Raw genomic sequence first — 144,179 nt, forward strand, 5'->3', positions numbered from 1 at the left:
ATCTAGTGTTAAATGATGTTGTGTTAAACTCCATAATGAAATCTGACAAAAAGCAGCAAATAACAGCTACCACTCAAAATTCAGAATTGAAAAAAATCTGCTTTTTGTTTTTATTAATTAAAAAAACACTATTTGATATTTTCTTTGTTTTCTTGCTGTGAGTTACATGAGAAGATGATTACTCTCATGTCTGTCCGTTCAACATGAAGCTGGAGCCAGAAAGTGATTAGCTTAGCTTAGCATTAAGACTGTAAGCATGAAGCAGCAGCTAGCTATATCCAGGAGGAAAATAGCTCTGTCCAAAGTTCAAAAATATATAGGTTTACTATTATCGCTAAACCTCAATTCTTATCTCCTCTTAAAATTACAAAAATGCTTTGAGCACAGAAAACTGCCTATAAACCTGTGTATAAATCTATAAATCTGCTCAAACAAACAAGATACAATGTAAGTGAGTTTTAGAGGTGTTGTAAATTTTGGACTTTTACAGAGAAGTAAAATATTGTTTTATATTGGCTTATCTACTGTAATGTTAGACACCTTGTGGAATTGGTTGGTTTTACATTTTGGGGAGGCTCATAGGAAGTCCGGCACAGCACCAGGGCAGCAGGAACTATGAAGGAGAGGAAGAAATGGGAAGAGAGAAATGGGGTTGGTTGGGGAGGGGCGCAGAATTCGAGAGCGGAAGCAGAGGAGAAGTCTAGGCAGTTGTGGTCCAGTCCTGCTCCTGAAACTACGCTATATGAGAGAAAAAAAAAACAGGCTAGTTTTCAGAATAGTCCTCCGTTGTACTCTCAAGGGGGTTGTTCAACAAAATGAACCAAAAACCACAGTCAGTTTCAAGCCCCATCAGGTTTCAACCATTGAACTGTGAAACCACAAACACTAACACTGGCTCTGAGTCATGAAGTTGAACAGGAGCCAAAACTGATTTTGAAACGTCACTGGCTCAGATTCAAGAAAAACGTCACATTTGTTAATAATCCTTTAGTGAGGCTTTAGGCAGCATGTTTAACCATCTACAGTACATCATCAATTTCAGATTACTAGATTATTGATATCATGGTCAGAGAGTGTAAGCGTCTACCGCTAAACTTGGAGTTTCAGTCAAACAAGAAATGAGCACCAGTGGTGTTATTTTTTCTTCATTCCAATCTTTATTAGTGATTGATGTCCTTTTTCTTTTTTTAAAAAGCACAAAAAGTGTTAAGCTTTCTTTTCTGGTCTTTGACTGTAAAGCAATACATTAGATTCTGTGTAAAATTCAACCTGGTAGCACACAGCATGTCATCAATCTCCCACCTTTAGAAGAGGCTATCATTTTCTGGCTCCAGCTTGAAGCATCTGATTCATTGATCAGTGATTAATGAGTTTGGTTTCTAAATATTCTGATTTTTTTGTGTTTCTACAGCCCAAAAAATGCTTTGGAGTGAAGCGTGTGTAAACTGAGAGTGACCTCTGAATTCACAGCATTGCTGCAGCAAGAACAACAGAGCGAGGCTGGAATACCCCAAAAGGAGCAAAGGATGGCTCACACCAATCAATAATTAATAGATTTCTTTCATATACTACTTTCATATTTCTCTTGTCTGTATTTCATCAAATAGAGTTGGTACATATGTTTCATTCGGTACATTCACTTCAGTTGTAATAAAAGTAAAGCACTTTGAAGGATTTTTTGAACATTTTCTGTGGTATTACTGTTTTCAATGGCTATAGAAGAAACTGAATCTTAATTTAAAATGTGAAAATGTGTGTGAACCTCAATAAGTTAACTCTGCAAAACTGAGCTTTGTTATGTAAATTTTATATCTTTTAAAAATAAAGTCTAGTTTTCCCAAATTTGTGTTTCTACCATTCTTTGTCGATGACACTCTTCACTCTGTTGGGAGTGGAAATTACGTTTTCCTTATTTTTTCTGATTTCTTTGCACCACAAGTTTCAAATCCTAATTTTTTGGTATGATTGTTAAGGTTTAAGATAAGATAAGATAATATTATTAGTCCTGCAGTGGGGAAATCTACTCTACTGCAGCAGCAAGTGGATAGCAAAGAAGAGCATCAATATAAAGAACAAAGAACAATATATAATAAGTACACAAACAATAGTTGTAAAAAATATAGTTAAATAAAAGAAAGTTTACACCAAATTACAAACAAAAAACAATGTTTGAACAATGCTAACAATGCTCCAATGTGTATCAGACAAAGTTGAAGTACTCATTATACTGCGATGGCAGAGATTTGACAACCAGGAGATGAAAACAACTTAGAATAAGCTGAGAATGTTATTTAGGCTGCGTTCACATTGCAGGCAAATCTGATTCAAATCTGATTTTTAGGCCTGACTGTCCACACTGTTTTTAGCAAGTGTCCAAATCGGATTTGGCTCTGTTCAGACTGGGGCCACATTAATGACCAATCTGACAGGTTGCCACAGCAACGTCGTCAGAGCGGAGGTATTATCTAGCGTGTATTGTGTGATGTCATATAATTGCGACAGCGACAACAAACCTTCGAGCTTCACTTGAACGGAGCCATCTCCCCAAAGATTAAGAATATGGTTTGGTCCTCTGTCCATGGACTGATGTTTTTCGATGTCCTCAGTTGCCTCCAGTGATATCACCTAGCAACAACAACTGGGATAAGCACAGGTCTGGTGTCGCATAGAGTGACGTAGCGTAGAGACGTAGAGAGACGTCATGGACCATAGACATATGTCACGGACAGTCAAATCCGATTTGAGTGTTTGGAGCTGTTCAGACTCAGACTCATCTGTCCAAATGAGATTTGAAACTTCCTCCCAAAGGTGGTTTACATCTGGTTTGCAAAAATCGGATTTCAAGAGCATCTGGTTCCAATCTAGACAAGCTAAAAATTGGATTTTAGGCCTTACTGTAATTGTTCTGTTTTTTGTTAAGAAATCAAATACAGAAATCTGCATGGATCAAGTGTTGAATGACACAACTGTAGTTTTGTTGGGGTTGTTTCATGCATTTGGTTGAAATTTGTGTATCTGAAGCAAAAAAAGATGTCAGATCAGTTTATTTAGGAGGATAAAAGTCATAAAACTACACAATAGCTCCTAACATACTTGCTCTGAATGCATCCCAAAACACTTTTGCAGAAAATTCTACACCTTTGAAGAGATGAGTATTTTGATAGTCATTCCAATAAATGTTTGTTTCTGGTCTTTTTTTCTTCTAATAATAATAACTTTATTTTGTATAGCGTCTTTCATGAAACCCAAGGTCGCTTCACAATAACAAGAAACACAGAAAAAACACACATTTAGCCAGCAAAGGCCTGCAAGAACAAGTGCCTTTTCAACAGTGATTTAAAAGAGTCCAGAGTTGGTGCTTGGCGAATGCCATGAAGGAGCGAGTTCCCGTAGAGGGTGGTAAACATGGAGGAGGTCTGTTTAGTACTGGGGTGCAACGGCATGAAGATATTTTATAGGTGAGGAGAAGAAGTTTAAAAGTGATTAATTGGAAGCCAGTGCAGCTGTTTGAGTGTGGGGGTGATGTGCTGCCAGGGTTTAGTTCGAGTGAGAACCCTGGCAGCTGAGTATTGGACATGTCGGAGCCTCTCCAGCGTTTCATTGGGGACCCCAAACAAGATGACATTAGTCCAGACGTGAGGTGATGAATGCATGTATGAGAGTCTCAGCAACTGAGTCAGAGAGTGAAGGACGGAGTCTGCTCTGTAAATCACTTGTCATGTGAAACCAAAAGGAAGAATTACTTATGATAAAATGTTTTTATGACAATATTCTATCAGCAAAACATTAAAAAGACCCACATTTACAATTTTTTTTACTTCAAAGAGGGGTGATTGAGTATTATTTCAGACTTCAATCTAAAATTTTTCCTCTCATTCATTAAAACACACATGGACGAGGTGCAAACACACCCTCAAAAATCCAAGTTTCTTTTCACTGATCGTTAGGGCTCTTAGAGCTCTTAGCTTATGCTGCTATAGGCTTAGACTGCCAGGGGACTCCCATGATGCACTGAGCTCCTCTCTCCTTCTCCATCTCTCTCTCTCTATCCATCCATCTATATCCATTAACATTCATGTACTATAAATGCATTCAATGACCTAAACTTCTTCCCCGGAGTTGTCTGTGCTTTCTGGTCTCACAGGTAATCTGGGCCTGTAGACGTCCGGATGACAGATTCCAGTCCTGGACCTTCTAACTTCATTGTTGATTTTCATTGTGCTTCTCTCCTCTATCCTTCTTTTCTCTCTCCTCTATCCTTCCTTTCTCTCTTCTCAACCCCAACCAGTCGAGGCAGATAACCGCCCACTCTGAGTCTGGTTCTGAGGGTTCTTCCTGTTAAAAGGGAGTTTTTTTCTCTCCACTGTGCTCATGTGGGAATGTTGGGTCTCTTTAAAGTTAAAAATTGAAGAGTTCGGTTTAGAACCTGCTCTATGTGTAAAGTGCCTTGAGATAACTTTGTTGTGATTTGGCGCTATACAAATAAAGATTGAGATTGAGATTGATCTGAGTCTAAGGTAGAAAGCTTCAAATTATTTTCAATAGAATTTTGAATTTAGGATAAGATAGATCTTTATTGTCATTGCAAGTATACAGTGAAACTCTGTTTGAACAGTCCAACTATGTTCAATTTCAATGTGCTTCTCTCTCCTATCCTTCCTCTCTCTCCTCTCAACCCCAACTGGTCAAGGCAGATGTTCTCCCACTTCGAACCTGATTCTGCCTGAGGTTTCTTCCCGTTAAAGGGAGTTTTTTCTTGCTTATGTGGGAATGTTGGGTCTCTTTAAATTAAAGAGTACGGTCTAGACCTACTCTATGTGTAAAATGCCTTGAGATTACTTTTGTTGTGATTTGGCGCTATATAAATAAAGATTGATTGATTGAACTGCAACATTAAAATATATACACATAACTCTAGTACCCACACATGCACGAGCACCCATACCCTTGACCACATACACATTCATACTCATTTTGAATTATATGCATCTAAATCTCACCATTTTCTGTAGGATAATGGTGTAAGTCAAATAAAATATGGCATGCAAAATAAACCGACAACTTTTTAATATTGTTTCTCTAATTCATTTCACACATCGTGTCAGAGTGAAATGTTTTTAAAGCAATACTTGACTCCTTGGTTTATGTTGCTGTCAATTAAAAGAGTTAACCTCTTGATATTTTGAATTTATTTAAGATTTTGGTCACATTTTTATTAATTTTTTTGGACATACAGGAGCTTAAACTTGTGACTTCACTCTTTTTAGTAAACAGAACATCTCTTATTAAATCTTATGAAAGATCCAGCTGATCTAATTGTTTTTTAGCTTTTGTGGAAATTTCCTCTAAGCTCACTCTCCTCTTTCATAGTAACTTAAAACTTCTCCCAATTTAAGAACAATGAAGTTAACTGTCAGCTTTGACGTCTGTCTTGTTCTGGTTTTCTATACAAAACACACAGACAAAGACAATATTATATGAATAGTGAAGTGTATTTGCACATTTAGATGCTGCTGAATAACCTTGTTATTTTGAGGAAGTCATATCAGGTCAATGGCGTCATTTCACATCAGCAGTGTTTTTTGAGGTCAAGACATGTTGTTGTTGATTTCTCCTCAGGATTCAAACCAACAACTATCACCCTAACCCTAACCCTAACCCTAACCCTGAGCAGACTGACTTTGACGTTGAGGTACCCCCCAGCTCTAACAGACTTATTTATTAAGATAATTGATAATTGAGTGTCACTTGTTCACCTTTTTAATCCTCCTATACACTTGCTGTATAAATAGATAAAGATTATATTTCACACTCTGTGCATTTGGCAGAGGTCTTTGTCTACAGGAAGTAAGCCAAAATTAGTAGTTTGTTTAACCCTCACATACTGTTCATATTCAGACTCTTCACAGTATCCCCTTATAATTAGTCTCTGCACAACAAATCATTCATGAGTATGTCGTCAGTCACAGATAATAAGCAACTTAATCCTTAATGAAACTTTCAGAGAGCTGAGAAAGTTTATTATTCAGTTTTTACACTTTCTACACAGTTTTAAACATTTAACTATATTAAATATGAAGAATGCAATAGTATTTTTTTTCAATTGTTTGATAAATATGAGTCAAACACTTTCAGCACTCAAATGTTTTTAGGAGGAGTCATCAAATTTCAGACTGAAAGTATGAATCATATGGAGTGTAAATGATCATTTAATTATTGTGTAAGTACACAAGAAAAGATCCAAGAGAGACATGCCAGTAAAAGAACAGAAATGATTATCAGATTACGAGGAAACAAATACAAAAAATGTGTCAAACAGATTAAGAGATTACCCGTGCATCATTTTACAAGATAAGCTTATTTGATTTCAGAATGATGCAAGTTTGAAGCTTCATATAGCAGCTGTCTGCAAATGTTGCCTCAGGACAAAAATCACCTCTTGACATTACAAAATGATGGACACTTGTTTTGACTTGTCTTCAGTTTTCAGAGGGAAATTTATGCTTCTGTAGAAGTGTGACACATATATATACACAATAGCAAGATGAGGAACATCTGGGGGGGGGGGAGGGTTCACAGGAACATTTATAAATGTCATAGATATTGCAGCAATGTTAAGTTTCCATGGAAAAAAAAACAAATGCATTCATATCTTTTAACCCTGTATTTCATGTTTTTAAATAAAAGAAGTATTGATCTTAAGTAGCTGCTTCAGTGTCTGGGATGAGTTTCAGAAATACACATAAAGCAACTTAAAATGTATTTAAAATGTAAAAAACATGAATTACAAATAGGTCAACAGTATATTTCAAGTTTGCATATCGATTTTCACAAAGGAGCCTGCATGGCTAAAAACAGGCAGCAACATCAGCGTGTTGGTTCACTACTTCACTCCAAACTGAAATATCTCAATGACCATTGGACAATTGACATAAAATGTTGATACCGATATTCACACTACCCAGATCCTCAATCCTAAATCCAGCAGGGATTTCTCGACCTTTCCCTTAATGCCACCAGCAGGTCAAAGTTCTGATCATCCTGTGAAATTTCTCAACATCAACCAGATTTATTAGCACAACATTTACCGATCTTCAAGGTTCCCAGAGGATTAATCTCAACTACTTTTCCTGTAGAACCACCAGGAGGTTTACATTTCTGACTTTTAATGCAATATCTCAACAACTAATGGATGAACTACCAATGAATTTCATACAGAATAAAACCAGCCAGCATGTCCATGTAGGCCCCACATGGGTTAAATACAGGCTACGTGGGTACTGAGTGGGCATAGGCTTGAACTGGGCAAATTTTGCAGGTCCCACATGGTTTCTGTAACATGGGCCCCACATGTGACTGTATGAGCCCCATAAAGAATGTAAATTGGCTAAGTGGGCATAAACAGGGCAAACTGTATGGGCCCCATATTGTTTCAGAAACATGGGGTCTCACCCAGTTGGGCCCCACGTGAAATTCCCAGTCAGAACCCACTTGAAGCCCATTAGGGCAAACACAGGTGGGGCCACAGTGGAAACTGCGGACAAACCCACTTAGGACTAGGGTTGCAAAGGGGTGGAAAATTTCCGGTAAATTTCCGGAAAGTTTCCGGTAAATTTCCATGGGAAGTTAAGCTGGGGAATTTTGGAAATATTCCAAATTGGAAACTTTCCATGGGAATTAAGGGAATTATGGGAATTTATGGGCATTAAATGGGAATTTATGGGAATTTATGGCAACTGAGGGTAATTTAGTGGAAAGGTATCATCATTTGATTGATTAATTGGATAAAAAAGTCCACCCCTTCATTAAAAATCAGAACATTATTTTAAGTTGACAATGAAAAAAGGTGCACAATGTCGCTTGATGTGCCTGAGCTGTTGAAGTTATTTTAAATTATACAATTATTTATAATTTAACATTAAAAAAACAACTAAATGTTATTATTCCTAATGGTTTCACACACAACTCTGAAAAAATACAACAATGTGTCTGTGAAGCTGCACATCCCTGAGGGGGATGTGTCCAATGTATCCTGGTGGAGATACAACTCATAAAATCCAAAATATACAAGATGTTTTTAAAACTATTAGTTATTGTTATTTACTTAGGTGCAAATGATATAACTAGTAACATCAAAGTTCCACTCCTGTCTGTTATTTTTTTTCACCATAAGGCTAAATATAGCACTTACACATAAAAATATCCCTAAATATATTCCCATATAATGTCATCAAAACCACAGGCTCAAAAGTCTGGCTTCAAGTTGTGTGCTCTGGGCTCAAAAGTGTGGTCTAGGATTGTAGAAATCATCTGTGCATGTGATGGAGGAATGCACAGTGCATGTAGGGGCGTGGTCTCAGATAGCATAGATATTCAACTGTACTGCATGATATCTGGTTGTTTTAGTCAGGATTATGCTAAAATATTATTTTACACAACTATATTGAAGTTCCCTAATAAGAACATACCTTCAGTTTAGTAAATTCCCGGTTTATTCCCGTTTATTCCCGTTAATTCCCATTAATTCCCGTTAATTCCCATGGAAAGTTTCCAAGTTTGAAAATTCCCGGAATTTTGCAACCCTACTTAGGACCCATATTTGCAGCCCAAATTTAACACTTATGGGGCCCACATGGACATACTGGATGGCAAAGAATATATGTGTTGTACAGAAAGCATCGTCATTACATTTGGTACACAAATAAGTGTTGAACACCTTTACCATTCCCATTCGCCTCAGCTCTACTTTGTGCTTAAGACTGATTAGCAAATACTAGCACGCCAACATGCTAAACTGGCAATTTTAAATATTATACCTGTTAAACGTGAGCATGTTAGCGAGCTCACTTTTTAGCTCAAATCTCTGTGCCTACAAGTGCAGCCTCACAGAGCAGCTACCACAGATGCAGACTGTTTGTCTTGTTTAAATACACCGTAAGTATCTGGACACTCAAACATGACAAACATATTTAATAGCCGAACATCTGATTCTTAAACAACAGGCTCTAATGTGCTTCTAAAACTCTTCCCCAAGAGTCTTAATGGATCAAGATTGATGTTGGTTGATAAGGTTCAGTCATTACAGTTCATCCCAAAGGCGCTGGATGAAGCTGAGGTCAAGTTTTTGTGTAGGCAAGCCTAGTTCTTCCACATCAGACTGTGATTTTAGCAACTCTTGTAGAATAAACAACTACTTTACTAGGGGGACCAACATTTTTCAGCTTGTGGCCTTGTTTCAATCCCATCTTATATTTACATTCCAGTATAATTTTGACATTTGTTTTCTGTTATTTTCATTTTTTTGCTCTGTTGTGTACACACATGTATTGCATGTCCATCCACCCTGGGAGAGCAATCCCTCCTGTGTTGCTCTTCTTGTGGTTTCTTCCATTTTATTTTTTAAGGTTTTCCTTCTTCGAATTGAGGGTATAAGGACAGAAAACGTTGTATTGCTGTACAGACTGTAAAGCCCAGTGAGGCAAATATGTGACTTGTGATACTGGGCTGTACAAATAAAAACACTTGATTTTATGCTACAGGTGTAGCTTGAGTTACTTTTTTCCTTTTCTGTGCACATTGGAAGAGAGAGATGTTGTGCCAGAAGTCTCTACTCTGCTTTTACACCAAACTGGGACACATTTTTTATAGACCTGGCTGTTTGCATGGAGGGTTTGTCATGTTGAAACACGGTCCGGATACCTTTGACCATATAGTGTGTGTTGAGGGATTACATGCTCTGAGGTTAGAAATCTTTAAATAAACAGTTGGATTATCTCAAAAACTTGAAAAGTTGATATGTTGGAGATAAATGAGCAGATAATGATGGTTGGCTTCCTGCCAATACAGCAGACAAACATATCTGATGGCAGCCAAATGTTCAACATGACTTAGTTGGTGTCCAATTACTCATCTTGTCTTATGTAAGAGGCTTTTGTAAAAAGGGAAGACAATACCTCAGACCTTACCTGAACTCAGTTTTCCACTCAAGTATATTTTAAAAAGAGACAAATAACTTTTTTTTCATGTGACATTAATATTCAGTGAAATATTCATATGTTTTCTTGTGGCTGAGTCATAACACGAAATGCAGATATTCTAAATGTGCATACTTTCATACATTTACTCAAACCTTTATGAGACTATTTAGCATATTTGTAGGGTGTGGTATTCTGATTAGAGTCTAAATAGCCCGCAATGCAACAAACCTACTGGTGTGTCTAGATCAATGGTTCTCAAAGGATCCCCTGCAGAAAGGGGAATCATTCATTTTCACTATAATTCCATCTATAAATAACATTATGACCAAATGTATGGCTGTTTTTGATCATGGGTTTCATACACTTTCTGTAATAAATCCATCTAAAAGCAGAAATCTTATCAGTTCGGGGTCCGTTGTGTAGTTTGTGTCAATTTAGGGGTCCTCAATGTGAAAAAGTTTGAGCGGACCCTCGGTCTTATATAGTAGGGGAGGGACCAAGATCACGCGGGCACGCCACTATGTCACGGAGTAGCCATTTTTTGCAGGGTCAGAAAATCATATAAAAATTATAGGGTGAGAAACAGTTTAAGGCTCTATCTCCACAATTCAGTCCTGCATAGTTACCAACCTTTCCACATGTTTTCTGTAACCTTTTTCCAACATGTATAATATGTTTAGAAGTAAATCAATAAATTGACTTTACACTGACTTTAAGTCTAGAACAATGTTTTGGCCACAGTTATCGTCCCTCCTGTTCATAGCCTAGTTGCAGTGAGGCATAGCCAGACATGGGTGACTAAATCCAGGCCTCTGAGTTATCCAAATCATCAAGTATCTGCCAAAGTTAGTATTTTTATGAGCACCCGTGAGTCTTAGAGGTGTTGTAATACTTCCACAGAAATATGATTTCACCCCCCCCCCCCCAACTTTTTCCATTGATTGAATCGGAGTTCCCCACATTTGAAATGTGTAGTCATGAATGATAACTCAGTTCTTTCTAATGTTCTCTTTTTCATTTGATATCAGGCACCATGAGGGGGCTTACTACACTCATCCCTTCATCCCTAACCCTTTGACCCTCATCCCTTCATCCCTCATTCCTTCATCCATAACCCTTTGACCCTCATCTCTTCATCCCTGACCCTTCGACCCTTATCCCTTTATCCCTAACCCTTTGACCCTCATCCCTTCATCCCCAACCCTTCATCCCTTCATCCATAACCCTTTGACCCTCATCCCTTCATCCCCAACCCTTCATCCCTCATCCCTTCATCCCCAACCCTTCATCCCTCATCCCTTCATCCATAACCCTTTGACCCTCATCCCTTCATCCCTGACCCTTCGACCCTCATCCCTTCATCCCTAACCTTTCGACCTTCATCCCTTCATCCCTAACCCTTCATCCCTAACCCTTTATCCCTTCATCCCTAACCCTTCAACCCTCATCCCTTCATCCCTAACCCGTTATCCCTTCATCCCTAACCCTTCGACCCTCATCCCTTCATCCCTTCATCCATAACCCTTTGACCCTCATCTCTTCATCCCTGACCCTTCGACCCTCATCCCTTCATCCCTAACCCTTCAACCCTCATCCCTTCATCCCTCATCCCTAACCCGTTATCCCTTCATCCATAACCCTTCAACCCTTCATCCATAACCCTTCATCCCTCATCCCTAACCCTTTGACCCTCATCCCTTCATCCCTAACCCTTTGACCCTCATCCCTTCATCCCTGACCCTTCGACCCTCATCCCTTCATCCATAACCCTTTGACCCTCATCCCTTCATCCCTGACCCTTCGACCCTCATCCCTTCATCCCTAACCCTTCGACCCTCATCCCTTCATCCCTAACCCTTCGACCCTCATCCCTTCATCCATAACCCTTCATCCCTAACCTTTAATCCCTAACCATTCAATCATCAACCCTCAACTTTTCGACCCTCATCTCTTCATCCCTAACCCTTTATCAATAACCCTTCAACCCTCATCCCTTCATTCCTAACCCTTCATCCCTAACCCTTCGACCCTCATCCCTTCATCCCTCCATCCCTCCACCACTAACCCTACTACCTTTGTCGCAATAAATCCTTAGACTCATATCTGAGTTGGCGTGATCTTTGTAAACCCATTTGAACATTGGTCAAGTTCGATGAATTGACCGCCTGTCTTACTGGCATTCGACCAATCCACAAGGCCAGAGAAGAGTGTACAGTTGAAATAACGTGCAGTAAAGTTTCAGGAGTACATTCAGACACAGTGTTCGGCTATGATAACAGATTAGGGAGTAACATATCTGAGGTTGTATGCTATGGGAACTCTGTGACCTCTGTGTGCAGAATGTAAACTCACATGGTTCATACTGTTAAAGCCAAATGTAAAAGGAATATATTGCTTTAGATTTTATAGTTTCACTCCTTATTTTAGGGAGTAATGTGTGTTTTGCATTTAATATATGTGACAGTAACAGGACATACATTCATACATTTGAGAGCTGTAAAAAACCCATATACACATTTATTTTAGCCCGACTCTTCCTAATGTGACCCACAGTATACAAAAATATAAATAAAACACATTATTTTTTAATTTTTTTAATTTGTGCACTTTTTTTATATATGCAAATGTACAACTTTGACCTTTGTAATAAAATACATTTCAAAATTCAGCATTAAAACATGTTGTATTCATCATATTGTATAAAATGTTCTCCTGGACCATAAAATAGTGATTGTGAATGCCTTTTTTCCATGAGATTAATCAAACATTTATTTATTAATGACTGACGGGGAATTTATGAATGTGAATTGGTGTGAAGACTACGATTCAGAATATGAACTGTATGTGAAGGGTGAGAGAAATGCCAATTTAAACAGGCAAGTCTTCAATTGCTTTTTAAAAACCTCTAAAGAGGCTGCAAATCACAAGCCTAAAGGAAGAGAGTCTCGTGGCGTTGGAGTCACTACTTCAAAGGCCCAATCCCCTTTTATTTTCAGGCAGGAGCAAGAGACATCCAGTAGACCCCGGTCAGCAGACCTCAATGAACTACTGGGTGTATACGGCTGGAGAGGGTCATATAAGTGTTTAAGGTGCTTGATAATGCAGAGCTCTGTAGGTAAGTAAGTCTGAACCTGATGGGGAGCCAATGTAAAGAATATAATTGCACTATGCAGAACTCATATGCAGGTCCTTCCTCCCTGAAGCTGTCAGACTGTACATACAACCAGCACTGCTCCATAAACCTCACACACAGCCGACCTGGACAGTATTCACAAAAACTGCACTTTTTCAATGTACATGATGGTGCAATATGAGTATTTTGGATATACTGTTCGTCAGTTCAACTGTATGCAAATATGCATGTGTATATATGTGTGTGTGTGTGTGTGTGTGTGTCTGAGTATATATAATATAATTAATAATTAGTAGGTTGAGTAATATAATTTATTGTTCTCTATTCTGTCTGTTAATGCTCTTCTATTTTTTTTACTGTCCACTTGTTGTTGCAATAATGTAAATTTCCCCAGTTTATTAGTGGGGATAAAAGAATATCTTATCTTATCATACAGTATCTTATAAAACAGGAGTTATATGTGAACTTCAGCTAGACCTTTGTAACTTCCCATCCAGACTACTGTCATAGTGTTCTCTTCAGGTCCACCTCCAAAACCCTCAATAAACTTCAGTATATCCAAAATTCTGCTGCCCGACTCACTCAAACCTGCTCTAATACCCACATCCCATATTTATTTATTTTCATTTAAATTTTCTAAATATTTGTTATTATTTTCTCTTGCATGCATTGGTCTCAATTTTTGCCTTTTAATTTAATGTTTGTTTATTGATTCCTTTTTTCTGTTCTGTCTCATTATCAGCTTGTCAATCAACTACTTACACTTTGAACTACACTAGCTTTTATGAAAGGTGCTATGTAAATGGTTTGATTGATTGATTGATTGATTGATTGATTGAACTACGGCGACCAATTTCCATGTGCATACAGTACAGTGCAATTAGCATCACCATGTGAGTATTGTTATAGTGTAACTCTCACAGATTACCTTTTCTAGGAAATTGAGATGAGGACTGTGGACTAGATTGTTTACAGTCACAATGAACTCACATCTGATCCATCTAATTTTAAAACAATAGCACCACCTGGTGGCTAAAGTGCATAATTTTAATTTTAAACCAGTGCATGTAGGTGCCAGCCAGGTGCCAGCAGATCGTGCAACTTGTTTTCTTTGACTTATCTGACCTCTGACCTGCAGCTACAAATTTCAGACAATCAAAGATAATTTACTGTTTATACAGATAATACAAATTCACCCATAACAGGTGAAACAAAAACAGGTGACTATCTATTTCAAATATTATTATTACAACAAAAATATGTACCTGAACGCAGCATGAAAATCCACTGGTCAGTCACGTAGGAACAGCAATGTTAAGGCACAGCTCTATAGAAAAGTTAGCAAATGTTAGCTTAGCTGTATGTAAATATGCATGTATATATGTGTGTGTGTGTGTGTGTGTGTGTGAGAGAGAGAGAGAGAGTATATATAATATAATTAATAATTAGTAGGTTGAGTAATATAATTTATTGTTCTCTATTCTGTCTGTTAATGCTCTTCTATTTTTTTTACTGTCCACTTGTTGTTGCAATAATGTAAATTTCCCCAGTTTATTAGTGGGGATAAAAGAATATCTTATCTTATCATACAGTATCTTATAAAACAGGAGTTATATGTGACCTCCAGCTAGACCTTTGTACCTTCCCACCCAGACTACTGTCATAGTATTCTCTTCAGGTCCACCTCCAAAACCCTCAATAAACTTCAGTATATCCAAAATTCTGCTGCCCGACTCACTCAAACCTGCTCTAATACCCACATCCCATATTTATTTATTTTCATTTAAATTTTCTAAATATTTGTTATTATTTTCTCTTGCATGCATTGGTCTCAATTTTTGCCTTTTAATTTAATGTTTGTTTATTGATTCCTTTTTTCTGTTCTGTCTCATTATCAGCTTGTCAATCAACTACTTACACTTTGAACTACACTAGCTTTTATGAAAGGTGCTATGTAAATGGTTTGATTGATTGATTGATTGATTGATTGATTGAACTACGGCGACCAATTTCCATGTGCATACAGTACAGTGCAATTAGCATCACCATGTGAGTATTGTTATAGTGTAACTCTCACAGATTACCTTTTCTAGGAAATTGAGATGAGGACTGTGGACTAGATTGTTTACAGTCACAATGAACTCACATCTGATCCATCTAATTTTAAAACAATAGCACCACCTGGTGGCTAAAGTGCATAATTTTAATTTTAAACCAGTGCATGTAGGTGCCAGCCAGGTGCCAGCAGATCGTGCAACTTGTTTTCTTTGACTTATCTGACCTCTGACCTGCAGCTACAAATTTCAGACAATCAAAGATAATTTACTGTTTATACAGATAATACAAATTCACCCACAACAGGTGAAACAAAAACAGGTGACTATCTATTTCAAATATTATTATTACAACAAAAATATGTACCTGAACGCAGCATGAAAATCCACTGGTCAGTCACGTAGGAACAGCAATGTTAAGGCACAGCTCTATAGAAAAGTTAGCAAATGTTAGCTTAGCTGTATGTAAATATGCATGTATATATGTGTGTGTGTGTGTGTGTGTGTGTGAGAGAGAGAGAGAGAGTATATATAATATAATTAATAATTAGTAGGTTGAGTAATATAATTTATTGTTCTCTATTCTGTCTGTTAATGCTCTTCTATTTTTTTTACTGTCCACTTGTTGTTGCAATAATGTAAATTTCCCCAGTTTATTAGTGGGGATAAAAGAATATCTTATCTTATCATACAGTATCTTATAAAACAGGAGTTATATGTGACCTCCAGCTAGACCTTTGTACCTTCCCACCCAGACTACTGTCATAGTATTCTCTTCAGGTCCACCTCCAAAACCCTCAATAAACTTCAGTATATCCAAAATTCTGCTGCCTGACTCACTCAAACCTGCTCTAATGCCCACATCCAATATTTATTTATTTTCATTTAAATGTTCTAAATATTTCTTATTATTTTCTCTTGCATGCATTGGTCTCAATTTTTGTCTTTTAATTTAATGTTTGTTTATTGATTCCTTTTCAACTTTCCAACAATTTCCTTATCAACTACTTACACTTTGAACTACACTAGCCTTTATGAAAGGTGCACAATCAAAGATAATTTACTGTTTATACAGATAATACAAATTCACCCACAACAGGTGAAACAAAAACAGGTGACTATCTATTTCAAATATTATTATTACAACAAAAATATGTACCTGAACGCAGCATGAAAATCCACTGGTCAGTCACGTAGGAACAGCGATGTTACGGCACAGCTCTATAGAAAAGTTAGCAAATGTTAGCTTAGCTTAGGCGCTAAGGAAGCTAACTGCAGTGTAAACACTGACAAAATATAAACAATTTGACACATTAAAGTGAGTACAATGCCGTCGCCACTTTCTGTAATATAGGCGGACATAATATCATGATAGTTGTGTCACTGAATTACGTTATTTTGACTGATTTAATAACGCTGTGCTTCATGTTACCTACCATGAGCTCAATCCTCTCATACTGGCAAACCGATGGGAATTCATACAAACTAAAATGTGATTGGAGGAATAAAGTGGAATAAACAACACACAACAAAAAGTGTTACTCTCGTTACACTAGGAAGTTGAGATGAGGACTGTGGACGAGATTGTTTACAGTCACACTGAAATCACATCTGATCCATTTCCTCTTAAAACAATAGCACCACCTGGTGGCGAAGTGCATAATTTTAATAATAATTTTTGACCTATCTGACCTCTGACCTGCAGCTACAAACTTCAGACAATCAAAGATAATTTACTATTTATACAGATAATACAAATTCACCCAAAACAGGTGAAACAAAAAAAGGTGACTATCTATTTCAATTATTTCTGCAGCATAATCCACCTCTGTAAATCTCAGTTGTATGCAGAGTATGTTTGAAACTGTTTAATTTTTGTGTAATTAGAAACTTTTGCCTTAATCATTGAGTACACACCTACCAACCTCAAAATCAGATAAATATTAAACAAACTGAGGATAGTGAGCTTAAATTGATCAGTATATATTCACTGATGGCCAAAAATTTCATATCATTAATATAGTATACAATTAAAAAAACAATAAATGCAAAGATATTTAAAAGTCAAGTTAAGACCACCAACTCATACATAATATTATATTATATTTTATGACTCTAAAGTTGAAATTAATATAAAATACAGTGACGTCATGCCCTCCCAGAAAGGAACACCCTCCACTCCCCTCCCACTTTTTTATATTTCATAGAGAAAAGCTGGGACAGGAAGTAAGTCACTTCGTCTTCTTCATCTCTCCACAAGCCAGACACACTACTGTCTACAATGAAACTTCATCTTCATTCATGTAAACCTGGGTTACAAAGTCTCACAGCAGGTTTCTGTGAAAGTGTTGCAACACCTGTAAGACCCATGACTGCAATGCTCCAGCCGCCTCTGCCAAGGAGAGGAAGTTTGCACTAAAAACACTGTAACTTTGGCAGATACATGCATGATTTGGATAACTAAGAGGCCTGGATTTAGTCATCCATCTCTGACAATAATATCACAAGTATGAGGAGGGATGATAACAGTGGACAAAACCTGTTTCACTGTGCATGTGGTCAGATTGTTTTAAGATAGATTTAACTTCTCGAGACACACCAGTAGGTTTGTTGCATTGTGGGCTGTTTAAACTCTAATCAGAAGATTTTCTTTGACAATGACAGTAAACATCTATCTTGTCTTAAATTCAAAATAATTTGGCGTTTTCTACCCTAGACTCAGACTCTAAACATTTAATTTAATTTCAGTTGGACTTATTAGAGATTCATCAGGATTTCCTCCAAGATTCAGAATAGCAAGATATGCACCAAGACCAGAAACAAACATTCATTGGAAGGACCATCAAACCCCCTCCAATCTGAAATATTTGTGAAAGTGTTTTGGGATGCTTTCAGAGCAAGTATGTTAGGAGCTATTGTGTAGTTTAATGACTTTTGTCCTCCTGAATAAACTGATCTGACGTCGTTTTTTGGCTCAGAAATTTTGACCCGTTGCATGAAACAACCCTAAAAACTACAGTTGTGTCACTCAACACTTGATCCATGCATATTTCTGTTTGATTTCTTAACCAAAACCAAAACAAGTACAGTAAAGACTGACATGCTCAGTTTATTGTTTTCATCTCCTGGTTGTCAAATCTCTAATAAGGCAGGATGACAGATTACTACTTAGTTTGGCACAAAGAAAGCAAAATTATAAGAAAGATAATTTCCACTCCCAACAGAATGAAGGGAATCTTTGACAAAGAATGATAGACACACAAATTTGGCAAAACTAGACATAAACTTTTTTTTTTAATTAAAAATATTAAATTTAAATTTAAATAACAGAGCTCAGTTGTTTAGGGGTAATCTATTGAGGTACACAGTGATTTTCACATTTTAAACAATTTCTTCTACAGTCATTGAAAACAGAGACTCCACAGAAAGATATTTTTTAAAATGCTTTATAGTTATCACAAAAGAAGTAAATGTACTGAATGAACAGAATGTACCAAATGTACCACACCTTATCTATATAATGAAATACAGGACAGACAGGAGAAATATCAAAATAGCTTTTGTGTAAAAAAAGAGATTAGTATTATATGTTTGGTAATTGGTTGGATACACCTTTTCCTTGACTCGCTGCAGCAATGCGGTGAGGTCAGAGGTCATTCTCAGTTTACACAGGCTTCACTCCAGAGCAGCGTCTGTGCTGTAGAAACACAAACATTCAGAATATTTAGAAACCAAACTCATTAATCACTGATCAATGAATCACATGCTTCAAGCTGGAGCTCCCACTAGATAATGATAGCCTCTTCTAAAGGTGGTAGATTGATGACATGCTGTGTGCTACCAGGTTGAATTTTACACAGAGTCTAATGTATTGCTTTACAGTCAAAGACCAGAAAAGACAGCTTAACACTTTTTGTGCTTTTCAAAAAAAAGAAAAAGGACATTGATTACTAATAAAGATTGGAATACTTATTTCTGCTCTTAGTCTTTTTACAAAGTTAATTGCCTCCTGGATATAGCTAGCTGTTGCTTCATGCTTACAGTCTTTATGCTAAGCTAAGCTAATCACTTTCTGGCTCCAGCTTCATGTTGAACAGACAGACATGAGAGTAATCATCTTCTCATGTAACTCGCAGCAAGAAAACAAAGAAAATATCAAATGCTGTTTTTTTAAATTGATAAAAACAAAAAGAAGATTCTTTTAAAGTATAAATTTTGAGTAGTAGCTGTTATTTGCTGCTTTTTGTCAGATTTCATTATGGAGTTTAAACACAACAAACTAATTTAACACTAGATAAAAGTACCCGATACCGCTTCTTCTGGTTGCACCATTTCTTCAAGTTATCCACATGTCTTATCACCGCACTGAGCCGCGGTGTGCCTGTGGCTACACAGAGTTCCTTCCCATGTCTGTCCACAAGACTACAAGAAAAATCATCTGGGTTAGAGAGAGGAGCAGGTGTAGATATTTTTGATAACTTGCACAAAACAGAAAGAATTACAGTGTGTTTGTTCATAATAGACTTACATCCATGCATCAATGGAGCAACCATGTTGTCCCTTGAACTGTCGACGGTGGTCTACAACTGAATGTCTTTCAATTGTCTTCCTGCTTACATCGGTGCAACACTCCACGGATACCTCCGCCAAAGTCGCTGAGAGACAGAAAGAAGATCAGGTTACTTCAACTGAGCAAATAAGTGACTCACCTCCCAAAATCTACTGGCTTCAGATGTGACTGTAAAAAACGTTTGCAGTTCTCTTGCTCACATGGAACAGATTTCAACAACACATAGTGGACACATTTTCACAGCAGAAAATGGGGATCAAAGACTCCTCATCATGTTTCAGATATCTGTGAACTTTCTTGCACCTATTTATTTTTTTTACACACGTCTTAATGTCTGCTCTATGTTGCACAGCTATTCCCTGAGGAATGACATTTTAATTCACTTTATGTGTGCATGCATGCATGTGTGGACATTATAATAAAGTTTGAATTTATGTGTTTGCAGCTTCACAGATAAATGATTTTCTATCATATTCATTTAAATAACTTAAAATCATCCTCAAATTTCACAACTGAAGCTAAAATGCTGCTGATAAATTGATGCATCTGTATTAACAATCTCATCACGTCATGTATAATAATAATAATAACATATCAGTACTTTTACTTTTGATAATTTGAGTACATTTTTCTGATGATTTGACTTTTGCTGAAGTAAGATTTTGAATGTAGAACTTGTAATGGAGTACTTTTCATTTCTAGTATTAAATGTTTCTGCATTGGTTTGTTTACTTTGCTTAAAACTCTTAAGGTTATAACCCTTCTTATATTCTATGTACTATGCTATATTTTTCTATTTGCTTATGATTGTCATTCTGTCCTCGATGTTGTAATTATAGCACTGCTGCTTCTTTCTCAGTTTGACAGCAGTTTTTCCTTATCGAAAATGAGGATCAAATTCCTCTGAGACAAATTTGTGATACTATAATTAAACTTAATGCATAATAAAGTGATGATGCTTTAAAGTTAGAACAAGCTTCAGAATCAGAAACAGCTATACTCTAACTGCAAAGACAGAGAGTTTGAACTTTCAAGTCAAGCAAAAATAAACAAATGTGTATTTAAATGTCAAAACAGTTTGAAAGCATTTCCTGTTTTCCATGCTCACTTTCTAAACAGCTGCTTCCTCATGGAGCTGTTCCAAGTGGATTTGCTCAGACTGAGTTACATCCTGTTGTCTTTTAAAACTGAAAAAGATAAGTTTGGCATTGACTCATCTCATCTTTTTACTGCTTCAGAGAAGAGAGATGAAAGAAAGCAGAAAGCATCTCTGTTGAGGGTTTGACCTGGAAAGATGCCTGCATGAGAAAACTCACCTATGCAGCAGGAGAGGAAGAGGACGCAGAAGAGGAGCTTTCCATCACCGCAAAGAGCCATGTCTGTTCACTGAGCTGGAGAGGTCGTCCTTTTGTCTGACTGGAGGCTGATTAGCTGGTGAATAGCCTGTTCTTCTTTATTCCCCTACAATATGGAGAAGAAACATTCACAGGTTCTCTCACACATGCTCTCTGTGCTCTTTCTGGAAAAAGTCACAGCTCAAAGAGCTTTTAATGCACAATCCAGAACCGGCCCAACAAGGGGTTTACTCCACCCCACTTTCCTTCCTTCCATCTGCCCTTCCTCCCTTTCTTCATTCCCTCCATCTGTCCTTCCTCCCTTTCTTCTGTCTGTCTTATCTTCCTTCCTTCATCTCTTTAATGATGCGGTCCACATGAGATCAAATTGGTCTGTATGTGGCCCTTGAATAAAAATGACAGTAGCAGTCCTAACCCTGCAGCACACACAGGCCAAGACAAATTCTCCTCTAATTAGCAAGTATATGCATGAAAAGAAATAACACAACAGTTCTACAAGTTAACACTGTGATTACACCAGCTTTAAAAGTACTTTTAAGTAACTTGCATTCACTTTTACAACAAAAACAATGAAAATATGCAGAGCAAAAGAAATGCGTACCCTTCTGGAAAAATTTACAGCGCAGAGAGGAAGTAACATCCGACACAACGCAGTAAATACAGATTAGAAAATAAAATACTCACTATACTTTCAGTAATAATCAGACATTTTCCCTGACATATGTGTTTAAAACATTAACATGAACATTCACAATTACACAATTTCCTACTATATTAACAACACTCAAAGGAATAAAGAAAAACATGACAGCAAAAACGCTACCCTTCAAAATAAAAGTTGATCTCACAGATTACCTTTTCCAGGAAATTGAGATGAGGACAGTGGACCACATTGTTACACTGAACTCACATCTGATCCATCTCAATTTAAAACAATAGCACCACCTGGTGGCTAAAGTGCATAATGTTAATTTAAACCAGTGCATGTAGGTGGCAGCAGATCGTGCAACTTGTTTTCTTTGATTTATCTGACCTCTGACCTGCAGCGACAAACTTCAGACAATCAAAGATAATTTACTGTTTATACAGATAATACAAATTCACCCACAACAGGTGAAAGAAAAACAGTTGACTATCTATTTCAATTATTTCTGCAGCATAATCCACCTCTGTAAATCTCAGTTGTATGCAGAGTATGTTTTAAACTGTTTAATTTTTGTGTAATTCGAAACTTTTTCCTTTAATCATTGAGTACAAACCTGCCAACCTCAAAATCAGATAGATAGAGCTTAAATTGATCAGTATATATTCACTGATGCACAGCAAACATTTCATATCATTAATATAGTATACAATTTAAAAAAAAACAAAAAAAACTACTGTGTTAAACAAATATATGAGAAAAATTCGAACCGAGTGGCGACAGCAGAGGATAAATGCAAAAATATTATGAATGCAGTAGTAGCCCCAAAAAATTTAATTTAATTTCAGTTGGACTTATTAGAGATTTATCAGGATTTCCTCCAAGATTCAGGATAGCAAGATATGCACCAAGACCAGAAACAAACATTCATTGGAAGGACCATCAAACCCCCTCCAATCTGAAATTTTGACCCTTTGCATGAAACAACCCTAAAAACTACAGTTGTCACTCAACACTTGATCCATGCTTATTTCTGTTTGATTTCTTAACCAAAACCAAAACAAGTACAGTAAAGACTGACATGCTCAGTTTATTGTTTTCATCTCTGGATGTCAAATCTCTAATAAAGCAGGATGACAGATTACGACTTAGTTTGGCACAAAGAAAGCAAAATTATAAGAAAGATCATTTCCACTCCCAACAGAGTGAAGGGAATCATTGACAAAGAATGATAGACACACAAATTTGGGAAAACTAGACTTAAACTTTTTTTTTAAATTAAAAATATTAAATTTAAATTTAAATAACAGAGCTCAGTTGTTTAGGGGTAATCTATTGAGGTACACAGTAATTTTCACATTTTAAACAATTTCTTCTACAGTCATTGAAAACAGAGACTCCACAGAAAGATATTTTTTAAAATGCTTTATAGTTATCACAAATGAAGTAAATGTACTGAATGAACAGAATGTACCAAATGTACCACACCTTATCTATATAATGAAATACAGGACAGACAGGAGAAATATCAAAATAGCTTTTGTGTAAATAAAGAGATTAGTATTATTTGTTTGGTAACTGGTTGGATAACACCTTTTCCTTGACTCGCTGCAGCAATGCGGTGAGGTCAGGGTCATTCTCAGTTTACACACGCTTCACTCCAAAGCAGCGTTTGTACTGTAGAAACACAAACATTCAGAATATTTAGAAACCAAACTCATTAATCACTGATCAATGAATCACATGCTTCAAGCTGGAGCTCCTGTCAGAAAATGATAGCCTCTTCTAAAGGTGGGAGATTGATGACATGCTGTGTGCTACCAGGTTGAATTTTACACAGAATCTAATGTATTGCTTTACAGTCAAAGACCAGAAAAGAAAGCTTAACACTTTTTGTGCTTTTCAAAAAAAGAAAAGGGACATCGATCACCAGTGTTGTGCATGAACGCGTTCATTGAACGAAAGTTCATGAACTCGTTCATAATTTTGGTGAACTTGAACGAACGAACGGTATTTCTGCCTGATGAACGATACTATGAACGCGTTCATTCTGGTGTCTGTGAACGTCACGTTCACTCTTTTTTAATTTCGTTCAATAAGGTTCAGGCAAAAAACACATCGCACTAAAGTGTTGCCCAACCGTTGCATGTGCTTCTTTGTCTGTGCCAGATTCTAACAAGTGCGAGAGCGCCACAGTTGAGTAGAGCTCAACTTGAGTGGATCTGGCAACCAAAGGCAACGGCAGCCAGTGTCGCACTGCCTGTTGTGCCGTATTAAGCACCCCTGCCGTGAAAAGCACCCCCTCATCGCGGGAACGCGCATGTGGAGAGGTAGCTATAAACTACTACTAAATGTCAAAAAGGACTAAATGCTCATGTTTAATTTACTACAAATGACAACGTACACACAATGACAAAAATGATATTCTCATTCCATGTCACGTTCTGTTTAGCGTTCAGTTTTGTGTTAATGATTCATGTTTAAATGCGCTCATGGATTCCACAATAGTCATACTTTCCCACAATCACAGTCACAGATAACAAAAATCGGGTAAATGGTTATTGATGTCATTAATTAATAGTCTGCTTACTGTGTTGTCTTCCATAATATTTGTAAATATATATAATATAAACTCCTAAGTATGTGTTTGTGTGAGTGTATATATATATATATATATGTATATATATATATATATATTTTGAAGTGTCAGTGTGTTGTTTTTTTTCTTGGTCTACTTATCATTGAATATAAACTCCTAAGTATGTGTTTATGTGAGTGTGTGTGTGTATATATATATATACATATATACACATATATATATAAAACTAGCTTATATAAACTAGCATATATATGACATTCAAGCTAGTTTTTCCTCATGTTTTTGAGAATATAATGTTGGGGTGAAAGCTGCAACTGCTACAAGTGTGGACTGAATGGAGTTTAAACAACAATGGGGGAAGGCCCTTCGATGCTAATGTAAATCCTGGTTGGATAAGGATTCAAAACTGGATGAAATCTGACACATAGTTTCAGTGTTAAACTAATGAAATAATTGCTGGCTGTGGCAACAATTTTAAAAGAGTATAGTTCGCAACGTATTGAAAAAAAGAACTGGACTAGTTCATTTTTTGGAGCTGTGAACTTAGTTTATAATTTGGAATTATGAACTATGAACTGAACTAGTTCATGTAGAACGTGAACTTTACCAACACTGTCGATCACTAATAAAGATTGGAATACTCATTTCTGCTCTTAGTCTTTATGCAAAGTTAATTGCCTCCTGGATATAGCTATAACTGTTGCGTCATGCTTACAGTCTTTATGCTAAGCTAAGCTAATCACTTTCTGGCTCCAGCTTCATGTTGAACGGACACATATGAGAGTAATCATCTTCTCATGTAACTCGCAGCAAGAAAACAAAGAAAATATCAAATGGTGATTTTTTTAAATTGATAAAAACAAAAAGAAGATTATTTTAAAGTCTAAATTTTGAGAGGTAGCTGTTATTTGCTGCTTTTTGTCATATTTTATTATGGAGTTTAAACACAACAAACTCATTTAACACTAGATAGAAGTACCTTATATTTGCCCTCCTTGCACCCTTTCTTCAAGTCATCCACATGTTTCATCACATCATTGAGCCACGGCAAGTCTGTGGCAAAGCAGAGTTCCTTCCCACGTCTGGTCACAAACCTACAAGAAAATCATCTGGGTTAGAGAGAGGAGCAGGTGCAGATATTTTTGATAACTTGCACAAAACAGAAAGAATTACAGTGTGTTTGTTCATAATAGACTTACATCACTGCATCATTGGGGCAGCCTTGTCCCCTGAACTGTAGACGGTAGTCTGCAAGTGAACGTCTTTCAATTGTAGTCCTCGTAATTACATCGGTGCAGCAGTCCACGGGTCTCTGCGCCAAAGTCGCTGAGAGACAGAAAGAAGATCAGGTTACTTCAACTGAGCAAATAAGTGACTCGCCTCCCAAAATCTACTGGCTTCAGATGTGACTGTAAAAAATGTTTGCAGTTCTCTTGCTCACATGGAACAGATTTCAACAACACATAGTGGACACATTTTCACAACAGAAAATGGGGATCAAAGACTCCTCATCATGTTTCAGATATCTGTGAACTTTCTTGCACCTATCTATTTTTTTTACACAGGTCTTAATGTCTGCTCTATGTTGCACAGCTATTCCCTGAGGAATGACATTTTAATTCACTTTATGTGTGCATGCATGCATGTGTAGACATTATAATAAAGGTGACATTTGAAGTTAGGTGTTTGCAGCTTCATTGATGAATGATTTTCTATCATATTCATATATATTTATATAACTTAAAATCATCCACATATTTCACAACAGAAGCTAAAAAAAAATAAACAAATGTGTATTTAAATGTCAAAAACAGTTTGAAAGCATTTCCTCTTTTCCATGCTCACTTTCTAAACTGCTGCTTCCTCATGGAGCTGTTCCAAGTGGATTTGCTCAGACTGAATTACATCCTGTTATCTTTTAAAACTGAAAAAGATAAGTTTGGCATTGACTCATCTCATCTTTTTACTACTTCAGAGAGATGAAAGAAAGCAGAAAGCATCTCTGTTGAGGGTTTGACCCGGAAAGATGCCTGCATGAGAAAACTCACCTATGCAGCAGGAGAGGAAGAGGACGCAGAAGAGGAGCTTTCCATCACCGCAAGGAGCCATGTCTGTTCAATGAGCTGGAGAGGTCGTCCTTTCTTCTGACTGGAGGCTGATGAGCTGGTGAATAGCCTGTTCTTCTTTATTCCCCTACAATATGTAGAAGAAACATTCACAGGTTCTCTCACACATGCTCTCTGTGCCCTTTCTGGAAAAAGTCACAGCGCAAAGAGCTTTTAATGCACAATCCAGAACCGGCCCACCAGGTTTACTCCACCCCACTTTCCTTCGTGTGTTGTTTTCCTTCCTTCCATCTGTCCTTCCACCCTTCCTTCTGTCTGTCTTATCTTCCTTACCTTCCTTCCTTCATCTTTTTAATAATCCGGCCCACATGAGATCAAATTGGTCTGTATGTGGCCCTTGAATAAAAATGACAGTAGCAGTCCTAACCCTGCAGCACACACAGGCCAAGACACATTCTCCTCTAATTAGCAAGTATATGCATGAAAAGAAATAACACAACAGTTCTACAAGTTAACACTGTGATTACACCAGCTATAAAAGTACTTTTAAGTAACTTGCATTCACTTTTACAACAAAAACAATGAAAATATGCAGAGCAAAAGAAATGCGTACCTTTCTGGAAAAAGTTACAGCGCAGAGAGGAAGTAACATCTGACACAACGCTGTAAATGCAGATTAGAAAATAAAATACTCACTATACTTTCAGTAATAATCAGACATTTTCCCTGACATATGTGTTTAAAACATTAACATGAGCATTCACAATTACACAATTTCCTACTATATTACCAACACTCAAAGGAATAAAGAAAACTATGACAGCAAAAACGCTACCCTTCAAAATAAAAGTTGCTCTCACAGATTACCTTTTCCAGGAGGTTGAGATGAGGACAGTGGACCACATTGTTCACCACTGAACTCATATCTGATCCATCTCATTTTAAAACAATAGCACCATCTGGTGGCGAAAGTGCATAATTTTAATTTAAACCAGTGCATGAAGGTGGCAGCACATCATCGTGCAACTTGTTTTCTTTGACTTATCTGACCTCTGACCTGCAGCTACAAACTTCAGACAATCAAAGATAATTTACTGTTTATACAGATAATACAAATTCACCCACAAGAGGTGAAAGAAAAGCAGGTGACTATCTATTTCAATTATTTCTGCAGCATAATCCACCTCTGTAAATCTCAGTTGTATGCAGAGTATGTTTTAAACTGTTCAATCATTGAGTACAAACCTGCCAACCTCAAAATCAGATAGATAGAGCTTAAATTGATCAGTATATACTCACTGATGCACAGCAAACATTTCATATCATTAATATAGTATACAATTTAAAAAAAAACAAAAAAAAACTACTGTGTTAAACAAATATATGAGAAAGAATTGGACCTAGTGGCGATAGCAGAGGATACATTCAAAAATATTATGAATGCAGTAGTAGCCCCCAAACATTGAATTTAATTTCAGTTGGACTTATTAGAGATTCATCAGGATTTCCTCCAAGATTCAGGATAGCAAGATATGCACCAAGACCAGAAACAAACATTCATTGGAAGGACCATCAAACCCCCTCCAATCTGAAATATTTGTGAAAGTGTTTTGGGATGCTTTCAGAGCAAGTAAGTTTGGAGCTATTGTGTAGTTTTATGACTTTTGTCCTCCTGAATAAACTGATCTGACGTCGTTTTTTGTCTCAGATACAAACATTTTGACCCGTTGCATGAAACAACCCTAAAAACTACAGTTGTGTCACTCAACACTTGATCCATGCTTATTTCTGTTTGATTTCTTAACCAAAACCAAAACAAGTACAGTAAAGACTGACATGCTCAGTTTATTGTTTTCATCTCCTGGTTGTCAAATCTCTAATAAGGCAGGATGACAGATTACTACTTAGTTTGGCACAAAGAAAACAAAATTATAAGAGAGATCATTTCCACTCCCAACAGAGTGAAGGGAATCATTGACAAGGAATGATAGACACACACATTTGGGAAAACTAGACTTAAACTTTTTTTTTTTTTTATTAAAAATGTTAGATTTAAATTTAAATAACAGAGCTCAGTTGTTTAGAGGTAATCTATTGAGGTACACAGTGATTTTCACATTTTAAACAATTTCTTCTACAGTCATTGAAAACAGAGACTCCACAGAAAGATATTTTTTAAAATGCTTTATAGTTATCACAAATGAAGTAAATGTACTGAATGAACAGAATGTACCAAATGTACCACACCTTATCTATATAATGAAATACAGGACAGACAGGAGAAATATCAAAATAGCTTTTGTGTACAAAAAGAGATTAGTATTATTTGTTTGGTAATTGGTTGGATAACACCTTTTCCTTGACTCGCTGCAGCAATGCGGTGAGGTCAGAGGTCACTCTCAGTTTACACACGCTTCACTCCAAAGCAGCGTCTGTGCTGTAGAAACACAAACATTCAGAATATTTAGAAACCAAACTCATTAATCACTGATCAATGAATCACATGCTTCAAGCTGGAGCTCCCACCAGATAATGATAGCCTCTTCTAAAGGTGGGAGATTGGTGACATGCTGTGTGCTACCAGGTTGAATTTTACACAGAATCTAATGTATTGCTTTACAGTCAAAGACCAGAAAAGAAAGCTTAACACTTTTTGTGCTTTTCAAAAAAAGAAAAGGGACATCGATCATCACTAATAAAGATTGGAATACTCTTTTCTGCTCTTAGTCTTTATGCAAAGTTAATTGCCTCCTGGATATAGCTAACTGTTGCTTCATGCTTACAGTCTTTATGCTAAGCTAAGCTAATCACTTTCTGGCTCCAGCTTCATGTTGAACGGACAGACATGAGAGTAATCATCTTCTCATGTAACTCGCAGCAAGAAAACTAAGAAAATATCAAATGGTGTTTTTTTAAATTGATAAAAACAAAAAGAAGATTCTTTTAAAGTCTGAATTTTGAGTGGTAGCTGTTATTTGCTGCTTTTTGTCAGATTTCTTAATGGAGTTTAAACACAACAAACTCATTTAATACTAGATAAAAGTACCCGATAGTTTTTCTCCTTGCAGAATTTCTTCAAGTAATCCACATGTCTCATCACATCACTGAGCCCCGGCGAGTCTGTGGCTACACAGAGTTCCTTCCCACGTCTGGTCACAAAACTACAAGAAAAATCATCTGGGTTAGAGAGAGGAGCAGGTGCAGATATTTTTGATAACTTGCACAAAACAGAAAGAATTACAGTGTGTTTGTTCATAATAGACTTACATCACTGCATCAATGGAGCAGCCATGTCCCTTGACCTGTAGATGGTAGTCTGCAACTGAAAGTCTTTCAATTGTAGTCCTGCTTACACCGGTGCAACACATCATGGGTCTCTCCGCCAAAGTCGCTGAGAGACAGAAAGAAGATCAGGTTACTTCAACGGAGCAAATAAGTGACTCACCTCCCAAAATCTACTGGCTTCAGATGTGACTGTAAAAAACATTTGCAGTTCTCTTGCTCACATGGAACAGATTTCAACAACACATAGTGGACACAGTTTCACAGCAGAAAATGGGGATCAAAGACTCCTCATCATGTTTCAGATATATGTGAACTTTCTTGCACCTATTTTTTTTTTTACACAGGTCTTAATGTCTGCTCTATGTTGCACAGCTATTCCCTGAGGAATGACATTTTAATTCACTTTATTCCCTTTTATTCTAATAAAGTTGAAACTTGAACATAGATGTTTGCAGTTTCACAGATAAATGATTTTCTATCATATTCATATATATTTATATAACTTAAAATCATCCACATATTTCACAACAGAAGCTAAAAAAAATAAACAAATGTGTATTTAAATGTCAAAAACAGTTTGAAAGCATTTCCTGTTTTCCATGCTCACTTTCTAAACTGCTGCTTCCTCATGGAGCTGTTCCAAGTGGATTTGCTCAGACTGAATTACATCCTGTTATCTTTTAAAACTGAAAAAGATAAGTTTGGCATTGACTCATCTCATCTTTTTACTGCTTCAGAGAGATGAAAGAAAGCAGAAAGCATCTCTGTTGAGGGTTTGACCCGGAAAGATGCCTGCATGAGAAAACTTACCTATGCAGCAGGAGAGGAAGAGGACGCAGAAGAGGAGCTTTCCGTCACCGCACCAAGCCATGTCTGTTCGCTGAGCTGGAGAGGTCGTCCTTTCGTCTGACTGGAGGCTGATGAGCTGGTGAATAGCCTGTTCTTCTTTATTCCCCTACATTATGGAGAAGAAACATTCACAGGTTCTCTCACACATGCTCTCTGTGCTCTTTCCGGGAAAAGTCACAGCGCAGAGCTTTTTATGCACAATCCAGAACCGGCCCACCAGGTTTACTCCACCCCACTTTCCTTCCTTCCATCTGTCCTTCCTCCCTTCCTTCTGTCTGTCTTATCTTCCTTACCTTCCTTCCTTCATCTCTTTAATGATGCGGTCCACATGAGATCAAATTGGTCTGTATGTGGCCCTTGAATAAAAATGACAGTAGCAGCCCTAACCCTGCAGCACACACAGGCCAAGACAAATTCTCCTCTAATTAGCAAGTATATGCATGAAAAGAAATAACACAACAGTTCTACAAGTTAACACTGTGATTACACCAGCTTTAAAAGTACTTTTAAGTAACTTGCATTCACTTTTACAACAAAAACAATGAAAATATGCAGAGCAAAAGAAATGCGTACCCTTCTGGAAAAATTTACAGCGCAGAGAGGAAGTAACATCCGACACAACGCAGTAAATACAGATTAGAAAATAAAATACTCACTATACTTTCAGTAATAATCAGACATTTTCCCTGACATATGTGTTTAAAACATTAACATGAACATTCACAATTACACAATTTCCTACTATATTAACAACACTCAAAGGAATAAAGAAAACTATGACAGCAAAAACGCTACCCTTCAAAATAAAAGTTGCTCTCACAGATTACCTTTTCCAGGAGGTTGAGATGAGGACAGTGGACCACATTGTTCACCACTGAACTCACATCTGATCCATCTCATTTTAAAACAATAGCACCACCTGGTGGCTACAGTGCATAATTTTAATTTTAAACCAGTGCATGTAGGTGGCAGCAGATCGTGCAACTTGTTTTCTTTGACTTATCTGACCTCTGACCTGCAGCTACAAACTTCAGACAATCAAAGATAATTTACTGTTTATACAGATAATACAAATTCACCCACAACAGGTGAAACAAAAACACGTGACTATCTATTTCAATTATTTCTGCAGCATAATCCACCTCTGTAAATCTCAGTTGTATGCAGAGTATGTTTTCAACCGTTTAATTTTTGTGTAATTAGAAACTTTTGCCTTAATAATTGAGTACACACCTACCAACCTCAAAATCAGATAGATAGAGCTTAAATTGATCAGTATATATTCACTGATGCACAGCAAACATTTCATATTATTAATATAGTATACAATTAAAAAAACAAACAAAACTACTCTGTGTTAAACAAATATATGAGAAAGAATTGGACCTAGTGGCGACAGCAGAGGATAAATGCAAAGATATTATGAATGCAATAGTAGCCCCCCAAAATTTAATTTAATTTCAGTTGGACTTATTAGAGATTCATCAGGATTTCCTCCAAGATTCAGGATAGCAAGATATGCACCAAGACCAGAAACAAACATTCATTGGAAGGACCATCAAACCCCCTCCAATCTGAAATATTTGTGAAACTGTTTTGGGATGCTTTCAGAGCAAGTATGTTAGGAGCTATTGTGTAGTTTTATGACTTTTGTGCTCCTGAATAAACTGATCTGACGTCGTTTTTTGGCTCAGATACAAACATTTTGACCCGTTGCATGAAACAACCCTAAAAACTACAGTTGTGTCACTCAACACTTGATCCATGCATTGTTCTGTTTGATTTCTTAACCAAAACCAAAACAAGTACAGTAAAGACTGACATGCTCAGTTTATTGTTTTCATCTCCTGGTTGTCAAATCTCTAATAAGGCTGGATGACAGATTACGATTTAGTTTGGCACAAATAAAGCAAAATTATAAGAAAGATCATGTCCACTCCCAACAGAGTGAAGGGAATCATTGACAAAGAATGATAGATTCACAAATTTGGGAAAACTAGACTTAAACTTTTTTTAAAAATTAAAAATATTACATTTAAATTTAAATAACAGAGCTCAGTTGTTTAGAGGTAATCTATTACTATTTTAAACAATTTCTTCTACAGTCATTGAAAACAGAGACTCCACAGAAAGATATTTTTCAAAGTGCTTTATAGTTATCACAAATGAAGTAAATGTACTGAATGAACAGAATGTACCAAATGTATCACACCTTATCTATATAATGAAATACAGGACAGACAGGAGAAATATCAAAATAGCTTTTGTGTAACAAAAGAGATTAGTATTATTTGTTTGGTAATTGGTTGGATAACACCTTTTCCTTGACTCGCTGCAGCAATGCGGTGAGGTCAGAGGTCATTCTCAGTTTACACACGCTTCACTCCAAAGCAGCGTTTGGGCTGTAGAAACACAAACATTCAGAATATTTAGAAACCAAACTCATTAATCACTGATCAATAAATCACATGCTTCAAGCTGGAGCTCCCGTCAGAAAATGACAGCCTCTTCTAAAGGTGGGAGATTGATGACATGCTGTGTGCTACCAGGTTGAATTTTACACAGAATCTAATGTATTGCTTTACAATCAAAGACCAGAAAAGAAGGCTTAACACTTTTTGTGCTTTTCAAAAAAAGAAAAGGGACATCGATCACTAATAAAGATTGGAATACTCATTTCTGCTCTTAGTCTTTATGCAAAGTTAATTGCCTCCTGGATATAGCTAACTGTTGCTTCATGCTTACAGTCTTTATGCTAAGCTAAGCTAATCACTTTCTGGCTCCAGCTTCATGTTGAACGGACAGACATGAGAGTAATCATCTTCTCATGTAACTCGCAGCAAGAAAACAAAGAAAATATCAAATGGTGTTTTTTTAAATTGATAAAACAAACAGAAAATTCTTTTAAAGTCTGAATTTTGAGAGGTAGCTGTTATTGGCTGCTTTTTGTCATATTTTATTATGGAGTTTAAACACAATAAACTAATTTAACACAAGATAAAAGTACCAGATAGTTTTTCTCCTTGCAGAATTTCTTCAAGTCATCCACATGTCTCATCACCGCATTGAGCCCTGGCAAGTCTGTGGCTACACAGTATTTCCTCCCACGTCTGTCCACAAGACTACAGGAAAAATCATCTGGGTTAGAGAGAGGAGCAGGTGCAGATATTTTTGATAACTTGCACAAAACAGAAAGAATAACAGTGTGTTTGTTCATAATAGACTTACATCACTGCATCAATATCGCAGCCTTGTCCCCTGAACTGTCGACGGTAGTCTGCAAGTGAACGTCTTTCAATTGTAGCCCTGTGTACATCGTTGCAGCAGTCCACGAGTCTCTCCGCCAAAGTCGCTGAGAGACAGAAAGAAGATCAGGTTACTTCAACTGAGCAAATAAGTGACTCACCTCCCAAAATCTACTGGCTTCAGATGTGACTGTAAAAAACATTTGCAGTTCTCTTGCTCACATGGAACAGATTCCAACAACACATAGTGGACATATTACACAGCAGAAAATGGGGATCAAAGACTGCTCATCATGTTTCAGATATCTGTGAACTTTCTTGCACCTATTTATTTTTTTTTACACACGTCTTAATGTCTGCTCTATGTTGCACAGCTATTACCTGAGGAATGACATTTTAATTCACTTTATTCCCTTTTACATTCTAATAAAGTTGAAACTTGAACGTAGGTGTTTGCAGTTTCACTGATGAATGATTTTCTATCATATTCATATATTTATATAACTTAAAATCATCCACTGAATTACATCCTGTTATCTCTTAAAACTGAAAAAGATAAGTTTGGCATTGACTCATCTCATCTTTTTACTGCTTCAGAGAAGAGAGATGAAAGAAAGCAGAAAGCATCTCTGTTGAGGGTTTGACCCGGAAAGATGCCTGCATGAGAAAACTCACCTATGCAGCAGGAGAGGAAGAGGACGCAGAAGAGGAACTTTCCATCACCGCACCGAGCCATGTCTGTTCACTGAGCTGGAGAGGTCGTCCTTTCGTCTGACTGGAGGCTGATTAGCTGGTGAATAGCCTGTTCTTCTTTATTCCCCTACAATATGGAGAAGAAACATTCACAGGTTCTCTCACACATGCTCTCTGTGCTCTTTCTGGAAAAAGTCACAGCGCAAAGAGCTTTTTATGCACAATCCAGAACCGGCCCAACGAGGGGTTTACTCCACCCCACTTTCCTTCGTGTGTTGTTTTCCTTCCTTCCTTCCATCTGCCCTTCCTCCCTTTCTTCATTCCCTCCATCTGTCCTTCCTCCCTTTCTTCTGTCTGTCTTATCTTCCTTCCTTAATCATTTTAATGATCTGGCCCACATGAGATCAAATTGGTGTGTATGTGGCCCTTGAATAAAAATGACAGTAGCAGTCCTAACCCTGCAGCACACACAGGCCAAGACACATTCTCCTCTAATTAGCAAGTATATGCATGAAAAGAAATAACACAACAGTTCTGCAAGTTAACACTGTGATTACACCAGCTATAAAAGTACTTTTAAGTAACTTGCATTCACTTTTACAACAAAAACAATGGAAATATGCAGAGCAAAAGAAATGCGTACCCTTCTGGAAAAATTTACAGCGCAGAGAGGAAGTAACATCTGACACAACGCTGTAAGTGTTGATTAGAAAATAAAATACTCACTATACTTTCAGTAATAATCAGACATTTTCCCTGACATATGTGTTTAAAACATTAACATGAGCATTCACAATTACACAATTTCCTACTATATTAACAACACTCAAAGGAATAAAGAAAAACATGACAGCAAAAACGCTACCCTTCAAAATAAAAGTTGCTCTCACAGATTACCTTTTCCAGGAGGTTGAGATGAGGACAGTCGACCACATTGTTCACCACTGAACTCACATCTGATCCATCTCATCTTAAAACAGTAGCACCACCTGGTGGCTAAAGTGCATAATTTTAATTTCAAACCAGTGCATGTAGGTGGCAGCAGATCGTGCAACTTGTTTTCTTTGACTTATCTGACCTCTGACCTGCAGCTACAAACTTCAGACAATCAAAGATACTTTACTGTTTATACAGATAATACAAATTCACCCACAACAGGTGAAAGAAAAACAGTTGACTATCTATTTCAATTATTTCTGCAGCATAATCCACCTCTGTAAATCTCAGTTGTATGCAGAGTATGTTTTAAACTATTTAATTTTTGTGTAATTCGAAACTTTTTCCTTTTTATCATTGAGTACAAACCTGCCGACCTCAAAAACAGATAGATAGAGCTTAAATTGATCAGTATATATTCACTGATGCACAGCAAACATTTCATATCATTAATATAGTATACAATTAAAAAAACAAACAAAACTACTCTGTGTTAAACAAATATATGAGAAAGAATTGGACCTAGTGGCGATAGCAGAGGATAAATGCAAAGATATTATGAATGCAGTAGTGGCCCCAAAAATTTAATTTAATTTCAGTTGGACTTATTAGAGATTTATCAGGATTTCCTCCAAGATTCAGGATAGCAAGATATGTACCAAGACCAGAAACAAACATTCATTGGAAGGACCATCAAACCCCCTCCAATCTGAAATATTTGAAACTGTTTTGGGATGCTTTCAGAGCAAGTATGTTAGGAGCTATTGTGTAGTTTTATGACTTTTGTCCTCTTGAATAAACTGATCTGACATCGTTTTTTGTCTCAGATACACACATTTTGACCCATTACATGAAACAACCCTAAAAACTACAGTTGTCACTCAACACTTGATCCATGCATATTTCTGTTTGATTTCTTAACCAAAACCAAAACAAGTACAGTAAAGACTGACATGCTCAGTTTATTGTTTTCATCTCCTGGTTGTCAAATCTCTAATAAGGCTGGATGACAGATTACTTCAGTTTTGCCTGATACACATCCGAGCCGCATTGTTACCATTGTTCAAATGCTGTGGGGTTTGTTTTGTATTTTAGTGTAAAACTTAACAAACCAAAGCAAAAAATGAGGTTTGGAAACTTTCGTTTGGCACAAAGAAAACAAAATTATAAGAAAGATCATTTCCACTCCCAACAGAGTGAAGGGAATCATTGACAAGGAATGATAGACACACAAATTTGGGAAAACTAGACTTAAACTTTTTTTTTTTTTTATTAAAAATGTTAGATTTAAATTTAAATAACAGAGCTCAGTTGTTTAGAGGTAATCTATTGAGGTACACAGTGATTTTCACATTTTAAACAATTTCTTCTACAGTCATTGAAAACAGGGACTCCACAGAAAGATATTTTTTAAAGTACTATATAGTTATCACAAATGAAGTAAATGTACTGAATGAACAGAATGTACCAAATGTACCACACATTATCTATATAATGAAATACAGGACAGACAGGAGAAATATCAAAATAGCTTTTGTATAAAACAAGATAAGTATTATATGTTGGTCGACCATTATTTTGCCTAGCTGCAGAAATGCTGTGGGTTCAGAGTCATTCTCAGTTTACACACGCTTTCCTCCAAAGCATTGATTGCCCTGTAGAAACACAAAAATTCAGAATATTTAGAAACCAAACTCATTAATCACTGATCAATGAATCACATGCTTCAAGCTGGAGCTCCCGCTAGCTAGCTGTTGCTTCATGCTTACAGTCTTTATGCTAAGCTAAGCTAATCACTTTCTGGCTCCAGCTTCATGTTGAACAGACAGACACGAGAGTAATCATCTTCTCATGTAACTCACAGCAAGAAAACAAAGAAAATATCAAATAGTGTTTTTTTAAATTGATAAAAACAAAAAACAGATTCTTTTAAAGTCTGAGTTTTGAGTAGTAGCTGTTATTTGCTGCTTTTTGTCAGATTTTATTATGGAGTTTAAACACAACAAACTCATTTAATACTAGATAAAAGTACCCGATACTTGTTGTTCTCCTTGCAGAATTTCTTCCTGACATCCACATGTTTCCTCACATCACTGAGCCACGGCAAGTCTGTGGCTACACAGAGTTCCTTCCCACGTCTGTTCAGAAAACTACAAGAAAAATCATCTGGGTTAGAGAGAAGAGCAGGTGCAGATATTTTTGATAACGAGCACAAAACAGAAAGAATAACAGTGTGTCTGTTCATACATACATACTTACATCACTGCATCAACAGAGCAGCCATGTTGTCCCTGGAACTGCAGACGGTAGTCTGTAACTGAAGCTTTTTTAATTGTCTTCCTGCGTACATTGGTGCAGCAGTCCATGGGTCTCTGCGCCAAAGTCGCTGAGAGACAGAAAGAAGATCAGGTTACTTCAACTGACATTTTAATTCACTTTATTCCCTTTTACATTCTAATAAAGTTGAAACTTGAACGTAGGTATTTGCAGTTTCACAGATGAATGATTTTCTATCATATTCATATATTTATATAACTTTAAATCATCCACATATTTCACAACAGAAGCTAAAAAAAATGTTTAAAAGTATTTAAATGTCAAAAACAGTTTGAAAGCATTTCCTCTTTTCCATGCTCAAAACAGCTGCTTCCTCATGGAGCTGTTCCAAGTGGATTTGCTCAGACTGAATTACATCCTGTTATCTCTTAAAACTGAAAAAGATAAGTTTGGCATTGACTCATCTCATCTTTTTACTGCTTCAGAGAGATGAAAGAAAGCAGAAAGCATCTCTGTTTGACCCGGAAAGATGCCTGCATGAGAAAACTCACCTATGCAGCAGGTGAGGAAGAGGACGCAGAAGAGGAGCTTTCCATCACCGCACTGAGCCATGTCTGTTCACTGAGCTGGAGAGGTCGTCCTTTCGCCTGGAGGCTGATTAGCTGGTGAATAGCCTGTTCTTCCTTTCAGCACTTGCAGTGGCGAAGGGAATGAGGTGACTGCCTCTGTGTACAAGCCGCTCTATATATATATATATATATATGATTCATCACTTTCACTTTCACCTCTTGGCACCTCCTCCCCTTCCTCCTTCTAAGTCCATTATGAATATAGTGAATACACATTTCATCACCCCTCCCAACTGGAAAAAGAAAAATCCCCTTGTTAAGATCTCTTATGAGCTGTTATTTCATTTCCCAGCATTTATCAGACATGCCACAACTGGCTTCAGTACTGAGGGGGCGAGGGCTTGAATTGCTAGAATAGTGCCCTGATCAGTGTTGCCAGCTTGGCGACTTTCCAAACGTTTAGGAGACTAACATGAAAGCATGTATCACTCTGCAGTTATTGTCCTCAATGAGCAGCGGATGCTGTGATGAGCCACTCCCCCGCCCCAAAGCACACAGGCAGTCAGGTTCACTGTTGCCTCGTGCAGCAGTCCCAGCTGCAGTCAGAGCAGAGAGGAGACCATACCTGCCAACACTCCTGTTTTTCCCGCATGTCATAATAATAATAATAATAATAATAATACATTTTATTTATAACGCACTTTTACAAGTGCTCAAAGACGCTTACAAGTTAAAAAAAAGACAAAATGAAAAGAACAAACAATATAGAAGGTTAAAAAGACATAAAATGAAAAGAGGATAAAAAACAGTTAACAGGTTAAAAGCCAGTTTAAAAAGGTGTGTTTTTACGAGTGATTTGAAGGTATGGGGGTCTGTGCAGTCTTTGATGGGTTTGGGGAGTGAATTCCAGAGGGTGGGGGCGGCAGTGGAGAAGGCTCTGCCCCCCCAAGTTCGGTGCTTGGTCCGAGGGGGTAGGGCAAGGAGATTTCCCTCTGAGGATCGGAGGGCACGGGAGGGGGTGTGAAATATTAAAAACATTAGTTCTCAGCATTATGTGAAAGGCACGTTGACCGCAGCTATTGCCATAGAGCTATGAAACAGGAACTATGACGGCTTACCCAAGAAAACAACTCCTTATTTTTATATGTTGTAGAATGTGTGCACATATGATAGGACAAGACAATTGGCACTTTTCCACTACACAGTTCCAGCATTACTCGACTCGACACGGTTCCAGGAATGACTCAATCCATTCCAAAGAAGTACTTACTCAATGTGGGCGGGGTTGTCATAGCAACGGCTCCGGGAAACTGCTGTGACTTCGTTTTATATGTGACACAAACACATAAACAATGGAGGACATGGAGGCGATGGTGTACTACTGCTGTATGTGGCTTTCTGTCACACAAAGCAACAAAATTGAGCCGTATGGCTGTAACTCTGTAGTCGGTATTTAAAAATGCCGGGTTTGATTCTTGTGTGGAACGGCTCATGACTCTTCCAGCGACAACTCTTCTGACCAATCAGCGGCCGGCAGTCTGTTGACGTCACATTTTGTATCGGCTCGGCTCGCTCGGAACCTCAGCAGAGCAGGTACTAAAAAAGTACCAGGTACCAGGTACTATCCCTAGTGGAAACGCAAAATAAAACCCAAGTTGAGTCGAGCTGGAACTGTGTAGTGGAAAAGCGCCAAATGTGATGGGAATCAGGTGTTGCATACAACTGTCAGTTAAAATGGTAGGTCACAACTAGGGCAGCAAAAGCTACGTGAGGATGTGAGCCAGACAAAACGAGGAAGTCCTGCAACAGCCCATGAGAAGGAGACGACGCCTTGCTTGCACAATTTACTACGTTATGCGCTATATGTTGGGTCAAGTGAAACAGTAGTGATTCAGACTTCTTGAACTGACACACTTTGTTGTAGATCAGGGAAGCGTAGTGTTTGACCCAGAGCTCTGTACTTTGTATTTGCTTGCTGTTTCTCAATAAAGCTGATTTGAGACCGAAGAATCTTCTCCTAATATCCTTGCCCAAACGAACACGACAAATCACAACAATACTTATCTCTCCTCCCAGCAAAAATCTCCCGGATTTTACTGCTCAATTGTTGGCAGGTATGAGGAGGAGAACCACACCACTCTGCAATTTCAATTTAAAGAAACAAGCCAAGAATCAACAAAAGAAAGTTAATTTGTAGTTCTAATATAAAGAATATACCTGCACTATGACTATGACTGTACTGCAGAGCTCCTTCACCCAAAGTGTGTGAAGGAGTGATATCATATAGTCCTTCCTTCCTGCAGCTGTCAGACTGTACATACAACCAGCACTGTTCCCATCAAAACCAGCACTGCTCCATAAACCTCACACACACCCGACCTGGACAATTTTCACAGAAACTGCACTTTTTCAATGTACATGACATGATGGTGCAATACAAAGTATTTTGGATAAACTATTCATCAGTCCAACTGTATGTTAATATGCATGTGTATATATTATCAGCTTGTTAATCAACTGAATGTGAAGCACTTTGAACTACATTAACCTGCATGAAAGGTGCTACATAAATGAAGATTCATTGATTGATTGAACTACAGCGACCAATTTCCATTTGCATACAGTACAGTGCAAATAGTATCACCATGTGAGTATTATTATAGTGTAAATCTCACAGATTACCTGTTCTAGTGTAACTGTCGTTCAGTCTCCTTCAGTCTGCGTTGTGTTGTGTGAAGTATGGACCGACATGCTTCGACTTTTGACCATTTATTGCCTGAATACAGCATGAAAATCCACTGATCAGTCACGTTGCAACAGCAATGTTAAGGCACAGCTCATGAGCTCAATCCCCTCATACTGGCACTATTCATTAATACATTATGGTAAATAAATACACAACAAAAATATGTACCTGAATGCAGCATGAAAATCCACTGGTCAGTCACGTAGGAACAGCGATGTTAAGGCACAGCTCTATAGAAAAGTTAGCACACGTTAGCTTAACTTAGGAAGCTAACTGCAGTGTAAACACTGACATAATATGAACAATTTGACACATTAAAGTGAGTACAATGCCGTCGCCACTTTCTGCAATATAGGCGGACATAATATCATGATAGTTGTGTCACTGAATTACGTTATTTTGACAGATTTAATGTAACGCTGTGCTTCATGTTACCTACCATGAGCTCAATCCTCTCATACTGGCAAACCGATGGGAATTCATAATACAGGTACAAACTAAAATGTGATGGAGGCAAGTGGAATCAACAACAAACAAGAAAAACTGTTACACTAGGAAGTTGAGATGAGGACGAGATTGTTTACAGTCACACTGAACTCACATCTGATCCATCTCATCTTAAAACAATAGCACCACCTGGTGGCGAAAGTGCATCATTTTAATTTTAAATTTAAACCAGTGCATGTTGGTGGCAGCAGATCTTGCAACTTGTTTTCTTTTACTTATCTGACCTCTGACCTGCAGCTACAAACTTCAGACAATCAAAGATAATTTACTGTTTATACAGATAATACAAATTCACCCAAAACAGGTGAAACAAAAACAGGTGACTATCTATTTAAACTATTTCTGCAGCATAATCCACCTCTGTAAATCTCAGTTGTATGCAGAGTATGTTTTAAACTGTTTAATTTTTGTGTAATTAGAAACGTTTGCCTTAATCATTGAGTACAAACCTGCCAACCTCAAAATCAGCTGCTTTCCTCTGGTTGTGTTGTTTTCCAAGGATTTCTTTAGATGCCTCCAGGTCAGAGTATTGTAGTAAAGATGTTAAACTGAGGATAGTGAGCTTAAATTGATCAGTATATATTCACTGATGCACAGCAAACATTTCATATCATTAATATAGTATACAATTAAAAAAAACAACTCTGTGTTAAACATGTAAATGACAAAGAATTGGACCTGGAAGCCAAAATTATCAGAAAGATAACTCCCAACAGAGTGAAGGGCATCATTGACAAAGAATGACAGACACACACATTTGGAAAAACTAGACTTTATTTCTTTTTCATAAATATTAAAAATATTAAATTTAAATAACAAAGCTCAGTTGTTTAGAGGTAATCTATTGAGGTACACACACATTTTCACATTTTAAACTTTTCTTCTACAGTCATTAAAAATCCTTCAAAGTGCTTTATAGTTATCACAAATGAAGTAAATGTACTGAATGAACAGAATGTACCACACCTTATTTAAATAATGAAATACAGGACAGACAAAAGAAATATCAAAATAGCTTTTGTGGGAAACAAGAGATTAGTGTTATTTGTTTGGTAATTGGTTGGATACATCATTTCCTTGACTTGGTCCAGCAATCCGGTGCAGCGTTGGTGCTGTAGAAACACAAAAATTCAGAATATTCAGAAACCAAACTCATTAATCACTGATCAGTGAATCACATGCTTCAAGCTGGAGCTCCTGTCAGAAAATGATAGCCTCTTCTAAAGGTGGGAGATTGATGACATGCTGTGTGCTACCAGGTCGAATTATACACAGAGTCTAATGTATTGCTTTACAGTCAAAGACCAGAAAAGAAAAGGCTTTTCAAACACTACAGGCGCTCATTTTTTGTTTGACTGAAGCTCTAAATTTAAAGGTAGATGCTTACACTCTCTGACAATGATATCAGTAATCTAGTAATCTAAAAATTGATACTATAGATGGTTAAACATGGTGCTCAAAGTCTCCCTGAAGGATTATTAACAAATGTGACGTTTTTCTTTAATCTGAGCCAGTTTCATTTTACACTGCAAAAAGTGATGTTTTGAAATCTGCTTTGGCTCCTGTTCAACTTCATGACTCAGAGCCAGTGTTAGTGTTTGTGGTTTTTGGTTCATTTTGTTGAACAACCCCTTTGAGAGTACAACGGAGGACTATTCTGAAATTTAGCCTGATTTTTTTCTCTCTCATGAACGGAAGTTTATATAGCGTAGTTTCAGGAGCAGGACTGCACCACAACTGCCTAGACTTCTCCTCTGCTTCCGCTCTCGTATTCTGCGCCCCTCCCCAACCCCATTTCTCTCTTCCCATTTCTTCCTCTCCTTTATAGTTCATGCTGCCCTGGTGCTATGGCGGACTTCCTATGAGCCTCCCCAAAATGTAAAACCAACCAATTCCACAAGGTGTCTAACATTACAGTAAACCAATATAAAAAATATTTGCTATCTTCTCTGAAAAATATGGAAGTATCGCCAGGAAGCAATTACCTTAGCATAAAGAGTGAAAGCAGGTGGAAACATGTATGTCCAAAGTCCAGTTTTCTGTACTCAAAACATTTTTGTGGTTTTAGAAGGAGATAAGAATTGAGGTTTAGCGATAGTACACATATTTTTGAACTTTGGACAGAGCTATTTTCCACCTACTCTCAGTCTTTATGTGAAGTTAATTGCCTCCTGGATATAGCTAGCTGTTGCTTACAGTCTTTATGCTAAGCTAAGCACTTTCTGGCTCAAGCTTCATGTTGAAGTCCAGATTTTGAGTGGTAACTGTTATTTGCTGCTTTTTGTCAGATTGTATTATGGAGTTTAACAGTACCGTATATTTGTTCAGCTTGCAGAATTTCTTCACGCCATCCACACCTTTCAGCACTCCATTGAGCAAGTTTTTAGCTGAACTGAGTTTCTTCCCATGTTTGGTCACAAATCTACAAGAAAAAAATCATCTGGGTTAGAGAGAGGAGCAGGTGCAGATATTTTGATAACTTGGGTGTTAAATAAATGTACATCATAGACTTACAACGCTGAACCAACAGAGCAGCCCTGTCCCTTGACCTGTCGACGATAGTCTACAACATGTTTTTCCATTTCTTTTTTTTTTTTGAAGTTGCGGTCCACCGGTATCTGCGCCAAAGTTGCTGAGAGACAGAAAGAAGATCAGGTTACTTCAACTGAGCAAATAAGTGACTCACCTCCCAAAATTTACTGGCTTCAAAGGTGGCTGTAAAAAAGATTGCAGTTATCTTTCTCACATGGAACAGATTTCAACAATACACAGTGGCCGCATTTTCATTGCAGAAAATGGGGATCAAATGTTTCTCAGAGCACGTGTAAAATGCAAAACATGGTTAAGAATTAACATTGTTCACAGACTGTCAGACTTGTGACCTCTTATTAAGAAACAGAGTCAGGTTGAGGCCTCAGATGTGCTAGCGCTGCGGTCTGTGGATGTTGTAAAGACATTTGTTTATCTTTAAGGACATGCAACCTTGCAACTACTCTACGCTGTTCAACGTCTATATATAAGCAGTAGAAAAGGGCCTCTCTGAAGACATGAACATCCTGTCTTCATACCTGAAGAACTGGTGCCTGAAGCTCAGTGTTGACAAGACCGTGACATCAATGTTCCACCTCAACAACAAAAAAGTGACCCCCGAAATGAATATCGTGATCAATAATGGCAGAGTACAGTTCCAGCCCCTTCCCACATACCTGGGTGTGAAGTTTGACAGAACACCTGGTCAGTGTCAAGGCAAAGGCAACCGCCTGAGCCACACTGATACACCACCTAGCTGGTATCACATGGGGAGCCACGACAAAGACACTGGTGTTTACAGCCGCCAAGTACTGTGCTCCAGTCTGGTGCCGTAGCCCCCATGTCAAGAAGCTGACTGAAGACACTGAACTTAACGCCACCCTACGGACTGTCTCCAGATGTCTATATATACATATCTAAGAAAATCATTTGAAGAAGTTATTTATTTGCTTGTTGAAAGTTTCTGTATTGGTTTGTTTGGTTACTTTGCTTAATTACACTTAATATTATATACTATGTACTATGCTATATTTTTCTATTTGCTTACAATTGTCATTCTGTTCTCAATGTTGTAATTCTAGCACTGCTGCTTCTTTCTCAGTTTGGCAGCTATTGCATGTCTTTCCAATCCTGGAAGATGTTGTGTCTTGTTAAAGAGGCTTTTGCAGAGTTTTTCCTAATCAAAAATGAGGATCAAATTCCTCATACAAATTTGTGATCCTATAAATAAACTTAATGCATAATGAAGTGATGACACTTTAAAGTTAGAACAAGCTTCAGACTCAGAAACAGCGATACTCGAACTGCAAAGACAGAGAGTTGAACTTTCAAGTCAAACGAAAATAAACAAATGTGTATTTAAATGGCACAAATTGATGTATTTCCTCTTTTCCATGCTCACTTTCTAAACAGCTGCTTCCTCATGGAGCTGTTCCAAGTGGATTTGCTCAGACTGAATTACATCCGGTTATCTTTAAAACTGAAAAAAGATAAGTTTGGCATTGACTCATCCCATCTTTTTACTACTTCAGAGAGATGAAAGAAAGCAGAAAGCATCTCTGTTGAGAGTTTGACCTGGAAAGATGCCTGCATGAGAAACCTCACCTATGCAGCAGGTGAGGAAGAGGATGCAGAAGAGGAGCTTTCCATCACCGCACCGAGCCATGTCTGTTCACTGAGCTGGAGAGGTCGTCCTTTCGTCTGACTGGAGGCTGATTAGCTGGTGAATAGCCTGTTCTTCCTTTTAGCACTAGCAGTAGCGAAGGAAATGAGATGACTGCCTCTGGGTACAAGCCGCTCTATATATACAGAATCTATCAGTTTCACTTTCACCTCTTGGCACCTCCTCCCCCTCTTCCTTCTGCCCATCCGGTCACACACACATACACATAAGTCCATTATGAATATAGTGAATACACACCTTAGAAATTCCAAGGTAACAGGAACAGTTTTATGACATTTTGAGTCAGGACGCTCTCCAGTCACATGTAGACTTATCTCATCTCTGAATCATCACAAACACCAAAACGTTTTGATTTAACACTCTTAGACTTCAATAGGAGCAGGGAAATGAGAATATAATCTTCTTCATTATGGCATATTGGTCAGGCTCCTGCACTATATTATATTTTATTATTATATTATAAGTTTTCATCATTGAAAAGCTGAATAAATAATCATGCAAAGTGATGGAGGTCATGGTTTTATTTGTCTCTTGGGAGCATTTGGAACATCTTTTTACTTACTTGTCATTCAAGGAAAATCATCTTCCTCTTTTCACTGTAGGACGGAAGCATTTAAAGGTTAAATCTTTACTAATATGACAAGCATATGTTTAATGACACATTTCCCTTTTTCAGTACAGCAGTATGTTTTCAGTGAAGCTGTAGAAATTAGTCATTTAGTCGATTTACAGAAAATAAGTTTCGATAATTTTGATGACTGATTACTTAGTCTGAGTCATTTTTCAAGATAAGAAAAATCATTTTCCAGCTTCTCAAATGTGAATATTTATTGGTTTCTTTAGTCAGCTGAAGTAAAATGAATATCTTTGGGTTGTGGGCTGTTGAAATTTTAAGTTGCTTCTCAGGTTTTTGGAAACAGTGATTTTTTAACTAACAACTAATTGAGAAGATAACAGATGACTTGATAATGAAAAAACATCACCAGTTGCAGCCTTAGTTTTACCATTTCCTCTGATCCATAGAGGAAAGCTGAGCTGTCTCATATAATCTATTATGTTTTATAATTATAATTATAATAATTAACTCATTATCAATCCCTTAATGAGCTTCAGCTGCTTGGTAACAAGCTAATACTTAGAATCAGGTGTGTTAAAGTGGGGAGATACCTAAAACATGTAGGGCAGTAGTTTATCCCCAGCATCGTACTGTCAGAGCATCCACAACTGCAGCTGTAGTCATAGCAACCATCATGTCCGATATCATCTTCAACCAGAGGTCCACAGACTTTTTGTAGCATCTGCAGAGTCTGACCCTTAACTGGCAGCATAAAACTCTCTGTAGGACAGGCCCAGCACCAAACCTGAAGTATTCCTATGGATCATGAGAAATAATTTTTAGAGTAAAGGTTAAAAATGCATGAAAAAATGTGTTTTGAATTAAACTAATACTGTGGCTAAGTCTTTTTTTGTTTGTCAGTTAGAAAGATAGGGAAGAACAGGGTTGGTAGTCATACTTTTTACTTTCCTTTAAATTCCTCATAAACTGAACACTGAATAAATTCCCTTTAAATGTGTAATTGAAGCCTAAAGTGTTAGCTAGGAATAGAAATAGTCTTACTCTCCTTCAGCTGGTTCTGTTTTAAAAGATATGGATCATCAAATATGTCTTGTGAACTTGTGACAACCGTCCCCATCGTGTGGTTTGGTAGTCACACACAGTTGGTTGTTCCTGAGTTATTTTAATGGGGGAAAATAAAAAATGTAGACAATCTTAAAAATGTTTAGTTTCATTGAAATACAACAACCTGCACCAAGAGAACACAAACAGGAAAACTAATACCTTCATTTTTGTCCTTCTATAACAATATATAATAAGCATTTTCACTTCTGCTCTGAGCATCACATCTTCCTGACAGAGTTCCTGATCATTTTGCTCTCTTAAAAGAAGGAAGGAAGTAGATATACCTCACACCATATATGTATATAACGCCAACATGTGACAACCAACCCTGAAGAGAAGGTGACTAACATCCCCAACTGGGGTTTTTTGCCAACCACGTTTTGGCGTCGCTCAGAAAAAAACCTTCCTACCCGTCGCTCTCTCTTCATACTTCTTAATGCTAATGATTGTTTTATTATAAACTCATTGTGTGAAAGCTGAGAAGAGAATCACTGAAGAGATAGATATTTACATTTTCACATCCTCTCACCTTAATGTCAAGCAGTTTACTCCAGAAATAACCTCTGAAGTAACATCTCACCTAAATTTCAGCACCAACACCAACACACATCCTCTCAACCCCATATCATGGAATAGAAATCATATGACTTTGTAGGTATGATGTCATAGGCGGCTGATAGGAAAATAGTCACACAGGAAGTACCCCTCGTGAAGTCCACTAAAAGGTCAGTGATGTAGGATTTACACAAAATCAGTGTTAATGATATAAATTTTGTCATAAATAATGTGAAAATGTGTTTAAGTATTTTTTATTTGAAGTCGTCCCACTTCAGAAACTGTTTCTGCATGGTTTGACTAATGTGGGGCAGTCATGTACTTTCAAAATCTGTTTATGGAAATTAAATGTCTCCATGTACACGGCCGCCCATAAAGTTGGAATAATTTAGTTTTCAGACACATTCCTCTTTTTATTTTCTATTTATACTAGGGCTGTCAAACGATAAATTTTTTTAATGGCAGAATTAATCGCAGAATTTCCATAGTTAATCACAATTAATCGCGTTTTGAATTGCATGTTATTTTACATTTGAAGGCAGTTTTAAGCCCATAATGTAAAGCATTTCTTACCAGAGTGTCTTAACTGGGAATCAATCACGGCTCTGCTGCGACTCCCACACTCCAAAATGGTCCTTTGGTGGAGCTGAGGCTCGCTTGGCTGCACCTGGGTGTTTAGCGTGGAGGTGCTAAATCAAACTCCACATACTCCGGTGGTAGTTAAACTCCGTTTGACACAGGTTGCATTTTACTTTTGACTTGTCAACTGAAGCGTCTGGAAGTGTTTTAAAGTTAAACAAGCCGTTCAAAAGTCCAGTAGCTCTCTTACTTTCCATCAGCGCGGTAGGTCTACTGCAGGAGGCCACTTCAAAGCATAGCGCTACAGCTAGAGGAGCCGTCTACGGGTGAGTAGAAGGGACAAAAAGGCTTGCAACATTAAAATGCGATTAAAAAATGAACGCGTTATGGATTGCATTAATCTAATCGCGATTAACGCTTTAACGCTGACAGCCCTAATTTATACACATTAGGTGCAATGAGATTGAATATATAGACTTTATCTATCAAGAATAAATCACATTTTCACAATCATTTCATGGAAAGAGGTAAAAAATATTTTATTCCAACTTTATGGGCAACCGTGTAAATTTAGTAAACTTTTGGCTTGAAATGTTGCAGTTGTATTTGTTTTAAGAAAATGTAATTTGTGTTCCTTATGGGTTTATCTCAGATTTACTGAAGCAAATGTCATGGTGTATTTACAAAATATAAAAAAATATTGATTTCAAAGAATTAAAAAGAGGAATATATGTATTCAGTAACATGTTAAATATTAAAAAATGAGGAAAAAACCCTCCTGAGTAAAATCTTAAAGGTCTGACTTCAGATGTAACCTCCTTTGTAATTATCAACATTTTCATAACACATTTTAATTTTAATATTTTTTCAGTATTTTGTAATTAAATGATGTGATGCTGTTAGATGTAAGTAGTTTCTCCTCCACACTGCCTCTGTCTACATTTCTCTGTGGGAAGTAAAAACCTATTCTCAGCTTCCTTTCATCTGTGTTTCATGATGTAATGAATCAAAAGCTTTCAGGTGGAGAACGACTTCAAAAAGGTGAATTGTGCTGGAGGACAAAAGACACGAGAGCCATACGAGTTTGTGATCACATGAGCACTTTGTTATTTAACATCCATAGTAGTTTGATAATGTCATACGTACACGTCATATAGCCTGGACACAGAGAGAAGAGCAGTGTCACTGATGCTGAAGGTATTTACAGGCAGGAGGCCGCCAGGGACAGAGAGAGAGAGAGCAGAGAGAAAACAGATCAGACACAGAGAGAGAGAGAAAGAGAGAAGGTAGATCTTCTCTATTTCTCTCTTTTCATTTCACCCATTTCATCTAATCGAACACCCAATCATACATGAATCTGTCTTTTCCTCTCAAGCCCTGAGCCTCCCCGTCTCTGTGGTTTGATCACTACTATGTGTTTTTATTACCGCCTGTCCCATGTGAACTCTGAACAGGATGTCAATGAACAGCAAACTGCCTGGAGGACTGAAAAATGAAACTCATGAAACCTTCTGCCGCTGCCACGGGGCAAAGTCGCAAATTTACGGTCGGTCAGCAGGTTGGCGAAACTAAAGCTTATTCTTGCTTTCTGTATTTCAAACATAAAGAAACGCATTAAACAAAATCATTAATAACATTCATACATATAGCTCTATGGCAGAAATGAATCATTGAAGGATTTAAATATATTTACAGTTCAATGAGAATGAAATATTAAATGCTTTTTTTGTCGGAATTAAATGTTTAAAATAAAATAAAAACTGTACAATAAAGAAACTGAAAGAAAATTATATATCTATGTATGGTTTTTTTTCTTCAAAAAACTACACAAGCCTTCATTTATGTAATAAATGTACATTTTAACCTTTTTATACTGTGTAATATTTGGATTGGGCAAGCTGTAGACACTCAACATCTATCCAAGATATCCAGCTTCAGCTCTTCGTCGTCTCATTTTGAACCTAAGGCCACATTATACAACTTTTTTTTTTTTGTTTTTTGTTTTTACACAAAAAAAATGTGTTGGGGTTTCCCTTTAAACATCAAAAAATATTATCACCATATTTCTGCACAACACTTCAAATCTTTGAAGACGTAAATCTCAGGAAGGGGGGGAGAGGAGGGAGGGGGGAGTTAAGTTAAGTTAGACACATCGTAGCATCGTAGCATATACAAAATATAATGTCAGGACAAATATTAGGTCAGCAGCCTTGAAGTGTCAAACAGTGTAACCCCCCTCCCTTCCTCCCTCCTCCCCCTACTGTTCAGTTTTTTCTACAAGCGCTTTAAGGCATATAGATAAGATCATAACCTCTCTGTAAAATGCAAAACATTGAACTAATTAACAATAATTTCGTCTGCTAACAATTTGTTGCAAAGTTGGGGGGGGTGGGGGTTTAAATCCCCAACACATTCAAAAAAAGACCTCCGCAGCCATGCTTTGCTTTCATTGGACATCCTTCCGCTGTTTTTCTGCTGCCGTCCCATTTAAAGACGCTTCGTTTCAGCTTTTTAATGAATTATTTAAAAGGTCAATAAATAGATAAAACTCACCGTTATGTGTAAGTCAAATATATATGTATGCATTTACGGTATATGTACCGATAGATAAACACCCACGCGTACTCAGCTCAGACTGTCGTGACTTTGCTCGATCGGGTCCTCCTATAAAGCCGTGAAGCGTTCTTCGATGAGAGATTGAGGAAGAGGAGGAGGAGGAAAGGAAAGGAAAGGAAGGGAAGGGAAAGGAAAGGAAGAGGGGAGGGGGGCTGAGGTGCAGGATGTGGCAGGAACAGGATTTTAAAAAGGGGAAAACATTTTTTTTTGCAAGGTTGCATGCATGTAAAACAACCCTCCACCAACACCTGCTACTGTGGGATATGAGAGCAGAAAAGAGGAATAATAATAATAATAATAATAATTAGGGCTGGGTATTTCCTGAATCGATTCAATTCCGATTCACAGGGTCCCGATTCGATTCGATCCGATCTGATTCGATCTGATTCTCGATTCGATTCAATTTTATGTTCCCAGAGTTTCTGTTTTGTAAGTCAGACAATATTTTTTAACTTGAATCATGTGTGGACACCAAATTCTTCAAGAGTAAAGTTAAATCATGAGTCTGATTCAACTCTGGGATCTAGCATGATAGCATCCATGTGTATTTACCATTTGAATTATGTTGTCATCGTGTAACCAAATGCACATAAAAAATCGATTCACTGAATTTTGAATCGATATCGAATTTTTAAATAGAAAATCGATATTAATTGATGGATCGATTTCTTGGACACACTCCTAATAATAATAATAATAAAAAAAGGCAATTTGCTTGTGAATCAATCCATCCAGCTGTCTCAGCTTATCAATAAAAAAAAGTAAAATCAGACATTTTTGGAGAATGTAAAACAGCTTTTTACCCTTTTTTTTTAGCTTCTTTTCACTCTGGTGTATTTCTCTACTACTCTCTAATATAATAATGATAATAATAACAATATGCTAAATCACACCACTGCCAAGGTGGATCAAGAAGTTAACAATTTACTCCATTTTTTTTTTTTTTTTTTTGCTGCTTACAATAAACCACTTTAAAATCTCACTGAAAAGCAAAGATTCACTGGTTTCTACAAAAACAGAAAAAAAAAAAAAGATCAATCGGCACTAAGTAAGCGACAGGACATCAAGCCGACCGGTCTTTCGACTGCAGGGGAGGAGAAGGAGGATGGGGAGGAGGAGGAGGGGGGGCAATAACTGAGCACTGTGTTCAAAGTGTGGCACAGCTAGGTGAATGTATAGACAGTACAGCAAAGTGCAGCTAGGCATGGTATATTATTATATCGTACTGGGAAGGTTACCAGGTTACCATCTGTGAGAAATCTGGTTGAAGTAGAGAGAGATTTTTTTTTTTGTAGTTTTTTCTAAGATGGGACAGTCATGTGGAGAGAAAGAGAGAAGAAGAAGAAGAAGAAGAAGTCTTTGGGGGGGAGGGGGGGGGGGGGGGGGGGTTTGTTTCTTCTTGACTGGTCTTTTGGTTGGTGGATGTATGCATGCATACTTGTCTGGATGTACCCGTGAAGTAGATGTGAGTTCGTGTGAGTTCGAGCCTGCATGCTTTCCCTTTGCATGTGTCTGTACATCGTCCTCATAATCTTCATATTCTCTACAATGTATTTTTTTTTTTTACATTTTATTTTATTTTTTCTCTCTCTCCAGGAATCATCCATAAAGTATCTCGCTTTACAACAGCAGCCAAACACAGACTTTTGTTCGCAGTAGCAGGGATCCCCTCCGTCTTTTTTTTTTTGAAGCTCAGCACTGCCCCAGGCCGTTGGCATCGTGGCTGTCCTCCATCCCCTTCAGTGTGACGTATATGATGGGAACCAAACCCTTGCTGGAGCCCACGGAGCAGAGCAGCCAGTCGGGATCGGCTTTGCTCAGGACGTGCAGGATGTCGCCCTTGTTGAAGCTCAGCTGGCCGGGCTCGGTGGCTATGTGGTGGCACAACGCTCGCACCTCACTGAGGAATGAAAAGTGAGAGAATAGAAACCTGATTAGACTGTATGTCGTCATTATTATAAAAGGGTTAGTGATAGATAAGGGTTGGCAAGACGAGCAATTCAAAAATATCTAATAAGCAGCATCAGGTTTATTAAAATGTACATTTTGTATTCTTGTTGGTTTTATGTCATTTGCACCATTTTTTTTTAACCAAAAGTAAGACTGAATGCTCCTGAAAATGTCAAATGGTGTAACCACAAAAGAATGATAAATATTAAATACTTTATCCACCTACAGTGTATTTAAGTGGACTTATACTGATACTGTAAATGTTTCCTGGTCTCCATGGTTACCCAGATTAAATGTAATATTTAGAACACTAGTATTCCATTAACTTTATTTAATATAAAAGTTATAATGTAAGATCATGCCAAACTAGTTGAGATGGTGTTTTATTGACTATTTACTGTTTTTAAGCAAGTTGAATTATTTGGTACAAAGTTTTAATGGTTACACCACTTAGACATTTTTACCATAATCCTCTAATATATTCTCTCAAAATGGATTAAAAGCAGAAATTTGATGCCGGGTTCACAAAAAAAGGATGTGTGCAAGTTATTCATACGTTTATTTTCACATTTTAACCCTTTAAATTTAAACTAAACCACATGGACACAAGAAAATATCACCTGACCCGTATACTTTATAATCCTATTAGCTACTTTAAAGTATTTTCTTACCACAGAGACTGCTGTTTGGATTCAGTTGGTCGGGCTGACGTTGGTGCAGGTGTACTTTGGGTGTGAGTCGGTGTGGTTGGGAGCTCCGCCTTCTTCCCGTTCCCCGCTCCAATGGTCTGAGCTACAAGGTCCAGGACAGATCTATCCAGACCGAGCCAGCCTGATGGAGGCCTGAGAGGGAAGAAGACAGCAGAGAAGATGTGAAGTTAATTCTATCAATGCTTAAAGTGCAGGGCAAATAGGTTGTTGAGCTCCAGCAGCTCCATAAACAAACTATAGTGGCAGGATTTAACTTCACTTTTCTTCTTCTTTACTTGAAATATGTGAGCGGACACAATGCAAACAACCCGAAGAACAACCTTAACAACACAGACTGCAGAATGGATGTCTGTGAGCATGTTCAACAATCTGAGGAAGAGGTGGAGGTAACTTTGCAAATGAAGCATTGAGAGCGAGTTGAAACCCTGACTTATGACTTTCAGGAGATTTGGAGCTTTGACCATAACCAAAAATACATAATAACAGACTTCTCTTTTGAACCTACCTTGTCTTTTGATTTTTTGCCTTCTGTTCAGCTCCCTCCATCCTTGTAGGAGATCCAACACTCGATCCAAACAGCCTACTCCAGCGCAGACTCTGTCCCTGTGAGGGGCTTTCCTCCTGGGCTGCAGCTTGACCTCCGCTCCCTGTAACCTCCAGAGACTTTGTCACTTTGTCCTGGTTGAGAACAGACTCCGGCGGGCTTCCCATCCATGAGGGTCTTCCTCTGGATCCGGCCGACTCTCCGCTTGAGCTGCTGCTGCTTTTCCTGCTCCCGCACCCCTCCCCCTCCTGGCTCGACTCCGCCCCCTCCACCACGCCCTCTCTGGTGGGTGGTAGCTGTCCCCGTCGCCTCTCCGATGACTTCTTCCTCTTCTCCGTCTTGACGAATTTCGACCCCGCCGCTGATTGGTCGATGTAGACCTGAGACGACTGCATGAGCTGATACCACCAGCCCGCCTGTCTTTCCTGCCGCTGACGACCCTCTTCCACCAAATCCCTTTCTCTTTCCTTCCTCCTGTCTTTCTCCTGCCCTTCTTCACCCTCTCCTTGGCTCTCTTGCCCTACACCTTTCATCCTCTGCCCACTCATCCCCCTCTCCTTCCAAAGATTGGCAAACCCTACATCCATCATTGTCGGTCTGCTGACAGGCCCGGCCGTGACGCTCTCAGTCGTCTCCCCCTCTTTCCTCATCATCCTCGGCCACGTCCCCTCTCGTCTCAGCCCCGCCCTCTCCTTCCTCGCCTCCCCGCTCGAGTCCCTCACCATCTCGCTTACGGTGGTGCTCCATCCTCTCATGAGCTGGAAGGTGGAGCGAGACGACTGGTCGACGCTCTGGCCCGCGGAGCAGAGCTGCTCCTTACGACGGAGCTGCTCCTGGCCCTTTTGGAGGAGGTGAGGCTCGAACAGCAGGTCCAGGTCGAAGGGGAGGAGCGACAGCGGCTGCAGCAGGAGGAGGAGCTCCTCAAAGAGCGGCTGACAGGCTCCGTGGGACAAAGGGAGGAAACCCCAGGGGTTATAGTGCATTGCTATAATGTCTGAAAGAAGAAAAACAACAGAGGGGGTAAGACGTCATGCTAATATCCATCTGGGTAATTGAAACTGTTACAGCAGGGGTGTCTAGTAATTTTGAGTTCAAAGGCCATAAAAAGCCCAAATTGATCTCAAGTGGGCCGAACCAGTAAAACCAGTTCATAATAACGTACAAAAATAGATTATATATATATTAAAACTTTATTATAATAAGTTTATATTTACAAAACAGATAAAGAGCCTGAGATATCTTAAGAAAAGTGGATGCAATATCAACAATATTATGTCTCAGTTTTTTTTACAGATTATTCTATAAAGAAGCTGCTGATTGACAACAATTTGCACGATATTCAATATATAATATAAATGATTTAAATATAACCACAATATGAATTCATTGTTTTCTTCAGACAGTTTTATGAGTGAAAAAAACAAATCTCTGAAGCAGCAGAAAAAATTTAAAATTACTTTTCTGCAATTTTTTATACTTTGCAAAGTTATCCAGTAGGCCGGATTGGACCCATTGGCAGGCCAGTTCTGGCCCACGGGCCGTATGTTTGACACCCCTGTCTTCGAGCATGCTGCTAATGTTTCCAGGTTTAGGAACTTAGTAAGAGTTAAAAACCAAGTCTTACCTTCATGTGTGTAGAGGTGATTGAACCAGAACTCCAAAGATTTCAGGCTGAAATAAATCAAATATTCTCAAGTTATTTGGAATAATCTTTGGTAGCAAATCTTCATTTGATATACAGTTAATATAAACTGATAGTTGTGACTTTCCTTTAACACTTACATACTGATCAGGGTCAAATTTAACCCATTTTTAACATGTGAGAAAAACACCCAAAAACACATTTCTGCTAGGTGGACTTTTCCTAATGTGACCCCATACTAATAGAAATAAGATGCATTTTTAAAATTTTTATGCAGCGGATACACATTTTTATATATGTAAATGTACAAATCAGCATTGTTGTTCTCCTGGACCATTAAATAGTGACGGTGAATGTCTTTTAATCAAACAGAAGGATTAATCAAATGTGTATTAATGACTGATGGGGGAATTTATGAATGTGAATTAGTGTAGAGACTGAATTATGAGTCAGAATATGAACAGTATGTAAAGGGTTAATCATTTCCAGACCTTCAAGAATCACTGTTATAAATGAGATGAGACGAGATAAAGAGAAACTTACTTGAGCAGCCCAAAGATGAAGGCATTGAGTCTCATGCTGTGGCTGGTGAGCTCTGAGAACTGGCTCACCTTTGAGAACAGACTGTGGAGGACACGCGTGGACGGGCCTGACGGAGACAAATATACACAAGTTGTCCATAAGTGTCCTATAGCTGTCAGAATTATTTAAAATCACTGTGTGCATTTATTTTTCCCACTAGTTCTCACCCAGCTGTGTGGACGCCTCCACCAGGCTCCAGGGCTGACAGCGCCGCTGGCCGATGATCAGGTCCAGAACGTAGGCTTTCAACCCGTCCTGCAGGACCTCGTGCAGAGCGGGGCACAGGTACTTAAGGATCAGGTGACCCACGTTAGGACTCACCCAGCTGTTGCCCAGTTTAGCCTGGAAGGAAACAGCAAAGGACGATGTGAAATGAAAGTGAATTGAACATTTATTATTTTACTAGTGAGTTTATCGTCCACATAAAGAAACTGAAAGTCAATTTATGATCTTTGAACTCACAGCGAGCAAACAAATCAATGATTAACGATCGACTGGATTTTTTCTGCGCTTTCATTCTCAGGATTAGACAGATTCTCGGCCTAGTTTATCGACTGTCTGATCTGAACTCTGAGAAACATTATGTGCAAGAAATCAGTTTCCTGGTTGAAGCCACTGAAATAAAGATTTAAAAAAAGTCACAAGAGACCAATTAAACTTCTGAAAATAAACATATGTGTTTGCTGGTTGGTGCATCTGAGGCACAATTACACACACACACACACACACACACACACACACACACACACACACACACACACACACACACACACACACACACACACACACACACTAAAGAGGGAAAATATTTTTCTGAAAATAACAACGTGAGAGTGAATATTTCATGAGACACTTTGAGAAGGAGGAGGTCGAGACAGGTGTGCTATATTTGAACCTGTAAACTTTAAGAACATAAAGATCTTTTCCAGACTTTGGTGAAACAGTTCTGACCAAATCCTGCTGGTCCAAACTTATTTCCTCAATTTTGACCCAGGAGGACAATAGGAGTTAATTTAAAAATGAGGTATAATTTCATTTAACCCTCCTGTTGTCCTTGAGTCATGGAAGGAAAGGAGGGAGGAAGGAAGGGAGAAAGGAAAGAAGAAGGAGGGAAATAAGGAAGGAAGGAGGGAAGGAAGGAAGGTAAGAAGGAAGGAAGAAGGAAGGAAGGACAGAAAGAAGGAAGGAAGGGAGGAAAGGAAAAGAAGGAAGGAGGGAGGGAATGAAAGAAAAAGGAAGGAAGGAAAGGAGGGAGGAAGGGAGGAAAGGAAAGAAGGAAGGAAAGGAAGGACAGAAGAAAGAAGGAAGGAGGGAGGCAGGAAGGAAGGAAAAGAGGTAGGGAGGAAGGAAGGAAGGGAAGAAGGACAGAGGAAGGAAAGGAAGGACTGAGGAGAAAAGGAGGACAGAAGAAGGGAGGAAAGAGAGAAATCTCCCACCTTCACATCTGGGTCTCGACTGGTGCCGAAGTGAGCTACGATCAGATCCACAGCTGTATTCACGGCTTTCACCAAACCTGACGGAGCAAACGGAGAAAATAGAGCTGGTTAATTATCTTTATTTAGCTATAAGTCACAGAGTCACTGCAACTCTTTTTGGGAGGCATTAGAGGAGACTCATTTCATTCAAGGGCCACATACAGCCCAATTTGATCTCATGTGGGCCGGATCATTAAAAAGAGGAAAGGAAGGAAGGAAAGATGGAAGGAAGGAAGGAAGGAAGAAAGGAAGGAAGGAAGGAAGGAAGGAAGGACGGAAGAAAGAAAAAGAAGACAGGAAGGAAAAGGGAAGGGAGAAAGGAAGGAAGGAAGGAAGGACAGACAAACAGAAGGAAGGCAGAATAGAAGAAAGGAAAATAAGACAAGGAAGGAAGGAAGGAAGGAAGGAAGAGAGGAATGAAAGAATGAAGGAAAAGAAGACAGGAAGGAAAGTGGGCCGGATTGGACCCCTCTGTGAGCCGGTTCTGGCCCACGGGCCGCATGTTTGACACCCCTGCATTGGAGGCATTAGAGCTAAATTGAAATATTGAAATCTGAAGCAGGCGAGAAGATTACAAAACATTTAAAAAGCTCACGATCCAGCTCCGACTAATAAAAACATATTTTATCATCTGATTAGCAGAAGTGTCCCTCAGCGTCGTGCTCAGCGACACTTGAACAAGCCGGTGAAATGTAAAGGAGGATATTTCTCTTTGTTCATCTCACATCACCGCGCTGCCTCGAGAGCCTCTAACAGGAAGTCAAGTAGGCTTTCCTCACCGAGAGCCACTTGATTAAAGGACCATTAAGTGACATAATTTCCCTTTCTGTTGCTCTTGACGACCACACTGTGCTGCTGATTTATACATTATTATTTGCTTCTGTCTGCTGTGAAGAGTTTTAATGGCTCACTGTTTGAATCAGAAGAAAAAAAATGACATTAAAACAATAATTTACATTAGAAATATGTACCACCATATGCTAATCGTGATTACATTAATGCAATCCATAACGCATTTTAATGTTGCAAGCCTTTTTGTCCCTTCTACTCCCCCGTAGACGGCTCCTCTAGCTGTAGCGCTATCCTTTGAAGTGGCCTCCTGCAGTAAACCTACCGCGCTGATGGAAAGTAAGAGAGCTACTGGACTTTTGAACGGCTTGTTTAATTTTAAAACACTTCCAGACGGTTCAGTTGACAAGTCAAAAGTAAAATGCAACCTGTGTCAAACGGAGTTTAACTACCACCGGAGTACGTCGAGTTTGAGTTAGCACCTCCACGCTAAACACCCAGGTGCAGCCAAGCGAGCCTCAGCTCCACCAAAGGACCATTTTGGAGTGTGGGAGTCGCAGCAGAGCCGTGATTGATTCCCAGTTAAGACACTCTGGTAAGAAATGCTTTACATTATGGGCTTAAAACTGCCTTGAAATGTAAAATAACAGGATTTTAAACATGCAATTCAAAACGCGATTAATCGTGATTAACTATGGAAATTATGCGATTAATCTCGATTAAAAAATGTAATCGTTTGACAGCCCTAATAAATATGACATAAAACAAGCTTTACTCTGCTAGAGTTTCATATTAAGAGGAAATGGGTTGTGAGTGAAGAACAAAAGGAGCTTTTAGAGAAGCAGAGACAGACACAAACAGATAAATAGTTTAGAAAGTCAGGAGCCTCAGGAGGTTCGGATCTAACTCAGGATGTAAAACCTCAGTGTTTTAGTTTGATCTGTGAGCATGAGATACTTTCTGCATGTGATTTTATGAATCTCTTATTTTATTTTATTTTATTTTATTAGACTATTCTGAATTTTTACATTTAACCCTTCCTCTAGTGTTTCCTCTTTACTGATTCATGAGAGTTATGACAGCGTTTCCTCACTTCCTGTTTGTGTGAGTCTTATTTATAAAAGTGATTTATTGTTTGTGTGTGGATCAGAGTGTGTGTTTGTGTGTTTGTAATTTAATGTGTTACATCGCTGTATATGAAAAGTGCTTTACAAATAAAGTGTGACTGATTGATTGATGCAGAGATGGTAAACTGATAGAAAGGTTATACAATTTTCTGAGTGTTTTCGGTCCATTTTTTTGGTTTTAGTGCAGCTGCATCGACACAATCTTCTTATCCGTTTTTTTATAGATCACTCAGGAAGTACGTTACATAACTTTGCCCTAATTTTATATTTATACTCACAACAACTTCCTGTATGAACACATAACACATGCTGGAGCTGTCTAGATGCTGGAGTGGGACCCAAAGATCATGAGCCATAAAAAGTACGACTACAGGAGCAGGAAGTAGAAAAGGAACTAGTTTCCTGTCCTTCAATTACATATAATAACGTTATTAAGTTCCTGAGTTTCTAAAAATGGCTCCAGGAAAAGTCAAACTGTGGTGAAACCTTCTACAAACTCAGCATCAACACTCAGAGACAGCAGCAAAGGAGTTTGTGCCATTAGGTCGATATCTGGAGCGTTTAGCTAATTAAATATTTAAAGACTAACACCGCACATACACACAGCTACCAGGGTTGGGAAGGTTACTTTAGAAATGTAATAGGTTGCAGATTACTACTTAAGGCTGATTTATGCTTCTATGCCGTCGTTGTACTTTCGAAGTTATGCGTCAAGGGAACGTGTTGCTAGGGGATGACTGTGTGTGTGTGTGTGTGTGTGTGTGTGTGTGTGTGGTTTCAGAGGACTCTCTATCTGTATCCTTGTTTATCTTCCGGTCACAGTAGCATGTAGCATTGCGCTGTGTGCTAATAACAGAAACACATACCTTTTGTTCATTATTAATAAATAAAGCAACTGCCGGAGGAACTGACGCTTTGACCGGACCAATCACAGCCCTTGCGGTCCGCGTTGCCGTGACGCGTAGTTGGGATTTTTAGGAGGTGCATGACAGGCTCATAGACTGTATAAAAGGCGAAGCGGTCTAACTTTATAGTTTGGGTTTTTTGACATGAAGCTGTATAACATCCTCGCATGTTAACACTGTGAAACAGCTGATGGATGGTGCCCAGCTGTCAGCAGGCGGCAGCGTGCAGCGATATGAAGGGAGGGAAAATAGTGCAAGGTGATTGTGATTGACATGGAGCTTAATTGATACTGTGACTCCATTTAAGCTCATGTGATGATTAATTTACTAAATATAAGAAAATATTGATTTCAAAGAATTAAAAACATTAATATATGTATTCAGTAACATGTTAAATATTAAAAAATGAGGAAAAAACCCTCCTGAGTAAAATCCTAAAAGGTCTGACTTCAGATGTAACCTCCTTTATAATCATCAACTAACGGAGATTACAGTTACATTTATTCTGAACAGTCTCACCTCTCTTCTGCGTGAGGTCGACAGAGATGTGAGACTGTGAGGAGGAGTATGAGGAGGAAGTGGAGGCGTCGGGGGAAAGGCAGAACTCCTCCGGAGGCTTCTCGGTCAGAGAGAAATAATCCGGTAAGAAGTCGCTGTAGCTCTGCTGAAGCTGCTTCGCTGATAGGCCCATTGCTGAGAGACACACACACACACACACACACACACAATCAGATACACACATAAAAACATAGCATCACTTCAAAATAAGAGCATTTTAAGGCCTTTGGAGGACATTCGAGTCACATTATACCCCCAAAATAAAAGCACTCTCTAGACGTCGAACTCCTTAAAAAAGTATTTAAAGAGTATCAAAGTCGACTTTCTTTCATATATCTGAATATTTCAGCAGCGTTCCACCACTGACGATAAAGCAATGAGCACCATTAAGCCGTCCCAGTGCGTGTCCAGAGTGAGCTGGAGGGAAATCGAACACGTTGCGTCTGACGAGGCGTTGACCCCCGCCCCTCCGAGACTCCAAGCTACCGGACACGGAGGCGGATGAGGAGACAGAGGAGACCCTCTCTACCCCAAGAGGGTTTCGACGACGGTACTCCCTCCACTTCAGAGCCTGGGGAGAGAGGTGGTGTGCTGTTTTGTTTTAGGGTGGGGGGGTGTTAGGGTTATGATGAGGAGGGAGGAGGAGGGGATTGGTGGTCAGGTTTGGGTTAAAAGATGGATTTTTGAGTAGATAGGTGGATGAAAAATATAAATGGGAAGTAGAGCAGCAGTGAGAGGGAAATGCAGGCGAGAACAACAACAAAAAAATGGGATGAAGGGAGAAAAGAAGGAAAAAGAGAAGAGTAAGAACGCAGAAAAGCTTCTTTTAAAAAGAGAACATCAGCAATGAATCACAAACTGAACTTAATCACTAAAATATAAGAAAGCAGCAGAGAGACACCTGAAGCACCCAAACTGAGAAAAAACATGTTTCAGAGTTCAGATGAATGAATTTAAGTAAAAAAGGAGAATCATCCAAATCACACAGGAGAAAAAGAAAGAAAGAAAGAAAAAAGTAGGAAATAACCTTTAAACTTATTTATCATCATTTTTCTTAATTAATGGCAATCTTAACCTCCACTCAGATTTTAGTAATGTAACGTTATGTGAACACTTAAAAAAACAATAAGTGGTTTTATGTCCATGTGAAAGTTTAAACACACATCTTTAAACCATTTACAAAATAAGAGGTTGTCATGACATTACTAGTTAAATATAACACCCACCAAAAAAAAAGGACTCAGTATTTGATAAGGTGCAATTAATTAGTAATTGTAATGACTCTTTCTTCCTCTGCAACATACCAGTAAATAAAAGAAATAGGTTAAACTTACACTTGAAACTTACTGGTCATTGTTTCTGATTTATTACTATAAGCACAATATTTGATTTTTTTGTGTATCATCCATTATCAGGATACAAAAGCAAACTTTAAACTTTGATTCTGACCAACATTACTTACAACTTTCACTGCCATGTTACTTCTACAGGCTTTTTATTTTACCTTTAACATTGCCCCTATTCATCAAACGAGTGCCTCAAATCTGCTTTTATATACATTTAAATTTAAATTTAAAGTTCATCCTTAAAGTTCGGCATCATTCTCTCGTGTTTCCACTCTATGAATTATTCTTTTGTAACCTACCATTATGTGTCCTGGCTCCAGATCCTTTGCTTCCCTCCATGTGGTTCCCAGACTCCAGGCATCCCAGCGGGCTCAGCGTGTCGCTAGGCAACGCCGGTAAACTGGTCAGACCTCCGTGGTGGAAACAGTGTCCCTGCACCGGGGGCAGCATGGGCGGCACCGCTCCTCTCTTTGCTCCCAGAGACGCAGGTGGAGGGGTGGAAGGCAACGGCCCCGACCCCGACCCCGAGCTCTGTTTGGCTGTCTGCGCAGGGGAGCGTAGGGGGCTGTGGCCTGCGGAGAGCGGGCAGGAGAGACTGTGAGCCGGCTGGGGGCTCGGGGTGCAGGTGGAGCAAGTCCCGGAGCTGGGAGCCCCGTGGAGGCGGACCGGGGAGTAGCTCCCAAGAGGTGAAGGCCGTACTGATCCGGGAGGAGGCGCTGCGGCAGTGAGAGCACCTTGGTACCTGTGCACATTCTCCGCTGCATCCTCGCTATCCTCTCCGACCGGACCTCCACAGCCGGAGCCAGATCCAGATCCGGAGCCTGATCCAGAGCCGGAGTTGGAGCGGGCCTGCATGCCGGAGACGTAGCCTGTGAGCAGAGGGAGCAGCGGTTTGGGCTGCGCGGGCTTAGTGGAGAACTGATGCTGGAAGGTGAAAGGCTGGATGGGGAGAGTGGTGGGCCGCTGGTCTTTACTGTAGCGGACCACAGCGAGGCGACTATCTGAGGAGCTGGAGAGACCACCTGGATGAAAGAGAGAGAGAAAGAGATGGATTTAGTTCATACTGTTTATTTATTCCACACAGATGAAAACACATGAAGTACGTAAAGTCACACCCGCCTCAGTTTATCACACACATACTCATACATCCAATAATACATCTCTCATTTCAAATCTTAACAATTTTACATCGAGACAAACAAACTAATCTGAAACAGGTGCTAGTGAGAAAGTAAATATAAAGAAAAATAATCAATAACTAAAATAACTTATTTAAAAAAACAAAACAAAAGAAGAAGAAGAAAAAAGCTCTGATATTATTGGAGTTATTGGTTTCTATCTTCTCTCAATTGTTTTTCCATTATAAAAGACCTTTTTTTACTCTGTCTCTCTATTGCATTATGGGGTTTTTTGGGGGGGGGGGTGATCTTTGCTATCAGGAGCAGGACTCTCAGTAAGTATCTATATTATTCTGGTAATATATCACAAGTATGTACAGTGTTGGGTCAAGATGAGCTGGCCCACAACTTTCTTTTTGTACTTCTGTTCTCACATTTTTAACAAAGAAAGACCCAAAATGAAGTAACTGCATTAAGGCTGCAACATTAAAGTGTTTTATTATGTCAATTATTTCTCAATTAATTCAAATAAAACCATTACTATTTGCCACAATTTGCAAAAGCTGTTTAAATAGCTTGTTTTATCATCCCAATAGTCCAAAATATAAAGATAAATATAAAAAGGTAAATAATACAATAAAATAAAAGATAATAAAATATTGATAACATATAATAAATTAATAATAATATAAACAATAAAAAGACATTCATAAAATATAATAGATAAATAATAAAATACAGTGAGTAAAACCAGAAGTGTAAGATGTGGTACTAAATAATAAATAAATAAATAAATAAATAAATAAATAAATAAATAATGGTGCTGTCAATTAATTTATTAGTTAAGCAACAGAACATGAATATAATTTTTCAAGCAAGAAAACACTAATTTAATTTAATTCAAGCTACTTCCTGTGAGGATTTTGTTGTCTTATGTGATGATAGGAAACTGAATATGTTAGTTTGGTCCAAAATAATCAACTTGAACTCATATAAAATATTTCAGATGACTCAATAATGAAAGTAACTGTTGCAGCTTGTTTAATGTTTAACTATATTAAACAGAGAACAGCAGTAAAGCTTCACATTTATGGTAATAAAACAATAAACGGATGTGACGTGGCTGAAACTTCTCCTGTAGTAATCTTCTATTTAAGGATTATTGATCGATTAATAATCAATGAATACAATAATTGTTTTCGGCTCTAAAAACTGCAATAAAAAGGTTAAAAAGGTTAAAAATGAAACCAAACAAACAGAAAAATGCCCAGTCATGAGTCACAAAGCTCAACGGTCCTTATCTCAGACTACCACACCACTGTCAGGCAATGCTCTGACAGGCCCACGTGCACACACACACACACACACACACACACACACAAAGAAACACACACACTAAACCTGAGTGCACTGCGACACCAGCGAGGAAAATCCTTCTCTCTGCAAATCTTCTCCACCTTGGTTTTCCTGTTTTTTTCCTCCCCCTCTCTCTCTCTCTCTTTCTCTGTCTCTCTTTCTTTCTGTGTGTGTGTGTGTGTGTGTGTTTGTGTTTCTAGCTCCAGTGCAACGTGTGACGGACGGGAGCGTGTGTGACGTAGACGGTGTTGCGCAAGCTGTTTGTCACCGCTTAAAGCCAGCTCACTGATGCCACCTGAGCCCTGCAGTTAGGAGTCTCAGCCTGCAGGGGGCGACGTTGAGCTGCTGTGGAAATGTGAAGGCAAGGAGGAAAGACGAGAGGAGGAGGAGGAGGAGGAGGAGGAGGGAAGACTACACACACACACACACACACACACACACACCCAGCAGGCCTGAGCTCCCCTGTGGGATGAATGACAGAGACACTCCCCTCTATCTTTGGCTCTCTTGTATCTGCACCATCATCATCATCATCCCTCTTCTTCTTCATCCCTTCTACCTGCTCTCTCTTTCTCTTCAGCTCTACTCCTCTTTCATCTATAAATCCATTAAATATAAGGCTTTTTTTTAGCACCCCCCCCCTCTCTCCTCCACCCCCTCCTCTCTTCCCAGCTCTCTGTGCTTTAGCGTTAGCATCATTAGCACTGGAGCTGCATCCCACAGGCTTTTAAAGAGGCCTTTTTTCTTTTTTTTCTTCTACACTGCAGTGAAGCCGCACAGCTGACTGAAGTGAAATGTAATGAATAATATATGCAGTGAGATTCTGCACAGCCGCTCATTATAACCTTAAATCATCACTCAGTCTTTATGGATACACAGCTAGAGGAGGATGGATTTGAAGCATGTGCAAAGACATATTTCTGCTTAGGGGTGACCTATTTCTTCTAAATCCCCCCATCACTCCCTATCAGTCTTCCCTCTTTCTTTTTTTTTCTGCTCCAGTCAAGTGAGAAGCTACAATTGAAGATCAAATTACTACTTTAACCTTTTTTTTTATTATTAAATAAGGTGAAGTGTTTTTGGTTTTAGCACCTACAAAACACTGGTGGATTATGGGCCAAAGGTTTGTTTATCTATTTTACTTTATTATATTATATTATATTATATTATATTTTATTATTTACACATTGATTTGTTCTTTTCTGACTTGAAAATAAATGATTAAAGCTTCAACTAACAATTATTTCATTATAAATCTCTCTTTTCTTACTTAATATAATAGAACTTTTTTGGCATTTAAGCTTAAAAATGACTGAAATAGTCGATCAATTCTCAAAATATATGCTTCTGTTGATCGATTAATAGATTAATAAACTAATTATTTCCAGTGTAATGATAGTATCTCTACTCTGATAGTCTGGGTAAGGAGGTACTGACATTTGGCCGATGTTAATAATTTTAGATTTTTAAATTATAAAGATTTAAGACAAAGATGTTTGCATAGTTGTGAGTATTTCCCAATAATTATATGGACTGTGGCAGCCCACCCACTATAGTCTAATTTGTGCCGCCACAGTTTCATAGTGAGCCAAACATGTCTGTACTAAAGCACAACATAGTTTAGAGTACAAATGTTTTATGTTTTAGATATAACCTCTTAATTTAGCTGTTTATATATTTTATCTTTAATGGAAATGTACTGTCTGTAGGTGTTTGAGTATGAAGTATAATGTGTGTGTGGGAATGCTTTCAAATTAATAGATTATGAAACTAAGTTTCTACCAAAAAAAGTAAAGTTGAAACATTTAGTTAATTAATCAATTAGTTGAACAACCAAGAACTATCTTATTATAGAAAACATATATTTATCATATTTTTGCTTCTTAAATAAATACGATGATTTGCTGCTTTTTTGTCACTATGACAGTAAACTAAATATCATTGTGTTTTGAACTGATAGTTGAATAAAACAAATATGAAAAAATGCCACTTTGGGCTCTGGGAAAATATAACAGACAAAAAAGAAGAATGAATCAATAATAATATCAAATAATAATTAAAATCATCTTTTGAAACGACCCAAAGGCAAAAAACCTTCTCAATTTGCTTTCTAAGTTTCATTGTTATTTAACCCTTGTATCGTCCTCCCGGGTCAAACTGACCCTTTCTTCATTCCTTTTGTCCTTCCTTCCCCCTCACTCCTTCTTTCCTTTCCTCCCTCCCTCCTTTCCTTCCGTCCTTCCTTCTTTACTTCCTCCTTTCCCTCCTTCTTCCTTCCTTGCCCCTTTCTTTCCATCCTCCCTCCCTCCTTTCCTTCCTTCCTTCCTTCCTCTTTCCTCCCTTCTTTCCTTGACTCTAGGACAACAGGAGGGTTAAATCATCACAGCTGATTCAGTATTAAAAACTGTTTTATAGATATAAGTTGACTTAAAAGCTCTCTCTTTCCCTCTACAGTGACTCACACTGATCACATTCAGGAAGTAAACAGTGAAGAAGTGAAATGTTGCTGCAGGAGTAGTTCGACGAGTAGTTACGGTCGTGAATTTAAACTAGCCACAGCTCTGGGTGGAGGGTGGAGGGCGGAGGGTGGATGGTGGAGGGTGGAGGGTACCTACAGGAATGAATAGCTCCATTGCAGCACACTGACCTACATACATACATACTGTGCTGTGCAGCATATACTGGAACATTTAATTCACTGCTGTACTGTAATTACAAACCAGGTGTTCATAATGAGGAATCCAAAGAGTTTAAATATAGAAAGCTACAGAGATGATAAATCCTAATGTGTGGAAACGAAGGAGAAAATTGTTTGTTTATACTTGTGGACCTGAAGGCACCGCGGTTCATTCAGTATGAAGATGATGTGATATGAAGTCATTATAGATAAAGGCTGCAATCAACTAGCTTCTAAAAATGTTAAATTAAAAGTGAGCCACCACATGAAAAAGAAAAAAGAAAAAGTCCAGGTTATGGAGTTTGGATGTCTGCAGAAAGCAACAAGCGACACTAACAGCTGTTCAGACGTCACCAGGATGATAAAGTTAAATCCAATTAACCCTCCTGTCGTCCTCCCGGGTCAAATTGAACCCGTCCGTTTTGACTGTTCATTCTTTCCTTCCTTCCTTCCTTCCTCCTTCCCTCGTTTCCTTCCTTCTTTCCTCCCTCCTTCTCTTTCTTTCTTTCTTTGAAAATGAGTTTGACACCTCTGAACTAAGTAATCACCCTCATGCATTTAGGACAGGGGAATAGGAAGGGACCATGAGGAGAGGGAAACTTTGCCCTGCTTTAATTAACAGAATCACAACAGGTGGTCAAAGTGAGGATTTGAACATTTAACCATCCTGTTGTGCTCAGGTCAAGGAAGGAAATGAGGAAGGAAATGAGGAAGGAAATGAGGAAGGAACGAAGGAAGGGAGGAAAGAGGAAGGAAGAAATTGGGGAAAGAAGGAAATGAGGAAGGAACGAAGGAAGGGAGGAAAGGAGGAAAGAAGGAAGGAAGGAAGGGAGGAAAAGAGGGAGGGAGGAAGGAAGGAAGGAAATGAGGAAGGAAGGAAGGAAATGAGGAAGGAACGAAGGAAGGGAGGAAAGAGGAAGGAAGGAAGTGGGGAAAGAAGGAAATGAGGAAGGAACAAAGGAAGGGAGGAAGGAAGGAAGGAAGGAAGGAGGAAAAGAGGAAGGGAGTAAGGAGAGGAAAGAAGGAATGAGGAAGGAAGGAAGGAAGGAAGGAAGGAAGGAGGAAAAGAGGAAGGAAGTAAGGAGAGAAGGAAGGAAGTGAGGAACAGTCAAAAGAGATGGGGTCAATTTGACCCGGGAGCACAACAGGAGGGTTAACATCAAATAGCTGCAGAGGAAAAAGCCAAATATAATATAACCCTTTATCCAGCTGTCCAATATCAGGTCAAAAGAGTGAATTTGAGCGAGCCGGAGCAGATTTGATTTATATATCAGCTCAGGGGTTCAAGTGTGTGTTATTATATATGTGAACGGTTGAAGTGCCCTCCTCGCTCCTCGCTCAGGTTAAAGTAATGGCTCTCTCTCCGCTCTCACATGCTCCGAGCAGCAGACAGCTGGGGCTTCCTGGGACATTCCTCCCTCGGTGAACTCACTACACGCTGTCCTTGGTCTTAGTCCAGTGGAATGTCAAGCACTCCCTCTGTGTGTGTGTGTGTGTGTGTGTGTGTGTGTGTGTGTCCAATCAGATATGTGCAGGAGGCAGCTGAGACGGAGCTTAATAAGGTGATGTTAGTGAATGTTGTTGGTCATGTTGGTGTCATGTCAGTTGGTAGATATAGTGTATGTATTTATTTATTTATTCATATAATTTAGCTTCTCAGTATTTATTTAAACATTTTAGATATTTAACTACTCTATACTTCTTCTTCTACTTCTATTTTTAAATGTAACAATACTGAATACTTATTTCCTTCCTACATCCCTCTTTCTTCCTTCCTTCCTTTCCTTCCTCCCCCTACCTTCCTCTCTTCCTTCTTTCCTGTCCTTCTTTCCTTTCTCCCTCCCTCCCTCCTTTCTTATTTCCTTCCTCCCTCCCTCCTTCCTTATACCGTCCTTCTTTCCTCCGTCCTTCCTTCCTCCCTTCCTCTGTCCTTCTTTCCTTTCTCCCTCCCTCCTTTCTTATTTCCTATCTCCCTCCCTCCTTATACCGTCCTTCTTTCCTCTGTCCTTCCTTCCTTCGTTCCTCTGTCCTTCTTGCCTTTCTCCCTCCCTCCTTCCTTTCCTTCTTTCCTTTCCTCCCTTCCTTTCTCCCTGCTTCCCTTCCTTTCTTCCTTCCCTCCTCCCTCCTTTCCTTCCTTCTTCCTTCCTTGACTCGAGGACAACAGGAGGATTAACTACTCTGTCCTTCTTCAATATATTTGTACACTTCACTTTACCGACTACTTGGAAATGTAAAATGCATCAATTCCTAAAACACCATGGTACATATTATTCCAGGAGCAGTTCACCCTCGTCTCAGAGCAAACAGAAAAAAAAGGTCAAAGTACTCCGTCACAAAAACACAAATGTTTGCTTATAAATATTGCTTCACCATAGTTTAGTGTTTCTAGGTTAAACATGGTGAAGCAGCGTTTAGAAACTAACAACAGAAATGAACTCAGCCTCAAATGTGAACATCTTTAAATCCAAGTTTCTCTTTTCATGTGTTTATGATTGATTTCTTTTAATCATAATCTTTTATTCTTTCATGGTATGTTCTTTTATTAATTTTAAAGCAAATCATTATTTCATGCAGCACTCTCATAGTTGATGCTCTATTTTAGTTTAACTGTTTGTTTTCTTTCTCTCTTTCTGTTTTTCTGTACTTTGTATTATTATTATAATTTTATACGGTTTAACCTTTGTGTCGTCCTCCCGGGTCAAATTGACCCCGTCTGTTTTGACTGTTCCTTTTTTCCTTCCTCCCTCCCTCCTTTCCTTCCTTCTTCCTCCCTTCTTTCCTCCCTCCTTTCCTTCCTCCCTCCCTCCCTCCTTTCTGTCCTTCTTCCTTCCTCCCTCCCTTCCATCCTTGCTTCCTCCCTCCCTCCCTCCTTTCCTCCCCCATCCTTCATTCCTTCTTCCCCCTTCCTCCTTTCCTTCCTTCTTCCCTTCCTCCCTCCCTCCTTTCCTTCCTTCTTCCTCCCTTACTTCATTCCTTCCTCCCTCCCTTCCTTGACAACAGGAGGGTTAATCATCCCCTGATATTTAGTTTTTATGTAAAGCACACTGAGTTGCCCCTGTGTGTATCCCTCGCTTTTCCTATTGTACAGGATACACAAATATTAAAACAGGATATATCTGGTATGGTTTTCAGCTTTTCTATTTAAACCCTTTAGGAAATGTAGTTTTTGTTTTTTTTCTGCCTCAGGTCAGTGGTGAAGCTTAGCAGCAGAACAGCACGGCAGGATTTGGCAGGAATTTAATATCTGTCTTTGTTATGACTGCTGTCACTGACTGAACCCACTGCGGCTTCATTTCTGTCTCCGCTGAATCATTTAACTATGTGCTGAATAAATATGCATAAATAAAAAAATGACTGCATACAAACAGTGTGTCGACAGATTTCTTCGTTTTGGGATTCAAAAGGATGAATTCAGTGACTCAGCAGTTTATAACCAAACAAAAGACTCGATAGATCAGCAGGGTCAAACTCATTTTAGCTCAAAGGCCACAAACAGAATTTAATCTCATGTGGGCCGGATCATTAAAAAGAGGGAAGGAGGGAAGGAAGGAAGGAGGGAGGGAGGGAAGGAAGGAAGGTTGGAAAAGAAGACAGGAAGAAAAGATGGAAGGAAGAGAGGCTGGAAGGAAGGAAGGATGGAAAAGAAGACAGGAAGGACAGATGGAAGGATGGAAAGAAAGGAAGGAAAGAAGGAAGAGAGGACGGGTAAGAAGAGAGAGGACAGGAAGGAAAGATGGAAGGATGGGAAGAAAGAAAAAGACAAAAAGGAAGGAAGGAAGGAAGGATGGAAAGAGAGAGAGAAAGAAATACAGGAAGGAAGGACAGGAAGACAGGAAGGAAAGATGGAAAGATGGAAGGAAGAGATGAAAGGACAGGTAGAAGGACAGAAAGGAAAGTGGGCCAGATTGGACCCCTTGGCGGGCCGGTTCTGGCCCACTAGCCTCATGTTTGACATCCCTGCTATAGATGTTCATTCCTACTTTTGTCAACCTTCTCTAACTTTCTTCAACCTTCACTTGTTTTTAGGACAAATCGGACGTACTGGTTCTCTGGACGACGATGCAAAACACACACACACACACACACACACACACGCAGCTCTGTATGCAGATGTAGAGCTCAGCGGGGGGTTTTCTCTGCACCTCTATCTCCTCTCCCTCTGACCTGATTGTTATTCATCACACGTTTGGCCCACTTCAACCCTTCGTTCCTTCTCTACAGCTGACGATACGCACTCTGCATCACTCTGCATCACTCTGCTCTCAACACAGTTATACACAGCGGCACATACACAAGATACACAAGGGGGTATTACCCAAACGCACACAAAGCAAAGATTACACACACAGACACACACACACACACACACACACAGCAACCCAAAAAAACACCATAAAAAAATCATGCAATGCAGATTAATCCACATTTACACAAGAGGCTTTAAAATATAAAGACTACCACAATATATTTAGATGTTCTGTGTTGTGCATGACAACGGGAATATATACATTACCAGTCACAGGTTTCCACTTTCCCATTAATTAGAATAAGAAAATGTTAACGTAAGATGTTATGGGTGCAGTGGAGTGTGTGATTTTTTCTCTTTTCCTAATTGTCTCCTGTTTATCCCATTAGACGCCGCCCCTCCCCCCTCTGTGTGGTTGATGTGTGTAGTTGTGCGCACCAGTACCCACTTGCCGATTAATGCTGGTGGTTAAAAGAGAGCGGAGAGTCAGCAGACCGGTGGTGTCCAACCCTGCTCTTGCCCTGCATGTTTTTAGGTATCTCCACCGCTCTAACACATCTGATTCTAATAATTAACTCGTTATCGAAGCCCTTTAAAAAGTTTCAGCAGCTTGATAACGAGTTAAATATTAGAATCAGGTGTGTTAAGCCAGAGCCTGACTAAGCACCAGTTCTTTGCTTTTCCACCGCCAAAGCTCCAGCCCGGAGCCTCAGAACGGGAGCCAGAGCAAGCACCAACTCTTTGCTGGAACGGATTATGTCAGCGGACTGGGGGCGGGGCTAACGTTTATTAGCCGGCTAGCGGGGCTAACGTTTATTAGCTGGCTAGCGGGGCTAACGTTTATTAGCAGACTAGTGGGGTTAACGTTCATTAGCTGACTAGCGTGGCATTTACAGAGGGTTTAAGATTTGTTGATTAAAAGTACTATTTTTATAATTTTTTTGCCAGAGCTGTCTTCTTCTTCTTCTTCTTCTTCTTCTTCGTTTCCAGCAGGCTAGATGCCTTGCGCCATGTTGCTGCCTCTCACTGGTGAATCATGGAAGTGCATCAAAGGTGTGCCGCTGGCTACGTTAGACAGTGATGTAATCGCGTGGCTCCTTGCCAGTGGAAAAGCAACAGGTGCGTAAGAGGTGCTTGGATTAGCACCAACCGAGCACTGGCTCTAGCACTGAGTGGTGGAGATACCTAAAAACATGCAGGGTTGGACACCACTGCAGTAGACTCTCTGTGCTGTGTGTATTTGAAAAACTAGTTGAAAGTAACTCAGGTTATGGTGTTTACTTCCATTTTATTTTGTAGTTTGTTTAATTTTGTTGCCTTATCAGTTATGCTTTCTTGTTTTTAGTAAGAAGCAAATTTCTGTTGGCCTTCTCTGTTAAATAAAAACCTCATTTTGTGTTCACCTTGTTTTTCTTTCCCTGGGTTACATCATTGTTACTCCTCTCATCGCCTGTTATTCATTCATGGATGTAACAATGTTAACTTTTTGTTTCCTGTATGATCTCAAATATTTAAAATCCAACCTCCAAACAACTATAAACAACACAAATTTGTAATGTACCTAGTTTGTTATCCTTTTAGTATTTTGTTGGAAGCGGTGGGGATCAACAGTACAGACATGACAGGAAATGAAGAATGAATGCATATAATAATATCTCCAGTCAGATTCAAAGCAGGGACACTGAAACCCCCCCGAGGGTCTCCAAAGCTGCCTGATGTTTTTAGTATACTTATAGAAAATTCCTGCACTTCACTTTGCAGCTTTATTGAGCTTTTTAGCCTCTTTTACCTGACTGTTTTGGATTCATGGACTGGCACTGAGTTACCTTGTAAAGAGATCACTCAAGAATCAATTTGATCAGGGTTCAAGTTTTTTGCTTACAGCCGAACTAGCAGTGGAAGTATGAGGAAGTACTGGCAGCTGCAGGTGTAGTTTAGGTGTGACAACAGCAAGATTGATGCTGATAAGACAGACGTTTCAGCCAAATCACCTGCCAAGTATTTTTTAAGGGCCCTGAGGAAGCCAGATGTTTTTCTAGGCAGACGGTGAAGACCAAAACGGAGATAAAAGCAGAGTAAATTTAGAAAACATGGCTCCAAATTAGGGGAAATGTTGCAATTCTGTGTCTGATATCTGTATAACAAGGTATAATGATGTGATGCTGTGATGATACGAAACTGTTGTGTGTCTTCTGCCCCCTCAAGACCTAAATAAATGATTAATGCATGAAGACAAACCTTCAGCTTTGGCCCGAGCCTCCTTTCCTCCTTCCAGGTGTCTCTCTATGCTGCCTTGGCTGTAACATCTGGTGAAGGGAACAGGTGACAGGCTGCAAGCATCCGCCTCCGCACGCTGCTCCAGGATCGGAGAAAAATCCACAGAGGAGTGCGAGTGAGTGGACGAGAAAGGGTCTGCGGACGTCTTCATCGACGGCGACCCCCCCGAGCCTCCGTTTCTCCGCTTGCTTCTGGCGATCTCGGCGAAGGAGGTGACCCGAGGAGGAGGGGCCGGTGCCGGGGCGATGCCCTCGCTGAGCCGGACGGGGCAGCTCAGCATGCGCTCCAGAGATCCGAGCCGAGGAGACGGAGATTTATCCAGGTTGCGGTCGTAGCTGCGAGAACGGGGACGGCTACCGGAGGCGGAGGTGGAGGACGAGGCCCCGATGACGCCCCGGACCCCCAGAGGAGGGGAGATATTGACATACACCTGACCTTCAATCACAGCAGGAGCAGCTTCACCCCCGCTGGTTGCCTGCTCAGTCTTTTTCTCCTCCTCCTCCTCCTCTTCCTCTTCTTCCTTATTATCATTTTCATCATCATCATCATCATCGTCATCTTCATCTCTCTGAACGATGACAACAGGGAAATAAAAGAGAGACAGAACACGACAGTCACATGTTAGTTCCTCGCCAAATGTGCATGAATCATCCTTCTGGGTTATTTTAAATTCTACCATCACATTTTTTCCTCCTGTTGAAAGTTTCCAAAACACACGACGTGACCAACATGGAGTCAAGAGTTACATCAGAAAACAAACCTAAACAGACCTGAACTTCCTTCCTGCTATATTTGCTTTGACACAGTGGCTCTGTGACTGATATTAGTACTAAAATAATCCCCAGACACGATGATATCACATAACTCCAGACAGTAGCTGATCTAAATAGAGAATCAGACTAACACCAGAGTCAGGACAGTATTAAGTCCACGGTTATTGTCATTTCACGGCGATTTTACTCCATTTACTGCAATTTTTCCATTCGTCTATGTTTTGTGTTGCATGCTGAGTCACTTGTCTGATTCACCTCTATTTGTCTTTTTTTTTTTCCTTTTGTGACATTAATGTTTTCCTCAGAGATGTTCTGTCTTACCTGCACAGACCAACTAGTCTCATTGTCTTATTAAATTGAATTATCTGCCTTTTATAAAATCAAATTTGAGGCTTTTATTCATATCATGCAGTGTACTGGAGCTGCACTGTTATTCTTACCCTCCTCTTTTATCTGACTGATCTTTTATTTTAGTATATTTTTATGTTATTTAAATCTTTATTCTATTTAAATGTTTTTTTTTAAATAATGTCGTAAGTTTATTTAACATGTAGCCTTGATGCCTTTTATTTTCCATCCATCCATCCTTCCTTCCTTCCTTTCTGTCTTTCTTTCTCTCTTTCCATCCTTCCTTACTTCCAGTTTTTCTTCCTTCCTTCCTTCCTTTCTGTCTTTCTTTCTCTCTTTCCATCCTTCCTTACTTCCAGTTTTTCTTCCTTCCTTCCTTCCTTTCTGTCTTTCTTTCTTTCTCTTTCCATCCTTCCAGCTTTCCTTCCTGTCTTCTTTTCCATCCTTCCATCCTTCCTTCCTTCCTTCCTTCCTTTCTGTCTTTCTTTCTCTCAGCCCTCAGCGACTTCCAGCTTTCCTTCCTGTCTTCTTTTCCATCCTTCCTTCCTTCCTTCCTTCCTGTCTTTCTTTCTCTCTTTCCATCCTTCCAGCTTTCCTTCATGTCTCCTTTTCCATCCTTCCTCATTTCTAAGCCACACAAATAAGCTTGCTTTAACTTGCCTTTAGTTTAGATCATATAATCATTATAATCTATTTATCAGTTTTATTTCTAACACTTAAACCACAAAGAAAATGCCACATTAATACATTTCCAAGTATTGAAGTTGAGTAGCTGAAACAGTTTTGATTCTCTAAGTCTGTGATAACAAGAAAACAATAACCTGAGAGCCCAAATAGATGTCACAAATAATTCCCATAATCCATCTGCAATCAACAGCGATGAGATGTGAACATACAGTTAGACTGAAGCAGGAAGGCAGTGTGGATTATTCTGTATTTGAAGACAAGTGAGAGAGAAAACTGTTTCTTCATTGCTGTAAATCAGCCACCAAGCACATGATTAAATAATATGGAAACTAGGTAATATGTGCTTGTGTGTGGCTGACTATTGAAAATGATCATAAATCAGATTTTAGTGGGATTGAATCAGTTGTAATTGGCTCACAAAACAAGTTTTGCCCTTTTTTTAAATACACACTTCCTGTTCTGCCTAATGTGATGAAGCCAAACCATATATTTGTTTATTTTCTGTGTATCTAGATATATATATTTAATTCAATAAAGCTTTATTTATGACTGTAAGAGTGATTGTATGCAACAGTTTTCCACCCACATCAACAGATACACACACAGAGGATAGGAAAGAAAAAAGAAATGGTGTTTATCTCAGAGCTAAAAATCAATGAAAAGGATATAAGCTGTAAAAACTAAAAGTGGAATTGTTAATAAATACATATTAAATAACTTAAAAACACCAAAACAAAAATTTAAAATATATCCAAAGACTATTTTATATTAGTTTTGTGCCCTATGTGTTAGTTTGCATGTGTCAAATTTTGTAATAAACCTGAGAGAAACAGATTAATATATTCTTAAAACTACTAGTATAACTCTCCACTCACCCTTAATGACTCTACATCTTCATCCTCTTCCTCCACACCCTGCTCAGCCCGCTGCCTGAACAGGAAGTACTCGCTGGGCTGAGTCGGCGTTGGGCTTCCTTTGCTGTGTTCATCAGAGCAGCTGTTCACCGACGAGCCTGCTGGACTCGGGGACGACTGGGACGAGAGATCGCAGGTCACCAGCTTGTAATAGTTCTGCGTGGCGACCACCAAGCGAGCCTGGCTTTGCAGACAAGACGCGAGGTCACCGGACGACCCAAAATTCGGAGGGTGGAAGGAGTTGCAGTTAGCGTCGAGGTCAAGCGCGCCCTGGTGCTCCACGGAGCAGGAGCAGGTGGAGGAAGTGGACAGCTGTGGCTCTCGGATGAGAGGGAAGGCGTTGCCAAGGCAGGAAGTCTGTTGCTGTGAGAGGGGAGGCTCTGTGGGCGAGGTGTGGAGGTCTAAATAAAAAGCTCCTGCAGTTGAGTCACGACGGTTCCCCTGTGGGTCGGACACAGACGAGGTGCAGGAGAGGTCGGTGGAGCTGTTGAGGTTGGTCGGCGCGGGGACCGTCGACTTCTCCGGGACGCCGTTGTTCATCTTGTTGTAAATGGCGCTGAAGTTGACGAGCACGCCGTCCGAGCTGTTGCAGGAGGAGTCGCTGCCGTAGCCCTGATGGCACTCTGAGAAAGGCTCCGAGAAGGCTTCAGGGAAGTGTTGGGGGTAGTTTTGGGAGAGGACGCAGCAGGAGCAGTGCTGGGCGGAGGAGGTGGAGGAGTACGACCCCGTCTTGCTGCTTCGGCCGCACCGCATGGGATGATCTTCATCCTCTTCGTCGTCGTCGCCCCAGTCGTGTTCTCCGCAATCCATTGACATGTTAGAGCCGCTGCTGCCATGGCGACGCTGGCTGTCCAACCCGAGGATGTCCAGGTCCTCCAGGTGGTTGGAGAGATCCGAGACGACAGCCCTCAGCGACTCCCTGCTGCCGCCTCTCACCGAGCCGTGCAAGACGAAAGGCTCCGAAGCAAAGCCGAGGTCATGCAAGCGGAAAGGAGCGATCCCGTCGTCGAGGCCGGAGTTAGTGTCGCTGTGGAGGTGAAAAGAGGAGTCTTCGAGGTAACCGTTCAGGTTGTCGCCGTCCTCCTCCTCTTCTTCTTCGTCCTCGTCATCCTCGGTGTTCAGCAGGAACGGATTGTGACGCAGCGGGTTCCTGTTTCTCGGCTTTGCTCTGGGTAACGTGTGAGCTGTGATCATCTGATCCTCTGAAGTGCTGGAGGTAAACGATGAGTCATCGCTCGCCGTGCTGCCCCCCTTCCCTCCGCCCTTCCTCTCTCTTCCTCTGTTGTGAGAGGACCAGGAGCCACTGGAGGTTTGGATCAGACTGCTGTAGAGCAAAGCCTCTCTCTGGAGGACGTCTCTCTCGGGAAGCGAGGTGGTGCGACTCAAGCCCAGGTTCTCCGGCTGGCTGAACGGGTTGCTCCTCTTCAGCGAGCCCCCGCAGCCCCCCTGCCGCCCCCCTGACACCTGGCAGTGCACCAGGGGGATGTGGTGCACGATCAGGGTCTCGCCAGACAGCTTGGGAGGGCTGTCCATGGTGCAGGAGGAAGGGAGGGTGGGACTGTAGCTACAGCTGCAGAGGGAGAGGGAGGCCCTGTGTGGGTGAAGGGAGGGGTGAGGGGGAGAGGGGGAGGGGAGGAGGGTAAACGTGTGGTGCGTTGAGGATTTTGTGTTCACACTCTGTTCGCTGGGCGCAGCTCTGCAGGGCTGCCAGGGATTTGGAAGGAGAGGTCGGGGAAGTCGACACCGTGGTCAGAGTGGTACATCTGGAAAATAGAAAGAGAGAGAAAGAGGAAGATGTTAAGAGAGCGTGATCCACATCCAGACCTAAGGCTGCACAGTAATCACATTTATCTTTGTAAAAATTATACTAACTTCCACATCAATGTTAGCTGATTTATATTGTTTGATGTACTGTTGTTGTTTTATCATCGTCTTGTAAGGCAAGGCAGCTTTATTTATATAGAACATTTCATACACAATGGCAGCTCAATGTGCTTTACATAAAACAAACATGTAACACTAAGAATTGGAAACAAAAAAAAACATAAAAACATGATAATTGAGAATTAAAAATAAAACCCAAACATTAAAACATACAATTAACCCACCACCCCACTAATAGTAATACAAATATAAAACATAAAAATAGGAAGAATAGAGCATTAAATATAAGATTGTAGTATAAAATAAGGATTTGATTTGCTTTAAAATCATTAGAAGGACATAGAGTGCAAATGAAAGATTAAGGTCCATGACTCCATGAGTGCTTTGAAAGGCACCTTTAAATAAAATACATTATTATTATTGTTGTTATTATTACTATTATCACTATTACATGGTCATAGAAATCATGTAGAGCGAGTACAGGAATTAGAAATTGATGAATAAAATGATATTAGATCATTTAATCACAAGTGGTTTGCTTTTGTTTATCTCAGTTGGGACAAACCAGCACCAGAGTTTTGTTGCTTTTATATTCCTCATTGTGTTTTTAATAGAAAATGAGTCCTCCTATTTTTATTTTTGAACTTTAATCCCTTTCAATCCTTTTATAATAAGATATTAAGTCAAGGTCACCCATATGTAAAAGCACCAGACCGAAATAGGAGTAGAAAACATGGAATATTCAGTAGGATTTTAATTATTATAATCATTTTTAAAGGGATACTCCACCAATTTAGTATTGAGCCTGCATAAAATTGGGTGACATGTGGGTGAAATGACCTTTTATCAATATGATTTAAATATGTCCTGAACTTTTGTGATGATATGTGTTTTCAGCAGTTCTCTCTTAGTTTATTTTCTGTCTGGGATGAGCAATGTTTGTGCAACAAAACCAACATAAACTAACCTGAGCTCTAAAAACAGCCGCAGTATCAGTAAAGAACTTTATATCCTTTATTACACTGAGCAGGGTGAGTCAGCAGCATGTGAAGTGGAAACGGTGAGTTCCTCACACACACACACACACACACACACACACACACACACACACACACACACACACACACAGCAGCTGACTCTTTAACAAGGCTATGATCTCATCACACAGACACACACAGACTTACAGTACGAGTACATTCAAAGGAAACACACATCCATACCATCCAACAAAAACCTACTAAATAAGCTAATAAGCTACACAGCTAATAACCAGACTATTTAAAATGAAGCTATAGTTTATACTTTATAACTTAAAATAAAGAAGATGTTTTAATTCCCTGTTTCCTCTGATTTATGGACACTTTCGCAGAATCATACACTAGCCTGAGCCAGTTATCTTTCAATTATTCCACTTAATTAAAGCTGTTAATTGTAAAGGGGATTTAGATATAATGAATACAGATATACTATTTGTAATTATAGCAAACAAATTAGAAGAATATAATAGCTTCTATCGCTTGTGAAGTGCATTATTTATATTTAATCCTGGCGTTTGTTACCCTTAGTCATATTTTAACACTAGGCCTTTCATTTACTCCAAAAAGAAATCTTAAAGCACTAGTTTTGCACTCGACAAATGGTATGAGAAATGTTTTGCACTGCATCAAAATAAGTGAAACAGCTGAGAATATTAATGGCAGTATGTTGATTGTAATGTGAATGCTATATAAAGCCTGTGAAGGCACTTTAGACCGCTACGAGCCACCAAAAATATATGAGACCTGTAAGAAATCAATGATCCCAAGTGTAATGAACTCGTTAAATTAATAGATACATAGCAAATCTTGCAGGGCCATCCCCCCAGAAACAATTAGCAGCAAGGCGGCGAAGGTGGATTAAAGTTTAAAATGCTTTGGGTCAACTTTTCAAAAATAATGGGAGAAAGGTAGAGAGGTGGAGAGTGAAAGGTTTATGAGAGGATAGTGGGATGTTGAGTTATGGTTTATGGTTTGGAGGCGGTGGCGCTGATATTAAGACAGGAAGCAGAGCTGGAGGTGACAGAGTTGAAGACAAGAGTGGATGGAATAAGGAATGAGTATATTCAAAGGTTGGATGGCTTGGAGACAAAGTGAGAGAGAGATGCTGGTAATACTGGGAGCAGGAGAAGAAGACATGCAAGGTGGTTGGTGTGATGAAGGAAGAAGAGAAGGAAACAGATGATCCGCTGTGGCGACCCTTGACAGGAACCAGCAAAAAGACAGGAAGGAGAAGAGGAGGAGGAGAAGAAGAAGAAGGAGAAGGAGAAGAAGAAGAAGGAGGAGGAGGAGGAGAAAATGCTGGATGGTTTGGAGACAAAGCGAGAGAGGTGAGATTGAGATGGTTTGGACATGTGTGGAGGAAAAGGAGGAGGAGGAGGAGGAGGAGGAGGAGGAGGAGGAGAAGGAGAAGAAGAAGAAGAAGAAGAAGAAGAAGAAGAAGAAGAAGAAGAAGAAGAAGAAGAAGAAGAAGAAGAAGAAGAAGAAGAAGAAGAAGAAGAAGAAGAAGAAGAAGAAGAAGAAGAAACTGCTACTGCTTGAACCACCTTCATATCTTTTCATTAGCAAAGCTGTTTATAGATGATATGTAATGCTGTTGCCATGGTTACTGGCCAACCTGTTGACCCAGATGTGGCACAGGTAATTTAATTCATTCGTTGATTTCTTTATTCTTTTCATTTTCTCTCTTTAGTAAAGGATTATATAAAAAAGGGTAGAATATGGAGATGGATCATCTGGAATGAAGGTTTAGCTTTAAATGATGAGCTCGCTGGCTCGTGACCTGAAACCAGACGAGACTACAAGTGCTAACTAAGACTCAAGACTTATCCCTCCATTACACCTGCTTAGTAAAACATAATCCCACAAAAGGTTGAGAAGCCAAATTCAAAAGTGAATTTTGATTATTTCCGGACGTCTGCAAAGAGCATTAGCGACGAAAAAGAAAGAAAGAAAGAGAGAGGAAGAGAGAGAGAGTAAAGAAGGACAGAATTAGAAGATCTGATTAAGGATTTAACAAAGCTAAGCGTTTATAGCTGTGCTAACAGGCTACTAGCACTGATGCTAACAGGATATAATCATTACCACACTCACTATCTTAGTTTAGCATATTATCCTGCTAACATTCGCTAATTAGCACCAAACACAAGTACAGCCGAGGCTAATGAGAGTTTAATTATAGTCTTTTAATCTCTTTTTAACCTAGTTTCAGTCTTGCTTTTAATAAACTTTCATCTCTTTTCTTTAAATTTACTTTTCTTTTGTCTTTTTCAATCTATTTCACTTTTTAAAAAACTATTTTACTCCAAGTTTTAATAAACCTTTTCTCTTATTCTCTCTTATTTTACTTTTTTATTCATCTGTTTCTTTTATCTTTTAATCTCTTTGATCTCTAGATTTGGTCTAACCTTTATTAAATTACCTCTTTTATTGGTTTTTGGTCTTTTTAATCTATTTTTACCTAGACTTTCACTCTTTCTATACTTTTAATAAACCTTTTCACTTATTCTCTCTTATTTTACTTATTTTATTTACATTTTTATCATCCTTATTTTCTCTTGTGCATTGGTCTCAACACTCAGCACTTTACATTAACATGTATGAAAGGTATATAAATAAAGTTTGATTGATTAATTGATTGATAACAACATGCAAAGGATGAAGAGACCTTTACAGGTAACAAGTGTATTAAGTGCTGCTTCATCATTTATATTGTATTGTGCTAAATAAAGAGATGCGAGAGGTCAGATGAGGTTGCAGACTGCAGCTCTGAAGCTATATGCTAACACAGTGCTTAATGCTAACACAGTGCTAAATGTTATCACAGTGCTAAATGTTAACACAGTGATGCTAACACAGTGCTAAATGTTAACACAGTGCTAAATGTTAACACAGTGCTAAATGCTAACACAGTGCTAAATGCTATCACAGTGCTAAATGCTAACACAGTGCTAAATGTTAACACAGTGCTAAATGTTAACACAGTGCTTAATGTTAACACAGTGATGCTAACACAGTGCTAAATGCTAACACAGTGCTGCAGGTTGACTCAGCAGCAGAGTAATAACTGAGCCGCCTCTCTTGACAAATGACCTTTTTAAAGTGATATCAGCTGTCAGGTCGGCCTCGGCTTCACCTGCATCGAGACATTATTATCTCCTGGCTCTGCACAAAGAAGTGATGGCTACCCATGATGCCTAGCTGCAGGAATGAATGGATAAAAAATAAAATATAAAAAAGATGCAGGTTGACGGATGTGACTTTAACATTTAAAGTTTTGAAAAGAAGCCCATCTATCATTGCTGTTATTATTATTTGTCACAGCTCATGGGAAGCTTGGTATTAAATATTTATACTCGCTCAGCTGCTCTGAGTTGTTTAGTCTCAGTCGGAGCAGTTGGGAGTCACCTGCCTCGCTGCCACGCTGCCTTGCTCAAGGGCTCCTCGTGGTAGCTCGTGAGCTTTTATAAATTCATCTTCACTGTTCATATTTATGCCTTAAAGTCCGCACTGAAACAACACACATACAGCTATGTATTGGATATGTGCACCTATATCTTCCTCTACTGCTGCTTTAACAAACTGGCATCATGGAGGAAGACACAGATCCTCTTGTTACATCAAAGACGACACAGAGACCAAAACCCTGAGTCACTGCTGGCTGCGTTCAACATCAGTCACACCAAGAAGACGATACAGAAACTTTCCTTTATCTGTTTAATGGATATTCACTGATTATCGTGTTTGTGCTGATAAATTAATTTTAAGACCAAGTCCAAAATAAATCCAGGCTAACTCTACAGTACAGTCTGATGTTTCCTGTTTGTGGAAAGTGACATTAATGAGATTAGGTTAGTGGTTCGGACGCAGAGTTCAGGCACCGATAAGAGAAACTAAAAGGGGTTTAAGAGATTAGCTGCAGGGTCAGTTAGCATTAGCTGTTAAACACAAGACTATTAAAAACACTCTGTGAAAGATTTCTTTGTTCCAGCTGCACTCTCTCTCTCTCTCTGACCTTTTTAAACTCTGGAACCTTATGATAGACAAATCTGATTTTAGAAGATGAAACACACTCAAATTCTGCATTAAAACCAGAGTTGTGATGATTGGGTTGAACATGAAATTTGCAGCTTTTGTGTTAAATTAAAATATATTCAAAATGTAGATGTGTGTCTTTTCCACAGAGGTTGAAGAAGAAGGAAGGAAAAGAAGGGAGGGAGGGAGGAATGGAGGAAGGAAGGAACGAAGGAAGGAAGGAGGAAATGAAAGAAGGAGGGATGGAGGAAGGAAGCAAGGAAGGAAGGAAGGAAGGAAGGAGGAAACGAAAGAAGGAGGGAAGGAGGAAGGAAGAAGGAAGGTAGGAACGAAGGAAGGAAGAGAGGAAAGAAGGAAGGAGGAGGAAATGAAAGGAGGAGGGATGGAGGAATGAAGAAGGAAGGAAGGAAGGAAGGAAGGAAGGAAGGAAGGAAGGAAGGAAGGAAGGAAGGAAGGAAGGAAGGGAGGAACAGTCAAAAAAGAGACGAGGGAGGACGATAGAAAGGAAGACATATTAAATATCTATGTGGAGAGAAACACAGACACAACGTTCCTAACCCTTCTAAACCTTCCACTCCAAACACAAAGCTGCTAACTTAATTACACACTGTCACCGAAGTCCTTAAATATCGTCTTTATGCGTCCGCTTCCTCCCTTCAGAGTCCTGATATGTATGGTTTCCTGAATGCTACTGAGCAGAGATGTTTAATGCTGTTATTTTAAAATAATACCAGCTCGTTACTTCACTTCCCAAACATTTCCTTCAGGGGACGAACGTGGAGTGGGATTTCTACAAAAGGCTCTTAATTGCACATCAAACGTTTTAAACCCGTTAAACTAAAACGAGTGGGAAGCACAGCCCCGATAATACAGCGTTCATAAGGCTCATATCAACATTAAAATTAAAATTGTTCCTTTTGTTCCCCTAAAAATAATTGTGATGAAGAAATAAGCAGAAAAAATAAAACTTGTCATCACTTTAAGTCAGGGGTGTCAAATATGCGGTCCGAGGGCCAGAACCGGCCCGCCGAAGGGTCCACTCCGGCCCACTTTCCTTCCTGTCTTCTTTTCCTTTCTTCCTTCTGTCTTTCCTTCCATCTGTCCTTACTCCCTTTCTTTCTTTCTTCCTTCCTTTCATCTGTCCTTCCTTCCATATGTCCTTCCTTCCATCTGTCCTTCCTTCCTTCCTTCCATCTGTCCTTCCTCCCTTTCTTCTTTCTGTCCTTCCTTCCTTCCTTCCTTCCTTCCTTTCTTTCTTCCTTCCTTCCATCTGTCCTTCCTCCCTTTCTTCTTTCTGTCCTTCCTCCCTTTCTTCTTTCTGTCCTTCCTTCCTTCCTTCCTTCCATCTGTCCTTCCATCTGTCCTTCCTCCCTTCCTTTCATCTGTCCTTCCTTCCATCTGTCCTTCCTCCCTTTCTTCTTTCTGTCCTTCCTTCCTTCCTTCCTTTTTTCCTTTCTTTCTTCCTTCCTCCCTTCCTTCCTTCCATCTGTCCTTCCTCCCTTTCTTCTTTCTGTCCTTCCTCCCTTTTTTTTCATTTATTAATTAAAATGGTATTTTTTTCCACTGTACTGTTGTGTCTATTTGAATTTCTCCCAATAGGGATCAATAAATATACATCTTATTTAATCCTCATTAAAGTAAAAGTGCAAATGTCCTTATTAGGTTTGACTAAAGTTGTATAAAAAGTATTTAAGTGAAACTAAACTTGACCTGACTTTAAATAAATCATCATTTTTTAGACAAAAGTTAAAACTACCAGACAGGTAACTGATAAAGGTAATTAAATGACACACTCTGGTATTTAATCTACTTTAAATAGTACAGTGGGTTAGATTTGACAGTACAGTAGGTTATGACTTAATAATGAACCAAAAAAAACTGACATCAGAAACACGTCACCGTCTCCCGCAGGAAATGTCGACCTGTCACATGACCTGTCGAGCTCAGCTTCAGTCCGATCATAAAACATCCACGACAGCCAGTCACTGAATAGCGCTCTGTGTTAACTGCTGGACTCCTTTGTAAGAGTGGCACAGTGGGGACAGATGTATACGAGCTGCCAGACTATTCCAGTATTGACAGCACACACACACACACACACACATAGAAACACACACACACACACACGCACACACACACACACACACGAACACATAGAAACACACACACACACACACGCAAACAGAAACAGAGAAACTTGTGAAAGGGTTGAAAGAGGGCCATTGAATAGACTTGCCATTATGCTTCCTGCCACACACACACACACACACACACACACACACACACACACACACACACACACACACACACACACACACACACACACAATCCATCTTCCTAAATAACAGCTCAATTAAAGAGCTTTTTCACTCAAAACAGTCGCTGACAGACATATATTATAAATATCTGAACCTAAACTAAGAATAAAATATGATCTATCAAATATTCCTTTACATGTACAGCACTTTTAAATGTTGAAAAGTTGGAAAATTATATTATTGAACTCCAAGAAAAACAAATATTATAATAGAAAGAGGATTTCAAGCTTCTAAGACACAGAAATAGTTGATTTAAATAATTCAAAAAGCTCCTTCTGGTGCCTTTGAGCCAACAATAACACCGCTGAGCTCTCCGTCTTGTTGTGTTGTGTGTTTTTATTTAAACCAGATTACAGCCGATGAGATCAGATAATGGGTTAACAAGAACAAAGAGGCTGAGTCTCGGCCAATCGAATTTCATTTCCCACGCAACATCAGAAACCATAGCTACAACACCGGCCTATCAGGGAGGAGCAGTGCCGAGAGAAAGAGAGAAGGAGAGAGTCACAGAGACACGTTACAGTATGAGACAACAACCACAAAAATAATCCAGGGAGGAAAATATAGTGACGTAACCATGGCAACAAGCGTGGTGACAACAAAGAGAGGAGAGAGGACGAGACGGATGCTTATAGACTGAGATTCATTAGTGTTGTTTTACCTATATGATGAATCTCAGACACAAATGATTTAATCAAATTATTTAATCCAGTAAAGATATTATGCACTAAAACAAACAAACTTAATTTATTTTTTCTTATTAAATTATTAAATTATTTATTTTTCATTTTATTTTTATTATATATTGTATTTGTTTATTTATTATTATTTATTTCATTCGTATTTATTTTTTATTTATTTATTTTATTTTAATTTATGTATTATTTATTTATTTTAATTTATTCATTTTAATTTATTTATTTTATTTTATTATTTCTTTGACTGCTTTTTTCTCCTTTATTTTCATATCTTTAATCTATCTGATGGTCTATGATGGGACCAGGATCCCTGTATATTTATTTTTCTTTAAAAGGTCAATTAAGTTATTTGGCAAGATTACGGAGCAAGATGAAACAAATGTAATAAATTATTAAAAAATGTATGCTGGGGGGATTTTGAACATCCACAAAGGGGCTTTTAAAGACAGCTCACTAAGCAAAAACTTGCAGAGGAAAACACACAAAAAAGACATGAATATATCTATTTTAATAACCAGTTAAGATACATATATACGTGCCACTAATGACAAGTATAGCATACGGCAAATATGTAAATTAGGACAAAGAAAGAAGGTTTTATTGGCTCATTAAATAAACTCTAACCTGAAATTTCAACCCTGCTTCTTATATTCAGACTATTTTTAAAAATATTTTCTATGGATGTGAATCATCGTATATAAGAACTTACTGTCTTTACAGATACAGCGCAAAATATTATAATTAACCTCATTATGTTCTTCATATATAGCTCATACTGTATTGTTAAGTTCATTACTTTAATTATATAGGGTCATTCATAGGTATAATTTGTATTCAGAAAGTTGTAAATCTTTAATATTATGCTTAAATATGAATATTGAGTGATTTGTTAGGGTTATTATAGCTATATTCACTCTCAACTAGAACAAACTCAGAGTCACGTAGAGTGGAAGTCATAAATCTTTGCACAAACCACAACAGGAATCAGCTAAATGATAGAAAGCATCGGCCTGTGAGACAATCTGTCACTGTGAGAGGAAACGAGCCATCATTCAAAAGGTCCGCTTCTCATCTGAAACTCACTGAGCGAGGGAGGAAAAGAAGTAAAACTGATGGGAGATTTATCTGAGGTTCAACTAAGCATTTACGTTTAGGAGTTGGAAGATGAACACACACACACACACACACCTCCTGAGTGTATTCAGCTTCACATTCATCTCTCTAGTAGTCAAACAGGAAACGCAGAAGAAGACAAAATAAATGAGAAAACGAGAGAAACAGACATTTCCTGTCTGTGCCAATACTCTAATAACTGGGGATTCATTCAGAGTTGATTGGCTTTGATTTTTCTCCACAAACAAAAGTGCTCCTTAATGAATCCTCTGGAAAAACCCCCGTTACTGTACAGTATGTCATCGTTTTGGGAGAGAAAGGGTGGGAAATCGACCTATTTATGAACACACACACACACACACACACACACACACACACACACACACACACACACACACACACACACACACACACACACACACACACACACACACACATCCATACACACACACACACACACAGTGAGGAAAAGGAAAAGCAGTAACAAAGGATATCCTCCCTCTTATATCATCTGGGCCGTACTTCCAGGAATAACGCCGAGACTGGGAGGAGGGCATCCGAGGGGAAGGCGCACCCTCACCAGACGGGACAGACGGGACAGACGGCACAGCGGGGGGGAAATGATGATGATGATGATGATGATGATACTAATGATGACAGATGAGCCTGAATCACAGCTGGATGTTTACTGAATGCCGTCAGACACAAAAATGGGCAGAAAAACAAACTTTTTGGAGCATAAAGTTTGTTCCAAAGCTCAGATTTCTACCATCATGACTCACTTGCATGCTCACATTCTTCTTGGGGAACGTCACTATTGATTGAAACTTTATGCATCGTTCATATAAATATACAAAAGTGAAAAATAATGATAAATGATTGTACCAATATCTCACATAATGATACAATATTATCACTCTGTTAAAGCTCATTTTAAAAGGCTCACTCGACATTTAATTCACTTTTTAAAAAATGACTAAATGTTTAATGTCACTGTAGCTCAGGAGAAAGGGAGGAGAAGAACTAAAAGGTCAAATTAGACCAATGCCAATATGATGAAGATGGCCTTAGGAGTAAAAAATGAACAATATATTAGGTTTGAAACAAATATTTTAGTCTCTTAAGAGCACAAACTAGAATATAATACAGATATAGGTAAGAGAATAAAGGTAAAACTTTAAACTTCAAGTAGCTCAGTCTACTGCTAACATGGTTTGGTTAATATAATATAGACATACTTATGTCTATGATCTTTACTGCAGCAAGGTACTCGCGTATCCTCAAAAAAACGTAATTTCTGGTATTCTACGTCACTTCCGTCATGCCAGAGGCTTTTGTCACGTCAGGGGCTTCTGCTCCGGGGCTGCAGCTGGATGCTACTCGAGAGATTTCTGCTGTTAGCTCTACTTATATACAGTCTATGTGCTAGCTCAGCTGGTAGCTCGGCGGCTAACTCGGCCAATAATACTATCCAGCTGCATGCTACTCAACTCGGCGGCTAGCTCAGCTGGTAGCTCGGCGGCTAATTCGGCATCTAACTCCGCTGCTAGCTCGGTGACTAGCTCAGCGGCTAACTCAGCTAACTGGCTAACTGTAGACTGTAGTAGTAGTAGTCGTGTGTGCTGAATGTATTTATACCTCTACAGCAGCAGGGGCAGGTTTATGCAGACATCTATCATATCATTTTCAGCTAAATTCAGCAGAGTTCTGGCCTCCATATCTACACATCTCACAAATACATAAAGATGAAGGACTAAAAACTGTAAAACCTTAAACTTCAACTCTACTGCAAGCATGGTTTGGTTAATTTGCAGGCAAATAAAAGTCATTTTGACTTCTAAAATTTGGTTTAAGACTTTGTTTAATCAATATTTAACAAACTATAATATTTCAACATACAGTTAGAATCAATTTCACATTTAAATATGATTATTTAGCGCTGTTAAAACACTAAAAAGACAACCTCGACACCCAACACATCAGTTTCAACCATATTCAGCTCAGTTTTAACCTCGAAATCTGGATGTTTCTGTTTTAACCAGCTAAAAAAAAAGAAGCCCCAAAGAAAAGTAACATATTTTGAACATTTCGCAGCCATTTATGGAAGCATACTCTCCCTTGAGTGCTGCCCAGTGTTCCTGTTGCTATTCCTGTTAGATTACAGTAACATGATGCTCTGAGCAGCATTTGCACTGTTGCTTTATGTTTGTAAAATGAGCCTTTTATAATAGAATAGTTAAGCATATTTGATTATTCTGACATATCCTGTAGCTTATATTAAAAAGTTGGACTTGATTTGGTTACTTGGTGAACAGGCGAGCTACAGATGAAGAGATATTTGCAAGGCTGCTTCTGATTGTCAAGTTAAACAAAACTGCACTGTCACTGCCAACTCAGTTTTTATTCCAACTATCCTCTGTGTTCAGACTGCTGCTGTCCCCGCTCCTGTCTTAGCTGTCTGGTTGTTGAGTTACAGGCTCAGCTCTCTCTCTCTCTCTCTGTCTCTCTCTCTCTCTAATGAAAGAGCTTTTGTTTGTTGCACACATTCACCATCTCACATTGAATCCTAACAAAAAGAGCGGACGAGCTACAAAAAAAAAAAAAAAAGGAGGAATGTTGAACATGAACCACCTCGAAGTTTTTGCTCTGACTTTCAAAAAAAAAAAAAAAAAAGTCTTATCATCTTGTCTCCATCACATCACTTTCCTAAACTTCAACAAAACACTATTCTTTATGTAAGCAGGAAAAAACACAACATATCAAACATCTACACTGATAAGAAGGAGAGAAAAACTATAAAAGAAACAAAACAACGAGGAAATGACCCCAATGTCACGCTGCACTGAGCCGACTATTCAGGCTCCAACTTTCCCACCAACAGCAGCCAAGTGCTGCACAGATTACATAAAACACAACTACAGGTTAACATAAACTACTAAACTCAACCACTTCTAAACATTTAGATGTTCTAGCATTAATATTTAGAGCTGCAACTAATGATTATTTTCTTAATTCATCTTTTAGTTTATGAGTAGCGAAAAAAAAGTCCAATGCAGCTTATTTAACCCTCGTGTTGTCCTCCCGGGTCAAATTGACCCCGTCTTCTTTCCTCCCTTCCTTCCTTTTTGTCTGTACTTCCTCCACCCCTTTCTTCCCTCCTTCTTTCCTTCCTTCCTCAGTCTCTCCTCTCTTTCTTTCCTCTGTCCTTCCTTCCTTCCTCCCTCCCTCCTTTCCTTCCTTCCTTCCCTTCTTCCTTCCTTCCTCCCTCCCTTGACTTGAGGACAACAGGAGGGTTAAATGTGCTATTCAGGTTACAACAATAGAAAAGCAGCAAATCCTCAAAATATTACCCAACTATTATAATAGTTTGTCTACAATTACTTTTTTTCTCATCTGCAGCAGTTTTTTGCGTGACACTAACAGACAGATAATAATAGTTTATAGCTAAATAATAGGTCGATAAATAATCATCAGTAATGTGGATTTAAGGACTAAGTAGATAAATGTAAACCACAGAAAAGCTATAATAGTCTGTAAAGTTCAGATAATTATATTATTTTACCTTAAAAACCGGGAAAAACAACATTTCTGTCCGTTTTAAACGATGTTACCGTCATTGCTCTCATACTTCCATGCGTCCTTTACGTTGGCATGGATGTTAACTGATACATCCACCAGGGGGCAGCACCGAGTCAAAAGGGGGCAGCACAGAGTCAAACGTTTATGAAACAACAACAAACTCAAAAACAAACATGGCGACTGTGGAGGAGATATTGATAATGTTCCTCTTGCATAAAAGACAAAAACGATATGTTTAAAGTTTCTAACCAACTCACACAACCTTTCCTCAAAAAGTTTGAGTAGTTCCTCCATTGTTATTTCTTCTTCGTGTCTCACTAGAGCTACGTATCGAGTAGTGACAGCAACACTGCCTCCCCATGGTTTCTGGTGGTACTGCTCCGTTTGGTCTGTATCCGTAAGCTTGATGGAAACGTGCAGAAATACAGACGAAATGAACGCAGAGCACGGACAGAAGGCTCCGTCTGTATCTGTATCACGATATTAATATAATATTTGTTATATTGACCAGCCCTAGGTATTTTTTACTATTGATTTATCCATATATCATTTACTTATTTCATCTTTGTCTATAAAATGTAAGAAAATAGTGCAGTGAATAAATTGCTGCCAAACAGTCTCATTCACTCAATGTTATCTGATGTCTGAGTCTCCTTTGTTAAAAATGGAGATTATGATGATATAGACATATAACTTATCTTATCTTATTAATGAAGTCTTAGGTTGTTCAGACTGAAATTATTTTTTCAATGTGACCTTTAGTTTTTGAGTTATAAGAAGAAGTTAAGAAGTTGTTCGGGGGGAGATATTCAACCTTTTTCTACCTTTTATACTTTCTAAATTATTAAGCTTTTTTCCTCCAACAATTTCTCATAATAGAAGTGAAACACATTGACAATATTACAGTTTAGCTTCCAGCTTCGATAAAAGCAGCTCACCTTCAAATTCCAGCAATTAATTTGATATTTCAGCATTTTCAGCAATGCTTTGCAGCTCTCAGCTCTCTTTAGACCTTTTATATCCCAAAAGTGATTCACAATTCACTTCATCTGTGCGATATTATTATTACAAAGCATTTCTTCTTTCAGCTTTGACAGTATTATATTTTTACCTTCCAGCTTTTCTAGCCATGTATTTGAACTCTTAGCTTCTTTAGGTAATGCTTACAATTCATTTCAGATTTCAGCTTTTTTCAGCAAAACTCATCGTCTTGTTTTGTTTTGATCAACAGTTCAACATCTGCATCTTCACATCTGAGAAGCAACGAAAAAATAACACTACAATTAAATTTTGCTATTTGGCTAGAAAACAAAATGATGGCGTGCAGATATAAAAACTAGGACACAGCTTTGCCGCGGTTTGCGTGACGATGCCACCGGAGGACGAGACCATAATTAGATCAAAAGGGTTTTTGTATGGTGGCCAACTTTGGATATTTCTGCCACGTGCTGTCATGTTGGATTTTAGCACAGTAATAAAAAAATGTTTGCACTAATCTGAGAGTACAGCTGAGGCGAAGAGGAATTTAGTCATTTGTTTTAAAAGGTATCCTGACATGAACCACAATAATGTTTGACAGAGAAGTCATTAAAATGCATTGTCTGGGGGCCATTAATGTCTGAGTCAAATTTCAATGCAATCCATTCAATAGTTCATATAAGGTTTCGTATATTCTGTTATATGCTAAAATATGAGTTAGGTGGAGCAGAGGAATGTGGAACCCAGTTAAAACCAGTAAGATAACCATAAATCTACCACATACAGACTGGTTTATGAGTATATTCTAAATAAATGTATTTCAACCTGCATCCTTTAAAAGTTTCAAAGCTTCCTCTTCTACTTCCTGTCTGCTTTAACCTTCCTGTCGTCCTCCTGGGTCAAATTGACCCCGTCTGTTTTGACTGTTCCTTCTTTCCTTCCTTCCTTCTTTCCTTCCCTCCTTCTCCCTTTCTTCCTTCCTTCCCCCCTCCCTCCTTCTTTACTTCTCTCTTTCCTTCCTTCCTTCCTTCCTCCCTGCTTCTTTCCTCCCTTCCTTCATTCCTTTCTTCCTTTCTTTCCTCCCTCCTTCCCTCCTTTCCTTCTTCCTCCCACCTTTCCTTCCTTCTTCCTCCCTTGACTGAAGCTTTTAAAGACTTATACAGACAGGCATTTCTGTAATAATGTTAATTTAATGCCTCGTCTATTCATGCTTGGTTTTTGCTTTTATTGTGTTTTTGTCTGTTATTCTGTTTTTATTATTATATTTCCTTATTTATTGTGATATTTTAAGGTTGAGCGACTGTAAACTGTAAAAGTGTTGATGTTGAACAAACAAGAACTGCTGCTGTAAACTAATGTCTATGTGCTGGTTGATGAAGCGAAATATGAAGCCTTATTGATCCTGGGAGGAAAATGCTCTCATCACTTTGCCTCCTCTACATGTCACACATCCCTAAAAGATGGAAGGAAAACAGCTTCAACTATAAAACTGTATAAACTAAATAAACTTTATATAAAACATGAACAATATCTACATCTTTATCTGCATCAGTTTTTCCTCTGTATTCATCCTGCAGCTGCACATCACCGCTAAAGACTTATGAGCACTGCTGCTGAAATGTCACACCATCATTAATATCAACAGGCTTCTAATGATTTCCATTTTCCACACTGTGTGAGAACGATAACGCCTTTGTGACAGAGGAATTGTTTGAGTCATCCTCTCTCTCCTCCATTCTTTAAAAAGGACATTTACATGATAGATACTGGTTATAAAGCTTAGCACAGCTGCTTTAACCCTCCTGTTGTCCTCGAGGAGTTAGGGGGGAAGGAAGGAAAGGAGGAAAGGAAAGGAAGGAAAGGAGGGAGGGAGGAAGGAAGGAAGGGAGGAAGAAGGAAGGAAAGGAGGGAGGGAGGGAGGGAGGAAGGAAGACGGAAGGAAAGGAGGAAGGAAGGGAGGAAGAAGGAAGGAAATGAGGAAGGGAGGAAGGAAGAAGGAGGAAGGGAGGAAGGAAGACGGAAGGAAAGGAGGGAGGGAGGGAGGAAGAAAAGGAGGAAGGGAGGAGAGAAGACGGAAAGAAAGAAGGAAGGAAGGGAGGAAAGGAGGAAGGAAGATGGAAGGAGGAAGGGAGGAAGGAAGACGGAAGGGAAAAAAGGAAGGAAGGGAGGAAAGGAGGGAGGGAGGAAGGAAGGGAGGAAAGAAAAAACAGTCAAAACAGACGGGGTCAATTTGACCCGTGAGGTGTAATGTGTGTGTGTGGTTGAGCGAGTGGCAGAAAAGTGATGCTGAATGTTAAAAACTACGCTTGGTGTGAAAATGAAAATGAAATAAAAGTAAAATACCTTGTTGTCTGCTTGTCATGAAAAGAGATTCTTGAATCCTTAAAGTATTTAAAGTATTTGGCTTCAGACATCAATAATCACAACTCAGCCTTTTCATAAAGAGAAAATGGAGAGATGTCTGACTGCTGAGCGACTTCCAAGTGTTTTTAGCTCAGACACCAACCATCCTTCCCTCCGACTGTGCTTTTCTTCCAGAGCAAACTGAGCGGAGGCGTAGTCCCTTTTTATTTCTTGTGTAGTTCCTCAGAACTTCACGAAAGCCGAGAAGAGAGAGAAATCCCTCGAGACGGACTCAAGTGAGCTTTAAAAAGGAAATTCACAATAACAGCCGTGCAATTGTTGAATCCTTCTACTCATTCTTCAAAAAGGACAACAATCCCACCCCCCCACCCCCACCACCTAAAGCATTCAACCTGCAGGGAAACACTCCACACATGAGATGTATACTTTTGAATCCAAGTAGAAATGAGCACAAACGACGAATACCCGTCAATCCCTCAGACTACCGGTGAGTTCTCAGCGTGCTAAAGATGGGCACATGGCCTTGATCCCAGCTTCCCTAAAGGCTTAGCAACAGTTTCCCTCCTAGCTTGTTTTCTCTGCCTGAACTTGGAGGAGCTTACAGATCCTTACATAACAAGTCGAGTAGCGTGCTATCACTCCGGTCATGTATTAGTGTTAGCTGACATATAACACAGCAAGGAGGGGAAAGAGGAAGGCAGGAAGTCTTTATGAGGCGTCTCCTGTATATATGAAAGCTTCACTGAGTGTTGATTAGGTCTTTAAAGAAGTAGACTTCTATAAACTTGGTCGTCTTATGGAACTAAAATTGTGATAATTAACATTTTAAAAGGATTAATTATAAAAGCTGATGATGAGGCGTCAACACTGGACAAACTTAACAATACTGCTATACTTTATTTACGAGGCACTTTTCAAACAGTTGCAATAAAATAAAGACACAAAAAGATTAATCTTCGTGTCGTCCTTTTGACTGTTCATTCTTTCCTCCGTCTCTCCGTCTCTCTTTCTTTCTTTCCTCCACCCCCCTTTCTTCCTTCCTTCCTTTCCTTCCTCCCTTCCATCTTTTTCTCTGTCCTTCTCTCCTTTCTCCCTCCCTTCCTCCCTCCTTCCTTCCTTCATTCCTTCTTTCCTCTGTCCTTCATCCCTTCCTTTCCTTCCTCCCTTCTGTCCTCTCTTGCTTCCTGATTAAAAGTGATTTAAAAGAGTTCAAAGTTTCCAAAAATGTAAAATTCTCAGGAACTAAAACAAGCGTTGATCTAATTTGATTACTGACTTGAGTATTTTAAAATTATTTAAGGCGACTTGGAAGAGTTTTATGAGACAAAAAGGCCTTTCCTTCCTTCCTTCCTTCCTTCCTTATTATTTTCTTCCCTTTTTCCTTCCTTCCTTCCTTCCTATTTTCCATCAAAACTAGTAGTGACTGGCAGCGATACGAGTTTACAACAGAAATACAGTAACATGAATTTGTGACAGCTTGTAGCTCGTTCTGCTTCGGCTGCTTCTACAGAAGAGATGCTGAATGCAGGTCGGATATGACGATGATGAAGATGATGATGATGATGAGTTGGTCAACGAGAGATGAGAAGAGCTATATATCCATCACCACACCGACTCCGAACTGCCTCCACCAGACTGACTGAATGTACTGAACCGGAGCACTTTGGTATCCGAGTGGTTTCCGCACAAGCCACATAATTGCAACGTCCTCGGTTCAACTCTCCCCGTTTCCTGTCGGCCGCGCACTTTCAAATAAACACAAATAGTTTGCATGTCAGCGCCACAGGAAAAAAAAAGTTTGTGAATCAATATATGGATTGATTGGTTTTTATTTCCTCGCCCAGTGTAGCGAGCGAGTCTACCCCTCTGTCTGCAGTGAAACAGACTGAAAGCTGATCAGTCGATTCCTTCTGTCTATTCCTTCTTTCCTCCCTTCCGTCATCCCTCCTTCTCTCTTTCTTTCCTTCCTCCATCCCCCTTCTTCCTTCCTTCTGTGCTTCTTTCTTCCTTCCTTCCTTCCTTTCTCCCTTCCTCTTTTCCTTCCTTCCTTCCCTTCCTCTCTTCCTCCTTCTCTCTCTTTCCTCCCTGTACCTTCCTCCCTTCCTTCGTTCCTCTTTTCCTTTCTCCCTCCTTCCTCCCTTCTTTTCCTTCCTCCCTTCCTTCTTTCCTCTGTCCTTCCTTCCTTCCATCGTTCCTCTTTTCCTTTCTCCCTCCCTGCTTTCTCCCTTCCTTTCCTTCCTCCCTTCCTTCTTTCCTTTCCTCCCTCCCTACCTCCTTTCCTTCCTTCCTTCTTCTTCCCTTGACTCGAGGACAACATGTGTGACGCTGTGGTTAATGTCTAGTTGACTTGATTAGAACTATGTAAAGATCATGGTTTGGGTTAAAATCATCACTGGAGACACGTTTTCAAATTCCTTTAAAGATATGCAACCTTTGTTGTCATGGCAACAGTGAACACCACCATTAACTGACATGATTAGAGTTTCTAAATGTCGGTTTCGATTATTTTTCCATTAATTGCCCAGCCCAATGATCAGATGATGCTTTTATTGGCTATGTGAAAACTAAAAAAAAAAATCGAGCTTGTTCCAAAAGTCTTACAACAAAAACGATAGCTTGACGTTTCCTTCCTCCTTCCCCCTTTCTTCCTTCCTTCCTCCCTCCCTCCTTCTTTCATTCCCTCTTTCCTTCCTTCCTTCCTCCCTCCCTCCTTCTTTCCTTCCCTCATCCCTTCCTTCCTTCCTCCCTCCCTCCTTCTTTCATTCCCTCTTTCCTTCCTTCCTTTCCTCCCTTCCTTCCTCCCTCCCTCTTTCTTTCCTTCCCTCTTTCCTTCCATCCTTCCTTCCTCCCTCTTAACACACAAAAAAAGTGTGTAAAGACTTTAAGAAAGTTGAAATAATATATCTCAAACTACACAGAAAATTGTAACGCTCATAATCTATGAAATTTGAATTGATGGGATTTGTTATGAACCATCACTTTTGCTCCTGAGGTAACACTATCTCATTATAAACTCAAGCTGTAAGTAGCTCTTAACACGACTTCAGCAGCCGCAGCATTAAAACCTGCACTTCACTTTTCACATTACTTTTTCGGCTTTTGGATTTGGAAGATTTGTACTTTTAGCTTTATTGACAGCGTGTGTGGGGTGTTATTCTTTTTCCCAGCGCCTTGCAGCAAGTTAGTTTAGAGCAAATGTTGCCAACAGGGATTAATTAAGTATGATTAACTCACTGACGTAATGCTTCTTAGCTCGCTTTAACACAAACACGCAAAAAAAACAACACTGAAATATCCAATTTCTTCCTCTTCTTCTCTCTTTGCTGACTATGTCACTCTCCTCCTCTTCCTCTGGTCTGACTCCAAACACCTCTCCCTCTCTTTCTTGCCTCCTTTCGATCCATCAAGCCTCACCCTCTTCTCTCCTCCCACCCCTCCCCCTCTACTTTAGCTTCACTAAATCCCCGCTCCCCTACTTCTCTCTGCTACTCTTTCATCCGCTGTGTGTGTGTGTGTGTGTGTGTGTGTGTGTGTGTGTGTGTGTGTGTGTATGTATGTGTGTGCACTGCAGTGTAATACATCTTTACTTTACCCACTTCTGACTCTCTCTTATCATCTTCATCCCTCCCTCTCTCTCTCTCTCTCTCCCTCGCTCCTTCATCTACTCTCTCTCCTCTCATGCTGCCACACATACTAATATCTAACCAAGATGGACTGCAGATGGTTTCACCCCGTTTGCACTCTCAATACACAATATCTTTTTTTTTTATGCTCCAGTTTATGAGCCATGTCTGCTTTTCTGCCTCTGAATTCATTGCATTATAGTTCTGTAAAGTGTTTTAAGAGCTCTTTTTATGTCGTTGTGCCTCTCACATCGTTGGCTTGTGTTGACTCTGTGCTTCATGTGCAGCATCACACTGATCTGTTTACTGTAGGATGAAAGCTAGTGACACTAATTCCTTCTCTAAAACTGAGGCATTACTTGTTCTACAGGTTAAATTTCAAAATAAAGCGCTGTTGTTGAGTCTTATTTATCTTTGAGTACAGATATAGCAAGACTCTGTGATATCATGATTTTAATAACGATATCTCCCATATATGACATATGTATAGCTATGCCACTATAGCTAAATCATTCTTTGTATTAATGATAAACCCATTGGATATTTGTAAGTATCTTTTATAATTAATTTGAAAAGTCCATTAAACTGGAGCTGCAACAGTTCATCAATTAAATAATTAGTTTTGGCTTCTCAAAGGTGATGATTTCATTACAAACATGATGATCTGATTTTATTTGGGTTTTATACTGATGATCAAACAAAGCAAGACATATGAAGACATCTTTTTTTTGAAATTATAACATGAATTTATTTATATTTATTTCTAACAATTAATGAGTCAATCGAGAAAATAATGGGCTTATTAATCAATAATGAAAGTAACTGTTAGTTTCAGGCCTTATTTTAATCAATAAATCATCAAAAGATAGTTTAAAATACCCATCATCCAAGATGACATCATCAAATGTATCTAACCAAGAGTCTAAAACCCCAAAATGCTCAATTTATAAAGACAGTAAATCCTCACATTTGTCTGTAAGTCTATCATTGGCTGAGTCTTGTCTTTTTACGCCTCTAAGGAACTTTATGAATCTCTCCATCAAGCTGAAGAAAAGAAAGAAGAAAGAAAAGTTCAACCTGAGCCTTAAAAGATTTATATTTTTATCCCTTTTAATTGAAATCTTAAATACTGTATGTGTGGTACTTGTTAGATCTCTCTCCCTCTCTCTCTCTCTCTCTCTCTCTCCCTCCCCACCCTGACTCATCAGCTGAGCCACCAGCGCTCATCACAGACTGTTGTTAACTTCCACGCAGCAGCACAATGAAAATGTCCACTGTATATTGATGGTGTTCCAGCAGCCCCATAGCGCTCTTTCACAGTCAGACAAATGAGCTAGGAATACAAGAGGAGCAGGCCGGAGCGACATTCATCTGCTCCTGTAATACACACACACACACACAGACACACAGACACACACACACAGAGAGACACACACACACACACACACACACAGAGAGAGAGACACACACACCCACACCCCTACCAAACAGTCGTCTGGGTGCCTTTTAACCAGTGAAGCATTGCAAGCCGAGAGCCATGAAAGAAACAGAGCTACCATAACAAGCTAGAGGGAGAAGGCTGTGTCTGTGTGTGTGTGTGTGTGTGTGTGTGTCAGTGACTCACACGTCTCTATGAAGGCAGCTGCACACATCCACCATCCACATAATTATTTGCCTTTCAGAGACACAAAAATGATGTCCATGTCCTTACGCTGTGACTCAGAATCCTGCAGCCAGCAGTGGAAGAAATATTCAAATGTTTCTCTCAACCCTCACATACTGCTCACAATAATATAATAATAAAACCTCTCATAATTAGCCTCTATGCATCATTTCTGAACCACAAATCAATCATTAAAACCTAAGCAGTCGTTAATAAATTGGTGATTGATCCTAAGTTTTATATCTAACACTATATATTTGATAAATGTGAATAAACAGTCATTTTGAATAAATATGAGTCAAACACTCAATAAAAATGTTTTTAAACAGATGAAACATTTCCATTTTCATATATATAATATTTTGGCACACATTAGGAAAAGTCTTCAAATTCCTGGCTTAAAAAAAAGTTTTTAAGGTGTGTTTTCTTCTGGGTCAAATTAGACCCTGAACAGTATGTAAGGGTTAAATAAAATAAAAATACAACAATATAAGAAATCTACATTATAGGCTACATCCTCCCTTCACCTCCATTCATGTAAAAACACAAAAATGGGGAAGGCCCTCTGCTTTGGAACGACCTGAAACGAGAATCAGTAATTAACCCTAACCCTTAAATCACTTCCTAAAACTCATTTCTACAGACTTCCTGTTAAGTGATGTCATTTGTTTTTTGTTACTGTCTCTTTTTATTGTTTTTTTCTTTTATCAACTCCTTATTGTGTTTCATTGTCTTCTACTCTCATCTTGTTACTGCTTTCTGTGTTGTAAGAACGGACTTGCTTTATCTGTTTTTTCTCCACCACTCTAACACACCTGATTCTGAGTATTAGCTTGTTAACAAGCGGCTGAAGCTCGTTAAGGGATTTGATAACGAGCTAATACTTAGACTCCGGTGTGTTAGTCTGGTGGAGATAACTAAAAACATGCAGGACAGTATCTGTACAGGAGCAGAGATGGACAGAGTTGTATTTGCAATTACTAATTTAAAGTAACTCAAGTTGTGGTGTTAATCAGTGATGTTTACTCTCGTCCATGTGGAGGGGCGTCCTTCTTATCGTCTTCATTCTCTTTGGTTTGGGTTGGAGTTGGTTTATTTAGTTATCGGTTTCCTCTTTTTAGTAGAAGGTAGGTTTCTGTTGGCTTTATAGTGAACTTTGTTTTTTTTTCTTTCCCTGGGTTACATCATTGTTACTCCTCTTATCCCCTGTTATTCATTCATGGATGTAACAATGTTAACTTTTTGTTTCCTGTATGATCTCAAATACTGAAAATCCAACCTCCAAACAAGGATGAACAACACAAATTTGTAATGTACCTTGCTGGAGAAAACTGTGTTATATAAATACAGTTATTATATTATTTTTTTAGAAGTAAAAATACTTACATAATGTTACATTTTCATATATATATTATTGGATTATTATTATAATTATTATCATTATTACTTTAGATACATTAATTAGACATATTTGAATTTTGAATGTGAGGAAGTAAAGTTACCTCTACTTCCTCCTCGTGATGACATCACAATCGGCCGTCCATTCAGTAGCTTTTATTGCTAAAGTTGTTCCATGAGCTGTTAGCATTGTCCACTCACGTAGCCTCCAGAGTCGGCAGAAACTGACCAATCAGAACCGGATGGGGTCATCGGGGTCAGTCTTAAAGAGACAGGAGCTAAAACAGCTTGTTTTACACAGAGGTTGAACTCATGGGGTGAATAAAAGGCCAGTATAAGATCAATAAGGAGTTATATAATAATAAATGATATAGATAGACATTTCAGTTGAGCCCCAGAATATAAATATAGAGCTGGAAATGTGAAGAATATGCCCCCTTTAACATCTGCAAAAGTAAATAGTGACATGTCACGAAGTAAAAAGTACAATAATTAACTCTGAGATGAAGTACAAGTACCTCAAAATTGTACTTGAGTTTAGAGTTTGTGTAAAAGTACTGTAGTTATGTCCCACTACAGCAGGGGTGTCAAACATGCGGCCCGTGGGCCAGAACCGGCCCGCCAAGAGGTCCAATCCGGCCCAGTTTCCTTCTTCCTTTCTTCCTTCCTTCTGGTCTTCTTTTCCTTCCTTCCCTTCCATCTATCTTCCCTTCTTTCCTTCCATCTGTCTTCTCTTCCCTTCCTTCCTTCCTTCCTTCCTTCCTTTCCTTCCATCTGTCTTCTCTTCCTTCCATCTTTCCTTTCCTTCCTGTATTCTCTTCCTTCTCTTATCTTTTTAATGATCCTTCCTTCTGGTCTTCTTTTCCTTCCTTCCCTTCCATCTATCTTCCCTTCCTTCCTTCCTTCCTTCCTTCCTTCCTTCCTTCCTTCCATATGTCCTTCCTCCCTTTCTTCCTTCCATCTTTCCTTTTCTTCCTATATTCTCTTCATTCTGATCCTTCTTTTCCTTCCGTCCTTCCATCTTTTTAATGATACGGCCCACATGAGATCAAATTGGGCTGTATGTGGCCCTTGAATGAAAATGAGTTTGACACCTCTGCTCCACACACACACACACACACACACACACACACACACACACACACGTAACTATCTCACCTTAAAAAGCATAAGAAAGCTTTTTAAAAAGACCCTTTATTGGTCCCGAGACCTTGACAGTGCTTCCAAAAACCCACTGCAGTTCATCTGAAGGCCATTAAACGCCTGCGGAGGTTACATGTGGGTTCAGTTCAGCTTCCTGTGAAGACACGCGGCCGTGTGACTAATTCAATGGCTTTTTTTTATTTTTTGATCCTTTTTAAAAACAGGGAGAGCTGACAGTTCAGGAGTGTTTGAGCACTGTCTGGTTTGCAGGTTTGAAATTTCTTTTTTGAATCTACTGCAATTTCAAAATACAAAAAAAAAGGCAATTTTATATAACGGCCTTTTCAACAATAAGCAGACTAATAGCCGGTACAGGTGAAATGACTCTGAACCGCAGGAGGAATCAAAGGAAACCCACAGAAGCAGTGAGAAGATAAATGAGGTGAACCATCAACTACAATGGATTTAAGATGAATAGTGAATATAAGACTGAATATAACATAAACCAGGGGTGTCAAACATGCGGCCCGTGGGCCAGAACCGGCCCGCCAAGAGGTCCAATCCAATCCTGGTCTTCTTTTCCTTTCTTCCTTCCTTTCCTTCCATCTATCTTCCCATCTTTCCTTCCATCTGTCTTCTCTTCCCTTCCTTCCTTCCTTCCTTCCTTCCGGTCTTCTTTTCCTTCCTTCCCTTCCATCTATCTTCCCATCTTTCCTTCCATCTGTCTTCTCTTCCCTTCCTTCCTTCCTTCCTTCTGGTCTTCTTTTCCTTCCATCTGTCTTCTCTTCTCTTCCCTTCCTTCCTTCCTTCCTTCTGGTCTTCTTTTCCTTCCTTCCTTTCCTTCCATCTATCTTCCCTTCTTTCCTTCCATCTGTCTTCTCTTCCCTTCCTTCCTTTCTTCCTTCCTGTCTTCCTTTCCTTCCATCTGTCTTCTCTTCCCTCCATCTGTCCTTCCTCCCTTTCTTCCTTCCATCTTTCCTTTCTTTCCTGTATTCTCTTTCTTCTCTTATCTTTTTAATGATCCGGCTCACATGAGATCAAATCGGGCTGCATGTGGCGCCTTAAATGAAAATGACTTTGACCCCCCTGACATAAACTTACATTAATATAAGATGGTTTATTCAGGCTTTCACCCTCCTCTGAAATCACTTTCTTTTTTTTTTAACTTTTAATAATTATAAAATAGTCTAAATGGGAACAAGATGTTTTGGTTAGAGCACAACTGTAATCTCCTTTGTGTGGGTTTCTTTTTGCAGAGCTTCAATAACGGAGAGAGTTTAGATAAAAAAGAAAAGCTTTGATGATGTTGGCACAACTTGAAAACTTCTGAAAAATAATTACACTGTTGAAAAATTATCCTTCAACACTACACAGCCTCCAAATCAAGCCAAGCAAAGCATTTATGTCACACTTTTTTTTTCTCCTTTTTTTTTTTTTTGGATTGAATGCAGCTGCAGATAACAGCGTGTTGGAAAAACTCTATTTCGGAGGGAAAAGTAGATAACACGTATGAAAGACCTGCATGATCTCTATCACACATCTGAGATACTCACATGACGGCTTACATCACAGCACACACTCACACATGTTAAACACACACATATATAAAGCACACACACACACACACACACACACACACACACACACACACACACACACACACTGAAACTATGCACATCCGGCCTGTGCAGGCACTCAGTTGCATAACATGAAGAGAGACACATTCCCCGATTGGGAAGAGCAGCTGAACACGGAGAGCAGGAACGTCGCCCCGGTTACAGCTTCATGTACTGTAGACACATTAAGCATCTGTCCCTTTAACCCTCCTGTCGTCTCTTTTGACTGTTCCTTCTTTCCTTCCTTCTTCCCTCTTTCTTTAATTGTTCCTTCCTTCTTCCCCACCTCTCCTTTTTCTTTGCTCCTTCCACCTTCCATCCTTCCTTGCTTCCTTCCTCCCTACCTCCTTACTCCTTACTCCTTTCTTTCCTTCCTTCCTTCCTCTTTTCGTCCTTCCTCCTTTCCTTCCTCCCTTCCTTCTCTCCTAAATTCCTTCCTATTTTTGTCCTTACTCCTTTCTTTCCTTCCTTCCTCTTTTCGTCCTTCCTCCTTTCTTTCCTTCCTCCCTTTCTTCTCTCCTAAATTCCTTCCTATTTTCATCCTTACTCCTTTCTTTCCTTCCTTCCTTCCTCTTTTCGTCCTTACTCCTTTCCTTCCTTCCTCCTTTCCTCCCTCCCTCCTTCCTCCTTTCCTCCCTCCTTCCCCCTTTCATTCCTTCCTTCCTTGACTTCCTTGACAACAGGAGGGTTAAGAGGAAAACCTTTAAAATGCTATGAAATTGTTACTGATCTGAGCGGCAGAGATATTAACCAAGAGCTATCCAAACAAACTAACCCATATCTGTATTTATCTTAAGATGAGTACATTAATCTGATAACTGGAGTTCTGTTGAGCAACATTCAAACATTATGGATTTCAATCCTGGTTTGACTTTTTGCTCCTGAAAAAACAATGAGGCAGTTTTGGGGCTCTAGTGTTGATTTAGTGTGTGTGACCTTCCATGTAGCTCTAAGCTGGCTCAACTTTCTCTCTTTAATCAGTGAGTTCAGTTCATGTCTGCTCTACTGGGGGCAGCAGGGGAAGCTTTCTGACTACAAAAATAAAGTACAAGCTAAGTTCCCTTTCATATATTTATTCAACATTTTTCTGGGTTTATCTCCAAATCAATAATCCAAAATGTGAAGATTGTCAGTTTTATTTTTATTTAGCATTTATGACAAGAATGAAAGATGCTTAAAAACCTCAACTTTGCTGCAACTAGCAAATCATTCAACAACAATTATTAAATCACTTGTGGATCAATGACATGGCTCATACCTTTTCTGTCTGAAGTTTAGTTAAAAAGGTTTAAATATAAGTAGTACCTTTCCAATATACATACTAACTTAAACTTGATAAAAACATTAGTTATTTAAAGTAATTTTTCTGTCATCGTCTGGCCATGACTGCTGTCTTTCTTATTTAGCCTGATTTCCACAGTGTTTTATAATCCTGTGCAAAACTGCAAAGCATCTATATTCATATTTCCATCATAATATACAAACAAACTTTGTCCAATGATGTCCATTTTATTCAATATCATGTGGTGCAATCATCAAGAAACAACCACTTTGAGACTTTTATGATGAAATCCATTAACAGACAGGAAGCTGCATCATATACCAGTTTGCCAAAGACTCATGGAGGCAGAAAGCAGGTTTGTAACTTTCTCTAATATAGAAACTAAATAAGCTTTTTAACAGCTAGTTGCCACATTTGGATATATGTATTTATACTAACAGCTACAACATAATGTTCCCAACTCTGCAGGCAATGACTTTCTGTTGTGATAATTACACTTAACAAGTATGCAAGGTGCCAACATGTGGACACATGAATTCACTCTGAACACCAATCTGATCCTTCTGGAAGAAAAACAAAGATGTTTACGTTAACAGGAGGATATGTATGTACTAAACTGTCTCCTCCCTTCTTCTCTCCCGCTGAGATGATCAGTATTATCGGTTCATCTCTAACAGCATGGGGGCAGTGAGATAAGTAGACCACCCAGTACATAATCCTACATGTTGTACTGATGTATGCAAAAATATGATAAATGCTGCAGTCATAAAATAAGTATCTGAAACATGCTGCTGTTTTTTTTTTAACACTAGATTTCTTCTGAGCACTTTACCTACTCACATGATAATTATTATAACATATTTAATTTAGTCAAGCTACATAAACATACTGCTTAGTGCATGGCATTATAAAGCTGTGTGTAGGCCAGTAGACTAATCTGCATTCCCACAGTGTTGCATGTAATGGACCTCAAAGACACCAACAGCATGAAACCAAGCAGGATACAACAGGAAGTACAACCGGTCTGCTATCAAAATAAAAGCTGGGAGTGAACCAATAATTTCAGGGGTGTCTTCTAAATGAGGCTTCATTTTTGAAGTGTTTCCTGAGGTATATATATATATATATATCATAACAGATATATAATGAAATATATAAATATGAATGCCTTCTGTTTATGTTGTCAGTCGACTTATTTTCCCTAAATTTCACTTGTTTGGTTGCCATGTTTTATTTGCATGCCACTCTGTGTCCTATAACTGATAAATAAACTCATAATTATTTTAATTTCCATACACTGTTTTGACTATTCTGGGTTATTGTATTGATTCCTATATGTATTATTTATTGAAATAGAGTATTAAAAGGACAATTACGCCCATTTTGAACCTCATCTCTAGTTATTCGGATTAAGTATATAGTCTTAGAAATGCTCCTCAGTGTCTCTTATCTTGTGAAGCAGCTAGATTCACAAGATCACAACATCTCACAAGGATCCATCTCGTCAGGCTGCAAGTTATGTGCTCGTGTCCGAACTATCAGTCGTTCGGACCGATGAGCGTCCTGTGTGGATTCTCTCATGATCTGGTGATCTCTCGAACCCAGCTGCCTCACAAGGTAAGAGGATAATAGACAGATGGTTCATCCATTACCTGCCAAGCTTTTTTAGAAAGTGAAACAGTTTCCAAGGTCAACTTCTCAGATTAGGAGGTCAGTTTACCTCCACAGTGTCTCTGGGGAGAAGCTACAAAATCTGTTGGTCTCCTAGCAACAGTGGCGCCAATAGTTAGGGGTAAAGAAGAGATACAGGATTGGATTTTTAGTCTCTGCCTCTGGGTAAACAGGTTTTAATGTTATTTATTTTATACGCTGCTGGACCTGTGTAACATTTAACATGTATGAATGACAATAACCTGAACTGAACTGAAGTGGCGTACTTTGGAAGCCCCTTGAAAGATAAAACTTCCTTGTTCTCATTGCTTCTATTGCAAACCAGCCAAATTTCCAACAGTGAAAATGGGATCCTCAAAATATAGGTGCAGTAGATCTTATGGACAAGGATACAGTTTACAATGTTTCTGGCTGACTCAGATATTCAGTTATTCAAGCCAGAGTATGAAATGCAGCGTAGAGAGGCTGAAGCTGTGGCTGCATTAGCTATGCAAGGGGATATGGTCACCGCAATGCATCCTGGTACATGTAGGCAGCTTTCTCAGTCAATACTGCACACACTGAGAAATGTAGTGCTTCAATTAACTACATTTACTATCAAAAGTGGTGAAATGTCCCTTTAATAAACCAAACAATTAAGATTCTAAAATAAATCACTGTCAGGCTGTTATGCTCTATTTTATGCTCTTATTTTAGTCTAGCTTTTTGTTTTCTTTCTCTCTTTCTGTCTATTTTTCAGTATTTTGTTTTCTTTTTATTATAACTGGACTTTCTTGTTTTTATTATTTTAACTGGTTAATATGTTGTTTCTATGTAAACCACATTGAGTTGCCCCCTGTGTATGAAATGCATTATAGCCTATAAATAAAGCTGCCTTTACCTTTATTTTGTAGGACCTGGGCGGAAGTCACCTCCCATCATTGTATTGAACTTCATAAAGGCTTTTCGTAGAGATGTGGATCAATACGATGATAACAGGGCTGCAGGCCGCTGATTTGTCAGCAATATAAAACATTTAATGTGTAATAAACGAACATAAACTGACTATTTTTGTCTAATTGTGTCTTTTTAATCCAGACTGCGCTGAATGTTAACCCGCATAACACCGCAGATATGTCAGACAGCCCTGCGCTTCAATGCCTTTGTGCCACTGCGATAAAAAAAAAAAAAAAAACGCCACCACCAACCAAGCCAGCAACACAAATCCTCTAAATACCATCTCTAAAATTAAACATGTCACACAAATATCAATCTGTTTAAAAGGTGACAATGTGGTTAAATGTGGAAATGAATGTATCGAAAAACCGAGGCTGCGTCTTTCCCCGCTATGACCGACCGAGGCATCATTTTTTCATCCACAAAAAAAAAAAAAAAAAACCTAATTAAAATCCATATTAAACACACTCACCTTGTCCAGGGTGGTAGGCTGTGGGTCTGTTGTCGATAGGAAGCATGTGTAGCTGGAGGTAAGCGGGCTGGTGGAGCTGCTAGTCCTCAGTGTGTTGTGGGGAATATTGTTTTCTCACTGCGAGGCTGCAGGACAGTCAGCGGCTGTGTGCATCGCAGGATGGGCAGGGCCGGAGAGGCACGTCAGCCTGAGGTCACAGCTTGGTCCCAGACTGATTATCTAATCCTGGGTGGGACGACTGGAGCACATTCACACGCCTCGCACCTCCACCAGGGGTACAATTAGTCCTGGAAGAAGTTATTCAGATGCTTTATTAAAGGAAAAACACACAATTCTATAGTGTCAAAAAAAAAATACTCCTTTAGTCCTGCATGAGAAATTCTGCTTAACTAAAAAAGTAAATCAGTATTAGCAGCAAACTGTAGTAAAAGTCTGGTGTAGTTAAAGTATTACAGTAGAAGTACATAAGTATTATGAGTGATGTAGTTATAGTATTATCAGTCTCTTGCACACAAAAGGTCTGGTGTTCAACAAGACTGAGTGCATTGACGGGCTGACCGGTCCAAAATTACTCAGATCCTTTACTAGTAAAAAATACCAATACACCAATATAAAAATACTCCATTACATGCATGCAAAATCCTACCACAGTAAAAGTACATAAGTATTAGGAGCTTGACGTAGTTAAATATTGCAGTAAAATTACATAAGTATTATGAGCTTGATGTAGTGAAAGTATTGAGATAAGATATTCCTTTATTAGTCCCACAATGGGGACATTTGCATTATTACAGCAGCAGGTGGAGAGTAAAATCTAAGACTAGCAATAAGAAAAATAATAAAGAACAATAAATAATGAGAATGAAGAACAATAGGAACAATAATAGTAAAAAATATATAATATAAATAATCGTGACATTATTTACAAGAGTCAGTAAAAGTACATAAGTATTATGAGCTTGAAGTATTACAGTAATAGTACATAAGTAGGCTATTATGAGCTTGATGTACAACTCTGCTTTTTGTAAGATGTCAAAAGCCTAAAAGGTTGGAAACCACAGGTTTCATCTTTAACAATATGTTGTATTTTACAGGCTTGTTATATTATCCATTGTGTCAAATCTTCATCTGGAAAGTAACTAAAGCTGCAAAATCAATGTAGTGGAGTAGAAAGTACAGTATTTCCCTCTGAAATGTAGTAAAGTGGAGTACAAACAACACAGCATTTCTCACAAGGTCCTGTTTCAACCAGCCACGTCTCACATAAGAGATAGTCATTGTCTGCAGCACCCTAGAATTAGCAACCTAACCACCAATACATTTTCATCCTGCAGTGACTCCATTTATCACACTTAATCCCAAAAACATTGTTAGCCTTCCCAGCTTACAGTCCTGCTGACAGTCAGCAGTTTAACAGAGAAGAGAGTCTCATTTAATGAAACCTTTGTGTTCCCTGTGGGAAACTATATCATTGCTGCAGCAGTGAAGGCTAAAGAAATGACAGAATGACTGATTATTACAGGTCATGGCCATTACAAAAAATGTGATGATCATAAAACCAATAAATAAACTGAAATGAAAATAATGATTTAACATACTCAGGAGTGTACATTGCTAAAATTATACATATATGAGAATTTAGTGTGTAAAGAAAACATGCCCAGGTGAGTTAATGCTCTCTTTATGTTATTCTGACAAACCCAGACTACCTGCAAACATGGAGTTTTTGCACTGAAAGTAAAATAATCCACTTGAAAATTGGAGCGAAGACAAGACATTAGTGATAAAATATAGTGATAAAAATCACACTCCAGGTCTGGCCAGGTTTAAGTATTTCAACTATTTCTTTGATTGTAATAAGTGGCAAGACTGAGGAACTAATTTCACAAAAATCTGAATCAATTTTATTCACTCATGTGCCAAGAGCCATCAGAAACAGCACTGTTGTTACATCAATATTTGATGCAATATTTACAAAACAAAGCCTAAAATATAGATAAGCCAACACTGCATTCAAACAAATAAAAAGTCGAAATATCCAATTCTATTTCATGATGAGAATAGATCTACATACAACAGGTATGATATGCATGATTACATTACAGGCTAGGATGATCTCAAGAGAATTTTAGAGCCACTTACTGACATTTTATTGCTAATCTTAAAGTTTGTGTTTTTTGGGGGGGCAATGAGAGTTTATGAAGCATAATTGCGCGGCAGCTGAATTCACAAGGTCATCATACAAACCGTCTAAAGCATCCGGTTATAATTGTACACTTTTTCCTAGAATCAGTCTACACTAGACAGACCACTCTTCAACTGGATGAAGCATCAACTCATTACACTGACAGCTGTTGTGTTTATCTGAGGGCAAGTAATACAGAAGAAGAAGAAGAGAGAAATTATCACTATAATGACACTGAACTTAATTGCAGTGCATTGACTCTATTTCATAGTCTGGCTAACACTATCCCCGAGCCGTTCATTTCCTCCAATTTGAGGCGGGATCAACAAATGTCGATCAAATGCTTCTGTACGCTACTGGACAAACGTACAACCAATCATATCAACGATACACGATGACGTATCCAGAGCCTGTACGGAGCAGTGCAAGCAAAAACATCCTTTTTATGAAGGAAAATCATGTAGCGCAAGTTTTTGGTCTATTTTCAAAGTGAACTTGCCTTCCAATGTATTTGGCACACAATCTACTGCTGCCTCTGCACCTCCGTGGCCGCCATGCTGGATGTCGCTCTACGGGCGTCATCGCCTTGAGCCCGCGCCCCTGTTCTGTGATTAGCTCCCTATCTCAGGGGAAAATTTTGTCTTGGTGGCCAGGCTAACTTTCTGAGCGAAGTCGCAAGAAAAAGAGCATACACAGGGTATCTATTTCAGGCATGAGCAAAAACCTTTAAGGTATCCTCATGTACATACTAAATATAGATTAAATCATTGTCTTTTCAATGATAGGTTAAATAGTGATAGTGGCAGACACAAGTTAATTAACTCATGTATTGTAATGTACTTTACCTAGGTACCTAATACTTCAGCCGATATACTACTGCTTAAAAGAAATCCAATTATCCAATAATAATGGAATACAAATAATGAGCATTGTTCCAAAATTGGTCACTCTGTGCACTGACTACTTTTACTTTTGGTAATTGATATTTTAATGCTGACACTTTTGTACTTTTACATATATGAGCATTTGAATGCAGGAATTTTACTTAAGTTATAACCAATTATTTCAACATATCCTGAAATCGGAGTACTTCTTCTCATCACTGGCAGGACCTACATTAAGAAAGGGTCTGGTATTACAGTTTTTTATTTAGACCATTGAAGTAAATGCACCTTTTGTCCCTTGTATAGGCTGAGCTCCATCTGCTGGCTGTCTTTTGTCATTGCATTTACAAAATAGCAGATTAATCACCATGGCTGCCGGCACTGGTCACCGCAACAAAATGCTTTTAGTGGTTGAATACATATAGCTCCACATTCTGGAAATCATCCCGTAATAAAGGCAAAAGATGCATTAAAACCCACACCAGGTTTAGACCCATGACCTGTGAGAAAACCCATAAGGCAGCTTTAGAAAGGTGTAAATGACTCTTCACTGCATATGCTTTATTCTTCAGAAACATAAACAGATAAAGAAGGCAAAAATGGAACTGATGACAAAGATTCATGAAACAATTTTTAACTTTTTCTGAACACAGGTGTATCACAATGAGCCCAACCCTATTACATACACCTGTTTCCAATCAATCAATTAAGCAAGAGCTCTGATTGACTGTCGACACAAGATAAATTCATTGACCTCATTCTTTCTTACCAGTGCACCCCTGAGGAAGCAAAACTGAGTTGTGGTTGTGTTGGACCTGCTAAAGACAGAGACAATTGTAATTGTGGTTACGTCTCTGATGACAAGCCATGGGACTTATTTTACGGTATTTTGAAAATAATTTTAATAGTGTTCTGTCAAGATGTCTTGTAATATTTATTTGAGATGAGTGAGATTGCTGCTTAAATGTGAACTTCTTTTGTAGTGTGGTGTTGCTATGGCTGCTCTTTGTTGGAAAGCTTCAAGCAAACATTCAATGTAAGATTTCAACATAAAATTCACTTTTCTTCTTTTAAAACATGAAGAATGGAATTCCTGCAGGCAACATGTTGATTCACGATTAAGGCTGTGAAACATGTTGAAATAACTAACTACACTTGTCTTGTAGATCCATATGATGGCTTTGATGCGAGTTACAGTGCCAGTGGAATGGGTTCCCCCGCTAGCTCTGGCTTCTCTGCCCTACCTAATCCTGGATGGGGACATGATCAATACAATGCAAACAGTTTTAAACCACAGGCGCCGGTCTACCAGGGCAGGCCCCAGCAGCAGGCTCAGGCGCCGGTCTACCAGGGCAGGCCCCAGCAGCAGGCTCAGGCGCCGGTCTACCAGGGCAGGCCCCAGCAGCAGGCTCAGGCGCCGGTCTACCAGGGCAGGCCCCAGCAGCAGGCTCAGGCGCCCGTCTACCGGGGTAAGACCCAGCAGCAGGCCCAGGCGCCCGTCTACCAGGGCAGGCCCCAGCAGCAGGCTCAGGCGCCCGTCTACCAGGGCAGGCCCCAGCAGCAGGCTCAGGCGCCCGTCTACCAGGGCAGGCCCCAGCAGCAGGCTCAGGCGCCCGTCTACCAGGGCAGGCCCCAGCAGCAGGCTCAGGCGCCCGTCTACCAGGGCAGGCCCCAGCAGCAGTCCCAGGCTCCCGTCTACCAGGGCAGGCCCCAGCAGCAGTCTCAGGCGCCCGTCTACAGGGGTAAGACCCAGCAGCAGGCTCAGGCGCCCGTCTACCAGGGCAGGCCCCAGCAGCAGGCTCAGGCGCCCGTCTACCAGGGCAGGCCCCAGCAGCAGGCTCAGGCTCCCGTCTACCAGGGCAGGCCCCAGCAGCAGGCTCAGGCTCCCGTCTACCAGGGCAGGCCCCAGCAGCAGGCTCAGGCTCCCGTCTACCAGGGCAGGCCCCAGCAGCAGGCTCAGGCTCCCGTCTACCAGGGCAGGCCCCAGCAGCAGGCTCAGGCTCCCGTCTACCAGGGCAGGCCCCAGCAGCAGGCTCAGGCTCCCGTCTACCAGGGCAGGCCCCAGCAGCAGTCCCAGGCTCCCGGGCGACCTTACTTTCAGCCAAGGTCCAAGGCATCTGACTACAAGCCCCAGCCGGCCCTGTACCCGGGCAAATCCCAACCGTCCCACTACCCGGGCAAGTTTAAGCCATCGCCCCAGCCGGCCCTCTACCCGGGCAAATCCCAACCTTCCCACTACCCGGGCAAGCTTCAGCCATCGCCCCAGCCGGCCCTCTACCCGGGCAAATCCCAACCGTCCCACTACCCGGGCAAGTTTAAGCCATCGCCCCAGCCGGCCCTGTACCCGGGCAAATCCCAACCGTCCCACTACCCGGGCAAGCTTCAGCCATCGCCCCAGCCGGCCCTGTACCCGGGCAAATCCCAACCGTCCCTCTACCCGGGCAAGTTTCAGCCATCGCCCCAGCCGGCCCTGTACCCGGGCAAATCCCAACCGTCCCTCTACCCGGGCAAGTTTCAGCCATCGCCCCAGCCGGCCCTGTACCCGGGCAAATCCCAACCGTCCCTCTACCCGGGCAAGCTTCAGCCATCGCCCCAGCCGGCCCTATACCCGGGCAAGTTTCAAACACCTCGCTTCCAACGCCAGCCTGGTGGTAAAGGAAGTGGGTTTGGTTTGGCATAACTTGGTTGCTCAATCTTGATGGGTAAGCCTGCTTGTGACCTTTCCCTCAAGTGCTTGTGTTTTTTTTGTTTTTTTACACTTACTATTTGAAGATGCCCAATTAATGCAACTCTTGTGATTTCAGGCTAACACCTCAGGAAGTGCAAGACCTCAACTGACTGGATTCTGCAGAATTGCTCTCGAAACAAATAAAATGCTATTTCTATATTTTGGATTACTCCTTGATTTATAATGCATGAACAGCAATCACTGACCCTGTGTAGGCCAGGGTTGTATGCATACAATCACTACATTCAGAAAACTGTAGCATACTCAAGTATGCACTGAGATGTAAAATTTCAAAATCCACCCACTGACCATTGCCATGAAGCCTGTCAGTTTTGATTGCACAAAGCAATATTACATGCTATCCTTCTCTCCATAGAGCTTTAATCTACACACTGACTGGAAATCATTGTGATGACATTTGGTAGGTGGTGAACTCATGTTTAAGCACTTCAGACTAATCAAGCAATTGACTCGCGTACCAAAACTAGAATTGATAAAATCTGCCTTTTTATAAATTCTGCAGAAATGGTTTAGCTTAAACCGCCAGTCATTTCACACTACTCCGAATATTGTCTTGCCTATTGCTAATCGTAAAGTTTGGGGTGGATCAAAAGTTTATGAAGCATAATTACAAGGCAGCTAGATCCACAAGATCACTACATACAAACTAACGCATCAGATTATAACTGTACACTTTTCCTAGAATCAGTCTACAGTAGGCAGACCATTCAACTGGATGAAGAATCAACTCATTACACTGTCTGCTGTTTTGTTCTGCTGAGGACAAGTAGGACAGAAGAAGACAGAGAAATTATCACTATAATTACACTGAACTTCATTGCAGTCTTGACTCTATTTCAGGCATATGAGCAAAACTCTAAGGTATGCTCATATACTGTATATACCAAATATAGATTAAATCATTGTCTTTTTAGAGATAGGTTAACAGTAAGCAGTGGCAGACACGTTAATTAATGCATGTATTGTAATGTACTTTACCTACATACCGGATAATACTTTATATACTACTGCTTATCCAATAATAAAGGAATAAAAATTGATTATTGTTCCAAAATGGGTCATTCTGTGCACTTTTGGTACTTTAAGTATATTTTGATGCTGACACTTTTGTATTTTTACTTGAGTGAGCATTTGAATACAGGAATTTTACTTATAACAGATTATTTCTACATATCCTGAAATCTGAGTACTTTTATCACTGGCAGTAACTAAATTAAGAAAGGGTCTGATATTACAGTTTTTTTAGACCATTGAAATAAATGTCCCTTTTGTCCTTTGTATAGGTTGAGCTCCATCTGCTGGTTATCTTTTGTCATTGCATTTTCCTATCTTCTGGTATCATTGATAGGTGGACATATAGTACAGTGTACATTGATGAAGTGTGATGCAGACTGAACCAACCAGTAAATGGGGCGATGGTTTTATTGTTTGGTACTGTAATGATACACAGCTGCTGTTGGTTAGCAGCCTTAAAAAGGAGAACAAACACATAAAAATACTTTGATTACTGTAAAACATCTGACGTCTGGAGTCATGGTGGTGTCATCTCCACTCAAACTATGGAGTGTGCCAGTCTGCTTATTCTTTCTATGTTTTCACACAACCACTTACTGAATATACTTAAAATGAATAAAATAAAATGAAACAATTGAAGCTGAGCTAAGAAACAAACTAAGACAAAGAGGGCAACAATGGAACTGATACTTTACTTATGACAAAGATTAATGAAACAATTTTTAACTTTTTCTGAACACAGGTGTATCACAATGAGCCCAACCCTATTACGTCCACCTGTTTCCAATCAATCACTCATTAAGCAAGAGCTCTGGTTGGCTGTCTACACAAGATAAATTCATTGACCTCATTCTTTCTTACCAGTGCACTCCTGCGGAAGCAAAACAGAGTTGTGGTTGTGTTGGGACTGCTGACGAGAGACAATCGTAATTGTGGTTACGTCTCTGACAACAAGCCATGGGACTTCTTTTGTGGTATTTTGAAAATAATTTTAATAGTGCTCCATCAAGATGTCTGTTAATATTTATTTGAAATGAGTGAGATTTCTGCTTAAATGTGAACTTCTTTTGTAGTGTGGTGTTGCTGTGGCTGCTCTCTGTTGGAGAGCTTCAAGCAAACATTCAATGTAAGATTTCAACATAAAATCACTCCAACTCACTATTTTCTTTAAGACATGAAAAATGCAATTCCTGCAGGCAACATGTTGATTCACAATTGAGGCTGTGAAACATGTTAAATAATCAACTACACTTGTCTTGTAGATCCATATGATGGCTTTGATGCAAGTGACAGTGCCAGTGGAATGGGTTCCCCCGCTAGCTCTGGCTTCTCTGCTCAACCTAATCCTGGATGGGGACATGATCAATACAATGCAAACAGTTTAAAGCCACAGGCGCCCATCTACCAGGGTAAGGCGCAGCAGCAGGCTCAGGCGCCCGTTTACCAGGGTAAAGCCCAGCAGCAGGTTCAGGCGCCCGTGTACCAGGGTAAAGCCCAGCAGCAGGTTCAGGCGCCTGTGTACCAGGGTAAAGCCCAGCAGCAGGTTCAGGCGCCCGTGTACCAGGGTAAAGCCCAGCAGCAGGTTCAGGCGCCCGTGTACCAGGGTAAGGCCCAGCAGCAGGCCCAGGCGCCCGTGTACCAGGTCAGGCCCCAGCAGCAGGCCCAGGCGCCCGTGTACCAGGTCAGGCCCCAGCAGCAGGCCCAGGCGCCCGTGTACCAGGTCAGGCCCCAGCAGCAGGCCCAGGCGCCCGTGTACCAGGTCAGGCCCCAGCAGCAGGCCCAGGCGCCCGTGTACCAGGTCAGGCCCCAGCAGCAGGCCCAGGCGCCCGTGTACCAGGTCAGGCCCCAGCAGCAGGCCCAGGCGCCCGTGTACCAGGTCAGGCCCCAGCAGCAGGCCCAGGCGCCCGTGTACCAGGTCAGGCCCCAGCAGCAGGCCCAGGCGCCCGTGTACCAGGTCAGGCCCCAGCAGCAGGCCCAGGCGCCCGTGTACCAGGTCAGGCCCCAGCAGCAGGCCCAGGCGCCCGTGTACCAGGTCAGGCCCCAGCAGCAGGCCCAGGCGCCCGTGTACCAGGTCAGGCCCCAGCAGCAGGCCCAGGCGCCCGTGTACCAGGGTAAAGCCCAGCAGCAGGTTCAGGCGCCCGTGTACCAGGGTAAGGCCCAGCAGCAGGCCCAGGCGCCCGTGTACCAGGTCAGGCCCCAGCAGCAGGCCCAGGCGCCCGTGTACCAGGTCAGGCCCCAGCAGCAGGCCCAGGCGCCGGTGTACCAGGGCAGGCCCCAGCAGCAGGCCCAGGCGCCGGTGTACCAGGGCAGGCCCCAGCAGCAGGCCCAGGCGCCGGTGTACCAGGTCAGGCCCCAGCAGCAGGCCCAGGCGCCGGTGTACCAGGTCAGGCCCCAGCAGCAGGCCCAGGCGCCGGTGTACCAGGTCAGGCCCCAGCAGCAGGCCCAGGCGCCGGTGTACCAGGTCAGGCCCCAGCAGCAGGCCCAGGCGCCGGTGTACCAGGTCAGGCCCCAGCAGCAGGCCCAGGCGCCGGTGTACCAGGTCAGGCCCCAGCAGCAGGCCCAGGCGCCGGTGTACCAGGTCAGGCCCCAGCAGCAGGCCCAGGCGCCGGTGTACCAGGTCAGGCCCCAGCAGCAGGCCCAGGCGCCGGTGTACCAGGTCAGGCCCCAGCAGCAGGCCCAGGCGCCCGTGTACCAGGTCAGGCCCCAGCAGCAGGCCCAGGCGCCCATCCACCAGGGTAAGACCCAACTCCAGTCTACCAGGGTAAGCCCTGGTTCTCACCTCGGGCGCCCGTCTACTGGCCCAGTCTTCAGTCTCCGAGACAGACTTACTTTCAACCAACTTCCCAGGCGCCTGACTACAAGACGGAGGCTGCCCTCTACCCAGGCTGGTGGTAAAAAACGGGGGTTTGGTCTGGCCTAACTTGGTTGCTTGGGTAAGCCTGCTTGTGACCTTCCCTGAAGTGCATTTGTTACATTTACTACTTGTGAAGATGCTCAATTAATGCAACTCTTGTGATTTCAGGCCACCACCTGAGGAAATGCATGACCTCAACTGACTGGATGTTTAACAGCAAAATTGCTCTTGAAAAATAAAATGCTGTTTTTTCTATTTTGGATTACTTCGCTCATTTATTTACATAGTTTTTAAACATGAACAGTAGTCTCTGCCATCAGTTGGTTTTGAAAGGGTATCACAAATTCATTGTGCTTTCAATAATTACAATTTACACGACTGAAAGGTTGCTATATTTCTCTTCAGAGCTTTAATCTACATACTGAGGGAAATCTTGCCTTTGCCATTATGGAGAAGCTGACAATGAACATGTCCAAATCAACATTTAGAAATTCTGCAGAAATGGTGTAGCTTAAACCGCCAGTCATTTCATACTAATATTGTCTTGCCTATTTCAGAGCCACTTACATTTTATTGCTAATCATAGTTTGGGGGGGGACTGGAACTTTATGAAGTATAATTACAAGGCAGCTAGACTCCTGGACCGCCTGGCTGGCATTGGGATCAATGGTGCTGCACTTTGCTGGCTTACTTCATACCTCACTGACCGCCAACATTTCGTGCAAATAAGGGACCACAAGTCTGGATGTCAATCTTGGCTCCACTCCTCTTCATATACCAGTCCATCATGGGATCCATTTTCACTGCTATGCTGATGACACTCAGGTTTACATCTCCTCCAAAACCCACAACTGCCATCTGTCCCACCTCCATCATCTGGAGCTGGATGAGCAGGAACTTCCTGAAGCTCAACGGCTCCAAAGCCACTCTCAAATAACACACCCCAGCCACACCCATCATCATAGACGGATTCCCTGTACCCTTCTCCCCCCACGTCAAGAGCCTTGGCGTCATTCTGGACAGCTCTCTCATTTGCACCTCACATTAAAAACATCACTTGAGGCCTGTACTACTGAACTGGATTATCTCTTATCGAGGTAACTTCAGGGTTAACCCTGGGTTTTCCATCCTATGACGCTGGTTCACTTCTTACCGGGGTAAATCACCATGGTAACTTATGCTGAACAGGTCCAGAACATAACCTGCTCTGGAGCAGGTTATGTTCTGATAAGAGTTTTTATGGAGATGCAATCCTTTAGATGTCGCTGATGACATCCTATACGAAAGGTACAGAATGATTTTCAAGCGACATTAAATTAGTTTAATATTCAACATTCATTTGACTTTTAAAATACTAACCTATTATGTGCTTCAGCCATTTGAGTGAATGATGGTCAAACCAACTTTATGACGTTCAGACTAATATCCCTCATGTGCAACCAGGCTTATTTTTCAAATATCTTTTTGTCAATTGTTTACATATACAATAAATAAATAACCTCCTGTTTCAGAACTTGTGTCAGGAAACCTGACAAAGTCTCAATAAGAACATCTCGAGAGTAATCGCTGCAAAAGTGCAGAAAAGCAGAATTTTATTCATATTTTCTAATTGTAAAAATTTACCAAAATATATATTTAAAAAGAATCCTTGTGGCACATGAGGGATATTATTCTGTATGTTATACAGTTGGTTTGACATCATTCACTCAAATAGCTGAAGCGCATAATAGGTTTGTATTTTGAATGTCAAATGAATGTTGAATATTAAACTAAATTAATGCTGGCAATTTCCTCCAGCATTCCTTCCTGGCTTTTGCTGCAGCAACAGTGTTGCTTTTGGCCTGGATGATGTGATTGAATTCTTCATATTTTTGAAGGATAATTGTCTGCTCCACCATGGTAAAGTAGGCTGCTCTGCAGAGTTTCTCGTTTGCGATTGGTCAGACGCTGCAAACACCACCCCTCTTATGTGAGCGCGCAGTGATCCAGATTGGAAAACCCTGGGTTAAGTTACCGAGTTGATAATCAGCTTCGTAGTACCGCTTATCATGAATGCAAATGTCTGAACTTCATTGCAGTGCATTGACTCTATTTCAGGCATATGAGCAAAACCCTTTAAGGTATGCTCATACACTGTATATACCAAATATAGATTAAATCATTGTCTTTTTAATGATAGGTTAACAGTAAGCAGTGGCAGACACAGGTTAATTAACGCATATGTAATGTACTTTACCTAGGTACCTAATGACATTTTATATACCACCGCTTAAAAGTAATCCAATTATCCAATAATAAAGGAATACAAATTATGATCATCGTTCCAAAATGGGTCATTCTGTGCACTTTTGGTACTTTAAGTATGTTTTGATGCTGACACTTTTGTATTTTTACTTGAGTGAGCATTTGAGTACAGGAATTTTACTGATAACAGATTATTTCTACATATCCTGAAATCTGAGTACTTCTATCACTGGTAGTAACTCCATTAAGAAAGGGTTTGGTATTACAGTTTTTTATTTAGACCATTGAAGTAAATGTCCCTTTTGTCCCTTGTATAGGTTGAGCTCCATCTGCTGGTTATCTTTTGTCATTGCATTTTCCTATCTTCTGGTATCATTGATAGGTGGACATACAGTACAGTGTACATTAATGAAGTGTGATGCAAATTGAACCAACCAGTAAATGGAGCAGTGGTTTTATTGTTTGGTAATGTTGGTTAGCACCCTTAAAAAGGAGAACAAACACATAAAAATACTTTGATTACTGTAAAACACCTGACATATGGAGTCATGGTGGTGTCATCTCTACTCAAACTATAGAGTGTGCCAGTTATGGCGCTTTTCCACTACACAGCTCCAGCACGACTCGACTCGCCTCGACTCGTTTTTTTTTTTGCGTTTCCACTAGGGATAGTACCTGGTACCTGGTACTTTTTTAGTACCTGCTCTGCTGAGGGTCCAAGCAAGCTGAGCCGATACTAAATGTGACGTCAACAGACTGCCGGCCGCTGATTGGTCAGAAGAGTTGTCTCTGGAAGAGTCATGAGCCGTTCCACACAAGAATCAAACCTGGCATTTTTAAATACCGGCAACAGCGTTACAGCCATTTGGCTCAATTTTGTTGCTTTGTGTGTGACAGAAAGCCACATACAGCAGCAAGTACACCATCGCCTCCATGTCCTCCATTGTTTATGTATTTGTGTCGCGTATAAAAAGAAGTCAGGGCAGTTTCACAGAGCCGTGCTATGACAACCCCTCCCACGTTGAGTAGGTACCTGGTTGTGCTGGAACTGTGTAGTGGAAAAGCGCCATTAGTCTGCTTATTCTTTCTATGTTTTCACACAACCACTTACTTAATATGCTTAAAATGAATAAAACAATTGAAGCTAAGCTAAGAAACAAACTAAGACAAAGAGGGCAAAAATGAAACTGATACTTTATTTATGACAAAGATTAATGAAACAATTTTTAACTTTTTCTGAACACAGGTGTATCACAATGAGCCCAACCCTATTACATCCACCTGTTTCCAATCAATCACTCATTAAGCAAGAGCTCTGGTTGGCTGTCTACACAAGATAAATTCATTGACCTCATTCTTTCTTACCAGTGCACTCCTGCGGAAGCAAAACAGAGTTGTGGTTGTGTTGGGACTGCTGACGAGAGACAATTGTGATTGTGGTTACGTCTCTGACGACAAGCCATGGGACTTCTTTTGCGGTATTTTGAAAATAATTTTAGTAGTGCTCTGTCAAGATGTCTGTTAATATTTATTTGAAATGAGTGAGATTTCTGCTTAAATGTGAACTTCTTTTGTAGTGTGGTGTTGCTGTGGCTGCTCTTCGTTGGAAAGCTTCAAGCAAACATTCAATGTAAGATTTCAACATAAAATCACTCCAACTCACTATTTTCAAACATGAAAAATGCAATTCCTGCAGGCAACATGTTAGTTCATGACTGAAGCTGTGAAACATGTTGAAATAATCAACTACACTTGTCTTGTAGATCCATATGATGGCTTTGATGCAAGTTACAGTGCCAGTGGAATGGGTTTCCCCGCTAGCTCTGGCATCTCTGCCCAACCTAATCCTGGATGGGGACATGATCAATACAATGCAAACAGTTTTAAGCTACAGGCGCCCGTGTACCAGGGTCAGGCCCAGCAGCAGGTTCAGGCGCCCGTGTACCAGGGTCAAGCCCAGCAGCAGGTTCAGGTGCCCGTGTACCAGGGTAAAGCCCAGCAGCAGGTTCAGGCGCCCGTGTACCAGGGTAAAGTCCAGCAGCAGGTTCAGGCGCCCGTGTACCAGGGTAAAGCCCAGCAGCAGGTTCAGGCGCCCGTGTACCAGGGTAAGGCCCAGCAGGAGGTTCAGGCGCCCGTGTACCAGGGTAAGGCCCAGCAGGAGGTTCAGGCGCCCGTGTACCAGGGTAAAGCCCAGCAGCAGGTTCAGGCGCCCGTGTACCAGGGTAAAGCCCAGCAGCAGGTTCAGGCGCCCGTGTACCAGGGTAAAGCCCAGCAGCAGGTTCAGGCGCCCGTGTACCAGGGTAAAGCCCAGCAGCAGGCCCAGGCGCCCGTGTACCAGGTCAGGCCCCAGCAGCAGGCCCAGGCGCCCGTGTACCAGGTCAGGCCCCAGCAGCAGGCCCAGGCGCCCGTGTACCAGGTCAGGCCCCAGCAGCAGGCCCAGGCGCCCGTGTACCAGGTCAGGCCCCAGCAGCAGGCCCAGGCGCCCGTGTACCAGGTCAGGCCCCAGCAGCAGGCCCAGGCGCCCGTGTACCAGGTCAGGCCCCAGCAGCAGGCCCAGGCGCCCGTGTACCAGGTCAGGCCCCAGCAGCAGGCCCAGGCGCCCGTGTACCAGGTCAGGCCCCAGCAGCAGGCCCAGGCGCCCGTGTACCAGGTCAGGCCCCAGCAGCAGGCCCAGGCGCCCGTGTACCAGGTCAGGCCCCAGCAGCAGGCCCAGGCGCCCGTGTACCAGGTCAGGCCCCAGCAGCAGGCCCAGGCGCCCGTGTACCAGGTCAGGCCCCAGCAGCAGGCCCAGGCGCCCGTGTACCAGGTCAGGCCCCAGCAGCAGGCCCAGGCGCCCGTGTACCAGGTCAGGCCCCAGCAGCAGGCCCAGGCGCCCGTGTACCAGGTCAGGCCCCAGCAGCAGGCCCAGGCGCCCGTGTACCAGGTCAGGCCCCAGCAGCAGGCCCAGGCGCCCGTGTACCAGGTCAGGCCCCAGCAGCAGGCTCAGGTGCCCATCCACCAGGGTAAGACCCAACTCCAGTCTACCAGGGTAAGCCCCGGTTCTCACCTCGGGCGCCCGTCTACTGGCCCAGTCTTCAGTCTCCGAGACAGACTTACTTTCAATCAACTTCCCAGGCGCCTGACTACAAGACAGAGGCTGCCCTCTACCCAGGCTGGTGGTAAAAAACGGGGGTTTGGTCTGGCCTAACTTGGTTGCTTGGGTAAGCCTGCTTGTGACCTTCCCTGAAGTGCATTTGTTACATTTACTACTTGTGAAGATGCTCAATTAATGCAACTCTTGTGATTTCAGGCCACCACCTGAGGAAGTGCATGACCTCAACTGACTGGATGTTGTGTAACAGCAGAATTGCTCTCTTGAAAAATAAAATGCTGTTTTTTCTATTTTGGATTACTTTACTCATTTATTTACATAGTTTTTAAACATGAACAGTAGTCTCTGCCATCAGTTGGTTTTGTTCCATTTTTGAAAGGGTGTCACAAATTCACTGTGCTTTCAATAATTACAATTTACATTACTGAAAGGTTGCTATACTTCTCTTCAGAGCTTTAATCTACATACTGAGGGAAGTCTCACCTTTGCCATTTTGGAGAAGCTGACAATGAACGTGTCTAAATCAACATTTAGAAATTCTGCAGAAATGGTGTAGCTCAAACCACCAGTCATTTCATACTACTCTGAATATTGTCTTGCCTATTTCAGAGCAACTTACATTTTATTGCTAATCACAAAGTTTAGGTTTTTTTTGGGGAGGGGGGCTGGAACTTTATGAAGTATAATTACAAGGCAGCTAGACTCCTGGACCGCCTGGCTGGCATTGGGATCAATGGTGCTGCACTTTGCTGGCTTACTTCATACCTCACTGACGTCAACATTTTGTGCAAATAAGGGACCACAAGTCTGGATGTCAATCTTGGCTCCACTCCTCTTCATATACCAGTCCATCATGGGATCCATTTTCACTGCTATGCTGATGACACTCAGGTTTACATCTCCTCCAACCCACCACTGCCATCTGTCCCACTTCCATCATCTGGAGCTGGATGAGCAGGAACTTCCTGAAGCTCAACGGCTCCAAAGCCACTCTCAAATAACACACCCCAGCCACACCCATCATCATAGACAGATTCCCTGTACCCTTCTCCCCCCACGTCAAGAGCCTTGGCGTCACTCTGGACAGCTCTCTCATTTGCACCTCACATTAAAAATATCACCTGAGGCCTGTACTACTAAGCTGGATTATCTCTTATCGAGGTAACTTCAGGGTTAACCCTGGGTTTTCCATCCTACGACGCTGGTTCACTTCTTACTGGGGTAAATCACCATGGTAACTTATGCTGAACGGCTAACCTGCTCCAGAGCAGGTTATGTTCTGGATAAGAGTTTTTATGGAGATGCAATCCTTTAGATGTCGCTGATGACATCCTATACGAAAGGTACAGAATGATTTTCAAGCGACATTAGTTTAATATTCAACATTCATTTGACTTTTAAGATACTAACCTATTATGTGCTTCAGCCATTTGAGTGAATGATGTCAAACCAACTTTATGATGTTCAGACTAATATCCCTCATGTGCAACCAGGCTTATTTTTCAAATATCTTTTTGTCATTTTTTTACATATACAATAAATAAATAACCTCCTGTTTCAGAACTTGTGTCAGGAAACCTGACAAAAAGTCTCAATAAGAACATCTCGAGAGTAATCGCTGCAAAAGTGCAGAAAAGCAGAATTTTATTCATATTTTCTAATTGTAAAAACTGACCAAAATATATATTTAAAAAGAATCCTTGTGGCACATGAGGGATATTATTCTGTATGTTATACAGTTGGTTTGACATCATTCACTCAAATAGCTGAAGCGCATAATAGGTTTGTATTTTGAATGTCAAATGAATGTTGAATATTAAACTAAATTAATGCTGGCAATTTTCTGCCAGCATTCCTTCCTGGCTTTTGCTGCAGCAACAGTGTTGCTTTTGGCCTGGATGATGTGATTGAATTCTTCATATTTTTGAAGAATAATTGTCTGCTCCACCATGGTAAAGTAGTCTGCTCTGCAGAGTTTCTCGTTTGCGATTGGTCAGACGCTGCAAACACCACCCCTCTTATGTGAGCGCGCAGTGATCCAGATTGGAAAACCCTGGGTTAAGTTACCGAGTTGATAATCAGCTTCGTAGTACCGCTTATCATGAATGCAAATGTCTGAACTTCATTGCAGTGCATTGACTCTATTTCAGGCATATGAGCAAAACCCTTTAAGGTATGCTCATACACTGTATATACCAAATATAGATTAAATCATTGTCTTTTTAATGATAGGTTAACAGTAAGCAGTGGCAGACACAGGTTAATTAACGCATGTATTGTAATGTACTTTACCTAGGTACCTGATAATATTTTATATACTACCGCTTAAAAGTAATCCAATTATCCAATAATAAAGGAATACAAATTATGATCATCGTTCCAAAATGGGTCATTCTGTGCACTTTTGGTACTTTAAGTATGTTTTGATGCTGACACTTTTGTATATTTACTTGAGTGAGCATTTGAGTACAGGAATTTTACTGATAACAGATTATTTCTACTTATCCTGAAATCTGAGTACTTCTATCACTGGCAGTAACTCCATTAAGAAAGGGTTTGGTATTACAGTTTGTTATTTAGACCATTGAAGTAAATGTCCCTTTTGTCCCTTATATAGGTTGAGCTCCATCTGCTGGTTATCTTCTGTCATTGCATCTTCCTATCTTCTGGTATCATTGATAGGTGGACATACAGTACAGTGTACATTAATGAAGTGTAATGCAGACTGAACCAACCAGTAAATGGAGCAGTGGTTTTATTGTTTGGTACTGTAATGATACGTAGCTGCTGTTAAAAAGGAGAACAAACACAAAAAAATACTTTGATTACTGTAAAACACCTGACATCTGGAGTCATGGTGGTGTCATCTCTACTCAAACTATAGAGTGTGCCAGTTATGGCGCTTTTCCACTACACAGTTCCAGAACGACTCGCCTCGCCTTGCCTCGTTTTTTTTTGCGTGTCCACTAGGGATAGTACCTGGTACCTGGTACTTTTTTAGTACCTGCTCTGCTGGGTTTCCAAGCGAGCCGAGCCGATACTAAATGTGACGTCAACAGACTGCCGGCCGCTGATTGGTCAGAAGAGTTGTCGCTGGAAGAGTCATGAGCCGTCCCACACAAGAATCAAACCCGGCATTTTTAAATACCGGCAACAGCGTTACAGCCATACGGCTCAATTTTCTTGCTTTGTGTGTGACAGAAAGCCACATACAGCAGCAAGTACACCATCGCCTCCATGTCCTCCATTGTTTATGTGTTTGTGTCGCGTATAAAACGAAGTCAGGGCAGTTTCACAGAGCCGTGCTATGACGACCCCTCCCACGTTGAGTAGGTACCTTTTTGTAATGGAAAAGGTCGTTCCTGGAACCGAGCCGAGGCGAGGCGAGGCAAGTCGAGTCGTGCTGGAACTGTGTAGTGGAAAAGCGCCATTAGTCTGCTTATTCTTTCTATGTTTTCACACAACCACTTACTTAATATACTTAAAATGAATAAAACAATTGAAGCTAAGCTAAGAAACAAACTAAGACAAAGAGGGCAAAAATGGAACTGATACTTTATTTATGACAAAGATTAATGAAACAATTTTTAACTTTTTCTGAACACAGGTGTATCACAATGAGCCCAACCCTATTACATCCACCTGTTTCCAATCAATCACTCATTAAGCAAGAGCTCTGGTTGGCTGTCTACACAAGATAAATTCATTGACCTCATTCTTTCTTACCAGTGCACCCCTGAGGAAGCAAAACAGAGTTGTGATTGTGTTGGGACTGCTGAAGACAGAGACAATCGTAATTGTGGTTACGTCTCTGACGACAAGCCATGGGACTTCTTTTGTGGTATTTTGAAAATGATTTTAGTAGTGCTCCATAAAAATGTCTTGTAATATTTATTTGAAATGAGTGAGATTTCTGCTTAAATGTGAACTTCTTTTGTAGTGTGGTGTTGCTGTGGCTGCTCTTCGTTGGAGAGCTTCAAGCAAACATTCAATGTAAGATTTCAACATAAAATCACTCCAACTCACTTTTCTTTAAAACATGAAAAATGCAATTCCTGCAGGCAACATGTTGAATCACGATTGAGGCTGTGAAACATGTTAAATAATCAACTACACTTGTCTTGTAGATCCATATGATGGCTTTGATGCGAGTTACAGTGCCAGTGGAATGGGTTTCCCCGCTAGCTCTGGCTTCTCTGCTCAACCTGACTCTGGATGGGGACATGATCACTACAATGCAAACAGTTTAAAGCCACAGGTGCCCGTTTACCAGGTCAGGCCCCAGCAGCAGGTTCAGGCGCCCGTTTACCAGGTCAGGCCCCAGCAGCAGGTTCAGGCGCCCGTTTACCAGGTCAGGCCCCAGCAGCAGGCTCAGGCGCCAGTCTACCAGGGTAAGAGCCAGCAGCAGGCTCAGGCGCCCGTCTACCAGGTCAGGCCCCAGCAGCAGGCTCAGGCGCCCGTGTACCAGGTCAGGCCCCAGCAGCAGGCTCAGGCGCCCGTGTACCAGGTCAGGCCCCAGCAGCAGGCTCAGGCGCCCGTGTACCAGGTCAGGCCCCAGCAGCAGGCTCAGGCGCCCGTGTACCAGGTCAGGCCCCAGCAGCAGGCTCAGGCGCCCGTGTACCAGGTCAGGCCCCAGCAGCAGGCTCAGGCGCCCGTGTACCAGGTCAGGCCCCAGCAGCAGGCTCAGGCGCCCGTGTACCAGGGTAAGACGCAGCAGCAGGCTCAGGCGCCCGTGTACCAGGGTAAGACGCAGCAGCAGGCTCAGGCGCCCGTGTACCAGGGTAAGACGCAGCAGCAGGCTCAGGCACCCGTGTACCAGGTCAGGCCCCAGCAGCAGGCTCAGGCGCCCGTGTACCAGGTCAGGCCCCAGCAGCAGACTCAGGCGCCCGTGTACCAGGTCAGGCCCCAGCAGCAGGCTCAGGCGCCCGTGTACCAGGTCAGGCCCCAGCAGCAGGCTCAGGCGCCCGTGTACCAGGTCAGGCCCCAGCAGCAGGCTCAGGCGCCCGTGTACCAGGTCAGGCCCCAGCAGCAGGCTCAGGCGCCCGTGTACCAGGCCAGGCCCCAGCAGCAGGCTCAGGCGCCCGTGTACCAGGTCAGGCCCCAGCAGCAGGCTCAGGCGCCCGTGTACCAGGTCAGGCCCCAGCAGCAGGCTCAGGCGCCCATGTACCAGGTCAAGACCCAGCTCCAGTCTACCAGGGTAAGCCCTGGTTCCAGCCTCGGGCGCCCATCTACTGGCCCAGTCTTCAGTCTCCGAGACAGACTTACTTTCAACGAACTTCCCAGGCGCCTGACTACAAGCCGCAGGCTGCCCTCTACCCAGGCTGGTGGTAAAAAAAGGGGGTTTGGTCTGGCCTAACTTGGTTGCTTGGGTAAGCCTGCTTGTGACCTTCCCTGAAGTGCATTTGTTACATTTACTACTTGTGAAGATGCTCAATTAATGCAACTCTTGTGATTTCAGGCCACCACCTCAGGAAGTGCATGACCTCAACTGACTGGATGTTGCATAACAGCAGAATTGCTCTCTTGAAAAATAAAATGCTGTTTTTCTATTTTGGATTACTTTACTCATTTATTTACATTTACATTACATTGAGTATTTCTTGTCTTAAAGCCTGACATTGTTGACAATATACTCCAAAAATGGGTTATCTGTGGTTGCATCATTTAAATGTACTTTGTTCCACTGCACTAATGTGGAAAGACAGCATTTTGCTTTTGATGCGTCAGGGATTTCAGGTTGCATTTTGTCATTCTGGCTGAAGCCATGGGACTAATTCTAATCACCTGTGTGCCAAGAGCCATCAGAAACACTTTCATCACGTTAAGGCTTGAAGTACACATTTGGGGGAATATTTAAACATGTATGCAGTATTTACAAAACGGATCAGAATCAGAATCAAAACTTTATTGATCCCACTGGGGGCAATTCATTTGCAGCTAACCTCATCACACATCATCCAAACAACAGTGTGTCAGAGCAGTACATACAGTCAGGGGTCGAAAAGGACAATCAGTAATAACAATTATCAGTGAATACTACAATATAATATAACGATGTTACATGCCATGTAAATTAAAAAGCGATGACACAACTCAATAATTTAAATCATTTAAAATAACTATCAGAGTTCATCAATCTGATAGCAGAAGGAATAAAAGATTTGGAGAAACGATTAGTTCTCTTTGACGGTGCATAAAAACGACGGCCTGAGTGCATCAATGAGGACTTGGAGGACAGGGCATGGAGAGGCTGGCTGATAATACTCAAAGCATAGATAAACCAACAATGTTTTTAAATTAAAAGTCAAAATATCCAATTCTTATTGAAAATAGATCTACATACAAGTATGATTACATTACGTGCTAAGATTATCACAAGAGAATGGTGGTCTTCTATGTCAGAGCCACTTACTAACATTTTATTGCTAATCTTAAAGTTTGTTTTTTTGGGGGGGGACTGAGAGTTTATGAAGCAAAATTACAAGGCAGCTTGATTCACAAAATTATCATATAAACCATCTAATGCATTAGCTTATAATTGTACATTTTCATGAGAACTGTCAGTCTACACTAGGCAGACCATTCTTCAACTGGAAGAAGCATCACTGCTGTTTTGTTTCTCTGAGTACAAGTAAGACAGAAGAGAGAGAGAGAAGTTATCACCATAATTACACTGAACTTCATTGCAGTGCATTGACTCTATTTCAAGCATATGAGCAAAAACCTTTAAGGTATGCTCATATACTGTATATACCAAATTTAGATTAAATCATTGTTTTTTTAATGACAGGTTAACAGTAAGCAGGGGTGGATAGAGCATACATTAATTAACTCATGTACTGTAATGTACTTTACTTTGGTACTTGAGAATACTTTACATGCTACTGCTTAAAAATAACTCAATTGTCATTAATGATTATTGTTCCAAAATGGGTCATTCTGCACACTGAGTACTTTTACTTTTGGTACTTAACACTTTTGTAGTTTTACTAAAGTGAAAATGAATGCAGGACTTTTATAACAGAGTATTTCTACATATTCTGAAATCTGAGTACTTCTTCTGTCACTGGCAGTAACTGAATTAAAAAAGGGTCTGGTGTTACTGTTTTTGATTTAGACCCTTAAAGCAAAGCTATCAAACAAAAACAGAACTGATACTTTATTTATGAAAGATAAATGAGATTCTTTGAGAAAATTATTTTAACTTTTTCTGAACACAGGTGTATCACAATGAGCCCAACCCTATTACATCCACCTGTTTCCAATCAATCACTTAGTAAGCAAGCACGCTGATTGGCTGTTAACACAACATAAAACCACTGACCTCAAACTCTCCTACCATTGCAATCCTGAGTAAGCAAACCCAAGTTGTGATTGTGTTGGGCCTGCTGAACAGAGACAACATTGTGGACACATTTCTGATGACAAGCCATGGGTCTTATTTTACGGTATTTGGAAATTATTTTAATGGTGCTCCATGAATATGTTGTGCAATATTTATTTGAGATAAATGAGATTGCTGCTTAAATGTGAACTTGTTTTGTAGTGTGGTGTTGCTATGGCTGCTCTTTGTTGGAGAGCTTCAAGCAAACATTCAATGTAAGATTTCAACATAAAATCACTTCAATTCACTTTTTTTTTTAATTAAATTTGAAATGCAATTCCTCCTGGCAACATTGTTGGCTTTGTAACATGCTAAATGACTACACTTGTCTTGTAGATCCATATGATGGTTTTGATGCAAGTTACAGTGCCAGTGGAATGGGTTCCCCCGCTAGCTCTGGCTTCTCTGCCCTACCTAATCCTGGATGGGGACGTGGATACCACAACACAAACACTTTTAAGCCTCAGGCACCTGGCTACCTGCCCAAGCCCGAGCTGCAATCTCAGGCGCCAGTCTACCAGGGCAGGCCCCAGCAGCAGGCCCAGGCTCCCGTGTACCAGGCCAGGCCCCAGCAGCAGGCCCAGGCGCCCGTGTACCAGGCCAGGCCCCAGCAGCAGGCCCAGGCGCCCGTGTACCAGGCCAGGCCCCAGCAGCAGGCCCAGGCGCCCGTGTACCAGGCCAGGCCCCAGCAGCAGGCCCAGGCGCCCGTGTACCAGGCCAGGCCCCAGCAGCAGGCCCAGGCGCCCGTGTACCAGGTCAGGCCCCAGCAGCAGGCCCAGGCGCCCGTGTACCAGGTCAGGCCCCAGCAGCAGGCCCAGGCGCCCGTGTACCAGGTCAGGCCCCAGCAGCAGGCCCAGGCGCCCGTGTACCAGGTCAGGCCCCAGCAGCAGGCCCAGGCACCCGGGCAACCTTACTTTCAGCCAAGGTCCAAGGCATCTGACTACAAATCCCAGCCGGCCCACTACCCGGGCAAGTTTAAGCCATCGCCCCAGCCGTCCCTCTACCCGGGCAAATCCCAGCCGTCCCTCTACCCGGGCAAATCCCAGCCGTCCCTCTACCCGGGCAAGATTCAGCCAACTGCCCAGCCGGCCCTCTATCCAGGCAAATCCCAGCCGGCCCTCTACCCGGGCAAGTTTAAGCCATCGCCCCAGCCGTCCCTCTACCCGGGCAAATCCCAGCCGTCCCTCTACTCGGGCAAGATTCAGCCAACTGCCCAGCCGGCCCTCTACCCGGGCAAATCCCAGCCGGCCCTCTACCCGGGCAAGTTTCAGCCATCGCCCCAGCCGGCCCTCTACCCGGGCAAATCCCAGCCGTCCCTCTACCCGGGCAAGTTTAAGCCATCGCCCCAGCCGGCCCTCTACCCGGGCAAATCCCAGCCGTCCCTCTACCCGGGCAAGTTTCAGCCATCGCCTCAGCCGGCCCTCTACCCAGGCAGCTTTCAGCCACCCCGCTTCCAACGTCAGCCTGGTGGTAAAGGAAGTGGGTTTGGTCAGGCCTAACTTGGTTGCTCAATCTTGATGGGTAAGCCTGCTTGTGTGCCTGAATTAACCCCAAAGTACTACCTGTAAACATGCTCAATTAATACAACTCTTGTGATTTCAGGCAACATCTCAGGAATTGCATGACCTCAACTGTTTGGGTGCTGCAGAACAGTATTGCTCATGAAAAATAAAATGCTATTTCTCCATTTTTGGATTACTCTTTACTTTATATACATGATGTCTAACATGAACAGCAATCACAGACACTGTTGTAGGCCAGGGTAATGCATACAACGGGTACTTTCAGAAAACCCTGGCTTACTCAAGTATGAACTAACAAGTGTAAAATTTCAAAATCCACTCACTGACTCTTGCCATGAAGACTGTCTTTGTTTTGAGAGCATAAACACAATTACATATGCTTTCAATAATTAGGATTCTGACTGAACAGTAAATTGAGTTCCTGGAAAAGCTGCTATCCTGAGCTTTTTATCTACAGACAGAAATTGTGGGTCAGGGGTCACTGACTATATTTGTCACTGGGCCAGATTTTTTTTTTTGACACACCTGGCCATTCAAATTAAATGGATTTTTTTTTATTACAAAACTGAAGGCATCTTCAGCCTTTACCAGTCAGGCTCCTATGATCTCAACCACCAGTAGTGATATTTTATTGTGGGGCTGTCATATCACAAATGTTAAGCAGTGAATTTGTCCTCATTTTGGAATATAAAGTCACTAAAGGTGGGATTTCAGATTTTCCTGTTTTAATAGCGGGGACTACAACAATGATCAATTTGATATAGGCTATGGATCACAATTGACTGATTTTAATGACAAGATATTGTCAAATGTAAATGCTTTCACATCCATATTGTTCAATGTGCTAATCTTTATATCAAAATAAATGGCTATTTATTTCAGACAACCCAACAGTTCCAGGCGTCTACCGCATATTGATAGTGCTCTATGGACGGATTTTCAATATTGCTAGATCACATTAAGGTTCGGCGGGCCGCCAGTTGATCACTGGTGTAGGTCATTGCCAATGAGATTTTGTAGGCGGGCAATTCTGGCTTTTCAAGCAATTACTCACATAGCCTACCAAATCTAGAATGACAAAATCTGCAGGAGTCGGACACCAATATGATTTAGATATTCTGCAGAAATAGTTTCGCCTAACCCTAACCCTGTCATTTCATATTTCTTGTCTTACTTAAATGTAATTTCAATTTCACCGCTAGATGTCGCAGCTCTAGACTGCACACAACCAAAACAAAACTGGCTCAGGGGTACACCTCCTCTTTCCGCTCGCCTTCCCCTCACTCTCCGCCCGCTACTCTCCCTCTACCTGCCTGTTTTCAGTGAAGCACTGTCCATCCGTGATGAAACAGCTGACTGAGGATACAACGGGACCCGTTGTGATGGAAATCACTGCACAGGCTCAGGAACACTTCCAGAAATCATTGTCTGTGAACATATTTTGCCATGCCATCCATAAATGCCAGTCAAAGCTCTATGATGCAAAGAAGAAGCCATATGTGAGCATGTTTCAGAAACGCTACAGTCTTCTCTGGGCCAAAGCTCATTTAAAATGGACTGAAGCAAAGTGAAATACTGTTCTGTGGTCAAGCGAATTGAAATTTGAAATTCTTTTTGGAAACCATGAGATGCTGTGTCCTCTAGACTAAAGAGAAGAGGGACCATCTGACTTGTTATCAGCGCTCAGTTCAAAAGCCTGCATCTCTTTTGGTATGGGGTTACATTAGTGCCTATGGCATGGGCCTGGAAAGGCACCATCAATGCTGAAAGATATACACAGGTTTTAGAGTAACATATGCTCCCATCCAGGTGACAAGTTTTTCAGGGAAGGCCGTCCATATTTCAGCCAGACAATGCTAAACTGCATACTGCATCTATTACAACAGCATGGCTTCATAGTAGAGTCCCGATTCTGAACTGACCTACCTGCAGTCCAGACCTTTCACCAATTGAAAACATTTGGTGCATCATGAAATGAAAAATATGACAAAGCAGACCTGGGATTGTTGAGCAGCTAGAATCCAAGAATGGGACAAGAGTCCTTTCCCAAAACTACAGCAACTGGTCTCCTCAGTTTCCAGATGTTTACAGACTGTTGTTCAAAGAAGAGGGGATACTATACAGTGGGAAACATGGTCCTGTCCCAACTTTTTTGAGATGTCTTGCTGCCATAAAATTCAAAATGACCTTATTTTTTTCTTAAAATGCTACATTTTCTCAGTTTAAACATTTGATATGTGTTTTTATGTTCTGTTATGAATAAAATATGGATTTATGAGATTTGCAAATCATTTAATTCCGTTTTAATTTACATTTTACACAGGGTCCCAACTTCTTTTGGAATTGGAGTTGTAAATATTCTGAAATCTGAGTACTTCTTGTATCACTGACAGTAACTAAATTAAGAAAGGGTCGGGTATTATAGTTTTTGATTTAGACCCTTAAAGCAAAGCTATCAAACAAACAGAGACAAAGACTACGTTTACACGCGCCCAGATATTTTCATAAATTGACATTTCATCCTCTCCGTTTACAAAAAAACTGCGTGCACACCAGTCCGTTTTCAGAAAAGTTTCAGTTTACACTAACTCGTGTATATGCCGTCAAGAGCAGCTCAAGCCCACACATCAGAATCCCGCATAGCAACAACAACAATGTCGCTTCATTCCTTCATTCCATGATCACCATAGATTGTAAACATAGACATGTCGCATTTAACCCAGGAGCAGTATCACAATGAGCCCAACCCTATCACATCCACCTGTTTCCAATCAATCACTCAGGAAACAAGCGCTCTGATTGGCTGTCAACACAAGATAAATTCATTGACCTCAAACTTTCCTGTCACTGCACCCCTGAGGAAGGAAAGTAGTTGTGGTTGTGTTGGGCCTGCTGAAGAGCGAGAACCTTGTGGTTACGTCTATGACAGCAAGCCATGGGACTTATCTTACGGTATTTTGAAATGATTTTAATGGTGCTCCATGAAAATGTTTTGCAATATTTATTTGAGATGAGTGAGATTGCTGCTTAAATGTGAACTTCTTTTGTAGTGTGGTGTTGCTATGGCTGCTCTTTGTTGGAGAGCTTCAAGCAAACATTCAATGTAAGACTTCCTGCAGGCAACATGTTGATTCAAAACTGACGCTGTGTAACATGCTAAATGACTACACTTGTCTTGTAGATCCATATGATGGCTTTGATGCAAGTTACAGTGCCAGTGGAATGGGTTCCCCCGCTAGCTCTGGCTTCTTTGCCCAACGTGATCCTGGAAGGGGACATGATCGCTATAATGCAAACAGCTTTAAGCCACTAGCACCTGGCTACCTGTCCAAGCCCCAGCAGCAGTCCCAGGCTCCCGTGTACCAGGCCAGGCCCCAGCAGCAGTCCCAGGCTCCCGTGTACCAGGCCAGGCCTCAGCAGCAGGCTCAGGCGCCCGTGTACCAGGCCAGGCCTCAGCAGCAGGCTCAGGCGCCCGTGTACCAGGCCAGGCCCCAGCAGCAGGCTCAGGCGCCCGTGTACCAGGCCAGGCCCCAGCAGCAGGCTCAGGCTCAGGTAAGCCAGGGTTTCAGAAAACCCTGGCTTACTCAAGTATGAACTAACAAGTGTAAAATTTCAAAATCCACTCACTGACTCTTGCCATGAAGACTGTCTTTGTTTTGAGAGCATAAACACAATTACATATGCTTTCAATAATTAGGATTCTGACTGAACAGTAAATTGAGTTCCTGGAAAAGCTGCTATCCTGAGCTTTTTATCTACAGACAGAAATTGTGGGTCAGGGGTCACTGACTATATTTGTCACTGGGCCAGATTTTTTTTTTTGACACACCTGGCCATTCAAATTAAATGGATTTTTTTTTTATTACAAAACTGAAGGCATCTTCAGCCTTTACCAGTCAGGCTCCTATGATCTCAACCACCAGTAGTGATATTTTATTGTGGGGCTGTCATATCACAAATGTTAAGCAGTGAATTTGTCCTCATTTTGGAATATAAAGTCACTAAAGGTGGGATTTCAGATTTTCCTGTTTTAATAGCGGGGACTACAACAATGATCAATTTGATATAGGCTATGGATCACAATTGACTGATTTTAATGACAAGATATTGTCAAATGTAAATGCTTTCACATCCATATTGTTCAATGTGCTAATCTTTATATCAAAATAAATGGCTATTTATTTCAGACAACCCAACAGTTCCAGGCGTCTACCGCATATTGATAGTGCTCTATGGACGGATTTTCAATATTGCTAGATCACATTAAGGTTCGGCGGGCCGCCAGTTGATCACTGGTGTAGGTCATTGCCAATGAGATTTTGTAGGCGGGCAATTCTGGCTTTTCAAGCAATTACTCACATAGCCTACCAAATCTAGAATGACAAAATCTGCAGGAGTCGGACACCAATATGATTTAGATATTCTGCAGAAATAGTTTCGCCTAACCCTAACCCTGTCATTTCATATTTCTTGTCTTACTTAAATGTAATTTCAATTTCACCGCTAGATGTCGCAGCTCTAGACTGCACACAACCAAAACAAAACTGGCTCAGGGGTACACCTCCTCTTTCCGCTCGCCTTCCCCTCACTCTCCGCCCGCTACTCTCCCTCTACCTGCCTGTTTTCAGTGAAGCACTGTCCATCTGTGATGAAACAGCTGACTGAGGATACAACGGGACCCGTTGTGATGGAAATCACTGCACAGGCTCAGGAACACTTCCAGAAATCATTGTCTGTGAACATATTTTGCCATGCCATCCATAAATGCCAGTCAAAGCTCTATGATGCAAAGAAGAAGCCATATGTGAGCATGTTTCAGAAACGCTACAGTCTTCTCTGGGCCAAAGCTCATTTAAAATGGACTGAAGCAAAGTGAAATACTGTTCTGTGGTCAAGCGAATTGAAATTTGAAATTCTTTTTGGAAACCATGAGATGCTGTGTCCTCTAGACTAAAGAGAAGAGGGACCATCTGACTTGTTATCAGCGCTCAGTTCAAAAGCCTGCATCTCTTTTGGTATGGGGTTACATTAGTGCCTATGGCATGGGCCTGGAAAGGCACCATCAATGCTGAAAGATATACACAGGTTTTAGAGTAACATATGCTCCCATCCAGGTGACAAGTTTTTCAGGGAAGGCCGTCCATATTTCAGCCAGACAATGCTAAACTGCATACTGCATCTATTACAACAGCATGGCTTCATAGTAGAGTCCCGATTCTGAACTGACCTACCTGCAGTCCAGACCTTTCACCAATTGAAAACATTTGGTGCATCATGAAATGAAAAATATGACAAAGCAGACCTGGGATTGTTGAGCAGCTAGAATCCAAGAATGGGACAAGAGTCCTTTCCCAAAACTACAGCAACTGGTCTCCTCAGTTTCCAGATGTTTACAGACTGTTGTTCAAAGAAGAGGGGATACTATACAGTGGGAAACATGGTCCTGTCCCAACTTTTTTGAGATGTCTTGCTGCCATAAAATTCAAAATGACCTTATTTTTTTCTTAAAATGCTACATTTTCTCAGTTTAAACATTTGATATGTGTTTTTATGTTCTGTTATGAATAAAATATGGATTTATGAGATTTGCAAATCATTTAATTCCGTTTTAATTTACATTTTACACAGGGTCCCAACTTCTTTTGGAATTGGAGTTGTAAATATTCTGAAATCTGAGTACTTCTTGTATCACTGACAGTAACTAAATTAAGAAAGGGTCGGGTATTATAGTTTTTGATTTAGACCCTTAAAGCAAAGCTATCAAACAAACAGAGACAAAGACTACGTTTACACGCGCCCAGATATTTTCATAAATTGACATTTCATCCTCTCCGTTTACAAAAAAACTGCGTGCACACCAGTCCGTTTTCAGAAAAGTTTCAGTTTACACTAACTCGTGTATATGCCGTCAAGAGCAGCTCAAGCCCACACATCAGAATCCCGCATAGCAACAACAACAATGTCGCTTCATTCCTTCATTCCATGATCACCATAGATTGTAAACATAGACATGTCGCATTTAACCCAGGAGCAGTATCACAATGAGCCCAACCCTATCACATCCACCTGTTTCCAATCAATCACTCAGGAAACAAGCGCTCTGATTGGCTGTCAACACAAGATAAATTCATTGACCTCAAACTTTCCTGTCACTGCACCCCTGAGGAAGGAAAGTAGTTGTGGTTGTGTTGGGCCTGCTGAAGAGCGAGAACCTTGTGGTTACGTCTATGACAGCAAGCCATGGGACTTATCTTACGGTATTTTGAAATGATTTTAATGGTGCTCCATGAAAATGTTTTGCAATATTTATTTGAGATGAGTGAGATTGCTGCTTAAATGTGAACTTCTTTTGTAGTGTGGTGTTGCTATGGCTGCTCTTTGTTGGAGAGCTTCAAGCAAACATTCAATGTAAGACTTCCTGCAGGCAACATGTTGATTCAAAACTGACGCTGTGTAACATGCTAAATGACTACACTTGTCTTGTAGATCCATATGATGGCTTTGATGCAAGTTACAGTGCCAGTGGAATGGGTTCCCCCGCTAGCTCTGGCTTCTTTGCCCAACGTGATCCTGGAAGGGGACATGATCGCTATAATGCAAACAGCTTTAAGCCACTAGCACCTGGCTACCTGTCCAAGCCCCAGCAGCAGTCCCAGGCTCCCGTGTACCAGGCCAGGCCCCAGCAGCAGTCCCAGGCTCCCGTGTACCAGGCCAGGCCTCAGCAGCAGGCTCAGGCGCCCGTGTACCAGGCCAGGCCTCAGCAGCAGGCTCAGGCGCCCGTGTACCAGGCCAGGCCCCAGCAGCAGGCTCAGGCGCCCGTGTACCAGGCCAGGCCCCAGCAGCAGGCTCAGGCGCCCGTGTACCAGGCCAGGCCCCAGCAGCAGGCTCAGGCGCCCGTGTACCAGGCCAGGCCCCAGCAGCAGGCTCAGGCGCCCGTGTACCAGGCCAGGCCCCAGCAGCAGGCTCAGGCGCCCGTGTACCAGGCCAGGCCCCAGCAGCAGGCTCAGGCGCCCGTGTACCAGGCCAGGCCCCAGCAGCAGGCTCAGGCGCCCGTGTACCAGGCCAGGCCCCAGCAGCAGGCTCAGGCGCCCGTGTACCAGGCCAGGCCCCAGCAGCAGGCTCAGGCGCCCGTGTACCAGGCCAGGCCCCAGCAGCAGGCTCAGGCGCCCGTGTACCAGGCCAGGCCCCAGCAGCAGGCTCAGGCGCCCGTGTACCAGGCCAGGCCCCAGCAGCAGGCTCAGGCGCCCGTGTACCAGGCCAGGCCCCAGCAGCAGGCTCAGGCGCCCGTGTACCAGGCCAGGCCCCAGCAGCAGGCTCAGGCGCCCGTGTACCAGGCCAGGCCCCAGCAGCAGGCTCAGGCGCCCGTGTACCAGGCCAGGCCCCAGCAGCAGGCTCAGGCGCCCGTGTACCAGGCCAGGCCCCAGCAGCAGGCTCAGGCGCCCGTGTACCAGGCCAGGCCCCAGCAGCAGGCTCAGGCGCCCGGGCGACCTTACTTTCAGCCAAGGTCCAAGGCATCTGACTACAAATCTCAGCCGTCCCTCTACCCAGGCAAATCCCAGCCGTCCCTCTACCCGGGCAAGTTTCAGCCATCGCCCCAGCCGGCCCTCTACCCAGGCAAATCCCAGCCGGCCCTCTACCCGGGCAAGTTTCAGCCATCGCCCCAGCCGGCCCTCTACCCAGGAAAATCCCAGCCGGCCCTCTACCCGGGCAAGATTCAGCCATCGCCCCAGCCGGCCCTGTACCCGGGCAAATCCCAGCCTTCCCTCTACCTGGGCAAGTTTAAGCCATCGCCTCAGCCAGCCCTCTACCCGGGCAAGTTTCAAACACCCCGCTTCCAACGCCAGCCTAGTGGTAAAGGAAGTGGGTTTGGGCTGGCCTAACTTGGTTGCTCAATCTTGATGGGTAAGCCTGCTTGCACTTTCCTTGAAGTGTATGTTACATTTACTACTTGTGAAGATGCTTAACTAATGCTGCTCTTGTGGTTTTAGGCCAACACCTCAGAAGTGCATAGCCTCAACTGACTGGATGCTGCTGAAAAGCAGAATTTCTCTCGAAAAATAAAATGCTATTTCTCTATTTTGGGTTGCGTTTGTTCACCTGGCTTTAAACATGAACAGCAGTCACTGCCGTGAACCTGTTCCGTTTTTGAAAGGGTATACACAAATTCACTGCTTCCAATAATTAAGATTCTGACTGAGTAGTACAATTTGCGTTACTGAAGGTTTGCTACCTTTCCCTTCAGAGCTTTAATCTACTTACTAGGGGAATCATGTCATTGCTAATGAGGTTTTGTACATGGTCGGTACACTAAGATGTAATTTGGCTCTTCACAAATATGCAAACTCATTGCTGTTTACAATTTAAGAAATGTATTAGTGAGTGTATAGTACTTTAACTTTAGTGAGTTTGCAATACAAGTACTGTGAACTCAAGTTTAACTTTGTGTACATCACATAATTTGCAAGAGTTATTTTAGCTGTCTTCAATTGATTTCAAAATATCAAAAGCAACTGACATTTTCTGGAGCTTCATCTCTTGTACGAGTAGTCAAGTGTTTGGATAGTTATACACTCAATTTGCCGTTTTCTGATATTGTCTAACTCTTATGCAGGCTTTTTACACCTAAACAACATATCTCCTATTGTGGAATTAACACATGCCTAATTGTATTGTGATACCCCACTGAATGCATACATAATACATGGATGTATTCCTGAGAAAGATGTAAAAGCAGCACATAACAAGTGACTGAAGCTGACAACTATGAATCTGCAAATTTGTCAATGGTGACAGATACCAAGTAAGAAAGGCCTCTGTAAATGTTTCACCTGTGCCATATTATAAATGATTATTCTATAATAGATTAGCAACTCTATCCCTGGTGTTGCACTGGATTTTCATGGAGGAAGAACACTTGTGGAATGAAAAAATAAAAACCCAACCTCTTCAGGACTTCACCAGTGGGTAAATATAATTGCTCCAATGCTCCCCAATTACCAGATTTTCCTTTTTTCTTTTAAAACACTGATTAATTGAATTCTCATACATGATAGCTCTAGATGGATAATAACAATTATTATAATAACCTTTTTCCACTGAATGACTTGGTTGATGACTGGCAATCATATCTGATGTGTATGGCAGCTTTGGAATCAAAAGGTGAAATCGATTATTTAAAAAAATAAATCCTGAATCAAACACATGAAGCAGTTCATCACACGGCTGATAGGGTGTTTGGTAATTGCATGTGCAATTGCATGGTTTGTTTTTTGGTTTCATCGACTGTTGTTATGCTGATATTGCTGCTGCAATGTTAGTGCTTTATTTTGCCACCAGATGGCAGCACCTGATATAGAAAAAATCAACCCTAGGACTAGTTCCAAATAATCACATAGTGTCAGAAAGGCTGGGCCCACTACAACATCTGAACAGAACAATTAATGTTTGACAAGATGCAAGAGAAAGAAACTTCCCTGCACTGTGGCAGCTTAAAAACTATTTATGCACGACTGTAACACTTTTTTAAAATGTAAGGAAGTGTTTACTGAAAAACACTATTGTTATACCACTTCACTCAGTAAGAGAAGTAAAGCAAACCTTGCCAGGAGGTGTTGGTTGACTCAAAAAGAGATGTCTGAAGAACACAGTATAAGTGCTTTTGAGACAATCATAAAAAAATAACTCACAATTTTGGCAAAGTCAATACAAATTGTGAACAGAACAAAAAGATATACACAAACTTTATTTACTATTTTCCTCATTCATTTAGCAAAGAGTCTAGTTTTTGATTCAGTGAACAGTGTTTGGTTTCAACAATGCATTTTCATATTAATACATACTTGATATGCAGTAATCATGGCAATAGTTGCTGTCTGGTAGGAATAACAATTATACTAATATGTGGTGTGATTCACTTCAGTGGAAACTGAACAACCAGGAGATACTGACACTATTTTAAATTAAGGATTTCTGAACATTTGTGTATCATGATGAACCCATGCCCTGTTACTCCCACTTGTTTTAAATCAACCTGTTACTGAGAGAGAGTTGTGATTGGCTGTCAAAACAAGTTAAATTAATTGCACTGCAGGCTCCCTACTGCACCACTGTGGAAAGAAGATAGCGTTTTGCTTGTGTTGGGGCAGCTGAGGTCAGATAGAGGCATTTCAGGTTGCATTGCATTTGATCTAATCTCTGGCTGAAGCCATGGAAATAAATCTATGGTAATTTAGAAGTTATTCTTTCTGTCCAGAATACTATAATTTTAGAAATCTCTGAAATGACTGATATTGTTACTTAACCATGGCTTTCTTTTGTAAAAGTGTTGCTATGGCTGCTGTCTATTGAAGCATTAAATGTAAGATAAGCTTTTTGTCAAATAACTGATATTTTGAATAGTAGATGAGTATCTAACTCTGTTGGGTATTAACATTTATCAGCTTCCTATCATGGTTCTGAACCTGGCATTTGGGACATGAGCCACCGGCCCAAGCCTCAGTCCCAGCTTCCCAGCTACCAGCCCAATCCCCAGATGTATTCCTTTCATCCAAGGTCCCATGGGGCCTCGCTACCAGGCCAAACCCCAGCCAGTGCCTCAGCCCCAGCCGCCCCAGCCGGCCCGCTACCAGCACCACACAGCAATTTTCGCTCTGGTCTTGCTGCCCAGACTGAAGCTCTAACATCACAGGGGATGCAGCAGGGTCGGTGGACAGATGAATACAATGTGCCTTTTTTCCTTTTGATGCTTAGTTTTCATGCCATGATTTTCACTTTTAGAGTAAGTGGGACCAATGTCATCTATGGAGGTAAAGAAAGATTTGGCGACAGCCCCTAAAGCATTGACTGACAGGTAGTGTAAAATCACCGTTTCGTAAGGCCTAAGGGCCTAAATGTTCTCATTACTGGCACTTTATGAAGGTTAAAGCCCACTAAATTACTAATTTGCTTTCTCTTTTCAGATCCGGGATGTAGTTTTATTTCAATCGATGGGCACTGTTGAATTAAAGCTGTCTTGATGACTGTCTTTGGAGAAATAAATACATTTTGCATGACATTGGTGTGGAAATACATCATTTACATCAGGTTTAAAAGGGTCTTTGTGCTATTAAGCGCAGACTCCACTGATACCTTGCAGGGCTCACTTGACTGAATAATACAGATTTGTTGTTAGGAAAGTTGATCACTTTATTCTTTTTCTATCATAGACTATGCTCTCTCTGAATGCCTATCTCCAATTTAGCTTTAGGATCAGTAAACCCTTTCACTTAACCCT

At 40.6% G+C, this 144,179-nt stretch overlaps 3 protein-coding genes and 1 long non-coding RNA gene across 6 annotated transcripts; all 4 read right to left on the reverse strand.

Moving 5' to 3' along the window:
- Positions 1 to 23,376: 23,376 nt before the first annotated feature.
- Positions 23,377 to 26,520, reverse strand: LOC128364841 (monocyte chemotactic protein 1B-like). Its single transcript, XM_053325463.1, has 4 exons — positions 26,380 to 26,520; positions 25,531 to 25,657; positions 25,311 to 25,425; positions 23,377 to 23,409 (listed from the first exon to the last, which is right to left on the reverse strand). The coding sequence occupies exons 1-4, from the start codon at positions 26,438 to 26,440 to the stop codon at positions 23,377 to 23,379; spliced, it is 336 nt and encodes a 111-aa protein (XP_053181438.1). The 5' UTR covers positions 26,441 to 26,520.
- Positions 26,521 to 28,577: 2,057 nt separating this feature from the next.
- Positions 28,578 to 45,816, reverse strand: LOC128364438 (C-C motif chemokine 19-like). 3 transcript variants are annotated; one of them, XM_053324965.1, is made up of 5 exons: positions 35,113 to 35,129; positions 34,452 to 34,596; positions 33,760 to 33,883; positions 29,444 to 29,558; positions 28,578 to 28,834 (listed from the first exon to the last, which is right to left on the reverse strand). In XM_053324965.1, exons 2-5 carry the CDS (start codon positions 34,510 to 34,512, stop codon positions 28,802 to 28,804), a joined length of 333 nt encoding a protein of 110 aa, XP_053180940.1. In that variant the 5' UTR covers positions 34,513 to 34,596; positions 35,113 to 35,129; the 3' UTR covers positions 28,578 to 28,801. The 3 variants fall into 3 exon arrangements, with proteins under 3 accessions (XP_053180940.1, XP_053180941.1, XP_053180942.1); XM_053324966.1 differs by lacking the exons at positions 34,452 to 34,596; positions 35,113 to 35,129 and adding an exon at positions 45,639 to 45,816; XM_053324967.1 differs by lacking the exons at positions 33,760 to 33,883; positions 34,452 to 34,596; positions 35,113 to 35,129 and adding exons at positions 29,665 to 29,788; positions 30,493 to 30,553.
- Positions 45,817 to 49,612: 3,796 nt separating this feature from the next.
- LOC128364442 (uncharacterized) lies at positions 49,613 to 51,269 on the reverse strand. Its single transcript, XR_008321770.1, has 2 exons — positions 50,944 to 51,269; positions 49,613 to 50,772 (listed from the first exon to the last, which is right to left on the reverse strand). It is a non-coding gene; the product is annotated as an uncharacterized LOC128364442 (long non-coding RNA).
- A 1,267-nt stretch (positions 51,270 to 52,536) lies between these two features.
- rusc2 (RUN and SH3 domain containing 2) lies at positions 52,537 to 109,080 on the reverse strand. Its single transcript, XM_053324943.1, has 12 exons — positions 108,980 to 109,080; positions 77,134 to 78,935; positions 74,412 to 75,018; positions 63,076 to 63,798; positions 61,392 to 61,565; positions 58,013 to 58,089; positions 56,744 to 56,918; positions 56,538 to 56,643; positions 55,977 to 56,023; positions 54,314 to 55,346; positions 53,770 to 53,940; positions 52,537 to 53,048 (listed from the first exon to the last, which is right to left on the reverse strand). The coding sequence occupies exons 2-12, from the start codon at positions 78,703 to 78,705 to the stop codon at positions 52,841 to 52,843; spliced, it is 4,893 nt and encodes a 1,630-aa protein (XP_053180918.1). The 5' UTR covers positions 78,706 to 78,935; positions 108,980 to 109,080; the 3' UTR covers positions 52,537 to 52,840.
- Between the last annotated feature and the right edge of the window lie 35,099 nt (positions 109,081 to 144,179).

This window comes from Scomber japonicus, chromosome 9 (genome assembly GCF_027409825.1).
Source record: "Scomber japonicus isolate fScoJap1 chromosome 9, fScoJap1.pri, whole genome shotgun sequence".
In the NCBI taxonomy this organism is placed as follows: Eukaryota; Metazoa; Chordata; class Actinopteri; order Scombriformes; family Scombridae; genus Scomber; species Scomber japonicus.

Bases quoted from the DNA above. Each gene is read 5' to 3' on its own strand.
- LOC128364841 (XM_053325463.1), bottom strand. From the start codon at position 26,440: ATGGCTCCTTGCGGTGATGGAAAGCTCCTCTTCTGCGTCCTCTTCCTC. The intron at 25,658-26,379 runs GTGAGTTTTCTC...TCTGTCTCTCAG, and splicing joins CTTCCTCTCCTGCTGCATAG to CGACTTTGGCGCAGAGACCC. The intron at 23,410-25,310 runs GTACTTCTATCT...GTGTTTCTACAG, and splicing joins GCAAGGAGGGCAAATATAAG to TACAAACGCTGCTTTGGAGT.
- LOC128364438 (XM_053324966.1), bottom strand. From the start codon at position 45,699: ATGGCTCGGTGCGGTGATGGAAAGCTCCTCTTCTGCATCCTCTTCCTC. The intron at 33,884-45,638 runs GTGAGGTTTCTC...TCTGTCTCTCAG, and splicing joins CTTCCTCACCTGCTGCATAG to CGACTTTGGCGGAGAGACTC. The intron at 28,835-29,443 runs GTACTTTTATCT...GTGTTTCTACAG, and splicing joins GCAAGGAGAAAAACTATCGG to CACAGACGCTGCTTTGGAGT.
- rusc2 (XM_053324943.1), bottom strand. From the start codon at position 78,705: ATGGACAGCCCTCCCAAGCTGTCTGGCGAGACCCTGATCGTGCACCAC. The intron at 61,566-63,075 runs GTAGGTTACAAA...TGTGTCTCTCAG, and splicing joins TGGAGCCAGGACACATAATG to CAATGGGCCTATCAGCGAAG. The intron at 56,024-56,537 runs GTAAGTTTCTCT...GATTTATTTCAG, and splicing joins TTCATCTTTGGGCTGCTCAA to CCTGAAATCTTTGGAGTTCT.